Source organism: Petromyzon marinus, chromosome 26 (genome assembly GCF_048934315.1).
Source record: "Petromyzon marinus isolate PM22_M1 ecotype Great Lakes invasive population chromosome 26, UKy_Petmar_22M1.pri1.0, whole genome shotgun sequence".
In the NCBI taxonomy this organism is placed as follows: domain Eukaryota; kingdom Metazoa; phylum Chordata; class Hyperoartia; order Petromyzontiformes; family Petromyzontidae; genus Petromyzon; species Petromyzon marinus.
Window position 1 is genome coordinate 4,257,301 of NC_133692.1, and position 111,728 is coordinate 4,369,028.

General features: G+C 51.9%; 2 protein-coding genes across 5 annotated transcripts; both read right to left on the reverse strand.

Annotated features, from left to right (window-relative positions):
- Positions 1-10,633: 10,633 nt before the first annotated feature.
- On the reverse strand, positions 10,634-54,653 carry IFT27 (intraflagellar transport 27). Of its 3 annotated transcripts, none has more exons than XM_076069879.1 (7): positions 54,257-54,653; positions 47,306-47,385; positions 46,321-46,380; positions 44,885-44,944; positions 44,444-44,561; positions 40,101-40,210; positions 10,634-10,868 (listed from the first exon to the last, which is right to left on the reverse strand). In XM_076069879.1, exons 1-7 carry the CDS (start codon positions 54,288-54,290, stop codon positions 10,785-10,787), a joined length of 546 nt encoding a protein of 181 aa, XP_075925994.1. In that variant the 5' UTR covers positions 54,291-54,653; the 3' UTR covers positions 10,634-10,784. The 3 variants fall into 3 exon arrangements, with proteins under 3 accessions (XP_075925994.1, XP_032817048.2, XP_032817047.2); XM_032961157.2 differs by lacking the exon at positions 10,634-10,868 and adding an exon at positions 11,819-12,749 and having other exon boundaries at positions 54,257-54,645; XM_032961156.2 differs by lacking the exon at positions 10,634-10,868 and adding an exon at positions 38,569-39,454 and having other exon boundaries at positions 54,257-54,627.
- A 3,913-nt stretch (positions 54,654-58,566) lies between these two features.
- LOC116946193 (serine/threonine-protein kinase/endoribonuclease IRE1-like) lies at positions 58,567-98,907 on the reverse strand. Of its 2 annotated transcripts, XM_032961155.2 has the most exons (22): positions 98,455-98,897; positions 89,953-90,064; positions 89,394-89,427; positions 87,836-87,908; positions 85,632-85,704; positions 84,654-84,776; positions 80,819-80,920; positions 78,975-79,233; positions 78,017-78,095; positions 76,690-76,897; positions 76,130-76,218; positions 75,000-75,215; positions 73,755-74,079; positions 72,973-73,063; positions 71,926-72,115; positions 71,152-71,251; positions 69,259-69,458; positions 68,872-69,019; positions 64,533-64,660; positions 62,437-62,560; positions 60,496-60,563; positions 58,567-59,739 (listed from the first exon to the last, which is right to left on the reverse strand). In XM_032961155.2, exons 1-22 carry the CDS (start codon positions 98,572-98,574, stop codon positions 59,536-59,538), a joined length of 3,066 nt encoding a protein of 1,021 aa, XP_032817046.2. In that variant the 5' UTR covers positions 98,575-98,897; the 3' UTR covers positions 58,567-59,535. The 2 variants fall into 2 exon arrangements, with proteins under 2 accessions (XP_032817046.2, XP_075925993.1); XM_076069878.1 differs by lacking the exons at positions 58,567-59,739; positions 60,496-60,563; positions 62,437-62,560; positions 64,533-64,660 and adding an exon at positions 67,159-68,380 and having other exon boundaries at positions 98,455-98,907.
- Positions 98,908-111,728: the final 12,821 nt, after the last annotated feature.

A 111,728-nucleotide genomic window follows, 5' to 3' on the forward strand; every position in this document is an offset into this window, starting at 1 on the left:
AGATTTTTTATTTAAAGCTTTCTTGGTTCTTTCGGTAAAGTCACGTAGAAGGGAAACAATAAAAAAAAAATGTTTTATATTTTTATTATTTTATTGTTTCCCTTCTACGTGACTTTACCGAAAGAACCAAGAAGATGATGGAGATGATTGGTTTTGATAATGATACTGATACAATGGTGATGGATTGATTGTAAGATGATGATGATTTCGGCCAGACCTTCCACAACACTGTGTCAATTCGCCTACTCAACTACAAGAGGTTCGTGATCTATCAGAAGGGGTTATCATAAATTTATTTCTAGGTCAGGCCGTGAACTGATTTTAATCACTCCTGGTCTCGTTAAATTATGACGACAGGTTAATGCAATGTATGTACCTCACATTTGTCATCCGTTGAAAAGGCATAGACGTACAAATACAGCTGCGTTTGCACTTCGATTAAAAAAAAAATTGGCGAAACACAATTGCAACATCGCATCGTGAAATGAAACACTGGTCACTCAGATCGTGATCTCAAGCGAGACGCAAGGCGCTGTCCCTGGTGCTGATGTCTCATGGGACCCACGGCGCTGTCCCTGGTGCTGATGTCTCATGGGACCCACGGCGCTGTCCCTGGTGATGTCTCATGGGACCCACGGCGCTGTCCCTGGTGCTGATGTATCATGAGACGCACGGCGCTGTCCCTGGGGCTGATGTGCCATGACATGCAGGGCACAATCCCTGATGTTGATCCTTAAGCACATCATTGATCAATTATAAGTTTATTTGTTTGCTCATGGTGTATGTCAGCGATTTATAAAAAAATATACGCCAATATTTGACTTTTAAACTTATTGAAATCAACGACGCAGAAAATACATACGAAACAGTATAAAACTAAACACAAGGATCCGATTCTTAAGTCAAATATTGACTCCGAATTATACCGATTAAATCATTGGAGGAAGGGGAAAGATTAATCTCTGGATTCCTGTGGTGTCATTGGTGCTAAAATGCCTCGTGGTGTTGCATGGCGAGAAAGGCCCTCGACATCGCAGTGTATTGTCGACTACCCACATGCAAGGGGTGTGTTGATGCCGGGCATTGGTGGACATACACGTGGCCTGTCATCCAGACCTGTGGAGGCAGCGAGGGTTGACGCATCATTGCACAAATGTCGTGACACTCCCTCTCCTGTGGGTGTCGAGGAGGTGCCGTTTCTTGGCTCGCCAGGAGAAAGCACGACGGCAAGTTGACTAATCGCCATCTGTTTCCATCTGTACGTGTGCATGTATGTAAGTTGAACTTCTTTTGCACCGTACGTAGCCAACCGTGCTAATGCATAAACGTCCCAAACCCTGTGTACACCGCGTATGCTCGCATGCGTACGCACGAACCGGTTTGCAGTGGCTCATTTCTCCACAGCCCCGTAGCTTACCAACAGAAGTAGAAGCAGCAGTCACAGAGGAATACTCCTTCATTTCTTCCCCCCTCCTCCTAAAAAAAAAAACACCACACCTACCTAGTCCCAAGACTTGCTCTTCGCGAGGGTCACGCATTGGGAAGCTCCTCTCAGCCTCTCTCGGAGGAGTGATTTTTCCATGCGTGAGGACATCGGCATTGCCGGGTTAACACGCCTAGTAGCACGTGAGCGGGTGCCACTCGAGAAACAGTTCCGGCAATCACCTCGTCGGAACGAGCGCGCCAGTCAGGTGTTGTTCCCGGGTGAACCCCCCCCCCACTATCACGTGGGACTTACATAACCGGCTCGTGGCCTCCGAAGGAGGTGAGCGCCTGGTTGGTTACACGCGCGCGGCGCCCCACGCAGGCGAGGAGGAGAAGTTGTAACCTTGGGCAATTTAGGCGACGCTGACAGTGAGCGTGGGGGGCGTGTTTCGGGGTGGGCGGGGGGGGGGGGGGTGTTGCGGGGAGCGGTGGTGCAGCGGTTAGCGCACCGCGCTACGAACCTGGCGACCCGAGTTCAATTCCCGCTCACGACCAATAACAGTGGCGAATGATTTTTGAAGTGGTCCCGGGCCTTAGCCTAGGTCGACTCAGCCTCAAATGAGTACCTTGTGCAGCGTATGAACATCAACAACTGGGGAGACAAAGGCGACCGGGCGTGGTGTTGGCCACCGCACCCCCATGTTGTGCCGTGCCGGCCTTTATAGATGCTCGCTAACAGCTCTTGCCCAAAAGTCTGTATGAGCTACATGGAGAATAGTTGTCTGTGTGTGGGTGTGTGTGCTGCATCAGGACGTGAGCGATAGGATAGATAAGGAAGGGGTGGAGGGAGCGGTGGTGGCGCGGATGGAGGACGTTGGGGCGCGAATGGTGCGCGACGACTTTCATAGGCGCTGCTACTCGCTCGCAGCACTTGCCCCAACATTGTGTTCAAGGCTATACGGGAGGATCTTTGCCCGTGTCTTTCGTTTGCGCGCAGGATGCCACGAGGAGCGGCCACGTGGGGGGTGGGGATTGCGCCGCGCGAAGAACGCGGCCAGCGGATCTTATCGCAGTTCAGCCGCGAATTACAGCCCCACTCGAGCAGCCCGAAGCGGCGGAGGCTGCTCAGCCCGCTGGAATGGACGGATGAGTCACGGTTAAGTCGAATCCTCGCCCAGCAGCCCCGCCACTCCAACCTCCCTCCCCCCTCCCAAACCCTCCTGCCCGTCATCGCACCGCGCTCTCATCGCCGCTCTGCGTATTCTATTCCTTATCAACTCGCGCCAGTTGAATTTGGCTGCGAGCGAAGTTCGATGTTTTTAAATTACGCTCCGCGCCGGAGAGCTCCGGCTCCTCCGGCACAGTGTCACGACACACCCCCATCCCCGGGGATGAGGAATTGACCATTAACCGATAGCCAGTGCGATCGATCGGGGCAGCAAGCCCCTTAGAATAAGGCACTGACTGAATGGTTTTACTCTCTACTGCAGTGTGATGGCTCGTTGTTCTATCGACCACGCCGGCCTGATAATCCGTGTGCCCAGCACTTCCCGAGGCAGCTGCCGGTAGCGGAGTTAATACAGATGGCGGTGGCGGCGTCACTACCAGAGTGCCAGGCTCAGGTTAGTAGCTCCGCTTAAAACTCCCACTCAGTAGATTCGCGCCACCCACCCCGCCCTGGCTCTCAATCGAATACCGTGACACAGCTGTAGGCCTTCTTCAGACTGAGCTGGCGGCCACGACGCGTCGAGTACACTGGTGCGCAGAGGCGCAACGGCCGTTTAAATGTAAGACGTAACCGGCCTTTCGCGACCAATATTACGATTCATAGTTGATATCTTGGGGCGGGGCGGGCGGGGGTGGAGAGATCAGATCGCGCGCGAGTAAGCTATGTGTCGCGAACCCTCCTCCACCCGACGCAGCCGATTAAAAAAGTAAATGTCACGTGACGAAGAAATGCGACCCACGTATTGCACTGCTAGCAGCAGCACGCGAGACCGTTGGAGCGCTAACTCACACAATTTAACGCGTGGTACGACGTTTCGCCGATGATGCCGGTTGCGACCACCGGCGAAATGGTCCGGGCCCGATAGTTAAATGTTTGCGCCGATCGCTCTCCAGCATCAACGCCGATGGCGCTGCTGAAGCGGTAAATACATGGGCCACGTTTGTTCGACACGTGACCTTATTAATAGGCTGCGTCGGGTGGAGGAGGGTGCACGACACACATTTTACTTACATAGCGATCTGACCGCCCCCCCACCCCCCAAAAAAAATCACGAATCATCATTTCAGTCGCATGAACGAAGCGTCATGAACGTTGTGTTTCTACCCCCGCACCTCCGATTAGCACGGTTGGCTACGTGCGGTGCGAAAGAAGTTCAACGTAATAATAGGGTGTTCCCCTTTTTTCTGGCAACAAAACTGAAACCTTTTTACAAGGATTCATGTCTGCATTAACCACAATACCTGCAGTCAAAATGCAAACAAAAAACATACTATGATAATATATGTATTGTCCTTGAAACTGATTGGTTCACACCAAGGGACGGCGTACGCCTTTTGCGTCATCTGGTCGAGCACCAATTTGGTCGAGGCTCAAAAGAAAGCCGTCCCTTGGTGTGGACCAATCAGTTTCAAGGACAATGCATATATTATCATAGTATGTTTTTTTTTCCATTTTGACTGCAGGTATTGTGGTTAATGCAGACATGAATCCTTGTAAAAAAAAAGGTTTCAGTTTTGTTGCCAGAAAAAAGGGGAAAAACCATATTATTATATTTTGGTACTGGTAAAGGAGGTCTAATGAAGTTCAACGTACTTACACACAAACGGTGGCGTGCACCAATACCGTGGAGGCCTCATCCCGGCCCACAGCAGGCACCGCGACTCTGCTGTGAGCACTGTTACATCCACCTTGAAGGCCCATTGCTTTTCCTCTGGTTCCATTAGATTTCTCGTACACTGCGAGTGTAATTATCGTTATTAATATTCGTATTGGCTTCTCACGTGGTTTGCCTGCATTCTCTCTCCAGTGCGAGCGGAGCTGTCATTATTGCAATGATTATTATCAGCCTTTACTGTATTTCCACTGGATCGTATCGATGCTCGTGAGTGTGGTTGTTTTTTTTTATCGTACAGCGCTTTGAGATATTTGGATTTGAAAGGCGCCTTTGTATAAAATAAAGACGCGTGTTATTACCATCATTATTATTACTGGAATATGCCACCGCGTCTGGAAATGCGGGGTGGGGGGGGGGGTATGGAGGGAGAGGGGTCACGGGGCTCCGTGAGCCTCTCGCGGGAGCCCAGGCACAGAGCCGGCGTAGGGGGCTCGATTTGAGGATGTGGAGGGGAGGTTGAGGGCTACAGGGCGAGAGAGGGCAACGCTCACCTCGTCTGTGCGAAACCACCCGCGCGGTAGAGCCACTTCAACACGTTTAACAAAAGCGAACGTTGGACGGTCGCATTCGACACACACCGCAGAGCGCTTGCCATGAAATGAACCATCAATGCCCCCCGCTCGTCTCGTCAGGCAGCACGAACTGCCACGCGAGCTCAGGCCACCGCAGCGGCGGCGTCGGCGGATTTTTGCCCAAAGACGGTGGTCACCGGCGTTTGCGCGCGTTCCGATGCGCTTCTGCGGCCATCTCGAACCGCTCCTCGTTTCCATATTAGGAAGCGGCCGGAGCTGTGCACAATCTAGACCGAAATCTCATTTCACGAGAACTGCTTCTTGTTGTTGTGTTCAGTGCGTTGTTGCCTCCCCCCCCCCCCGCAACCTCCGATTAGCGCGGTTGGCTACGGACGGTGCGAAAGAATTTCAATATGTAAGGGGGCGAACCGTCAACCCCTCTGCCTCGCGAGGTTTACTCTAACGAGGCATTAACTGTCCGCTCTGCAATGCACGCCCCTTTAATGGCTTCTACCGACGGGAAATTCAATTACCGCGGAGAGCTTTGGCCGCGCAGACAATCGTGGCTGATAGCGGTTGTGCAAATCTTTTTTTCGCCGCAGTTCACAAAGAGAGGCATCCTCGCAGATAATTCCGGAGCATCGCGGTCGCGAGGGGAGATGGTATCTCCCTCGACCTGGTTCGATCTCGGAGCCTGACGATGCCTATCGTTGTGTATTTGAAGTACACGTGTTCTCTCTCTCTCTCCCCCCGTAGTTGTCACGTGGTTTGTTCACCGGGTTCCTCCAGTTCTTCCCCTCTCCGCATTTAAAAACAACACGCGTTTTGATTATTCGGCTGCTGCTATAAATTCTCACTTATGATATAAGGCACTTCGACGAGCTGTTATGTGTGACCAGGTCGCCTCTGAAAAGGAGGTAATAGCTCAGTGGGGTATCACCTGGTCAAACAATTAAATAGTTTAATTTAGTTTATACCGCACAATTAATTTTCAGATGCGATGTAAATGAGTGGCTGTGTAGGCTCAGGTCGGGTGAGGTTGTTTGACGCTCAGAGCGTGGCGGGGCGCCAGGTCCCGGTTCGTGCATCGCGGCTTGTGAAAATGAGAAGTGGGGAGACGTGATCGCCTATCTGTTGAGACACTGGAGCCGCATCTAAAGTAGCTTGCCACACGTGGCTATACGGCCATAAACATCGGCCCTCATAAACACAAAACCAAAAAAGAAGCATGTTGATATGTGCATCCATCTCGTGACGAAGGGCGGCAGCGCCGCGTGCTTTGTAACGAAACCGTTGGTGCCTTTCAGTGGGACTCGACAGAAGGCACAAATAAAAAAAGAAATATCCAACCACGCGTCCAATCTCGCAAAAATAACGCCTCGCCTGCAGATCACATGCAGACTGCCTCGGCAAGGCGTGGGGGGAGGGCGAGGAGGAGGGGGTGGAGGGAGATCACAGCGGAACCCGAGATGAAGGAAGGCGCGCGCTTACACTGTGGCCACGTGATCCAAAGAGCTCCTGGCAGCCTCCCCCCATTCCCATAGCGCCACAAGCATAATTCTAGGGGGTATGGGCAGGGGGGGGTTATAGAATAGAGAGGCTGCAGGCGTTCGTGGAGTTCTCCCATGTGAACTGGACTTTGGGAAGCGCCGTGGTGCAAGTTCAAGATCAGGGCCTTCACAAGGGGTGTGGATACGAGGGACACGATAGGTGGTAGGAAGGGCAAAGGGGAGCCGAGCGGGATGGGAGGAGCAAGAGGAGTGGGAACAGGAAGGAGTGTGACCAGGAGGAGTGGGAGGAGAAGGAACATCGTGAGAGGCAGGGAGTGGTAGGAAGAGCAGAAGGGCGCGGCGCAAAGGGTCACACGCGGATGCCCGTGCGAGCAGCGAGCACGAACACACACACGGCACACAGCACACGCACACCGCAACAACAGCCACTAAGTGACTGTGACCACAGCGCCACAGGACCACGGCGGTTGTGGCAGGCTAGGTGCACTCTGAAGGCTTCGCGTGAAGTGTCGAAGGATCGCTGGCAGGAGGTCACGGGAACAGACCCAGGAGTCATGGCTTGGCTTAACTGACTGAGATGACTGGGCAAATGTATTGTCTGTGCTTACCACTGTACCACCTCGTGGTACACACGCACACACACGTACACACACGAAGACAACCATCCCCATGTATAGCCTTAACAGACTATTGGGACAAGTGCTTTTAGCGAGCATCGATGGAGGCCGACACGGTAACACCAAGAAGTGGGATAGCAAATACTGCGCCCGACCGCCTTTGTATCCCCACTGCTGATATTTTACACACCGCACCAGGCTGAGTCGACCTAGAGGAGCCCCAGGACCGGTTCGAATATTTGCCACTGTCATTCGTCGTGAGCGGGAATTGAACTCGGGACGCCGGGTTCGTACCGCAGTGCGGTGCAATGTTAACCACTGCGTCACCACTAACCACTGTCATATGCAAAGACAAAGATCACCCATATAGCCTCAACATGTTGTAGGTGCAAGTGCTGTTAGCGAGCACCAATGAAGGCCGGCACAGCACACGAGGGGGTGGGTGGCCAGCACCACGCCCGGCCGCCTTTGTCTTCCTAGTGGCGATGTTTACAAATCGTACCCAGGTACTCATTTGAGGCTTAGTCGACCTAGGGGAGGCCCAAGATAATCGCTACCACTGGTGTTGGCCATAAGCGGCAATCGAACTCGGGTCGCCAGGCTCGCAGCGCAGCGCGCTCACCGCTACACGCCACCACTGTCCCCATTATGAGTCCGCGCTGCAGAGTCGCGCGCCGAGAATTCGGCCGCATCGATTCCGATCGCGTAAACGCGCGCCCGTGTGCGCGCGCGCGCCGGGGGAACTCGCGCGAGCTCGTCACGTACGCGCGCGACAAAGGTCCCCAGTTTAACACGTCGTGGGCTTTCGCGGCCGATATTATCCACGATGAAGGTTGAAATATATACATCAGAAAAAAAACATATCACGTTAATCGCCCGATGTTGCTGGTTGAAGTCACCGGTGAAACGTCGTGCCCAAATTGCAAATGTGCGCGGGTTTACTCTCCAACACACCGGTGGTGCTGAAGTAGTCACTAATTGGCATGCTTTGTTTGCGTGGCCAACCTTACTAATTGGTTGTGTCGGGTGGTGGCGGGTTCAAACGACACACTCATATTAAGGAGCTCTAACCTCAGAAAAAAACCTTTGCTATGGACAAATAGCATTTAGCAGACTGTTGGTGCAAGTGTTGTTAGTTCGCCAGTGACATCTCCGAAGGCCGGCACGGTGCAAGAGGGGATGGGCGGCCGACACCACGCCCGGCGGAATTTGTCTGCCCAGTGCTGATGATTTACACACCGCACCAGGATCTCATTTAAGGCTGAGTCGGATATTCGTCACGAAATTGTTGGTCGTGAGCCAGGAGTCATACTCTGGTCAACGGAGTGCATATGTTAATATGTACTCGCTCGGCAGCGCGAAAGCGGGGCGGTTAGCGCGCTGCGCTACGAACTGGGCCACCCGGGTTCAAAGCCGGCTCACGACCAATGAGGAATATTCAAACCGGCCCTGCGCCTACCCGAGATCGACTCAGCCTCAAACGAGTAGACATCCACATTGCGGCCCGAGGAGGTTGCTGATCACACCACCCCGTCACAGGTTGCGCTCGCTAACAGCACTTGCCCCAACAGTCTGTTAAATACAACGCGGGGGATCTTTGGCTTCAACAATATTTACAAGCGCGTGCATTGATAGCAATGACAATGGTTTAGGATTCGTCGCGTTCGGCCACTTTCCGCGGAGCTTCGTACGCGCAAAAATAAAATGATCCGCCGGACTCGCATCTCGCCACCGCAGGCGTTCCGTGGTGCCATCGTTAAATGATAGAATGCGCGAGTCCGTCTTCAATCTCTCCCAGCGCGGCGGGTTAGATAAGATAGCTCCGGGAAGACCAGACGGAAGGGCCTTTAACATCGGTTTGATGACCGGCCGCTAATGCAATTCGTTAAGACGTCTCCAAAGATTTACTGCCTTATCTGCCCCATTTACTTTAGTGTCTCTAAATGTTATTGCGGTGCTGGCGCGGGGCAATCACTCACATCTGGTACCGTTCAGCACAAATCCGTTTGTTGTGATAACAAAAAAGTATAACAATTATGAACCACGATATTACTTCATACCCCCCATGTTTCTTCTTCTTCTTCTTCCTCTTCTTCTTCTTCTTCTGTTTGTAATGTTGAATACATTTCATTTCTAGGTTCGCGGGTGGAGCGGTGGCGCAGCAGTTAACGCATTGCGCCACGTGACCCGCTGAACCAAGTTCGATTGCCGGTCCTGGGCATCCGAACCGGTTCCAAATAATTTGCCATCCCGCATTGCCCAGTATGGTGAAGTATGGTAAATAAAACCCATAATAGACACGGCGTAGGGGGTGTCCTTCATCCGGCAGTGGATTGATAGACGGCTACGAATGAAGGCACAGCCCACGAAGATGAAGCACCCTGCAGGAGCGCTGTGGTATAGCCCGTCAACGTTGCACCCTGCCGGAGCGTTGTGGTATAGCCCGTGAACGTTGCACCCTGCAGGAGCGCTGTGGTATAGCTCGTGAAGGTTGCACCCTGCAGCAGCGTTGTGGTATAGCCCGTGAACGTTGCACCCTGGAGGAGCGCTGTGGTACATCTCGTGAACGTTGCACCCTGCAGGAGCGTTGTGGTACAGCTCGTGAAGGTTGCACCCTGCAGCAGCGTTGTGGTATAGCTCGTGAACGTTGCACCCTGCAGCAGCGTTGTGGTACAGCTCGTGAAGGTTGCACCCTGCAGGAGCGTTGTGGTATAGCCCGTCAACGTTGCACCCTGCAGGAGCGTTGTGGTATAGCCCGTCAACGTTGCACCCTGCAGGAGCGTTGTGGTACAGCTCGTGAAGGTTGCACCCTGCAGCAGCGTTGTGGTACAGCTCGTGAAGGTTGCACCCTGCAGGAGCGTTGTGGTATAGCCCGTCAACGTTGCACCCTACAGGAGCGTTGTGGTATAGCCCGTCAACGTTGCACCCTGCAGGAGCGTTGTGGTACAGCTCGTGAAGGTTGCACCCTGCAGGAGCGTTGCGGTGCAGCTCGCGACGATGCACCGCCCTGCATGAGCAGCGGGCATGCAGAGGCCCTGCGGAATATTATCCGCAAGTCTTCACGGTCGTCTCCAGCGACCTCAGCCACCGCTGCCGTTCCCCAGTCGCTCTCTCGTCCATCTCACAAATGAACGCGGATTCCCGGGGGGTGGGCGAGGGGGGAGGGCGGCTGGAGGGTGGAGGGAGGAGAGAGGCAAGCGCAAGGCGCGCGCGGCGCACTCAGAATTGATTGCGTGGCTAATTAATGGAACACGATTTAATGGGAACGGTTCCAGAGTCGCCCCGATCGCAGCTGCGCGCGGGAGCGAGGCGAGAAGGAGCAGGGGGGGGGAGCAGAAGAAGTAGGAAGGAGTAGGGGGAGCAGGCAGGAGTAGTGAAAGCAGAGGGGCGAAGGGAGATTAGATGGGGACAGAGGGAGCATGGGGGAGCAGGGGGAGCAGAAAGAGCACGGTAGAGCAAGAGGAGTAGTGGGGGTAGGGGGGGGCAGGGGGTACCGGAGGGACAGGGACGTGCCGCACCGCACGGCCAGCGGCCCCGTATCTCGCTGCGCGCGGTGCAGGCTGAGCCACGCTGATAGCGACTCCATCACAGAGTGAGACGGAGGGGGGCGAGTGAATGAGAGAGACGGAGAGGTGGGGGGAGGGAGGGAGCGAGAGAGGAAGAGATACTTTTAAACAACTTTTATTGCCGCCAGCAGCAACAGCACTGGAGGCGATTCCGATACGAAATACACAAAGTCACCAGCAAACAAATAACAAACACAATAAATCTACGCGCTGTGGCGCTAAATGCGCCGCGCACAACACAAAATAAAAGTCACGTGGTGGTGGTGGTGGTCATCGCACGCGCCACGGCGACGAGCGAGCGCTTCAGAAGGTGAACATGAGGGTGCTCTCCACGCTGGTGCAGAGGGAGAGAGACGGGGGAGAAAGGGAGAGAGACGGAGAGAAACGGAGAGTGAACTCTTTCATTTAAAACGGGGGGGGGGGGGGCACATAAAGCAAAGCATTGAAAAAAAACCGAAATGATGAACGAAGCAAAGTGCCGACTACACGGAGCATCTCCTTGGTTCCTCTGATCGTAAAAAAAGAGACGGAGAGAGAGGGAAAGAGACGGGGAGAGAGACGGGGAGAGAGACGGTCTCGTTCTGCCCAGCCCGACAAAGCCGCTCCTCTCCCCGTGTGTGTGTCTCTCTATGTGGAGATGCGTGCACGCCGCCCCGCGTGCCTCTGTACCCCTGTCTCTCTCATCAGAATCCTACATATCGGGGCCTGTCTCTCTCTCTTTCTTTCTTTTACGTGGGGAGATTCCAAACCACTTGCCCGTGTTTCTCTCCACATAGAGTCCCCGTGTATGCGTCTCTCTCTTTCCCCGTGTGCGTGTCTCTCCGTCTACACCTCCCCCTCACTAATTAGATTCCTACACGCCACTGTGTACGCACTGATTGAAAACTCTCCCCTGCAGGAACGTTGCCATGTTGATGACTATCCTGATCAAGTTCCGTTTTCCAAAAACCGCTCAAGTCTGGTCTCGTTTGCCTGTTCATTCCTCCATTCTCATCCTGGAACACCATCAAAAAATGTCCCTTAAGTATATCCACCCACGGCACTTTTAAAAAAATCAGTTATGCCCCTTAATTTCTATTTATATTTAGATGTAAAGCTTTCGTGACTGCAGGGATTCATCTTCTTGGTTCTTTCAGTAAAGTCACGTAGAATGGAAATAAAAGAATAAAAAATAAAACAATAAAATAAAATTATCACGACGTTTCGACCACAACACAAGTAGCCTTCCTCAGGTGAAGAAACAGAACTGTCAAAAAGACAGCGCTCAAATGAACACTGCTAAGCTTACATTTTGATTTAAAATTTTATTTAAAGCTTTCATGACTGCAGTGATTCATATTCTTGGTTCTTTCGGTAAAGTCACGTGACTTTGCCGAAAGAACCAAGAATATACTGCTAAGCTTGGCAGCGTATTTTAAGCTGGGTGGGAGGAGCAGAGCGCCTTGACAAAGGAGTTTACATATCAACAGAAGAATTTATCATTGAAGTAGCTATGTTAATGTGAGAGATTAGCAGGATGTTAAAGTAAAAAAAAATCGCATGCAACGATTCATAATTGATCTTTTGGTCAGATCGCCGCGTGAGTACAGCGTCCATGCTGCGTCGTCCACCCTCATCCACCTGACACTGCCAAACGAATACGGATGTCGCGTGAACCAGCACTGCCAACGCGTTATTGCTCTCCAGTACAAAAACCGTGCCGGGGGAATAATCCGCACGCGTTTTTAACAAATCAGTTCCGACGTTTCGCCGGCATTATAGTGTGCCGTCGCATAGTTAGCATTGCGAGGTGCAGACGCTGCAGACGTTAACGCGGGACAATGGAACGTGCCCACAGATTGCAATTGCAAAAACTCAATCAATCAAATCACGCGAAGCATCTGTTGATTAAACAAAAGACAAAGGTGCAAGGAGACAGGCAAAGGCTCGAGACGGGAGCGGTGGTGGAGCTGCTCGTGGCCGTTGAGTGGCGGGCTCTTCACCACCGCCACCACCACCACGTGACTCTTGAAATAAATAAATAGATCAACAAATAAATAAACAACACCACCGCTGACGACGCAGGTAAACAAATTCCCCACAGAGTGGGTAGTGCCGCTCGCTCTGTGCGCGAGGCCCTCCGGAGTTGCGCGCCGCTTTGCTTCTTCTACGCGGTGACGTCCGACGTTCCGTTCCAGGAAAGCTTCTGCGGTAACATCCATCCAGAGCTCTATTGCTGCTAACCCAAAACAAATATATATACTCGTTAGCGTCGCAGTGGAGAATACAAGTAATACTATAAATACGTGATGTGTCTGCTTCACGTATAATTCGTGTTTTCACGTGCAAAAACAACACGGGCACAACTGTTTCTTACACAACCAATCAGCCCCACGACCTTTCTGGCAATGCATAATTTGGCGAAGCTTGACTCTGCTGATGAGACACCGTGCGTTGAAACCGGTCCAGAGTTTTGCTTATCTCTGGACCGAAACCGGAGTTTTGCTCTGAAATAACTGCTGAAATAACGCAGTCCCCGAAGGCCGTGTGGCTTGTGGGTTGTGTCAAAAGAATGGAAATCGCTCTTATTAGTTGACGTGCAGAAGGGACAGATGTGTCCAGGAGACACATATCGACCGTTTGTTTATTTTTCGCCGAATCAGCTGCAATTCAGTGCCGGCAAAAGCTCCCCGCGATTTGAGGCGCAGCGTGAAGCAATCCACCGCTGGTTGACGGTCACCCCCGAAGCCGCGTCGAGCTCGATTCAATCGTGTTTAGGAGGCCCCCCGGTGCGAAACGTCGGGACATCGCGCCCGAAAGGCAAATGCGGGCACAACAGCGAACACACGTGGGAGGACGTAAAGCATGAGGCGGGCGTCGTTAGAGAGGGGGTGGTGAGTGATGGAGAGTGGCCGCTCAAGGGATCTCTGATCGATGGCTTTAACATCTGCTCAGATATAAAAATAAAATACAAGCTGACAAAGCCAATCAATTAAGGGAGTCCTCTGGGTTGGGTTTTCTTTTTTTACCTATTCAGAGATTCCACCGCACCAATGTAATGCGTGCAATGGAGTACGCTCGCTCGTTCGCTCGCCTTTCATCACGGAGCGCATCTTAACAACCCTGCTCATCGCACCGCCCAGAAAACAAGCACCGTATCCCGGTTGAGCGGCGTTTCCCCGCAGTTGCACCGCACGCAGCCGTCTGCAAGTCTCTCTCCTATCTCTCTCTCTCTCTCCGACTGCACCTACGCAGCAGCATCAAGGCTCTCACACGTCTAGGCTCTCACCTGTCTCGGCTCTCACCTGTCCAGACTCTCACCTGTCCAGACTCTCACCTGTCCAGGCTCTCTGTCCAGGCACTCACCTGTGCAGGCTCTCACCTGTCCAGACTCTCACCTGTCCAGACTCTCACCTGTCCAGACTCTCTGTCCAGGCTCTCACCTGTGCAGGCTCTCACCTGTCCAGACTCTCACCTGTCCAGACTCTCACCTGTCCAGACTCTCACCTGTACAGGCTCTTACCTGTCCAGGCCCTCACCTGTCCAGGCTCTTACCTGTTCAGACTCTCACCTCTTCAGGTTCGCGTACGATGGTTTTTGAGCATTGGCTACGAGCCTCTGAGTTCTCGATCGAACAATGCGTCCGATTCGGGAACTATGAGCGCGTTATAACCTGCGTTTATTGCTGATGAACAATTCAGAGATTCCAGCCCTCGAGGAGGCTAGGAGGCGAACTCAGGTCGCCAGGAGGAAGAGCACAATTGGGACCACGAATGGATCTGACGTTTCAACGTTCTATCGCTCAAACAAAAGCAAGGTTACTAAACTTGAATCATCGTTTCATTATCCTGAGCGACCACGTGGGGTGTGCGTGGGGGGGGGGGGGGGGTGCTGGTCAAACCCCGCACGCGCACGGAACCCGTGCCAGCTTTTCTCCGGTTTCCCTACGCGATCAACGTTCTGTCTGGCCACGCGCGGAGCTCATTACAAGCTCCGACCTCACCCTCTCCCCGTCAGAAATTCACAGCCGCCGCCCCAAACGACGCGGGCTTGGCCCCGGCACGCGGCGTCGCATCGGTCCCCCGCGTGACGATTGTGTTTGGATGGTGGGCAGATTGCATGATGATCGTTACATTGATTGAGTTAAGTTGAATGATGATGAATTTAATGATTAAGAATTTAATGATGATGACATTTTTACGATTAATTTAATGATGATGATTTTAATGACGATGGATCTACTGATGATGAATTTAATTGTGATGATGGGTCGGATGAATACGATGATCACGAATTGTTTTTGGATTGCATGATGATGATGAGAAAGAATTGATTATCGATGATGGTAATGGTGGTGATGACAGGTTGGATGATGGACTAATTTAGTTATTGCTGGTTTGGATGCATGCCGATAATTATTTGGACTCTGCGGAACACAAATTCAGAGAGATGTTCACGGGCTTATAAACAGCCACTGTCTATCCACTGCTGGATGAATGCCTTTCCACTCCGTGGTTATTCCTCGCGGTGCTGATGTTAGCACCATCGAGAAATCGAATGTTATTGCTCTTTCAGCAAAAAAATAAAACGCTTAAAAAATAAAACTAAGACCCTTTTTACGGCCAACCACTGCTATTTTATATATTATTTCTACTGTTACTGTTGCCGCTGCTGTTGTATTTATTTACGACGGATGGCGGGCGGGGGGGGGGGTACCGTGACCCCGTCACCCGCTGTTGAACGCAACGCGCGAGAGACCTCGGCTAAACGTGCGGGTGATTTGTTGTGGAGGAGAGGGGCATGGACACGGGGAGAGACCCGGAATAGGCAGAGCCACTCCGGGGCGTCACCAATCATCCCCTTCAACCCCCCCCCTTCCCTCCACGCACCGCACCCCCCCCACCTAACCCCTATACTTCGTCCATACGCTGAAGGCCACTGCGCTCTGTACCGGTCCACTTCCCTTTCTCAGGGAGCGTCCACAGCACTGATGCTGCCTCCACCACCTCGTCCACTCCATTCTCATCCACTCACTTCTCACCGTTCACACTCCACTTACCCCATATGCCATCCTCCCCGTGCCCCCCACTAACCCCGTCCCATCCTCCCCGTACCCTCCACTAACCCCGTCCCATCCTCCCTGTGCCCCCCACTAACCCCGTCCAATCCTCCCCGTGCCCCCCACTAACCCCATCCCATCCTCCCTGTGCCCCCCACTAACCCAGTCCCATCCTCCCCGTGCCCCCCACTAACCCCGTCCCATCCTCCCCGTGCCCCCCACTAACCCCGTTCCATCCTCCCCGTGCCCCCCACTACCCCGTCCCATCCTCCCCGTGCCCCCCACTAACCCCGTCCCATCCTCCCTGTGCCCCTCCCCACTAACCCCGTCCCATCCTCCCCGTGCCCCCACTAACCCCGTCCCATGCTCCCCGTGCCCCCCACTAACCCCGTCCCATCCTCCCCGTGCCCCCCACTAACCCCGTCCCATCCTCCCATTGCCCCCCACTAACCCCGTCCCATCCTCCCCGTGCCCCCCACTAACCCCGTCCGATCCTCCCCGTGCCCCCCCACTAATCCCGTCCGATCCTCCCCGTGCCCCCCACTAACCCCGTCCCATCCTCCCCGTGCCCCCCACTAGCCAGGGAGCAGGAGACGCCGATTTCATTCGAGAGGCTGCCACGGAGAGCCCGCAAGCAGCGGCAGCTGTTCCCACAGAGCAGCGATCGCGTCTGGACGCGCATTCTTCATTTTCTAAGACTCACGTCCTGGCGGGACAACTCGACACAGCATCGATCTCCTCCCGGCCGATCCAACTCCCCCCCACCCCCAACCGCCCATTGCTGAGACCGACGTTGGGTTGGACGCAATTTCACCAAAAACAACAAAAACACAGACGAACCGAGACGTCCCAACATTCGCGTTCAATCTTGCCGGTGAGTTTCTGAATGATTGCGTCGTTTAATGACAAAGATCCCCCGTGGAGCCTGTACAGATTGTTGGGGGTAAGTGCTGTAGGCGAGCATCTATAAAGGCCGGAAACGGCGCGTGAGGGGGTGGGGGTGACCAGTACCCCCCACCCCCGGGCCGCCTTTGTCTCCCTGGTGGCGATGTTTAACACGCCGCACCAGGTATTCATTTATAAGGCCGAGGCAACCTAGGGGAGATCCATGGCTAATTCAGATTCTAATCGTCACCGATGTTGGCCGTGAGCGGGAAGCGAACTGGGGTCGCCGAGTTCGCAGCGATGCCGCGTGTAACAATCCCCTCCACGGACCACACGACGTGCCACGTTGGACCACATTCACGCGGAACGCGCCGCGATCTCATCATCAGATCTCGGAAGCTAAGCAGGCGCGAGTCCTGGCCAGCGAGTGAAATGGCCGGCCGGCATGCAAAGAAAATAGCTGGCGTTGCGGTCTGCTGCTGCGTGGCTACGTCTGTGGCGGTGCTGCGCGGAAAATATAATGCATTTGTGGACTGTTATTTCCATGCATTCCGCGCGTATTCTCCCCGCTATCGCCAGCCCCTCTGCCCCCCCCCCCACTCCACTGATCATCGTGGTGAAGCATGGTCCAAGAAACCCCCATGACCGCAGCTCCGATCAGCACGGTTGGCTACGTGCGGCGCGAAAGAAGTTCAACATACATACATGACCGACACGGAATGGGAAGGCCCTTCATCCAGCAGTGGATTGGCATCGGTGTCTGAACATTGTTTTTATTATTATTATTAATATGTTGCGGTGTTCTCCATCGCAGTGTGTGCACGCGCGTTGCCTATGTAATTATCATCACCCGCGATTGAATCGCATCTTGGGGCAGAGATATGAAACGCGCACTGCGGTGCACAGAGGACGTGAGTGGGGGTGGCGGATGAGCGGCCAATTTCAGCCGTCGTCTCGACTCGCGCAGAAGAGAAAGCAAAGGGCAACCGACTCTCAGCGGCGACAGCAGCCAGCAGAGAGACAGAGAGATGGGAGAACGACGCAGCGGGGTGGGTGGGGTGGCTGGCTGGTGGTGGTGGACGAGCAGGTCATAGGGCACGTGGCGGGGAGGTGAGGGGTTGTGGGGAAGGCGTGGTGGAGTATGCCGGAGTCCTTCGGCATCCATGCAAAAAAAATAACCACGCAGGCGTGGCAGGGAGGGGGGGGGCCTGAGTGATTGCAGCGCGGCTCTGCGTGGACACTTCAATTCACGAGCTCCCCGGTTTGAGTAATGTTGCTGCGGTATGAACGGGGCTTCCTCCAATCCTATCCCTCCCACTCCTACACCGAGGCTCCCAACCCGAACCCAAGCACAGCCGTGGAAGTCAATAATTTAATTAATAAAGCCGCACACTATCGTTTTAGTTCCTGCACGTGCGAATATTGTCGTCACTACGCTTCTGAAAGCCTCAACTGGGTCTCAAGACCTTTTTTATTCGTTTGAAGGAGGGTTCTTTAATTCGAAACTGTCGTGTGGAGTCATGGTTAGCAGCGCCACTGGATAAGCAATCCAGAGGTTCGTCGGTTCGATTCCATCTCCTGTCGCGGTAGTTTAAAAAGAAACCATCCAGACTAATCCTGCCTCCACCCTCCTCCCAGCGGTATAAATGGGCACGACACAGTTAATCAATCGGCAGGTGGCGTGGGGTGCGGGGTAAAGTGTGGCGACTGCCCACCTCTTCCGAGACGTCTGGTCAGCGTGCAAGAGCAGACCACGATACCCACGACAGAGAGATGATCTCTAGTGCTCCCTCCAGCGGAGGGTCCCTTCCACCAGCAGTGGCGTGAGCGAGCCATTGCAGGGGCTGAGCCTTCACCGTGCACATCCGCAACTCCCCACGGGCCTTGCGCACAGAAGAGTGAAGCGCCAGCTGCTGTTGCATGCCGGGAGGAGCGACGTTCCGGGGCCCAGCTCAATCTCAGCTCGGCTCCAAACAAATGTACGCAGAACTTCCTGTTGCGTCTCCACGTATGAATGACAGCACGTGTCAGTCCATCGACCTTGGTGGCCTTTCCAAGACCAAATATTATCCAGCAGCATTGTTTTGTTTAAGCAAGCAAACTCTGCACCGGTTTCGACATCCTGGGTCTCATCGGAAGTCAGGTCGTCTTAAGCAAGATGCTGCCGGATTACCAGACGCTTATTGTCAAGGTCAGAGTGAGATTCCTGCTCAAATGAGCATGGAGGCATCGGTGCCCATATCCCGTTGATTGCCCTGCAGAGCCACCGGTGGAAATTCCACATTCCTGTGATGGGGAATTGAGTCTCTATTACATCGGACAACCATCGTGGGGTTCCCCAGAAAGTGGTACGAATTTTATAGACTGCCCGAGGGATGACGGCGCTGGGTCAACCGCCAATCAGGATTTGAAATCGCTACTTCTCGATTGCGAGCCGCTCGCTCTACCGCCGAGCCACGCGGCAAAGGGTGTTGGCAAAGGCGCTCCGCGGAAACGAATGAGCGCGTGCACCTCAGTTCAGCGCTCAGCATAGCCCACAGTCGACCCCCCAGGTATACACCTGAGTGACTGTGAATGTCGCAAGCCACCACTACCAACACCACCACCACAGGACATCGTTGGCTACAGCTCTGTGCCGTACAGCCACGTGGTTCATTTTGGTGGCCACGTGCCGAGTTGCTCTCGTCACGATTGACCGACAGGAGAAGGGGGGGGGGGCATCGCCACGGGCAGGTCCGCAACGTCGCTCCCCGTTTCAGCCAGGGTCTGTCCGCGCCCGGCGCACCGCGTCCAGTATACCCTCGCTGCGGCTGTGGACACCTGGCCGAGCGTGCAGCGAACCTACCCCGGTCGTAACACAGCGACGCGGAACACAGATGCGGCGTTTGAGTGAGAAATGAAGTCTTTGGATAGGGCAGCGCACGAGGGTGAGTGAGTGACCCCGATGTGGCTCAGCACGTCACTGTTATTCCTCCCTTCAGGGGAGGGGGGAGGCTGTTATGAAACCAATTCGCCATTCCTCGATTCATTAGCCTAATTTGCGATTGTTAATACGGCGAGCATTAGCGTCCGCAGAACTGGCTGAGAAAACAAATGTCCACACACACACGTATGTATGTATGTAAATCACTTCTCCGTACGATTTACGTGATTAGCAAGTCAAGAGGCATTTGCAATTTCTCCTCCTCTCATATCCCTCCCCCCCCCCCCGTGCAATCAACTCCTTTCATGGCCCAAAATGATGACGTGAATCCATCACGACGCGCATCGTAAACAACAACAACAACACAACCTCGGAGCACATGTTCCACCCCGCGGAGATTAAAACTCTCGCGGCACAGAGTGGCACTCGGTGTGTTTAGGCGACAAAGCAGAGGAGATTTACCGCGTTTGTTCATAAAGCTGTCCTCGCTGATAGAATTGGTGTACCCGCTGCCATTGGCTTCATCAGAAAAGCACTCACTCGAGCGAATTGAGTTGGGGGGGGCGGGCGGGGGGGGGGGGTTCTGTTAGCGAGTGCGGTTGTGCGTTAGGGATGAAGAGGAGGATGGGGCACCTGTGGTGGTTTGCCATCGCAAGGCTGCGAAGTAGAGACGCAGCCAGTGTCGTGGAATTCCGGCACAACTGCAACAGTTGTATATGTGTGTGCGCGTATGTATATTGTCATAGGTTTTACCCTTTCAACTGGCACAAAAACTGACACCTTTATTCAAGGCATCATGTTTGCAATAACCACAACACAAGCAGTCAAAATGCAAACAAAAGAGACAACTCTGATAATAATATGCACTGTCCTTGAATTTGATTGGTCCACACCCTATACGGCTTTTCTTAGAGCTTAGTCTCCACTGGTGTTGGACCAGAAGACGCCAAAAGGCGTACAACTCAAAGACAACGCACTATCAGAGTATTGAGGGCTCGGGGTGAGCATTTACATTGTGCCAGTTAAAAGGGTAAAACCTATTACTATATCTTGTTACTGGCAAAGGAGGTCTCATAACGTGTGTATATTGTTAAGTTAACACCCACAACATTTTGCACCCCCAAGTCTAAGAAGACGTCTGGCCATCGTGAAAGAGTAGGCCAAAATACCCTCCGGGTGGGAGTGGTGGTTGGGGGGGGGTCTCTGGTGCTTCTTCTGGTGGAGGACCTTGCACCAGCAGACAGGTGATAGCGATGCCAGAAATCGCGAAACATTCAGCACCTCTATCGGTGCCGAATTCTGCTCTCCGGCCGTGCCCACGGACTAATAAAACAACCCTGGGCGTCTTCTTTGGTTCTTTCGGTAAAGTCACGTAGAATGAGAATAAAATAATAAATTAATAAAATAAAATAACACAATAAAATTCTCACGACGTTTCGGCCACAACACAAGCGGCCTTCATCAGGTGAAGGGACGAGACTGTCTGGAGGACAGCGCTGGAGCGAACACAGCCAAGCTCAGACCGCGACCTTTAAGCTGTGTGAGAAGAAACAGAGCGCCTTGACAAAGGAATTATCATAAAAATTAGCATTTAATTGGCGGACTTAGCATGATGAACGGTGTAGAGGGGGTGAACATGTGCAGACCGGCGAGGGGGGGAGTTTACATATTGATGGTGTGAAAAGGGAATTTAAGCTGCTGCGAAAGTTTGGGATACCACTACTTGAAAAAATATACTGTACCATTGAAAATTAGTTTAATGTTTGGTTCGGATAATTTAGCATTGAAATAGCTGTGTGATTAGCTTGTGACTGGTCACAGAAATGGCTATGTTAAAGTCAAAGCCTACACATCCACAGAGGCACCTAGTACCAATCAAACAGGAGAATTTAGCATTGAAATAACTGAGTGATTAGCTTGTGACTGGTCATAGAAATAGCTATGTTAAAGTCAAAGCCTACACATCCACAGAGGCACCTAGTACAAATCAAACAGGATAATTTAGCATTGAAATAACTGAGGGATTAGCTTGTGACTGGTCATAGACATAGTTATGTTAAAGTCAAAGCCTACACATCCACAGAGGCACCTAGTACAAATCAAACATGAGAATTTAGCATTGAAATAGCTGAGTGATTAGCTTGTGACTGGTCATAGAAATAGCTATGTTAAAGTCAAAGCCTACACATCTACAGAGGCACTTAGTACATGGACGCCAAAGGGGCTGCAACAACTCGACTATCATATAGTAAACCAATGTGAAAAAACCTAAGTCTAAATTACATCAATATAATAAATATACTCAATATATTCTTCAATAAGCTGAGCTATTAACAGTAACTGGGTATACACTACACTATATAATGAATACTATATAGTAAACCAATAAAACAGTAAAATATAAACTACCTCAATGTTATCAATAAACTCTATATATTCTCCAATCAGCTAAGCTACCAACAATAAGTCGTTATATATCACAATGCTATATGGCGAAAAATGGGTGGATTCTTACCCTCAACTTTATCACCACGGATAGCTACGAGCCCCGTTCAGACGGACGAGTTCATCCATGGTCGGAACGGAGGAGGGGGAGAAAGACAGCTGCGAGGCGCTGTTATACTCCATGTTGTAAACCATACCATTAACCGTGGTGTGAGAGGTATTAAGAGTCAATGCCAGCGAAAGAGCTGCGGTCTGAAGGTCATCGTAAAATATAATTAAGAACCGAAATGGTTTAAAACATCTTTCCAATGGTTACTAAGCCAGAATCCATCTTCTCGGTTGAAATTGTCTCTGTGTTTGTATTTGTGGATAGCCTCATGAACGAATCTCTCATGGTAGCCTGATGGCTTGCAAAGAACCTCTGTCTTGGAGAAGTCAATGTCATGTGAGCCCACTGAATTATAACAGTGATCTGCCACGGCAGAGGAGTTCGTTCTACCGTGTTTCAAGTCTGCTTTATGTTCGCGGATGCGGTCCGAGATATGTCGTTTGGTTTCTCCAATGTAGCTACTACCACAGAGGCACTTTAGTTTGTAAACGCCCGGGTACTGTATGTCTGGAACAGCATCTTTTACAGATGGAATCAGATCACGGATTTTATGTACTGTGTTGAATCGGACCTGGATCTTGTGTTTATTCAGGATTTTCGAGATCTTTTTAGTGACCCCTGCAATGTAGGGTAAGGTGATGGTTTTCAGTGGCTCCACAAGAGGATCCTTCTTCATGACTGGAGTGATGGCTTTGCGGATTGTGTAGTGGGAGTAACCATTAGCCCTGAGAGCTTGGTGTACGTGCTTGAGTTCACTGGTAATGTGTTCCTGGTCGGAAATGCATTGGGCTCTATGGTATAGAGTCTTGATGAGGGAGTTCTTCTGGGATGGATGGTGGTTGGAATCCGGTTTCAAGTAAGCATCTGTATAGGTAGCTTTCCTGTAGACAGAGTGGCTCATTGAACTATCATGTCTCCTTTTAATTAAGACATCCAAAAAGGGTAGTTTGCCATCTTTTTCGACCTCCATGGTAAATCTGATGGCTGGGTGTATGGAATTGATGTGGTCGCGGAATTGGTCTAGAGCAGGCTGGCCATGTGACCAGATGACAAAAGTGTCATCCACGTACCTCTTCCATAAGGTCGGGCGTAGAGTGGCAGTCTAGATGGCGTCAGTTTCAAATTTTTCCATGAATACGTTGGCTACAACCGGAGATAGGGCGGAGCCCATTGGGGTGCCCTCAGTTTGTTTGTAGAAAGTTCCATTCCAGGTGAAGTATGTGTTGGTTAAGCAATGTCTCACCAGGGGGGGTACATCAGTATGCAGTCCTTGATGAACCAGGTCTTCAATGATAGCGATGGTGTCAGGTACCGGGACTTTGGTGAACAAGGACACCACATCAAAACTGACAAGCAGGTCGTCTGGGGACAGGGAAATGCCTTTGATTGTCGATACCAAGTGAGTAGAATTTAGTACCGCAGAGGTGTTTTTTTCCAGTGAAAGGTCGCAGTATATCAGCAAGAAAACGTGCCAGTTTATAGGTGGGGGAGTTGATAGTAGAGACGATGGGACGAATGGGTGTATCTTCTTTGTGTATCTGGGCGTGACTGGCGGCCGTGGCGGCCGTTGAGTTCAACGAGCCGCGTTTGGAACGCCGCACGCGATTTTTTTGCGCAGCCAGACGGACAGACGGACGGCAGCACGCGGGGGAGACAAGCGGAGGGTGCCAAGGCGCTGGGGGAAGGGGAGGGGAAGGCGCACTGGCACGGCACCTGCTCTCGAGCGCAATTAGCAACGTGCTCGTAAACGAGAGGCGGCTAATTACCGATGAATACGTGTCACGTTGTGATGGCGATGCTGGGCACGCGGATGCACAAAGGTGTCCCCCCCCCCACACACCCTCCACCGCCGCCGCCCCCCACACCCCACACCCCCACTCTGGCTTCATACACGAGGCTAATTTTAACGGCGACTCTATCGCTCGCTCTCTGCTCACGTAAACGGCATATTCCAACAAGACGCTGCAGAAACGGAATCTGTATTTAGATTGCAGGGGGAATCCGATGAGCTATGAAGCTCTTTTCTTCACAGATGTCCGCTAGGGGCGTGTCAGAAGGTTACAATAACAAACAGTGCACGTTGCACTCGAGTGTCACGTGCTGTGAAGAAGGCCCATTGCCCGAAACGTCACCGTTTGTAGAGATATTTTTTTAGGCGACAGTGTCATTGACGAGTGTGTGGATTCTTGTCGTCGCTGCTAATCGTGCCTATGCACCGCTACCAACGCAGCAGCAGCATTACCGATTTTTTTTCGTTGAATGATGTCTCACCTAGAAATGGAATCTCAGCAGCTATCCATTATAGGCGAGAGCGCGTGGAGGGGAGGAACGTCAGATTAGAAGGGATATTTAATTACCATAACAATGATTATCATCTACTCAAAGAGACGCTGCCATATCCCACCCATCACATCGGAGTGAGAGACAAAAGACTGGATTAGGATGATGGATTGTGCAGAGGCAGTGGGAGAGAAGCGGAACGGGAGACAGTGAGAGACAGTGAGAGACAAAGAGAGCGACAGTGAGAGACAGAGAGACAGAGATAGAAAGAGACAGTGAGAGATACAGAGAGAGAGACAGTGAGAGAGAGAGGGACAGTGAGAGACAGTGAGAGACAGAGTGAGAAACAAAAACAGAGAGAGACAGTGAAATAGAGAGACAGAGTGAGAAACAGAAACAGTGAGAGACAGACAGACACAATTTCAGACAAGTCTAGGCGTCGACAGCGTTGATGGGGGCACCCAGATACCACTGTTCCCCTTTTCCGAACACACCCATGAGCTTGTCAAGCAAAAATGATCAGTGTGTTGCAGCACGAGCGTCGAGACACTGTAGATAAAGAGTCGTATTGGTTGGATTTTAGACTGCATCTCTCCTCCGTATATATTACTTAATATACTTTTTTTTCTCTCGCAAACATCTCTCGCGATAAGTAAGAGATGAGCCGTGGAAATGACATTAACAGATGCGCCGTTCCGGTTTCATTTACCCCCGCACTGTATTATTTTCAGAGACACTCTGAAAGCTTGTCTGCTTGTCAAGATTACCACTGGAATGTTCGTGAATTATGAAAGCGATAAGCGGAAATCCGATTAGGTGCAAATAACATGGAAGGGGGGGGGGGGTGCTTGGTACAAGTGAGAACCATCAAACTGCTATTAAAAAGAATCTACGTCTAGAGTTTAACTGGCTGGCTGCTGGCTGGCCTCCTCTCCACCACCACCACCACCACCTCCCCCTCCCCTCGATTGTTCGTGGCTGCTGCGGGGTCGTTTTCGCCGACGCCAGCCGGGGTCAATGACTCCACGGGACGATGTTTCGGTGTAACAAAGACAACGTTGGAGTTGTAAAAGGGCGCAAGGAGTTCGGGGAAAACATTGAATGGATAGCGGCACCGCGAAGAGGTGGCGCGCGAGCAAAGAACAGAGAAGAAGACTTGCCGCGGTTTATTTGAAATTGCTGTCACTTTGCGATTTGTGCTCCCATTAAATGACATTCTTTCGGCCAGAAAAACAAAAAACTTTAAACCCTTGAGAATGTAAAAAAAAAACCCTACACATATAATCTTGACATTAATCACGTAAAAGAGGCAGATTACTTTTCCTGCTCCGAGTGCAAGGAGGAATGCGGCAAATGTCTGAGAGTGACAGCTGTCTCTTACGTTCTGCCGCAGAGCAACGACGGGCGTTCTCTCTACTCGTTTGCGTAGTAACGTAACGTGTCGACCCATTTACAATGGGAAGAAAAACACGTGAACCAATGAAGGGGAAGGAGGAACACAACTCGCTGACCGGCCCCTACTGGATATCCGTGAAAAAATGAGCTTCATAGCTCATCGGATTCCTCCAGTCGAAATAAAGATTGTGACTGATGTAGACGCAACATGAATTCAGGATTCTTTGGTTCTTTCGGTAAAGTCACGTATATAGAAAAATAAAAATAAAAAAACCCACGACGTTTCGATCGCAACACAAGCGGTCTTCATCAGGCGGAGAGAAAAAGGGGGGGGGGGGCAAGCCTCCAAATGCAATTGCTTATATATTATTTCTACCGTACTTTACCGAAAGAACCAAAGAATATGAATTCCTGCAGTCACGAAAGTTTTAAGTAAAAAAAAAATGAATTCAGGACCCGTGGACACCCACGGGCTTATATATTATTTCTACCGTACTTTACTTTACTGGACACCCACGGGCTAGGGTCCGACGGACACGGGGCATCTCAAAGAGCAGATGGTGGTGCAGGGCAGCACTGTGACGGCAAAATCGTGGAGGCCGCTGCACATCTCCCGTGCGGCAGCCGCGGGTGCTGGCGGAGGGGAGAGCGCGATGGGGGATGGGTGTCGCAGCGGTGGTCAAGGTCGGCCTCTGCGGGGGAGGTTCGTGAAGGACGCCATCGGGAAGCTGGAGGCAGTCGCCCTCCAGCAAATAACGGAGGGCTGCACCGGAGCGACGCTCACAACAACGAGCGGAGCGCCGGGCCGCCAGAACGCAGAGAGCTGGCACAGTAGACCTCTCAAACAGTCCGCGTACCACTACCGGCGCACGTGTGTTTGTTAATTCACTACAATGGCTGTACATTACTCTTTGATTACAATTATGAGAAGCGGAATATTTATGCATACTGCAGGAGGAATCCGATGAGCTATAAAGCTCTTGTCACGGATGTCCAGTTAGGGGCAGGTCAGAACGTTACAACAACCAACAATACATAAACACCATATTAGTGAAAGGTATAGGAAAGGTAACACATCACTTAAAAAATAATACACAAATAAAGCGAAACTAAATGTATATTTGTTCATCTCACCAGGTAAAGCCCAGTGAGCTAACAGCTTCTGTTTTCAGATGCGACCTGGCCACAAATGAACGCAGCTCAACGAGGCAGTGGCTCATCGCGTGGACGTTCAGAGCGACAAAGTCATCGACGTAATAAAGACGTCACACTTTGCGTGTTGCGTTTCCCTAACCAGCTGCTGGCACGATCACCCGACCCCGGCGTGCGCGCCCGCTCGTGCGTGCCGAGTAACACGCCGCGAGCCCGAAGCGTCGCGTCGAGGCCCTCTGATTGCCCTGCCGCATGCCGCAGGCGGTCCGTCTCTGACGGCCACGCGGGGTCAAAGGCTTCGCGGTGGCAGGGTGAGTTCTCGGCCGTGGCTTTATTCATAATCGGCTCGGTGGGAACGGCAATCGGGTCAGGTAGGACCCCAATATTTGAATCGTCTCGCACGGTCGCACCGAGGCTATTGTATATCGCGGCCCCCCACGCGAGTTCCACGACTGTTTGAAACCCTTCAAACGTGCAACTCTCCATACCTATATTCACACCTCAGGTTTTCGTTCCTTTGTATCTCCTAAGTGTCCACGTTTCCAATCCACGCTCATTCTCCTCCTCCCACTCCCTCCTCCTCCCTCCCTCCCTCCTCCTCCCTCCTCCCTCTTCCTCCTCCTTCCCTCGCCACTCCACTCGTCCCTACCCTTGCGTGATCCCCTAAGCACCCCTCTATCGCCGTCACCCATTCCCCAATACCTGGTAGCACGCCCCTGTCAACTACACCATTCCATTCTGTGTCACCGTTTTGTAAGCCATGTCTGAAGGCGCTCTAAGAAATATAAATTCGATTGGATCTGAGCAAGCAATGTGTACCGATTGCAAAGCTAAAATCGAACGGCTGATTAATTGGTGCTGCTGCGGCTGCTGCGTTGGCTGTGGTGCACACAAAGTACAATTAACAAACACAAACAATACTCAACACTTCTGTCATTAACACTGCGGTGTTAAAATATATATAATAGGCGCAGTTATGGGCAAGTGTCTTTCTTCGTAGCAGATACATTACAGCACAGAAGAAGGGGCATTGCGCGAAACGTCGCGGATTATATATTTATTTTAAGGCAGCGTTGTTGGCGTGTTGAGTTTTCATGCAAAGCCAAACGTAACTCCTATCATCATCATTATCACCAACAGCAGCCATGATCGATCCACTGCTGGACGAAGGCCTCCCCATCACCTAACCATTCCGCGATGCGGCAGTCCACCTAGCGCCTGCTGCACAGGGGCTCATGTCACCGCTCCATCTCCACAGAGGACGTCCCCCTCGGGCGCGTCCCCTCCATTGGCCGCCACTCTCGTTATTTTCAACCACGGGTCGTGGGTACATACACACACATATATATAACAACTGCCGTAGCAAGACAAATATTCAATACCCGGTGACACATAACAAATCACCTCTTCCTCCTGTAATTCAATAACATTTCATAGCTCACGATCGCAATCTGATTCGAGAATTGATTCTTGCGTCGTCTGTGTGTTTTATCTTATTCCACGATCTCATCTCGATTGTGCCATCGCTGAAACGCCATGAGACGGAGTTGTTCTGTTCGCAGCGGTCCCCAACCTTTTTGGCACCAGGGACCGGTTTCGTGGAAGACAATTTTTTCACGGACCGGGGTGGGGGGGGGGTTCATCATTGGGTCTTTCCCCCTTTTCAAAGAAGCCCTTCAGCGACGTTTGTTTTTTTTACTCATTTTGGCTACTAGGGGTCAGCTTGTGGGCTTACCAAAACTGTGACTGAGACAAGTGCGCGGTGCGGGAAAGAGGCGCGGACGGAAGTGGTAAATTAAATAATTGGCGGGCCACGCGCGGACTCACAGCTCACCTCCTGCTGTGCGGCCCGGGCTCCTAACAGGCCACGGACCGGTACCAGTCCGCGGCCCGGGGGTTGGGGACCCCTGCTCTGTTGGAACCTCTCGCGGCCAGTAGTGCGACCCTCCCCCCAACTCTGAGCTGCCTCTAAACTACTACACGTTTTTTTTTATTTTACCAGGTAAGGCCCACTGAGTTATATGTAGCTGATTTTCAGAAGCGATCTGGTCACAAATGATAGCTCAACGAAGTGGCTTATCATCACGTGGGAATTTATAGCAGCAGTCAAATACTCTACACGCATGTTTCTAAATGTGGAGGGAAACACCGGAGGACCCGGAAAAAAATGAACGCGACCACGGGGCGAGAGACACGCAAACTCCAAATATACAGCAGGCGTCAAGGGTCGCGATCGAACCCACGACCTTCTGCACCACAAGGCGAGGTCATTAACATCTCGCTAGCGCGGCGGCCTGAATTTCCTTCAACTGATATGTGGTCCACACAGAACGGGGAAGGGGGGGAGCATATTCTCACCCGCCTAGTTCGTCACACGGCTGTCGGGCTCAGAGCTGGAATTTAGCCAAATTACAAGCACAACCACATGTTACGTGATGGGATTTTACAAGTATTTATTTTTTGCAATCATAGGTGACCGGGCTGAGACCACCAACTCGCTACACTATAGAATCTGGTTTAATCACAGGCAGCTGCCTAGATTTCAACCCCTTGAACTAACTTGTTTTGTTTATAACCTCAATATGGTCAATGAGCTTAAATGTGACGTCAGCATACAAATACAATTCATTTAAAAAACACTGATGATTTACACGCACAAATTCAACGTTTATCGTGTGCCCTTAATTACCAATTTTAATTGAGTAATCAATACATTGCTAAATGCTAAATATATCAACCATGGTCAAATATTAATTGGCATAAACATGGCTATTTGCTGATTGATAATCTATAGAACAAAGCCGAATGGGAATGGGCAGGGCCTAGTTTTTCACTGAAATATGTTGATTAGTTGGTAGGACCAGACGATTTTGTACGTATCGAGTCGCCACAGCCAACGCGTGCAGGTTTACTCGATGTGGTGTGCCGGGCACGCATGTTATTTTCCAGGTCGCCGACTCGGACAGACCCGGATGAAATGCGACCCTGAGTAATGGCGCCGTGCTGAACCTGTCCCAGAATCCCGGCGCTCACAACGTGATACCAGCGTTGCGTTGTCAGTGGCACAACAACAACAACAACAACAAAACGTGTTCCTTGACACCGCGCTGGCACAAGTAACAACAACAACAAAACCCAACGCGTTCGTCAACGACACCACCACCACCACCACCACCCACCCACCCACCACCACCACCACCCTGAAGGGAAGACCAGGTAATATATGTGTATAAAACAGATAATGGCCATTCTCCTCTGCTATGAAGAAGGCCCATTGCCCGAAACGTCGCCGATTAAAAATATATATACACGTCTCGTTGTTTTTGTTGTTGTTGTTATGACGGCGCGTTGTTGTTGACGAACGTGCACGGCGAGTGCGCGCGATGCTGCGGCGCACCGACACGGCGAGGAGGAGACCGGACGCAACGCCAAGACCCCTGCGGCCGCACAGACGCCTCCGTGTGGGGGCCCCCGCTGTCTCCCTCCATCATGTAAGGATGCAAAGACATAAGGTGTCCCCGCCATATCACTCAACACGGACTGTTGGGGCAAGTTCTGTCCGCGAGCGCTGGCACCTACGAAGGCCCGTACGGCACACGGCCTTCAGGGATGCTCGCACCTGCAATAAACAATACCCCGCCGTTCGTCACTAAGTGACAGTGACGTTTCCACGGTGCCAGGCCAGGTGCACTTTGAGGCCACGTGAAGTGTCGAAGGTTTGCTGCTAGGAGGAGGTCTCGGGACAGACCCAGGTGCCATAGGTTGGATGGCTAAGATGACCGGTAGATGCACCACCAGCTGTACCCTCCACTGTGCCAGCCTGCTGAATATTAGCCACCCGGCGGTTCCCTTGTTGTTGTGAGCGTCGCTCCTCTGCCCTCCGTTGTTGCTGGAGGACGACTGCCTCCAACTGCCCAGTAGCAGCAGCAGCGTCCTTCACGAGCCTCCTCCATCGAGGCTGATCTTGATGATGCTCACACATGCAGCATCCGCCCGATGTTGACTTTGTTTTGCGTAGCGCGCATGATATGCGAGGGATGGGATTAGCGAAGGCAAAGGGCAATTTGATCTTCAGGCTACACGGGCGGCTGAATATTTTATTCGGCATTACCTTTTAAAATGCCATTCAAATCAAAACAGTGCTTCCCTGAGGTTGGGGCACCATGGCACCGTCGCCGTAATAACACTCATCGTTAGCCGCAGCCAGGCGTCCCTGAAGTCATAAATACAGCCGAAGAGGGTGGGTGGTGGTGGTAGCACACTCCCGCGTGCAGCCGCACGCACGCAGCAGCAGCAGCTTCGGCGTTGCTTTGTAGTCCAAAGACGGCGCTAATTCGTTAGGCGACGCCGTGAGGAGCGCGTTATTGCAGAGGCAGGAGGGAAGGGCAGGAGAGGATCTACAGAGAACGAGTCCGAGAGATGGAGCGAAGAGGGGGGAGGGGGGATGGTTGAGAGGGGAGCTGGGATGACGGCGGCGGCGTCAGAAGTCAGGATAGAGACAAAGATCCCCCGTATAGCCGTTAACGGACTGTTGGGGCAAGTGCTGTTAGCGAGCACCTTTGAAGGCCGGCACGGCGCACGAGGGGGTGGGTGGCCATGACCACGCCGGACCACCTTTGTCTCCTGAGTGGCGATTTTTACACATCGCACCAGGTACTCATTTGAGGCTGAGTCGACCTAGGGGAGCCCCGGGACCGGTTCAGATAATCGCCACTGGTGGTGCCCGTGAGCGGGAATCGAACTCGGGTCGTCGGGTTCGTAGCACGGCGCGCTCACCGCTACACAACCGCTCCCCCCCCCACACACACGTACACACAGACACACAAACACACACAGACACACACACAGACACACACACAGACATACACACACAGACACACACAGACACACACACAGACACACAACAGACACACACACAGACAAACACACAGACCGGTATTGAGATGTGCCACCCCATTATTAGTGTACCCCGTTGTCTTGGCACGGTGTTTAAATAATCAGGGCCCTGTCAACCCAAGCGTCGTGCCAAGATCCCATTACCGCGCTGTGCGACCCACGGGGAGTAAGGGAACCTAGTTGCCAAGACGGGACATTAGTGCCCGGCTCCCAGAGTCCTGTGTGTATAACTCCACATTACTACATCAAACCTAAAACGCAATGCTTTAAAGCGTTACTCGTTTTTTTAAAAATACAGATTTATAAGCCACAACCCAACCAAGGGACCGTTTAGGTATTTGTTTGCTTTGTAAATATACACAAAACATACTTGTATATGTATAGAAAAAAACAATATTAATTTAAGGCCATTTGCGAATCTAATTGCTGGGTGAGTGCTACCCTACGCCCTTCTGGGTCGTGGGTTTTTTTTTTACCATACTTCACTACGCTGGTCAGTGCGGGTTGGTGACGGCGAGGGAGTATCGCTATGGCAGCGTAGACGCACTCTACACTGCATTCGCTGCACCGACTGCCCTCAGCTGCCAACAACATGGGTCGGTAGCAGCCCATAAACACCCGACTTGCGAACGCTGGTCACCCATCCGGGCACTGCCATGATTGGCTTCAGAGACACGATGAGCTACGGGCGCGCCCTGGGTTACTTCGGCCTGGGTCTGTGTTGCTGTGTGCAGAGCGCGGTGGAGGCAAAGTTACCATTGGTTTGGTGCGAGGATTTCATGCCCCCAGGCAAATAATAATAAGAAAAGCACAAGTACAGAAAAAGTGAAATCTGCCACATGCAGAGGATGCCCCGACCAAGCGTTGGATTAGTCAGCATGCCACTCCTGCCTGATCCCATTGCTGTCTCCTGTTTTCATTTATCAGGCCCTGCAGCCAACCACAACCTATGCGACACAAACCCATCATGTCTGTGGGTTGTTGTTTTTTTTTACCACAGAAATGTCATTTTCTGCAGAGCGCTCCTCTGAAGACAATACGCTGTGAATTATTAAATAGGCCGTCCTAATAAAACGCGAAAGATGAATTGAATTGTTCAAAGTGGCTGGCACGGTGTTTGGCTGGCGTGTGGCTGGCGTGGAAGAGTAGGCCCACATACCATCTAGAGCAGCTGTTCCCAGTCTTTATTGACACGTGGACTACTGCCAACTCTGAAACTGTTTCTCCCGGACCACCACGCATCAATCATATATTGATATATCAAAATGTATTATATTATTATGATGACTACCGTGTGCCCTTTTTGCGTAACCGGGTAACAGCCGCCAAATCAGCGGCGTAGAGGGAGGGGGGAGGGGCGCCCCGAGACCACTGGCGATTCGGGTCGGGGCCCACTCGTCGACAATGCGCGAATTCACGGCCTGTCGCTGGCCACATCCACCGAGTGGGCTGTGGCCACGTTGGCTCCAGGTGCGGTGGTTGGCTGCACCACGGACACTGGCCAGTACGGAACCTGCTGAGCAGCGTCCGTGACCGAGTTTGGGCAGGTCAAAGCAAGGAGGGGGGGGGGGGTCTGTGATGAATTTAATATATTTTTGTTATTCTTAGCTCTTTCGGTAAAGTCACGTTGTGTGACCATAACACAAACGGTCATCAGGTGTGACGACCGTTTGTGTTATGGTCGAAACGTCGTGAGAATTTTTATTGTTATATATATTTTATTATTTTATTGTTTCCCTTCAACGTGACTTTACCGAAAGCGCTAAGAATATGAATTACTGCAGTCACGAAAGCTTTAAGTCAAAATATATTTTTGTTGTTTAAACCACCTGAACTCTAAATAAAATAAATGATATCTGGTGGTGATACGCCGCTGACGGTGGTTCACACGCACAGATAATAAAATACGCAACGTGATCATCAATAACACCGTGGCATTAAACGGAAAATATACAATAAGCGACAATTCGGACAATGACCCTTCCTAATGGCGCATTTTAGTTGTTTTATACTTTAAATCACAGTATCTGCAACAGTTCCGCAGACAACTTCCCACGGCCTTGCAAACCACTGCTCTTGACAGGCTCTTTAGTGAAGTCGACCAGCAGCAGATCGACCAGCAGACGGTGGGGCAAAGCGTGGGTAAACCAACACCTCTTTCAAGAGGTCGTTCTCCAAAAGCGTTGTAAGCAATTGCAGGACTGCGCCTTTACCTTTTCCCCCTTCTTTAAATAAAACATATTTAACGATTTTTTTCTTCTTCCGTAACCTTAATCACCGTAAGCTGCTATCCAGGCATGCGGGACGAAATAAAGCCGTCTTTAGAAATGGAGCATCTCTCTGGGGAATGCACGTGACGAGAGGGGAGGTAGCGGGGGGAGGGTGGGGAACGGCGAGGGGAGGGGGGGTGCGGGGGGTGGCGGGGGGGAGGGGTGTGCGAGGGGAGGGGGGTGGCGGGGGGAAGGGGAGTGGCAGGGGGAGGGGGGTGGCGGGGGGAGGGGTGGCGGGCGAAGGGGGGTGGCGGGGGGAGGGGGGTAGCGGGGGAAGGGGGTAGCGGGGGAAGGGGGGTGGCAGGGGTTCTTGGAGCGCACGTGGAGAGCTCTCCGCAGCGTGCATCACGGCGTTAATGATCATTCCCGCTGCTCCGCCGACGTCTGTCAAAAAACCGCACGGGAATTCGAAGCAAAGGCAATGGGCAAACCGGCGGCAGCCATTTAACGTCGCGAGCGAGGGGAAGGAGCAGAGAGGAGAGTAGAGGACCTACCCGGCCCTCACACCTGGTGGACAGACATTAACCCCCCCCACCACCACCACCCACCGGTGAGTCACCAACAAATTCACTAGCAAAGTTACCAGCAAAGTCACCAACAAAGTCACCAGCAAAGTCACCAGCAAAGTCGCCACCAAAGTCACCACCAAAGTCACCAGCAAAGTCACCAGCAAAGTCGCCACCAAAGTCACCAGCAAAGTCACCAGCAAAGTCACCAACAAAGTCACCACCAAAGTCACCAACAAAGTCACCAGCAAAATCACCAACAAAATCTCCACCAACAAAGTCACCACCAAAGTCACCAGCAAGCCCTGCGCAGCATGTTTCCTCTATCTGCGCTATCTCCAGGAAATGTGATCTTAGCGAATACGTACTGCCTGTGACCAAATCACCAGGGCATGTGCCCGACGTTGTCACGTCTCGAAAGCTAAGCGGGTTATTTTGGAGCCTGGAGAGGGTCCTCCTTAATGGTCGGTCACCATGCGTACAACAGGTGCTGTATATTCTTGTTTCTTTCGGCAAAGTCACGTAGAAGGGAAATAATAAAATAATAAAAATAAAACTATTAAAATTTCACGTTTCGATTGCAACACAAGCAATCATCATCAGGTGTGAAAACCACAGCAATATTTTTTTAAGTGGCGTTTTTTTCTTAACGTTAGCACCACGGACAGCGACTGGCGGTTGTTCAGACGGACGAGTCCGTCTATGCTCGGAACGGAGGAGGGGGGGAGAGAAGGATAATGGAATGCGGTCTGAAAGTCACCGTAAGCGTGAACAAAATCAATCAAGACCCGAAATGGTTTATCACATCCTTCCAATGATTGCTAAGCCAGAATCCATCTTCTCGGTTGAAATTGTCTCTGTGTTTGTATATGTGGATAGCCTCATGAACGAATCTCTCATGGTAGCCGGATGGCTTGCAGAGAACCTCTGTCTTGGAGAAGTCAATGTCATGTGAGCCTACTGAATTATAACAGTGATCTGCCACGGTCGAGGTGTTAATCCTACCGTGTTTTAGGTCTGCTTTGTGTTCACGGATGCGGTCCGAGACATGTCGTTTGGTTTCAACAATGTAACTGCTACCACAGAGGCAACTTAGTTTGTAGACGCCAAGGTACTGTATGTCTGGAATCACATCTTTTACAGATGGAACCAGATCACGGATTTTATGTACTATTGAATCGGACCTGGATCTTGTGTTTATTCAGGATTTTGGATATCTTTTTGTGATCCCCGCAATGTAGGGTGAAGTGATGGTTTTGAATGGCTCCTCAAGAGGATCCTTCTTCATGGTTGGAGTGATTGCTTTGCGGATTGTGTAGTCGGAGTAACTATTAGCCTTAAGAGCTTGGTGTACGTGCTTGAGTTCACTGGCAATGTGTTCCTGGTCGGAGATGCATTGGGCTCTATGGTGTTGAGTCTTGATGAGGGAAACCAGGGGGGGTACCTCAGTGTTCAGTCCTTGATGAACAAAGTCTTCAATAATTGCGATGGTGTCATCAAGGACTGAACACTGAGGTACCCCCCCTGGTGAGACACTGCTTAACCAATACATACTTCACCTGGAATATAACTTTCTACAAACAAACTGAGGGCACCCCAATGGGCTCCCCCCTATCTCCGGTTGTAGCCAACGTTTTCATGGAGAAATTTGAGAATAACGCCATCCAGACTGCCACTCTACGCCCGACCTTGTAGAAGAGGTACGTGGATGACACTTTTGTCATCTGGCCACATGGCCGGCCTGCTCTAGACCAATTACTCGCCCACATCAATTCCATACACCAAGCCATCAGATTCACCATGGAAGTCGAAAAAGATGGCAAGCTACCTTATTTGGATGTCCTAATAAAAAAACAGACCTGATAGTTCAATGAGCCACTCTGTTTACAGGAAAGCCACCCATACGGGTGCTTACCTAAAACCGGATACCCACCACCATCCATCCCAGAAGAATTCCCTCCTCAAGACTCTATACCATAGAGCCCAATGCATCTCCGACCAGGAACACATTGCCAGTGAACTCAAGCACGTACACCAAGCTCTCAAGGCTAATGGTTACTCCGACTACACAATCCGCAAAGCCATCACTCCAACCATGAAGAAGGACCCTCTTGAGGAACCATCACCTTACCCTACATTGCGGGCATCACAAAAAAGATCTCGAAAATCCTGAATAAACACAAGATCCAGGTCCGATTCAACACAGTACATAAAATCCGTGATCTGGTTCCGTCTGTAAAATATGTGATTCCACACATACAGTACCCTGGCGTCTACAAACTAAGTTGCCTCTTTGGTAGCAGTTACATTGGAGAAACCAAACATGTTTCGGACAACAAGCAGACCTAAAACACGGTAAGACCAACACCTCAGCCGTGGCAGACCACTGTTATAATTCAGTGGGCTCACATGACATTGACTTCTCCAAGACAGAGGTTCTCTGCAAGCCATCTGGCTACCATGAGATTCGTTCATGAGGCTATCCACATATACAAACACAGAGACAATTTCAACCGAGAAGATGGATTCTGGCTTAGCAATCATTGGAAGGATGTGATACACCATTTCGGGTCTTGATTGATTTTGTTCACGCTTACAGTGACTTTCAGACCGCATTCCATTCTCCTTCTCTCCCCCCTCCTCCGTTCCGAGCATAGATGGACTCGTCCGTCTGAACAACCGCCAGTCGCTGTCCGTGGTGCTAACGTTAAGAAAAAAAAAACTACGCTTTATTAAAAAAATTCTTGCTGTGGTTTTCACACCTGATGATGATTGCTTGTGTTGCAATCGAAACGTCGTGATAATTGTATTATTTTATTTTTATTATTGTATTATTTCCCTTCTACGTGACTTTACCGAAAGAACCAAGAATATGAATCCCTGCAGTCACGAAAGCTTTAAAACTTAAGGTGCTGTATAGGCTGCTGAGAACAGCAGTGCAGCAGAAACATCCACTGCTGTCGGGTGCTCTGCTCCAAACGTCTTATGAGAGCCACCTTCACATACCAACAATGAATGGCGTGGTAAAGCATGCTCAAATAACCACAACCCGCAGAGGTGTAGGGAGGCCCTCACGCAGCAGTAGACTGATAGGGTTGTGCACATGTATGTACGTGGCACTTCAATTGCACCGCAAGTAGCCAACATTGTTAATGAAAGTGGCCATTGGCAGAAAGCAGTTTGTGATGATGTTTGTTATGAAACCACGGTGCAGAGAGCCAGCTTGTGCTCGTCACGTAGGAATATTTGAAGGAGCCAAGGGGGTGCATGTATATGTATGATATTGCGGGGACGCAGTATATGGCTTGCCCCCTTCTGTCCAAAAAGTTGTACGGTTGCCTGCGGCTGGGGAGCAGATGCCCTCACTCACAGCGTGTGCACGGACAGTGTCAGCTGTCACGTTGGTGGCTCAGTGGTACAGAGAGAGAGAGCGGCTCACGATTGGAAGGGTTATGAGCTCAAATCTTCGTCAGAGGGGTTGGCTCGGCTCACCATCCCTCGATGGGTTTGACATAACGAGCACCACTTTATTTGCGAAGTCATCAGAGGTTGTACTATGGTGAGGCTCGCCTCCACCATGTGGCATTTCCTACCAGCGGCTTCGGGGCCTGGAAACAGGAGGTGAGCACAGCCTGGCTCCATGCTCATTTAAGCAGAAAATCACTTTTCACTATGAAGGAGTAGATCTGGGCCTTGCGGCCTTGAAATCTCACTTTCAAAAAAATATATAATCCCTGATGCACAGGTGGGAGGAGCCCGATGAGGAAAGTTGACACTCGCAAGCCATTATCTCATTTAAATTAGGGGTCATCAGTCATGCCCTCTCTTAGCTTATCAGGGGTTTTCTTTTTTGCAAAATAAGGCAAACGCATTTACCATCACTTGGTCAAGTTACATCGATTCACCTTCTTCGTAAAATTGTCCCTCACACCATGCTGCTCACACCAGATTTCATTAAGATGTGAGGGCCCAAAAGCTATTAACGCATTTGCCCTTAGACTAATTGATTAATCCATTATTGGCACATCATTTCATTATATGTGAATGCCTAACAGACGGTTCCTCTTTAAACCAACGTAGTTATTAATTCATTTCAGAAGGAACACTCGATGCTGAGAAAGCAGTTTAACACAAATAAATCACAAGGTCATCTTTAATGACATTAACGATTTATTTACAAGCACGGTACCACGCTGCTGTTGCGTTCAGTTGATTGAGAGAAACATTCATTCACGTTGCCACATTCTCGGGGAACTTGACAAAACATTTAATCAATAATTATTTAGCGCCATGCAATTTTTTGTTGAAAGAAGCCAAACCCAAGCAACATTTAGCACGACGGTCCCTTCCGAGCAACCAGTCAACAGCCCACGCAGCATGCTGTACATGAACATACACCATAGCCCGATGGAGCCGTGGCATTAGTGGTTCGTGCATTGAGGTGTGAATTTCGTGATTTGCGTTCAATTCCAGGCCACGGCTGCCAACACCAGTGGCGAGCGATTAGCTAAACAGGTCCTGGACACTTCCTGCAGCAAACCGCACTGACCATCACGGCGAAGTGTGGTGAAGCAAGGGCACGTGGAGGCTTTTGTTCTTCATGATAAAGGGCTTCTAGCTCATGAGCACACACACCAGATATTTCACTTTGTCGGTACCACCTAGGGTGGCATCACTTAAGTGGTTCAAATTTATCTATGTGGCCCAATAACAGTGACTCGTGAGATACCCAATTCAAATGAGTGGACTTATCGGGTAATTCACTCTTACTCGTAGTGTAAATAAATCAGTAAATACGCCCATGGGACTATTTACGTTATGAAATCGTAGCAAAATATTTTGCATTTTTTTTCCACTGACAAGTAAAACATACTTTTTGAAAATCACGATTTACTTTTAAATAAGACACATTTTAGGACACGTCACACCAAGGATTTGATGAAGTCTGTTTTGTCCACGTAGAGCCTATGGAAGGCTTTTGCCAGGTAGAGGAACGGAGTGTCGATGTTCTCCATCTCCTTCTGAATTCCCGAGGGAGGGGCGCAGCGGTGGGGTTGGGCCGGGGGAGTGAGAGGCAATTGACACCCATGAATAATTTATATGAACACTATTTAAAATTTATAATGGCACCCACTGCCTACAGTTTTAACATTTAATCTAACACAAAAGCAGTTGTTTTTTTTACGTGACATATCATTGAATAAGAGAATATAATGTGCCAATGCAACTGTAAAAATTATAATTATTTATAAACAACGGAATTAAAACACCAAGCGTTACTGTGTAGATGTTCACGGTTGTGCCGTGGTGCTGGCCACCCACCCCCTGGTGTGCCGTGTTGGCCTTTACAGGTGCTCGCTAACAACACTTACCCCAACAGTCTGTCAAGACTAGATGGGGGATATTTGTCTTTGCTGTGCAGCTCACCGGTGCTTTTTCAGGATGTACCGCTTTTCGTTTTGCACAATGACCGACTGTTCGCTCCATGAGCCTCCGTCAGTAACTGATTTAAGTGCTGGGAGCTTCTTCGGCAACCGAATGAGCACAGTTCGCTCGAGGGAGAAATTGAGCTCTTCCTGGAGAAGCTCCCCGCACGTCACGCCAAACAACACACGGTACGACCCAATTACACATCGCAGAGTTCAAAGTCAAGCATTGATTACTTACAGCAGAGGTTTCGAAGTACTCGAGCCCATTGGCAATGGCAAACTCCTGTCCCTGAGCTGCAGAGACCACTCTCCGGGGCCCCAGGTCAACTTTGTTACCTACAAGTACTCCTGAAACCAAAAGACAAACATCCTCAGTACAGCCTTTCAGAGAATGTTGGGGCAAGTACTGAAGTAAGCACCTATGAGGGCTCAAAGCGGCAGATTAATGGGTGGGTGGCAAATACCACGCCCAGCTGTCTGTGTCTTGCCAATGCCCGGTACCCGTTCAAATATTCGCCACTGTTACTGATCATGAGCGGGAATCAAACTCGGGTCGCCGGGATAGAAAATCAAAGTGTGCTAACCACCGTACGACCGCTCTCCACACTTCTAAAAACCACACAAACACACATACACGTGCATGCTATAATTTATCCTCTCCCACACGGCACCGCCAATGCATCAGGCATTGTCAGAGGCGTAACAGCCTTGGACAAGCCTCAGGAGAAAAAAACTGCACTGTGAATTCAAATTTGTCATGCAAGTAAACTGACATGCCATCGCCCTTCTTCAATCAATTTGTTTGGAGTATTGCATTTGCAAAGGCTGACACTCGGGGCAACGCTTGTCATACAGTCACTGAGAAACCCTGCCAGGGAAAATGAAAAAAGAAATCCCGTGCCAGTGGGGTGAAATAAACAGAATGAAAGAAGAGGTGGCCAGGTGACATGGAGGTCAGAGCGCCAAGCCTGCGCTGATGAGATACTGGGTTCTAATCCAGTTTGCTGCCTGTGATTAAAGCAAGTTTTCAAATGAAGGGAATTGATGGTCTCAGCTGGGTTACCAATTGCAGCACACAAAAAAAACCACCCCACGCCATTTAAACTTGGTATTGCAGACAATCTAAATTCCAGCTCCGAGGATTAAACATAATTTATACTATACTCTTTGGTTTAATTCGGTAAAGTCACGTAGATAAAATAAAATTGTTTTATTTTGTTTTATTTTATCTACGTGACTTTACCGAATAAAACCAAAGAGTATAAATCCTTGCAGTCATGAAAGCTTAAAATCTAGAATCATTTATACTATGATGTGACGAAACATTACTCTCATATGGCAGAGTGGGTGAGATAGTGTTGACCTCTACTGCGTTGAAGAGGTCACTTGAAATGGTCTCAGGTAGCTCTGTAATATCCAATTCCATGGACCACTCTCGCACGAAGGGTCGCGCTGTTCTGCGAGAGGTCCGAATGGATACTTTGTTCCAGGACATGATGCCAAGAGCACGATCAGGATAGAACTAATTGACTAATTGAAAGAAAATTCTTGCTTGATTCCACTGTGAATGACGCCATTCTCCTTGTTGCGGGGCATGATTTGGTTCTATGACCCTTAAACATTTCTGTTGAGATGTGGTGGTGGTGGTACTGAGGAGGGGAACGGAGGCAGTGGTGAATTGGGGATAAAAATGTGGAAAAAATTACGAAAAAACAAGGAAGAAAAATCGAGCATAAATACCGATTAAAATAATACTTTCCAACATGCGTTTGTCCTAAGAAGGCCAGAAGCCGATGGATAGCTGTCAGTGAAAAATACAACTGCATATTTGCAAATACAGGCAGTCCCTGACTTACAAGCTGGTTCCATTCCTAAGACCTGCCCATAAGGCTAACAGTCTGTAAGTCGGGACAGAATAATGTACTGTATTTAAATGTTCATACAGTCAGTGTTATAAAATGTGTTATGGTTAAAAAAAAATCGAAGGATTGTTAAACTCAGAAATAAGAACAAATATGTGTACATTTCCATTTAATACTGTGATAAATACTCTATCGGAAATGCTTGTTAGAAGGGCGTAATGAGTCCCCACAATTGCACGCACACACACACAAACGGCGTATGCGCGCACACACAAAACAATGACAACGATCCTTCTAATACCCATAACAGACTGTTGCGGCAAGTGCTGTTAGCAAGCACCTACAGTGAGGGAAAAAAGTATTTGATCTCCTGCTGATTTTGTACGTTTGCCCACTGACAAAGAAATCATCAGTCTATAATTTTAATGGTAGGTTTATTTGAACAATAACAACAAAAAAATCCATAAAAAACGCATGTCAAAAATGTTATAAATTGATTTGCATTTTAATGATGGAAATAAGTATTTGACCCCCTCTCAATCAGAAAGATTTCTGGCTCCCAGGTGTCTTTTATACAGGTAATGAGCTGAGATTAGGAGCACACTCTTAAAGGGAGTGCTTCTAATCTCAGCTTGTTACCTGTATAAAAGACACCTGTCCACAGAAGCAATCAATCAATCAGATTCCTAACTCTCCACCATGGCCAAGACCAAAGAGCTCTCCAAGGATGTCAGGGACAAGATTGTAGACCTACACAAGGCTGGAATGGGCTACAAGACCATTGCCAAGCAGCATGGTGAGAAGGTGACAACAGTTGGTGCGAATATTCGCAAATGGAAGAAACACAAAAGAACTGTCAATTTCCCTCGGCCTGGGACTCCATGCAAGATCTCACCTCGTGAAGTTGCAATGATCATGAGAACGGTGAGGAATCAGCCCAGAACTACACGGGAGGATCTTGTCAATGATCTCAAGGCAGCTGGGACCATAGTCACCAAGAAAACAATTGGTAACACACTACGCCATTAAGGACTGAAATCCTGCAGCGTCCGCAAGATCCCCCTGCTCAAGAAAGCACATATACATGCCCGTCTGAAGTTTGCTAATGAACATCTGAATGATTCAGAGGACAATTGGGTGAAAGTGTTGTGGTCAGATGAAACCAAAATGGAGCTCTTTGGCATCAACTCAACTCGCCGTGTTTGGAGGAGGAGGAATGCTGCCTATGACCCCAAGAACACCATCCCCACCGTCAAACATGGAGGTGGAAACAGTATGCTTTGGGGGTGTTTTTCTGCTAAGGGGACAGGACAACTTCACCGTATCAAAGGGACGATGGACGGGGCCATGTATCGGCAAATCTTGGGTGAGAACCTCCTTCCCTCAGCCAGGGCATTGAAAATGGGTTGTGGATGGGTATTCCAGCATGACAATGACCCAAAACACACGGCCAAGGCAACAAAGGAGTGGCTCAAGAAGAAGCACATGAAGGTCCTGGAGTGGCCTAGCCAGTCTCCAGACCTTAATCCCATAGAAAATCTGTGGAGGGAGCTGAAGGTTCGAGTTGCCAAACGTCAGCCTCGAAACCTTAATGACTTGGAGAAGATCTGCAAAGAGGAGTGGGACAAAATCCCTCCTGAGATGTGTGCAAACCTGGTGGCCAACTACAATAAACGTCTGACCTCTGTGATTGCCAACAAGGGTTTTGCCACCAAGTACTAGGTCATGTTTTGCAGAGGGGTCAAATACTTATTTCCTTCATTAAAATGCAAATCAATTTATAACATTTTTGACATGCGTTTTTCTGGATTTTGTTGTTATTCTGTCTCTCACTGTTCAAATAAACCTACCATTAAAATTATAGACTGATCATTTCTTTGTCAGTGGGCAAACGTACAAAATCAGCAGGGGATCAAATACTTTTTCCCTCACTGTTTGAAGGCCAGCACGACACACGAGTGGGTCGGTGGCAAGTACGACCCCACGGCCGCCTTTGACATACAGTGGCAATATTTACATACCGCACCAACAACTCATTTGAGGCTCAGTCGACCTAGGGGAGGCCCAGGACCCATTCAGATAATCGTCACTGGTGTTGGTCGTGAGCGAGACTCGAACTCGGGTCATAGCACAGCGCACTAACCATTGCACTACTGCTCCCCAAACACATATGGGGGCACGTGCACGCACACACCCGCGGCACATACGCAGTCACTTTCACACATACCTACTTTCACACACCCTTACTCTCAGTCGGATGCTGGGACTCATTGCATCTCGCGGAGGATCGCTCTGCTGAACAAAATAATTCTTTGGTTCGATTGGCAAGTACGAGTTCGCGTTCCCACGTCAGATGGTTAAAACATATCCTATGGAATCTCGTTCGTAGGTGCGGATGTTCGTAAGTCGGGCGTTCCTAAGTCGGGGACTCCCTGTAGTCCTTTTTGGGTTGGCCGCTTTGTGCCCGAAAATTTTGGGCGTGAATCAATTAAGCCAGTTTGATCAGTCCCGAAACGGCAACGCAACATTAAACTTGACTCAAATTCACATTGAACCATATTTGCAAGTCATCATTACCTCACATTACAAACAAAGCGAACGCAATCGACGTTCTTCATCCTCCGTTGGAAACAGCCATAAATAACAAGACATACGCGAGCACGAGGAACGGACGCGCTGCGGCGCGTGCGTGACTGCGCCGGTCCTTCACCGTGCTCACCGGGGAAGGGGACGCCGGGGCTCTGTGCCCGCACGCGCTCCAGCCACTTGCCACAGCCGCCCAGCGACTGCTCGTTGGTGACATCAAACACCAGGCACAGCATGCTGGGGTGGTCCCACTGCCAAACACAACAGTGCTTGGTGTAACAATTGGCACCGCGGCGAAAGCAGAGGTCACGTAATACTGACGGGGGCAGTTGTGCTGTCAAATAATAGAGTTTACTCTACGTCGTTATTCCTGCTCTACAAAACAAGATGATGCAGCGTGCGGCACGTAAAAAAAGATATTGCGCAAACTGGCTTCAAAATTACAATCTCAATAGTTCGATCAGCAATTGTAATTAATGTTAACCATAGTAAAGGCTTAAGGCAGACTGCACAGCAATAGCGTTAGTCTAAAAGCCACGCTGAATAAAGACAGTGTGAGAAAAAAAAAACTTACATTTTTTTGCACAAGGTCATTAAAAATGTCCTTCCCACCTGAATCATACAGGTATATTTCCTGTAAGTGTACGGAAAAACAGATCAACATTCGCATTCATTGCCAATATTGTGTAAGTCTGAACATTTGTTATCCTGCACTCTTGTAAGTCCAGTCTATCATGAATACATGAACTCTTTGGAAATCATCATTGTTATCAGCCGTGATCGATCAACTGCAGGATGAAGGCCTCCCCAAGTTTCCGCCCATCCCTCACGGACTCACAATGCAACGATCCAATTAGCACCTGCACACGAGCTCATTTCATCGCTCCATCTCTGCCGTTGCTGTACCCTCGGATATGTTCCCTTATTTAGATGCCATGCTGTCCTCAGTCTTAACAGCCTTCATTCGTTCTAGCGATGTGTCAAGCCCGCTTACTTTCCTTAACAGTCAATACGACGGCTCAAATTTCAGCACTCCAACCTGCTTACACTTGCCTGTTTCATAAGTTTTAGCCTAGAGTCATCCTCAGTAATCACCTTTCATATACAGAATATATTCCAATGTGTTCTCCATCTGTTTACTTTCAATAAATATTGCAATTTGCTTAATAAATTATGTTGTATATGTATTTATACATCGATATGAACCTGTGTGTTATGTGTGTGCTCTTGAAGTAATGATATTCTAAAACAATGACAGTGTTGAAAACATTAATATTCCTGAATATATCAACTATTGATTAGGGCATTCAAATACAGTGTTTTTTTTAATAATTTCTCAGTATACAATGTAATATTTACATACACATGGAGGACTAATATGAATGAACACATGCAAGCTTTCAGCATCTTAAATTGTCAGTAAACATATTAACAAAACCAATTATATTATAAGCAGGTTAAAATAGCTGCATAATAAGGATAATTTACTTTTGGCAACAAAATAACAATGCTCAGTTTGATTAATTAATTGCCATTCCAGGGCCAAATATTCGATATAAAAGACAGGAGCCAACACAGCATGGGGACTTCACGGATTCAGCACACCCACCACGCCGCACACGAGGCGTTTAAAATACAGAATGCTGACCAAGCGCTGTCTGTGAATATATGGAGATTTACTTCTATTGGAGCAGGTGTTTGTTTATCACTGCAATCTGGTTTCAGTCAGTTAAATATCTTCTCAGCTGAGTGGTATGCGGAGAAGCGTTTCAGTGAACTAAACGGCTGCTTTGTTACTAAAGGCAAAGGCCGCCGGACTTGCAAAGCGCAAATTTTACCATATGCCTTTTAATTATTTGTATTTAATTACCGCACTGCACTAAAATGATTGTGAGACTTTCGCGAGGATAATTAAAGTTTGGTGAAATATGTAACCGTTGAATATACTGCCGGTGTAAAATCAGGCAAAAAGATTATGAATTGCATAAGAAAAAATATGAAAATACGTACGACGCTATCGGTGGTGTCAGGTACGCCGACAGATTTCACGAGCAGCTCGACTCCCACAGTCTGCAAAGGGAGATAGCCCAGCCGACCGCATTAACCATACAGCACCCACGTGCCCTAGGGGCGACTGCGGTTAGTGGCGAGATCGACAGCATTCAATTAAATTCTCATTAAAAAGGGCTGACCTTTCCCTATGCGGTGCATCCAGGATGATTCGTGTGACAATGAATAGAGTAAGTTCATTTTCCCCCATTATTTCCTCGCGCAGCAGAACACTATGCGAGCCCATGAGCCTGACTCAGGGTAGATAAGCGAATAACACGCACTGCCTGGACCGCATTATGAAGTGCATGCACCACACGGAGCAGGCCTCACATTTCTACTTGAATCGATCACAACGCAGGAATAAATGCTTGCAGCAAGAGGTGGAACTGGGTCCCTCTTTCACACCATCTCCTAGGCGTCCAAACTGTCTTATTTTTTCACCAATTGTTTTCACCGTGCTGTCAAAAGAGTATGGGCTAGGGTTATACCTGCCCGCCCCCCCCCCCCCCCCCCTATTCAGCACCATCGTCGTCCAATATAATTGTGGGGGTGAAGGAGCTGACCTCAGTCTCAAATGTAACGGTCACTGCTTGGCCCTCGGACTCGCCGGGCCGCTTACTCATCATCATGGTCGTGGCATTTCGCATCCCTCAAGGTGAACAGCTGCGCCCCACGTTACGCGACTGACATTTCACATCATGCGCAGTGATTCCACAAAAATACCGAGCGCGAACCACAGCGCGCGACTGAGAGTCGCACCCGATGCTGACTCATCGAGTCATCACGTGATTCGCCAAGTGAATGTGACACACGAGCCAAGACGTGACTTGTCAGTTTACGCAGTGGGCCATGGTATGACTGACGGAATTGAGCTTGAGTCGAATGCGAGTCCCAACGTGACCCGTGTAAGTGAAATGAACGTGTGCCCGCCGTGTGTTTCCACCATGTTGTAGTTCTTGGGGAACAGGGTGGCATCGCTGTGGAAAGCTTGAACCAGGGCGCTTTTCCCGACTGTCGAGTCACCTGTCAGGAGACACAGGAAATCCTGCTAGAGAACATCACCTTAATTCATCCTCTCGTTTGTACCATTCAATTTCTATTGTCTCTCCATTTTACTATATCACAGGTTGCATCTACATTACCTCATTTGTACTGTCTCGGATGTACTGTGGAATTTTTACTGTCTTCTTCTTGAAATTATTTCTATTGTTTTGTGTCAATTGTACAATCTGAACTGTACTATTTTGGTTCAGAATCAAAACATTTATCTTGGAGGAATCCGATGAGGTATGAAGCTCTTTTTTTCACAGATGTCCAGTCAGGGCGGATCAGAAAGTTACAGCAACAATACCAGGAGTCCAAAGTATAGGAACGGTAAGCAAGTCACTAAAAATGTAAAAAGTGCCTGTCTTCTTGGTAGTCTCTTTTTGTGCAGCCTCACTTATACAGACTTGTTTGTTTGTATTGCCCATTTGACAATCGGCCAGACAAAAGAAAAAGATACATTTATAAAAATAGATTCTCTCAGGCATGACTTGATGCACGTCCGGAAAACGTAAAAATTGACGGATTGATTAATCATTAAATGCCCAAGTCAATAGTGTACGCATTGCACACCCGCAAAATGCCATTCACCCATGGAAAATGCTAGGTTTCCAATAATAAAAAACCCATTTATATGAAGAAGAAAAAAACATTTCTCCTCCTGAGAGTTCAAAATGCATTTATAGGAAAAAGAAAATAAATGTCCTAGTCTTGCATGGCATTTATTTTAAAACAGGTTCATACATCTGAGTAAGTGGGCTCGGTTTCTATTCTTGAATATGGCAAAATGTTCAGGACCTAAATGCCAATGTCGAGGTCTGCTTGCCACGTGAGGGCTTCAGGAGGCAGTTCGTGTATTTTTGCTATTCCTCCATTGAAGGAGTGCAGAATACAGTGGTTTTCTATATGGTCCATAGTTTGGATTACATGGTCACAATCGCCCTTCTGTGGCTTGTCTTCAATTTTCCATTTTTGAAGGAGATGTGTGCATCGGCCTGTCCCCTGACGTAATTGATGTTAAACCAAGTGATTTTGAGGAATGTCAAAACCAGGAAATGTGAGGTTTGGGTCTCAAATGAGGTGTTCATTCTGGATGTCCACGTCGTTCCACTCTGTTTGCCAGTGTTCTACCAGACGGGGGATCGGGACTTGACTTGGCGGTAAAATACATTTTTGAGGTCTTGGTTGATGTGTAGTTTGTTTTTACAAACAAAAAATGTAAACTTCAATGCAGTTTGCATATCTCTCTGGATATTCGGTGGCAGAATGCCTGCCAAAATAAGGAGCCAGGCGTTGGTGTTCGTTAGTGTTCCATTTATGATGCACTTTGCGTTATTTAATTGTACATCTACAGGAATTCGCTGAATAAATATAACGGATGCGTTCCCGGGAAATGCTACTTAACTCAAACTTACTTAAAGCTAGCTCTAATATGCCAAATATATGTTTCTGGAAAAAAATGTGATTAAATATCATGATGTGTACAAAAATGCATATGATTATAAGTTAAATACATTTTAACTAATAATAAATAAAATAATGATACAAAACGGATCAGAGATGGTTAGAGTGCTTACTGATGGAGGCCTCTTGGGGTGAGCAGTGATGGAAAAGCTGGCTCTCTTCTAGATTGCAGAATAAAAAAGAAATTTGTCCAAAGACAGCTGGACAGCATTCTTGTTCGACTGGTACAGCTCCTTGCAGCAGTGAACGCCACTAAATGCCAGTTAGTATTCGTGCTAGGGGTATTATTTCATCGGCCTCTTCCTCAGCTCGTTGTTGCTCCAGCTGCATCGGATCCTCATTGAATAGCTCCACACGACCATGAGATGCAAGAAAGTCCACCAACGTCCGACTCCTCAACATTGTCCAGTCCAGCTTCAGGATTTCCCTCCACGTGGCAGCGGGACTTGCGCTGGTACGCACTATGCGCGTACAGTACGGTATTACATCGCAAAAGTCCGTTTTCACCGTGTGCATCAATTGTGCATTTAAAAAAAACACATGTCAAACATTACACTGGTAAGGAAATGTTCCCTAAATAATCAGCAATATACATGCTAAACAACGCTTACTGTGGCAACTGATAGCAGGGGATTCTTGTCGTAGTTTTATGTACGCATTCGTGGATGGGGCTGGAGCGCAGTACTCTGCCACTGAATACATCAGTGATAAGTGCGACAGTTCATAGCACATCAGCTGAGGCTCCACAAGTTGTTCCTGCAAATTTCTCAAGGGTGATTCTTTATTTTGTCTTTTCACGTATCTGTTTTATGTGGGGCTTGGAAGTCAGGATTCTATAATATAACCCCTAAAAATTGTGGAGTGGGTGCCATAGTGCACTGGACTACTGCATAAGGACATCAAGGGTGGCATCTGCTGCGTGATTGTTACAGTGCAAAGTGCTTGTGGTGGTTGTGGAGTTTCCAGTGACAGAACTATGACTCCAATAACATTAAATCAACTGTTATAGTATTGGCAATGTTCTCTATGTTCGTGCCCAGTGCAGCAAGGACTATGTCATCCTATGAACTTGCAAGATAATGTACATTGCAGGTCACTTATACATGTGTAGTGTTGTACTCACACGGACACTTAACTTTTCTCCCGTGTCATTTATTTACCTTGCATCCAGTGTGGATGCTCCTCACTTAAACTAACACACAAACCCTTGTTCCGAACTCCCCGACTTCCCCCTACTCACCTCCGCACACCTCGTGCGCGGTAACCACTCTGTCTCCCCCGCTCTCTCTCTCTCACTCGAGACTCTGCTATCCTGTCCTGCTTCCCTCACACCTCCGCCCTCGTCCCTGCCCACAGCAGGGGATTAGCCAACACTGCTGGGGAGGACGAGGTGAGGAGGGCGAGGTCCCAGGCGTCTTCTCCCAGACTCTTGTCTCCTTCATCCCTTGAGCACCAACCAACCAACTCTCCGTGCTGCTCCGGACACTCCCTTATATATCCCTCCTCATTTGGGGTCCTCCCTTACCCCCCATTAAGCTGGCGCCTCTACGGCGCCTCCAGCACGCGCTCTCTCTATTATCGCCTCTCCGGCGACTACCCTTTGCCCAAACGCGCACATCTGCTCGTGCCCAAATGCATCAATGCTTCACCCCCTAATTGCTGCTGCTTCTCCGGCGTCTAATCCATGTCTCCACGCTTGGACCTGCGCGACCTCAGTTGCACTCTCTCCATCCATGATTCACCCCATAATTGTTGCCACGCCACTCCAGTGTCACCTCACCCTTTTGCTAACCCCGTGCGTTACGCCACTACACATGTGTTAGCTGTGGTGTTAGTACCAAGCCTTGAGGGTGGCCACTGTTTACCAGCGAGGTGTACCCTGAAAGTACGGCTGCTGAGCATTGCAACGAGAAGGTGAAAAGTGGAACGGCTCAGATGATTTGGGCGATCTTCAGCAGCATGATATGATGCCAAACGGTGTCATCAGCAGCAGAGAGGTCAACCATATATGTACCGTTTTTTTTTTGTTGACGCTGGGAACCAGCTTCTATGAGGGTGGTGAAGGAAACGATCTATTAGCAGCATCTACGGACAGTTTTTAATCCAGCTTGTTCTGGAGGCAGTTGGGGGTCAATAATGGGGGAATGTCTGGCAAGTATGGCATGTTCCATCAGTTTGGAAGTGGAGGACAAGAGAGAGATTGGCCACAGGAGATTGGTCACTCCCTCTTATCGGGTTTCAGAATGCCGATGACTTTGGCTTGCTTCCATAACTTCGGGATTGTGCCTGTCCTGTGTACGATGGTAAATACATTTGCAAGCCATCGTTGTCATTAGTCCGAGGTTCTTTAGGAACTCGGGACAGAGGACATCATATCCCAGTGGGAAACTGAGAAATGGTGATGGCTTGGGTAGGTCTTCATACAGCAGTGGATAGATTATGGCTGCCGAGGTACATTTAAAATTTTAAATCCATTCTACTTATTTTCCAAATCTCCTTTACTCAGAACACTTATTCGAGTAAAAACGCCGATTTGAAACCCAGTGTGAAAACAAGAAAACTTAAAAAAAACGATAATGGGTTTGTGTCTGCCAGTCTTAATCGAGCCGTGTGTTCACATTGAAGCTTTGCAATTGTACCTTGTTTGACTGTAGGTGACCTATATTTGAATTTAACTTAAAATTGATTTTATTCAATCCTTGTTTCACGTTTAATAATTCTTGTTTTCTGTTTTGCTGTCAAGTTTGATATTGTACTTTTTACATTAGATGAGTTAATGTCCTGTCTCTTTAATAATTGCTGCTGCTGTAATATATAATTGTTGTTTTGAATAGTTGAGCCAGATCTTCCATGAAAACGAGCTTCTGAATCATAATGGGCGTTGACCTAGTTACAAAATTGATATTATTTTTAATCGTTTATAATTGGGGCATGTAAATGGGTAAAAACATTTTTTTTTTAATCCAGCCGAGAATTCCGCTGCATTGACTGCTGGCTTAATAATTGGAAGCCAATTATTATCCATTTGTAGCAGACATACTACCACGTTGTGTTTGTCTGTATGCTGAACTTCTTTCGCACCGTACAAAGCCAGCCTTGTGAAGCAGGTGTGGCTGGTCAACAGTGGTTGTCCTACGCTTTCAATTCGCTCCTGCTATGAAAGTGTGAGATTTCCACCACCTCCTTATCTATGCAGTTATGATCAGGTAAGCACTTTCTTTTACTTAAAGACACAGCGTAGGTGTTGTATCATGTAGGAAAAACACCTCGGCTGTGTCCCTCGATTTTAGAGTTAAGAGGATTTTCTCTGTCAGGTCACCAATGCCTGTGCAAAACAAAAAAACCCTCTCACGTTAAATTAAGTTCTGTACTTAAACGTGGCTTCTTAATTCCAGCTCTGAGAATGACAAATGTTGTCATATGATAATTATTACTCTTTACAGAGCAGGGATGGCAAGATGTAGTTCTTTGATGTCCGCTTCTCTGGGCCATTTTCTGTGACACGAAGAAGAATTAGACACCGTTACGTTCGCGTTCAGAATGGATGGATTCATCTTCTGATACGACTCCTTAAGCCCCTAGGTAACGGTGGAGCTCTGTGCAATTAGCTATTCACAGCACTGGCTGGCGGAAGGGCTTCCACTCAAACCTGGGGTTCGGCAACCAAAATAACAATAAGAACTCGTATTCTTGGTTATTTCGGCAAAGTCACGTAGAAGGGAAATAATAAAACAATAAAATGCTCACGACGTTTCGATTGCAACACAAGCAATCATCATCAGGTGTGAAAACCACAGCAAGAAAATTGTTTTATTAATTGCTTTATTTTATTATTTCTCTTCTACGTGGTGACTTTACCGAAAGAACCAAGAATATGAATCCCTGCAGTCACGAAAGCTTTAAAACGAAATAACAAATATGCAATATTACATGCTAATAAGCGACGGTCCTTCATGAGCCGCAGGTTGCCGACCCCATGCACTAGACCAGGGGTCACCAAACTACGGCCCGCGGGCCGCATGTCAGTCCATCAGGCCCGCCGACGGTACTTGAATTTGGTTGATAAAACGTATGGAACACGAGACGTTGTGATACAATTTAAATATGTTTGGAATACTAGGAGATCTTCACGCGTGCGGAGACCTCCTGACTGCTATGTTCCTTAAATTTACTATTTTAAATTATTGTATCTAGATTTTCTTGTTTAATGTTTGCTTATTTCGCGCCATCCTAAGTCCTTCCCCGGCTCGTGGTAGCTCCGCCTACGCTCTGACGTTACCATGGTTTCCATGGCAACGTCATGGTAACACGTTACCATGGTTTCCGTGGCAACGTCATGGCAACACGTTACCATGGTTTCCATGGCAACACACACAAACACGCATCTTTCCCGCCCCCCAAGATTTTCCAGCTGTCAATACAGGTTCCGACGCTCCAGAAATATTTATGTGGTTGTTGTTGTTATTTGACTTGCATCCCACTGGGATTTTTGCACACAGCGTTGGTGTACGGTGCTATTTCAGGAATATTTTGATGTTTTTTCCTGTATTTTCTGTTTGCACAGTCACATAATCACTTTAAGATGTTTTCTTGTTCATGTTTTTTGTTTGTTGCGGTTGCACCCGATTCAAGAGCCGAATGGCTCACAGGGCTATACCAAATAAATGAACTATGAACTATTATGCGGCCCGCGCTCGTCATTCTTTCAGTTATCCGGCCCACTGTGAAAAAAGTTTGGTGACCCCTGGTGTAGAGGAAGCTCCATAGAGGCCCCTCGGGAGGGCGTATTTTGGCCTACTCTTCCACGATGGCCAGACGTCTACGAATAAGCCGGAGAACCCCGGTGGGGGGGGTAAAAATTGTTTCAAATGACAGCACGATAGGGATACAATTGCTGGATATATAAAACAATGTATAGAGAGGATACTGTGTCAGTCAGCCCCGGGACATATTGTAGAGTTCAGTTTCAGTTGATTTATTTTGGTATAGCCCTGTGAGCCATTCAGCTCTTGAATCGGGTGCAACCACAACAAAAAAAAAACAAAAACACGAACAAGAAAACATCTTAAAGTGACTATGTGACTGTGCAAACAGAAAATCCATGAAAAAAACAGCAAAATGATGGCCTGATGGCCTTAATCTAAGTTTTCTTGTGGTTGTTGTGATGTGCAGCTGCAATAGATTGAGTTTAGAGTTGCGTCTCTGCGTGAAGTTCAGCGATGCTGATAGCTATTAAGAAGGCCCATTGCCCGAAACGTCGCCACATATGTATTAATATACATATGTTTTAAGAGCACAGCGTTTTTACGACTGTTGTGTTGCGATCGTGCGATTGATTGGTGCCGCAATCGCGGGCCCGACGCTCTCGAACCGCTTCTCGTCTCACCGGCGACCAGGCACTTGGCTCGGAGAACCACCATGTCCGCTCGCCTCCGCCGTCCTCTCTCCTCTTTCCCACGCTCGTAAATCGGCGGCTCGTCAAGAAACGCGATGGAAGATTTAACGCTTCAAAAAAAAATCCGACGCAAACAAATTAACAAATGAACAGCAGCAACGAACGGGAACCACAGGCTCCGCTCTGCTCTACTAGGCCGCACGCCGTCGCGATGGCAACCGCATCGCGATGCCACCTCTAACGATTCCTTTCGCAATTCGATTTATTAAACGTAGTCCTATTGTTTAGAGTTTTAACCGTCTCGTGCTTTGTGCTGCGTCCGCAGTTGTAAGCACCCTTTTGTTATAGTCAATTATTCTTACGGCAACACACCCGTATAATAGGCGGAAGGCTTTAATCTGAGTTTCTCTACGCGCTCGATTCCACGCGTGAATCGTGATCGTGACAATCGTAAGAGAATCGACGCTGTTTTATAAAAAGCATATACCGCATGAGGCGACGTTTCGGGCAATGCCCCTCTTTCAGTGTGATTGACAAATGCGTTGCTGTGTTTGTGCGCCACTGCCTATTGTCAGTGGCGTCACCACATTGATCCTTGTTGTCGTTTAAACTTGTGGAAACGCGTACCCTGTCAATCCAGACGGTTCACCCCGTATGCTTTTACAGGGGAATTGAGTATTCATATCCAAACGGCGTACAGCCGTTTCAATAGGGGCATTTGATTTTGTCTATTTGTTTGTGTTTCTCCCTTATGACGGGACTTTGTAGGATGAACGTTGAGATGTATGAGGGCACGGGGTGACCAATGAGGTCTGAATTGCTCTGTTATAAGATAGGGCACTGGACAAGGCATGGAAACATCGCAAATTTGTACAATTTCTGCCAACCCTTTGATTTTATCTCGAATGTCATCACGCTTTTAGTCAGTTCGTTGAAACTTTTCACGTCCAGACTCCCAGTCACTTGCAACTGAGACAGCCTGTCTCTCGATATCTCACCTCGTGAGACGTAATCATCTTAAATGTCCTCTGCACTGGGCTGCCCTGTCGTGATGATAGGCAACATGCGCTAATTATTAGTGGGCGCAACGGTGGCAATGATGTTAACTACCTCGCCTAGTATACAGGAGGTCGTAGGTTCGACGCCTGCTGTATATTTCAAGTTTTGCATGTTCTCCATGTGGTCGCGTGGATTTTTTACAGGCCCTCCGGGTTTTCCATCGTTTAGAAGCATGAATTTAGAGTTTTTTGTCTGCCATGCATTTCCACTTAATAAGCCACTGCATTGGGCTATCATTGTGGCCAGATCGCTTCTAAAAAAGAGCTATACAGTATAGCTAATTGGGCTTTACCTAGAAGAAAAGTATATTCCTGGACGATTGTACCTGTCATTTATTCTGTCTGTTATTGAGTTTTTCCCACAGTTGCTACAGTATCACGCATCCATTGGCCATTAATACCTTGAAGTATAGAGGATCGTAGAGCTTGGGCAATAATTGGCTGCGGTTCACTGCGTGGCCCCTGCCTTCCTAATGAGTGTTTTACATGTGTAAGGAAACTCTAGAACCTGGGAAAGAAACCCACGCATGCCAAGGGGGAAACACTCAATAGCTGTCAGAATAAATGACAGGTACAATGGCCAAGGACTAGACTATTTTTACTACTTTTTTTTACCAAGTAAGGCCCACTTAGCTATAGAACTCTTTTTCAGAAGCGACCTGGCCACAAATGGTAGCCCAATTAAGTGGATTATCACGCGTAAATGTATAGCAAACACTCTGTGCGACGCGCTACACGTTTAAATGATTACTTAAGCCAAAATTTCACAACAATCCATTAATCGTATTGGTATTTTTTATGTAAGTTCTACAATGTGAGATTTTTTTACCAACTTACATGCAGTACCTGGTACCCAGTAAACATGCAACGTTGCATGCAATGGTATGTGGTTGGCCCAACCAAAGTTTTATCTTAATCGTGCAAGCGGTGTCGCAGTGAAATGAAGAATCCGTTCAGAGCTCTTGCAGAGGATAGTGCAACCCGTATTAGAGAACGGTCAGTGGAAGAAGATATCACAGGTTACCTCGACGGATTTCAAGTCACCTCTGGTTCACACAGGAAGGTGCTGGACTTTCCCATGCATTTGTTTGAAAAAAAACCCTCGTGACATTTAAACTAATATTGTAAATTCTCAGTGCTAAAATTTGGTTTAAGAGAAAAATCTACATTAATGTGTTATGTTTGAGTTGCAGTGATTGGTGACTGGGCTGAGACCACCAACGCACTTCACATTAACATTGCCAGAGTTGAGGAAAACAGACAAACCGATGGTCCAACACTGATGCACGTGAAACTTAAATCCGAGTAAAACAAATACAACCTCCTCTACCCACGACAAAGCTGTCCTGAATAGCCAACATAGACTGTTGGGGCAAGCGCTGTTAGCGAGCAACCATCACACATGACAAATACAACAACAGCCGGCATTCGCCAAGAAGTGACACCACTACCGCCACCACAGTGGGTGTGCCAGGCAGGCTAGGTGCCCTTTGAGGCCAGGTGAAGTGTGGAAGGCTCGCTGGAAGGATGTCACGGGACGCGCCCAGGTGGCATGCGTTAACCGAGATGACTGACAGATGCCACGACCCGTGAGCTCCTCCCTGTACCACACTCACACAGAGAAACGAGAACAGCTTTCTGGCCACGGAAACCCACTAATTGGCCTTGATGGCACGCTAAAAATGTACAGTCGCTATTTTCAACGTGCCCCCGGTGGTCACACGCTGGCAATCGCAGACACGAAAGCGAGCCAGTCCATTTTCGCAAGTGGCTTCTCAATATACACGGGGCCCTAATTAGACGCGACACCGTGTCTCGGTGCCGCTCAGAGCCGCTCAGATATGAAGCCCTCGGGTGTGTGTGTAGAGGGGCTAATGGGCACGCGGGGGTATTTGGACGTTGCCACTGAGGACCCGTAAATTCAATTGGGAACCGCAAAAGATATATATTTTAACGGTGATATAATTTATGATTGCCGAGCCGGAAACATTAGCGGACGCCACGCAAGGGTTAGGAAGAGAATACGCCGTGCATTAAATGAACTAGCGCGAGTCGATCCAACATTTCCCATGAGCCTCTCTGTGTCCGCTCTCCCATGACACTCAGCTCGTCCCATACATCCCTTCTCACTTTGTCATATGTGCCAAATTACCCGCAAATGATTGTATTGCTAAATGAGAAAAATAAACCACACACCAACAGCATTGGCCCCCTACGAGCAGAAAAATTGCCCGTTTGCAGGCCCGGTGCCGTGTACACCTTGTGGGACATGGGGACAGCTGCCACTGGGGCGGGTCCCTTAGTTTGACTGCCGTCGGGCAATGGAATGGCTGAGCCGAGATGTCAGGTGGTGTCAGGTGCTGTGAGGTGCTCGTTGCATTTACGTGGCCTATAAATTCAAAGAATAATACATCCTTATTCTCTATTCCTATGATTCCTGCCATTAGCCTTCGGATATGTTCTGGGTTGCTGTGTCGAATGGACTAGATGGCACACGACTATAGTTTCTGGATGTGGTGTTCCGGGTGGGAAAATATTTTCCCGGGCCGCCGACCTAGATATATCTCCCTGAAATAAAATCATGACTCCCGAGTATCTCACAGACGCGTGCACCACATCTCCCTGGAGGATGACACGAAGACTAAGGCATGTAGCCTACACAGGCTGTTTGGGCAAGTGCCGTTCGTGAGCAACCGTGAAGGCAGGCACGGCGCACACACGAGGGGGTGGTTGTCGTCAGCAACCGTGTCCCAGTAGTGATGCTGACACAACTGCGGAGGCCCAAGTCCAAGATCATCACCGGTGATGTTATCCGCAGCCGGGAATCAAGCACGAGGTACCGCAGTGCGCTGATAACTACACTACCGCTCCCCACGAGGATGATGGAGACAAAATCCCACCGCGTAGCCTGAACAGAATTTGTGGACAAGTGCTGTTAGCGAGCACCTATGAAAGCCGGCACAGTACATGAGGAAGTGGGTTACCAGCACCACGCCCGACCACCTTCGTCTGCCCAGTGGTGATGTTTACACACCGCGCCAGAAACTCATATTGAGGCTGAGCTTACCTAGGGGAGGCCCAGGACCAATTCAGATATTCATTACCAATGTTGGCCGTGAGTGGGAATCAAACTCGGTTCGCAGGATTCATATCGCAGTGCGCTCACCGCTACACCACCGCTCCCCACACAGGGGTGGACAGACACATACACACACAGGGACTCCTTCACAACACACACAGCGGTTGCTCTTTCCTTGAATTTAATTGCACTTGGCTTCTGCAGAGTGTGGCTCTAAATGCTCAGCCACGAGTAAAAACGCATTCAACGAACTGCCATTTGACTGTAAAACGAAACGTCATCCATCACTTTTGTAAACAATTATTTCTCAGAGTTGTTATTTTTTCGTGGAGGGATGTGGCACATTTTTTGTTCCTCACTGCCAAAGTCTCCCACAATAAAAAAAAATGATACATCTTCTCTCGACGTCTTCTTCGCTGGCAAATTCCACGCGTCGGCTTAAAGCTCGGCTAAAACTTTGTGAACCCATGGGTGAACATGAACGTACAGACGAACATGAACGTACGGACGAACATGAACGTACGGGCGAACATGAACTAGGGCAAGCATGAACGTATGGGTGAAAATGAACGGACGGGTGAACATGAACGTACAGACGAACATGAACGTGCAGGCGAACATGAACGTACGGGCGAGCATGAACGTACGGGCGAATATGAACAGACGGGCGAACACAAACTTACGAAGCAAACGGCTACACATGCATTGAAGTGATTTTGCACAGGTGGCTTCAGCAGCTTTCGCCCTCATGACATCTTGATCTCACTATTATTATAAAACTATCTTGATGATAAAAAAACACACATCACTATACAATCTAATCTGTGGTCCTACTTTTTTGTATACTTTTTTTTGCTCCCCCGGCAGCTCAACTGCGGCACCGCCAGCTTTGACGTCACGGTTCCGTGTCGCCCCTGCACCGGGCGCCGTCGCAACTTCTGCGGGCGTCGTCGGCTCCTCCGATCGTTGGCCACGCACGCTCCTCTTTCTCTCTCTCTCCTGCTCCCACTCTCGCTCGCTTCGCGGTCACGCCGGGCGTATATCGGGTCCACATTCCCTCCCCCCCGCGGCGGCGTAGCCGTCGAAGTTCTCCAACTCCTCCTCCTCGGACGTCCCCTCCCGAGCGGGTTGCGTCACGGCGAGGACGCGTCTCTTCCATCCTCCGTGCGGCGCTGGTAGTAGGCGTGGAAGAGCCTCTCTTCTGAGCAGCACCTCATGGCCTTGTAGGTGTGCAGTAGCAGCAGCGGGAAGCGCGACGTGAAGTAGCGGCAGAAGTCGTCCGGCACGGAGCCCAGCGTCTCCTGCACGTCCACCGGCAGCTCCCGGTAGTGGTGCTTCTGCCGATGGCGAGGCGTGCGGCAACGAGGAGCAAGAAGGATTAGGAGAAGGAGGAGGGCGAGGAGAAAGAGGGAAGGAGCAAGCACACGGGAGTGTGGGTCACACGATGTGTCCCCCACCTTAAACCTCCTTTCGTTCCTCCCCTTAAATCCTCATCTCTTCTCAAATGCCCATTCCCTTCCTCTTCTTTCCCCTCGTCCTCTCCACTTCATCCCGTCCATCCCCTACAGCCCTGGCGTCACCCCTCCCACCGCCCCCCAAGTGTCCTCTGTCGCAGTCACTCATTCCTCGGCACCGCCCTTTCCACCAAAATCACTCGTATTTTTATTCCCGCTTTCAAACTACGTGAAGCACCCTGAGCTGAGGCACTCCGTAAATATGAAACAAGATAAGGAGAAGGTTGCGTGCGACACTGGGGGCAGCGAACCGTGACATCTCTTAATGGGGGCTGTGTCGCTTGAATGACGAGTGCTTCCGGCGGTGTCTACTTAGTGGGAGGCCACGGCTTCTCTGCCCCCCGTAGTCAGGGACTTGCTTCCCCCAGGCCGTCCGCAAATACTGTGCAGGCAGCGGTGATGACGCGTCACAAGTCGAGTTTGCTACTGACATTATGATGATTATAACCATGATTGTTATTCTAAGTTAACGATCGTTTTGAAGAGCGAGATTGCATCGGCAAAGCAATGACGCCCCTCTTGTTTGTCGGTGCGTGCTGTCGCATCGATTCGCTGTGATCCGCGGGGATGAAATCCAACCTTGTTTCTCATGGCCCGGAGGAGATCGCGCACCGACGTGCCCTTGTACGTCCTGAACTTTCTCAAATCTGCAGGACACATTTAAATAAAATATGTCACGAGGGCAGCCGTCTGCATCGGCAAGCAAAGCATCTGATCCCGCGTGGAATAGCTTGGCGCGTGCACGTGCGTGCGCGTGTGTGCGCGTGTCTCAGCCTCAAATGAGTACCTGTGTGCGATGTGTAAACATCGCAACTAGGGAGACAAGGTGCACACATTCTAGCGGTTAGCACCGTGGTAATGCCACCACTGCTTGGCAGCGAGTGGAGGTTGATGTGTCGTTCACATATTTTATTCACAAGCTCGATGTAATCTCCGGCGTCAAAACGTCGCACGAGATTGTCAAAATATTGCTTTTCTTCTCAACTCAAGCCGTTTTGCCTAAGAACCCAACATCAACCGTGCACTGCTGTCAGGGTGACAACTCGATTTATTTGGCTGTGTCGGGTGGTGGAGTGGTGCATAGCTGCAAGTGACATCGTGCCCACTTACACACGGTGGAACCCAACAAAAATAAAACCCACTGTGAGCCGCGAATGGAGGTTCCTGTTGTTGCGAGTGAGCGCGAAGGAGCGGTGGCATAGTGGTTCGGGTACCCCAGCAAACACGGAACGTTGGGCCAACGTCGGTCTAACGGTTCCAACCACATTCCAACGTTGGCCTGACGTTGGCATGTTTATCAGGACTGCGGTCTAAACCCAGCAACCTAAGTTCGATTCCCGCCCGTGGCTACTAGCGACACTTGGTGTCTGATCACGTCCTGGGCCACCACCACCCCCCCCCCACCGCCCCTCTCTAAGTAGACGACCCGTCGCTCTTGTCTCTCCGCTCGATCTGATCTCGACTTCGCCTATCGGTGTCACGAGATTGAAGGAATCCGTCCGACACGATCCACTTCCCGCCCGTCGCTGCTCCGGCTCTCCCCGCGCAGGCACGGCGCACACCGCCTCACCGCGCCACTCGCGCTCACTCCAGTACCTCCCTCTCCAAGTTTTGCAAACAGTTTGCCTGCATATCAAATGAAGCAGCGGGGTGGGGGGGGGGCTGAGACTGCAACAGGGGGGATGGGGGGATGGGGTGCGGGGGGGGCCCAGCCCCCCTCTCCCCCCCTCCCTCCCGCCGGACCGGTGTGGGAGCCGGAGAGAGAAGGGCGCATGAGCGAGAACGTGTTTCTGCGTGCGTGTGTGTTTTTCCACACATCCGTGTAACAGCTTCCACTCCCCCCTCCCTCCCAGCTGAGGCAGCTTTGTGATTTCTCTGGAGGAGAGAGGAGGAGGAGGGAGGAGGAGGGAGGAGGCAGGAGGAGAGGGCTGGGAGAACGCGGTGTGTTGATTAGTGGCATGGGCCAAAGTGCAAGGATTCAGTAGTGGGGGGGGGGTTGTCCAATTTCTCCCCCTCCCCCACTCTTCGTAGTCTGGTGCCTGGGCCCCCCTCCCACCCCATTTGGCTCCGGTGCAGTTCCATTGCCTGCACACTCGATAGCTACCCCGCTGACAAGAGACCTATAGGCTCACATAGGAACCAGTGGCCTGGTGTGGTTTGGCATGGGCCCTTGTGTATGTGTGCATTGTGTGGTTACCGGGTGCGGTGGTGCAGCGGTTAGCACGCTGCGCTACGAACCCAACGACCCACGTTCGATTCCCGCTCATGGCCAACACCGGTGACGATTATCATAACCGTTCCTGGGCATCCCCTAGGTCGACCAGACCTCAAACGAGTGAATCGTGCGGTGTGTAAGTGTCGCCGCTCGGGAGAAAAAGGCCGCCCGGCGTGGTGCTGGCCACACACTCCCTCGTGTGCCGTTCCAGCCTTCATAAGTGCTCGCCAACAGCACTTTCCCCAACAGTCTGTTAAGGCTACACGGGGGATCTTTGTCTTTGTGTGTGTGTGTGTGCGTGAGACCGGTCTGCAGCGGCACAGTGATGCGAAGCCTCCAGTCGTCGCGCACCACTCGCGCCCCCCCGTCCTCCAACCGCACCACCACCGCTCCCTCCACCGCCTCCTTCTCTATCCTATCGCTCACGTCCTGGGACACACACACACGCACAAAGACAAAGATTCCCTGTTTAGTCTGTACAGACTGTTGGGGCAAGTGCTGCTAGCGAGCACCTATGAAGGCGGACACATCGCACCAGATTTGAGGCCGAGTCGACCTAGGGGAGAGGCCCAGGACCGGGACCGGTTCAGATAATCGTCACCGGTGAGTGGGAATCAAACTCCAGTTGCCGGGTTCGTAGCGCAGCGCGCTAACCGCTGCACTACCGCTCCCCACACATGCATACACGCGCTCACTGACACACATGCTCACGAGGCCATGCGCGGCATGGGGGATTGGGGCCCCGCACAAGCGGAGTGAGCTGCGAGGAGGGGGTCGAGGTGAGGGTGGGGGATTGAGAGGGAGCACATGAACTAAATTATTCAGCGGGGATAGCATCGCCGAGTTGCAGGTCTCTCTGTCTGGAGGAACCTGTGCTGCAATGTTTGGCCAATCTCCATTAATAACTGTTAGGTTTAGGGGAGAAACGCATCACATAGAGAGAAGAAAAACAAACAAACAAACCGCCCATTACACATTCAAGGGGGTCAAAGCTATGCACAGATAGATTCAATAATCCGTTGTCGCCTTGTGGGCAATTCGCGGCCTTGTTGTGGACAGAACGGGGCGACGATGCCTACACCGGTGGGGTTAACGAAAGGCAGTGGGGGTGGTGGGGGGGGGGCGGTGAGGGAGCGAGAAGATTTGGCGGCGCCGGCACGGAAGACAGCGCGCCGATTTAACGTGTGGCTCGCGCAAGAGCGGCTCACCTTCAACGCCGGCCAGAGCTAGGGGGATGGGGCACCCGTAACCCGATACAAACCACAAGCTCCCTACCGGCGCCCGCCCGCCCGTCCGCTAGCGCCGCGTCGCCCCGGTGCCGGGCGAGGACACGGCGCCAAGGGCACGGCAAATGTCAAAACGACGGGGCCAGCGTGCGTTTCACTTGCCAATTGGATTAAAACAGAAACACATGGCGGAGGGGGGCATTTTCTGTGGAGGTGGCGTTCGTGAAATGCTACTGGGTGATGAATGATTTTAATAACGGGGGGATCCAACGAGCGAGATTGGGATGGAGGTGGTGGGGGTGGGGGCGGTCGAGGGGGGCGGTTGAGGGGGGCGGCGATGCTATCGGCCACTCGAATCACCCCAGGGACGTGCCGTTAACGAGCCTCGGGGACTGAGCGTAAAAGTCATGTGACCGCGGGAGCGATTAACGAACATGTGCGTGCACGCGCGAAAGAGCGTGGCAGCCCAACGACCGTTGGGAATTAAAACTCAACGCAGTCGTCAATAGCACGGCCATACAATTAAATGCGCAACTGGTGACATACCATGTCACTCTGTGGAGAAAAAGAAAAAAGAGAGATATCTTTCTCTCTCTCTCTGCTAGAAGGGCCATCGCTGAAAAAGGGCCATCGCCAGAAACGTCGCCATATTTTACATATAAATATACCTTTTTTTAGTTCAAGGCAGCCCTATTGACGGACGCGTTGAGGTTTGGTTCTCAATCGCTGTTCGGCTGCCGCGCCCCCTCGCGTCTCTGTGGCCGGCGGGCCTCTGCACCGCCTGCCAACGCGGCGTCAACGCTTCGTGGGGAGCAGCGCGATCGGTCAACCCCCCCGCCGGGCCCGTCAGGTTCAGGCACGTGACTTCACCGCGAATCACTCGCGGTGCAACCGAGACGGGGCCGGCGGCAGCCCCTTAACCTGCGCCAACGTCCCAGCGGGAGGCCGCTGGGATCTTTCGCCGGTTGCCTTTGACCTTGAACGTTGTCGCTCGGGAGGGGTGGGGGGGGGGGGACAACTCTCAAAGAGCGTGCTCGATAGAACTGGCGGCAAGGTTGCCGAGTGGGACACGCCGTGGGCATGAGCCAATGGGAAAGGTGGGGGGGGCAGGGGGAAGACGGGGTGGGGGGCGGGTCGTCTAGTTGGGTTGGGTCTTGGGGGGAAGGAGACAGCACCTGGAAGAACTGCAGCTGCTTCTCGAGGCTCCAGAAGAACGGGTGGGCGAGGACGGTGGCCGCTGACGGTCGCTTGCGCGGCTCCCGGGAGATCATTGCCTCGATGAGGTCCCGCGCCACCACGGTGTCTGTGGCTCCGCACGCACGCAGGCACACGCATGCACACACGCGCGAGCGCATACACACATGCATATACACACATACATACATACACACACGTACACACACCAGTGTTAATTTAGTAAGCATTGTTTAGTCACAGTCTTAGCCTAGTCGACGACACTCGCACACACATCAACCCACCCACCCACTCACTAGCTCAGGCACCCAAACAACATCATCTTTAACAGACTTTGGGAATGAGGAGAGGCCCCACGATCGGTTCAAATATTCTCCACTCTTATTGGTCGCGAGTGGGGTCACCGGGTTAGTGGCGCGTGCGCTCAACACTGCACCAGTCGAGTCGTCAGTGTGTGGATTTCACATCGTCATTCTCTTAGTCCCATCACACAGTCTCCGTTATTAAACGTTAGTGTGAGGGGCACGCTGTAGTTTCCTCCCCGATATTACCTGCTCAGTCAATCAGCGAACTCAGTAAATCCTCCGACAAACACGCATACAGCCAATTACCACGTTGTTTGGGTTTTCCTCAGCGCGCTGCGGTCCCTAATAACGTCACTAAATCATCTCAGCCTGCCTCGTCACTCCAACTCCTTCATTAGCCGGGCGGTGCTCGCTACGCAAGTGAACATGGCCCATGATCCAGCACTGTGGAGGCAGCAGCGAGGGTTGGTGGATGACTCCCCCCTCCCGTGGGCATCGAGAAGGAGCCCGCGTCCTGACCCGCCAGGGGAAGGCGGTATGGCGAAAATGTGGACTAATATCGATTGTCCCTTCTGTGTGGGACTAATATCGATTGTCCCTTCTGTGTGAGAGGGACTAATATCGATTGTCCCTTCTGTGTGGGACTAATATCGATTGTCCCTTCTATGTGGGACTAATATCGATTGTCCCTTCTGTGTGGGACTAATATCGATTGTCCCTTTGGTGTGGGAGGGACTAATATCGATTTTCCCTTCTGTGTGGGAGGGACTAATATCGATTTTCCCTTCTGTGTGGGAGGGACTAATATCGATTGTCTCTTCTGTGTGGGAGGGACTAATATCGATTGTCCCTTCTGTGTGAGAGGGACTAATATTGATTGTCCCTTCTGTGTGAGAGGGACTAATATCGATTGTCCCTTCTGTGTAGGGGGGACTAATATCGATTGTCCCTTCTGTGTGAGTGGGACTAATATTGATTGTCCCCTCTGTGTGGGAGGGACTAATATCGATTGTCCCTTCTATGTGGGAGGGACTAATATCGACTGTCCCGTCTGTGTGAGAGGGACTAATATCGATTGTCCCGTCTGTGTGCGAGGGACTAATATTGATTGTCCCTTCTGTGTGAGAGGGACTAATATCGATTGTCCCTTCTGTGTAGGGGGGACTAATATCGATTGTCCCTTCTGTGTGAGTGGGACTAATATTGATTGTCCCCTCTGTGTGGGAGGGACTAATATCGATTGTCCCGTCTGTGTGAGAGGGACTAATATCGATTGTCCCGTCTGTGTGCGAGGGACTAATATCGATTGTCCCTTCTGTGTGGGAGGGGCTAATATCGATTGTCCCTTCTGTGTGGGAGGGGCTAATATCGATTGTCCCGTCTGTGTGAGAGGGACTAATATCGATTGTCCCTTCTGTGTGGGAGGGGCTAATATTGATTGTCCCTTCTGTGTGGGAGAGACTAATATCGATTGGCCCTTCTGTGTGGGAGGGGCTAATATCGATTGTCCCTTCTGTGTGGGAGGGGCTAATATCGATTGTCCCTTCTGTGTGGGAGAGACTAATATCGATTGGCCCTTCTGTGTGGGAGGGGCTAATATCGATTGTCCCTTCTGTGTGGGAGGGGCTAATATCGATTGTCCCGTCTGTGTGAGAGGGACTAATATCGATTGTCCCTTCTGTGTGGGAGGGGCTAATATTGATTGTCCCTTCTGTGTGGGAGAGACTAATATCGATTGTCCCTTCTGTGTGGGAGGGGCTAATATCGATTGTCCCTTCTGTGTGGGAGGGGCTAATATCGATTGTTCCTTCTGTGTGGGAGGGGCTAATATCGATTGTCCCTTCTGTGTGGGAGGGAGTGTCGCCCCTCTCACGCGCCCATCGGTTGCCTCCGGGTGCTCCGTTTTTTACCCACCAAATGCATGATCGCTCATTGGCTGAAAACACCTTCGTATATAGAGGACCGCAGAGCTTGGGCAGTTGCTTGCGGCGGCACACCGCACTGGCTGCTGCTGCCTTCCCGCTTTGTCTGGGATTCCTCGCCCCCTCTCCGAGCCGTCCTCCCTCCACCCCCTTCGAGAGCGAGCGGTGCGTTACGAGTTTATCATTACTGTATTGTCGGGAACACTTTGTCGTCGAATGCTTTTGCCATGGAATCCTGTTACAAAAGTAACACCGCACCACGCGCACGCCGGGGGGGGGGGGGGGAGGGATGTTGGCACATCGCTCATCTGTACGTACGTTTGTTGAACTTCTTTCGCACCGTACGTAGTCAGTCAACCGTGCTAATCGGAGGTGCTCGGCGGCGACGCGCGATTAATCGATGCGACGAGGGCGGGGAGGGAGGGTGGGGGCGGGGGCGGGTGGGCGGAGGGCGGCGGCCCTCGTGGCAAACGATGACGACGAAAGATGGAAGTGCCACCTCCACGCGTCGCGGGGCCGCGGCATCTGGGGACGGCGCCTTTTGAACGACGCTCTGGATTCTGAGCGGCCTGCGTCGAGTGGCGGCGGTTCTCGCGGGAACTGTTTCCCTCCCCTCCCCCGCCCCCCGCCCACCACCACCACCCCCCCCCCCACTCCCGCTCCGGCTTCCCCCACCTCCTCCTGCGGCATTTTGCGCCCTGTCGCCGCACGCGGAGAGGGGAAGGCAATTTATTCGTCCCCAATTTCTGATCGCAGATTTAACGCACTCCTCCGACACTCATTTATAGCCAACAATAAGCTGAAAATTGGATGCCCTACTTTTGCGGAAAATCCTCGCAAAAAATGACAATTTTTTCGAGATGCAATTTGCCGAATGGACGATTGTCCCGAACGGGCCACTAGAATACAGAGCAGACAGAGGGGCCCCTGCGACCCCACCACCCCGCAACCGTGCGCTACCGCCGCTGAAGCCGGTGCCCCGAGTGAGCACCGCCGACGTGCAAATTCACGCGCGGCGGTGGCGATCGTATCGCTCAGTCGCTCGCTACCAATTGCTATTGAGCCAAGTTACGGGGCGCGTCCCAGAGAGGACGTCCGCCGGGGGAGATGGAGCGATGAAATCGGCTCATACGTGTCTGAGGGTGAACACGCAAATGCCCAGAGGCACCACCGCTCACGATGGATACCAACAGAACCCCACCAACCAACATTCACTCGCTCCGTGTTTGAGGTAGACGCCCACAGGGTGGACACGCACGCATACACAGGGTCCACCCCTTGCCCACGGGTGGACACCAACAGGCCACGCCGCTCACCCGCTCGACGTTGCTGAAGGACACGCGGAGAGGCACTCGCCGCCCGCTCGCTCGCCCCGCGTTATGCGTGGACACACTCGCAGAGGTCCACGTGGGTCACCGTTCGACTCGACCGGCACTGCGCACGGCAGCGGCAATCAGCGCCGCCTACTGCCAGGTTCATGCCCCGTTTGCGGGCCTGGCGCTGAGCCACTTTGCGTCGGGCAGGGGCAGTCGTCACTGGGCGTGCTCCTTCCAAATGTTTGAGATGAGATCAAACCTGTTCATCCGTGGTGGCACGCCACCGCTGGACGCGGAGGAGAGCCGAGGAATGGGAATAGCAAAAGGAACGGGAGAGGGAAGGGAGAAGAGAGGGGATGCCGGGTCAGAAGTTCCCAAGACGGACAAAGAGAGCATGGCTCAAAGGTGAGCAGCGTGAAGAAAGGAGCGCTGGGCAGGAAGGGGACGAGGGGGAAAAGGAACAATCGGGCCAAGATATCGGGTGGTGGAGAGGGCGATAAGAAGGGAAGGAAGAGAGGGGGAAGAGTGAAGGCAGGAGGCAGCGTCTGCTTTCACAGAGGGCGGCGGCGGGGGGAGGAGTTCAGATCGGGGTGCGCATTCAACGGGCCGAGTGCTTCTCCGTTCAAGGAGCTGTCAGAGCCCAGAGCGCAGCGGGAGCTCGTGCCCACCTCGCGGCAGCGCCCCGTTGAGCCCCCCCGGTCCGGCTCGGGAGACGTAAAAGCGCCCTGAGATGCCCTGCCATGCAGAGCAGGGCGTCGGCTCCATCGTCCCGCTCACCGTGCGTGTCGCTGCCCAGCTGCGCGGTGCTGTGCGCGCCCTGCAGGATGTTGGACTGGCGGCGCAGGGCGTCGCCGAAGGGGTGGCCCCCGCCCGTCACCACGTAGTGGACCACGCATCCCGCCGAGAAGATGTCCACCGCACTCGTCTGCGGGTGGGGAGAGGGGGAGAGGTGGCGTTGGCACGGCCCGCCCGAACGCGGTGTGGGAGTGAGGTCCAGGGTGAGGAGTGGTGTGGGGGGGGGGGGGTCAGGAGCAGAGTGTAGGTTTATGCTTCAGATTGTGGGGTGTAGAGTGGAGAGTGTGTCAGGTGGTACCATCACCACTGCCGCCACCTCTATGGCTAATCACCGCAATCGGTACCACCGGCGCCACCCACACCACCCACCGGGTTCTCGGTGCTATCCTCGCGCAGCATCTCGGGCGCGATCCACCCCTCCGTGCCGGCGGTGCCCGAGCGCCGGCTGAAGCTCTGCCGCCCGGCGCTGAGCTTCTTGCAGAGGCCGAAGTCGGAGATGAGCGCCCGCACGCGGCCCAGCGCGCTCGGCATCGAGATGAGGATGTTGTGCGGCTTCAGGTCGCGGTGGACTGCCCTCCGGCGGGATCGCGGGCACGGCGGGTTGGGGGGTTAGCGGGCGAACGCGACGAACGGATCGGACCGGACGGAGACAGCGGGCCTCCCGGGTAGAGTTTTAATCCGTTTTGTTTCGCGTGCAAAAAGATTGAACCGCGTGTTTTTGTTTTTTGTGTTTGACCAAACTGGGCCCGGAGAGTGACCAGCGTAGAGGGAAGTTAGAAAGAAGGGTGCACGCAGAAGGAGACCTGATGGTGCGGCAGGCAGTGATGGGAAGGAAACTGGCACTGTTTGGACACACGTGTGTAAAGATGGACAAGAACAGGAACATGAAAAGTGTTTTGTTTGGAATTGTTCGACCATACTTCATCACCACGCTGCTTCACCGGGGTCATATTTGTTAATTTATTAATCAGTCTTATATACCCATAACAGCCTCACCGAGTCTCACGACTTCTTTGCAGGAGGTCCTGCCAAGTTTTCACAGTAAGGGGGCGATGTTGCTGATGCTGCTTTTTTTGCTGCAGGAAACTGAATGCAATTAATAAATTGATTTATTTTGATTTAAAGCTTTCGTGACTGCAGGGATTCATATTCTTGGTTCTTTCGGTAAAGTCACGTAGAAGGGAAACAATAAAATAATAAAAATATATTTTTTATTATTTTATTGTTTCCCTTATAAGAATAAAAGTTGATTTATGTTCATACGCTGTTTGCAATTGCTTCTGCAATGCAGTCAGTTTTGCTCTGACTTCTATTTCATTGCCTACATCGTCGCCCATTATGCGTACGTTTTTCCGTTCAAGGACAAAGTGTTGTTAACGAGCGTGTTTTTTTGTTGTTATTATTGCACTGTAACATTTTTTTTTTGATCCTGGGTAGTAAGTGTTATTTCCTAATTGCTTATGCCTCAAAAGTACAGAAAATGGATATTATTCCCCACAAACTTTGCTTTTGTCATCAGGACAATGATATTTAGAAGTTCACCTATTTTCCAGAACATTCCAGATAGATTCAGTTCTGAGAAAACTTGGAGTAGCCTGTAGAACATGCTAGAACTTTCCAGTAATATAAATAGTAGTATAAATACAGGGGAATTAAGCCCACCAGTGCAGTAATAGGTTTTTACCCTTTTAGCTGGCACAAAAAACTGACACCTCTGTGCCAGCTAAAAGGGTAAAAACCTATTACTATATCTTGTTACTGGCATAGGAGGTCTCATAATGTAAAGGCCCACCAGTGCAGTTTAGTTCCAGCTGCCTAAGTGGATACATGTCTGCATTTTTCTGAGATGGCATCAAAAAGGCTGCAAGCATCTGGCAGACGCATTTTTCTGTCTCCGGCCAATTTATCAAGACAAGAGTGAAAAAGTACCCTGTGGAAGCATCTGCTAAGATGTGCTTATTTGTGCTTCTGCAGCGCTGCCAACGCAGCAGCAGGACCAAATAACTTTGATTTCCAAATTTTGGGGTTGGGGTTTTTTTTTAGCTCCGATTTTGATTTGCTTAGTCGCTGCACTTTTCTTCGTATCGTTGTGCTCTTTTTCATTTCGGTTCTTAGCGCAGCGCGCTAACCGCCACCCGCAACACACGCGCGCACGCCCACACGGTTCGTGAACGCGGTTCTCTTTGCCTTTTCAAAAGCCACACGATGGAAGGGGAGGAAGGGGTGGGCGAGCGCCGGGAGCAGGGGGGTGCGGCCGCTCACCGATGTTCAGCGAGTGCAGGTGAGCGAGTCCGCACATCGTCTGGTACAGCAGCGTCAGCGGCTCCAGCCCCCGCCGATCAAAACGCTCCCCCTCCACGTACTATGGGGGGCAGAAACAAAGGAGCGGCGCGATGGAACGGTGAGCAGCACGGGATCCGGAACGAGCGAGGGACTCCGGGATAACATTTACGAGGGCAGTGATGCGCTGTCACTCGTCACTAGGAGCGGCGATGGCCGACGGCGGAGGCTGGCGACGGAGTGGCAGCCGAAGGAGGGAAGGCATCCCCGAGGGGGAGGTGGGGGAGGTCGATGGAAATGTCGCGGAAGCGGGCAGTTGCACGCACGCACACTGACACACTCACACAATCAAGCACAGTAAAAAGACAAAGATCCCCCGTATAGCCTTAACAGAGCGTTGGGGCAAGTGCTGTTAGCGAGCACCTATGAGGGGGTGGGTGGCCAGCACCGAGGTGAGGCCCAATACCTGTTCAGATAATCGTCACTGGCTGTTGGCCGTGAGCGGGAATCGAACCAGGGTCGCCGGGTTCATAGCGCAGCGCGCTAATCGTGACACTACTGCTGCCCACACACACGCACACACATGCGTACACACTCTTTGTAATCACGTGCAACCTAGCGGCGTGCTGGCGCACAGCTCGATGGCGACGTAGCGGAACTGGCGGGTCGGACACGCGCACTCGCACGCACAACTACGCACGAACACACACGCACACACACACGCACGCACTCTCCCACACACACACACGCGCGCACCTGGTGAAGCGTGCTGGCGCACAGCTCGATGGCGATGTAGTGGAACTGGCGGTCGCGCTCGGTGCAGAAGTAGCGCACGACGTGAGCGTGCGCGTCCGACTCGCGCAGGAGCTGCACCTCGCGCTCCGCGAACGCCACGCAGTCCGAGAGCACGCGCTTCACCGCCACGGCGCGCCCGTCAAAGTGACCCCTGCGCTCGCAAAGACAAAGGATCCCCCCCCCCCCATGCCCCCGTATAGCCTCAATAGACTGTTGGGGCAAGCGCTGTTCGCGAGGATGCGCCTATGAAGGCCGGCAAGACACATGGAAGGGGTGGGTGGCCAGGCACCACGCCCTGGCCGCCTTTGTCTCCCTAGTGACGATGTTTGCAGACCCCACTAGGTACTCATTTGAGGCTGAGAAGACCTAGGGGAGGCCCATGATTGGTTCAAATAATCGTCACTGGTGTTGGCCGTGAGCGGGAATCGAACCCGGTTCGCCGGGTTCGTAGCACGGTGCGCTAACCACTACATTACCGCTCCCCCAGGTATATAAAGACAAAGATCCCCTGTATAGCCTGAACAGACTGTAGGGGCAAGTGCTGTTAGTGAGCAGCTATGAAGGCCGGTGCGGCACACAGAGGGGGAGGGTGGCCAGCACCACGCCTGACCGCTTTTGTCTCCCCAGTGGCGATGTTTACACACTGTACCAGGTACCCATTTGAGGTTGAGTAGACCTAGGGGAGGGCCCATGACCGGTTTAAATAATCATCACTGGTATTGACCGTGAGCGAGAATCGAACCCGGGTCACTGGGTTTGTAGCACGGCGTGCTAACCCCTACCCTACTGCTCCCCTAGGTATACAGACACACAAACACAGAGATACCCAGTGCCCCTCCCCGTACATCCGTGAAAAAGGGCTTCAACGCTCATTTCTCCAGGATGAAGAAAAAGAAATAGGAAAAAAATCCCGTCGTGATTCCGACTCAGTCGGGGACGAAGGTCGACAGCGCGGAGGACCGCTCCCCCCCACCCCCCCCCCCCCAAAGTCACACCGTGGCCACGCACCGGTACACGAAGGTGCCCTCGGCCCCGCGGCCCAGCACGTCCCGGGAGTCGAAGGAGATCTTCCCCACCGCGACGATGCCCCCGTCGCAGTCTGGACACGGGGCGGGAGAGGGGGAGGACGTGGGGGAAAACGCGCAGTGGAACGCGTGAACACGTCGGAACGTCTGGGACACAGATTGCCTTCCTTTGGCGCGTGTAGGGGGGCGGGGGGGTGGTACTGACCTTAACGCGCACATAGCCTAGCACAAGCGTCGTGGTGATGTCACCGCCACTCAGTGGCGAATGGCGGTTGTTGTTTTCGTTGGTACGGTCGTCAGCGCACTCTGTTGTGAACCTGGCGAACTGACGTTTAATCGTCAGCCACGGCTAACATCAGTGGCGATCGATGTCCGCACACTGCTCCTGGTCAAACAACTGCCCCCGTGTCACTGACCACGGCCCGGAGGAGGCCTTTGAGCAGCAGCGGTTTGGCAAAGCACGAACACACTAACACTACAGTACTGACTGCCGCGCTAACACGAACGCATCAACACTACCGCGCTGCCCGCTCTAATGTGAAACAGCGCTGACACCACTGCGCAACCACTCACACCCTCAACACTTCGGCGCGAACTCTAAAGCGCGAACACACGAACGCTCAGACTACCCGCCCATCCGGTTGGCACGGCCGGACGCGTACGGCGCGAACGAAGCTCGACGTGCCTACGAGCGCCGCCCCTCTCACGCTCGAGCGCCGCCAACGCCGGGGGCGGCCGCGACGAGGGCCGAGCGCCGTTGCTCACCGTGGCTCTCGGAGCTCCGCGTGCTCCCCGCGCTCCCCGCGTCGCCCGCGTCGCTCAGCGACCGCCGCGAGTGGTTGGAGGCGGCCGGCGACGACGCGGCGGAGGAGGAGGACGAGGAGGAGGAGGCGGCGGGGGACGAGGCGCTGGACCTGGACCCGCCGCTCGCGGACGCGTCCCGGCGGAGGAGCGACGACGGGGCGGAGGAGGGCGGCGGCGTGGGCCCCGGCGACGAGGTGGGGGAGGCCGCGGCCTGCGGCTGCAGGAGACGCAGCACCTCCTCGAGCTGGCGCTGCAGCCGCTGCTGCTCGTTGTCCTTGGGGGACTTCTGTGTGCGGAAAGAAACGGAGGGGCGGGAGGGGGGGGCGTGAGGAGACGCAAGGAGACGTGAGGAGATGTGAGGAGACGCGAGGAGACGCGAGGAGACGCGAGGAGACGTGAGGAGACGTGAGGAGATGTGAGGAGACGTGAGGAGACGTGAGGAGACGCGAGGAGATGTGAGGAGACGTGAGGAGACGTGAGGAGACGCGAGGAGACGCGAGGAGACGTGAGGAGATGTGAGGAGACGCGAGGAGACGCGAGGAGACGTGAGGAGACGTGAGGAGACGTGAGGAGATGTGAGGAGATGTGAGGAGACGCGAGGAGATGTGAGGAGATGTGAGGAGACGTGAGGAGACGTGAGGAGACGTGAGGAGACGTGAGGAGACGTGAGGAGATGTGAGGAGATGTGAGGAGACGCGAGGAGACGCGAGGAGATGTAAGGAGATGTGAGGAGACGTGAGGAGATGTGAGGAGACGTGAGGAGATGTGAGGAGACGTGAGGAGGTGTGAGGAGACGCGAGGAGACGTGAGGAGACGCGAGGAGACGCGAGGAGATGTGAGGAGACGCGAGGAGATGTGAGGAGACGCGAGGAGATGTGAGGAGACGTGAGGAGATGTGAGGAGATGTGAGGAGACGTGAGGAGACGTGAGGAGGTGTGAGGAGACGTGAGGAGGTGTGAGGAGACGTGAGAAGATGTGAGGAGACGTGAGGAGTGGGGTTAGAGGCAGGGCGTCTTCACGAGGACCACCAAAATTCCTCTTAGAGCAACAAAATAAAAATCGATGTCCCCCGCCTGACCCCCCCGACCCCGCCTGACCCCCCCCCCCGCACTGTACTCCCCCCCTCCACCACCGTACCCCCACCCCCTCCCCACGACACCCCGCGCCCCCCACCCCCCTCGACCCGGCGACCGTCGTCACGGCGACCTTGGAGTGAGCGGCGAGTGCGGCGAGGGCGATGACCCCGGCAAGGAGCAGCGTGCCGACGGCGAGCACCGCCGTGTCCCTGGCGGCCGCCTCGCCGGAGCCGTGCGTCACCGCGGCCGTCAGCGTCGCGGACGCTCCCTGGGCCTCGCGCTCGGCCCGCCGCAGGATCGTGGTGGTGAGCCGCTCCGTGGCCGCCGGGTCCATCACCGTGACGCGCTGACCCGGGGCGGGTGACGGGGGACGGGAGGTTAGGGTCGCGCGGGGTGGGGGGGGGAACCAGGGTGGGGGGGTGGAGGGTGTTGGGTTCGTAGCGCAGTGCGACGATTTCCACGACAAAGACAAAGACCCCCCCCCCCCCCCGTGTAGCCTTCACAGGCTGCTGGGGCAAGTGCTGTTAGCGAGCAGCACCGATGAAGGCCGGCACGCCACACGAGAGGGTGGGTGGCCAGCACCACGCCCGGACGCCTTTGTCTCCCCAGTGGCGATGTTTACACATCGCATCAGGTACTCACTTGAGGCTGAGTCGACCTAGGGGAGGCCCAGGACCTATTAAGATAATCGTCACTTTTGTTGACTGTGAGGTTCGTAGCGCGGTGCGCCAACTTCCGCGCCACCGCTCCCCGCACACACTACAGCTGCCAGGGTGACATCACCACAGTGTTTGTGCCAGGCTAGGTTCACTATGAGGCCGCATTAAGTGTCGAAGGCTCATTGGCAAGAGGTCATGTACCAGACCCATCGGTTGACTGACTGAGATGACTGGCAGATGCAGCACCTGTGCCCCCTGCTGTGCCGTTTTAGCTTGCCTGGCACTCCGATCGTTGTTGTGAGCGTTGCTCCTCTGTCCTCTATAGTTGTTGGAGGACGACTAACTCCAACTACCCAATGGTGTCCTTCAAGAGACTCCTCCACATACCAAGCCGTTGCAAGCAGCTTCCGTTTGGCCAGATAGAGGGGGGATAAACGGGCACGGCACGGGCTCTCGATGAGATGGCTGATGTGGTACAGGAGGATGTGGAGCCGAGTGGACTTGTGGAGATGCACATACCCACACACTCCCACCCACACACCTAAAGACACTCACCCACCGAACCACACCCACACACACACACAGGGGATCTCACAAGTACCTCCTGCAGAAGCCGGTGGTCAGCAGAGGCCGCGGGCATGTGGATGTTCAGGAGGGTCGTGTGAGCTTGGGGCGGGAGCTCGTGGTGACCTGGGGGCGGTGGGTTGGTGGGGGGCACGGCAAGGGGGCGGGGAGGGTGAGAGGGCGGCACCAGGGTCCACGTGGTGCGTGTCACGTGCAGCCCTCTCGCTCGCGTGGTGGCGCGCTGGACCATGGACAACTCCGATTCGCACGGCTGGCTGCGTATGTGTGTGTGTACGTATGAGTGTTGAACTTCTTTCACAACAAAGTACGTGGCCAACCGTGATTATCGGAGGTGCGGGGGGGGGGGGGGCAGCACTGTCTCCCCGGTGTTGTTGTTGTTACGACACCACTTTTATTGGCCGTGAGCGGGAATCGAACGCAGGTCGCCGGGTTCGTCGCACAATACGCGAACGGCACGCACGCACGCACACCTGGACAAATGTGATACAAAGACAAAGCTCTCCCTATAGCCTTAACAGAGTGTTGAGACAAGTGGTTTGGCGAGCACCTGACGGAGGCACACTTCTCGGCCCTTACCCAGTAGCAGCCACCGCTGCTGAAGGAAGCTGCCGTGCGCGGCGACCCGGGCGGGCTGGGCACCCTCGCCGGCAGAGTCCGCGTCCGCCCGGCGCTCGGCATACTGCACCTGCGTGCGGGGGTTCATCTCGCACGCGTGGCCAGCCTCGTTTATCGTCACGTCCTTGGTGGTCGGCCCTTCGATGAGCGGCATGGCCTGCCCCCTCGGCTGTGAGCAAGCGGGCACACGGAGTCCACAAGGGGGGCAGGGCGAGCCGTCGTCGCACGTTAAACACGCACAAGGAGCACCCCCCCCCCCCGCCCCGTGTAGTCTTCATGGGACTGCCGGAGCAAGTGTTTTAGTAGCGAGCAGCACCTACGAAGGGCGGCATGGCTGCGGGGCACATGAGGGGTTGGGTGGCCAGGAATTGCGCCCAGTCGCTTTTGTCTCCCCAGTGGCAACGAGACGTAGGCCCGGATCAGATATGTCGCAATGATGGTGGCCACTGCCCCCCCCCCTACCGTCACTCCCCGCCGCTCCGCTCCCCCCACCGTCACCCCCCGCCGCTCCGCTCCCCCCACCGTCACCCCCCAACGCTCCCACGACTGCTCGTGCCCCTCCATCGCCGTCACGGAGGAGCACCGCGGGTTAAGTGGACAATGGAGCACTGCCCAATTGACCATTGGACAGTGCTCCACGGTCAATTGGGCAATTGCTCCTTGCCCCCCCCCCCCCCTTCTCACTCCCCCCACATCGATAGGGGGCACAGGGGTCACCGTTTAAAGTTGCAGCATCGGTTGTGGCTAGGCAGCGTTTTTCACCTCTCTCTCGTTTGCCTGTTTGTACGAGAGCGGCCCCAAGCGGCCACTGCTGGTTTTGTTTGGGGTTGAAGGTGAAGAGTTGAGATTTAGGGTTGGGAATATTCGGGTTAAGGATTGGGGTTAGCATTCGGGTAGGGTTTAGCGTTTAGTTTTAGCAGTTAGTGTTCAGGGCTACGGGGGCGTTATTTTCAGTGGGAGTGTTTAGGGCTTAGGCTGGGTTGCTCCGGTTTTTGTTCGTGTTAAGGCTGGAGCTTAGGCTTAGTGTGTTCAGGTTAGTGCGAGTGTTGTTGTTAGGCCTGCAGGTGGTGTTCAAATTAGTGATCGTCAGTGTTGGTGGTTGTGGTGAGTGTAGTGGTGAGGATTAATTGTGAGTAGTCGTGTGAAGTATCGCTGTTAGTGTTCATATTCATGCAAGTGCGGCGGTCAGTGGTGGTGGTTGTGGCTAGCGTTGTGGTGAGCATTCTGTTTAGCGTTGTGGTGAGCGTTGTAGTGAGAGTTGTGGTGAGCATTGTGGTGAGCGACTCACCATTACGGAGACGCCGTCGTGAACCAGGGAGTGCGACGCGTACAGGCTCGTGGAGTAGCGGCCCACGTACAGCGTGCGGCTGTCGCAACAGCACGGTGAAACAATGGGATGGTGAAACAACAGCACGGTGACACAACGGCACGGTGACACAACGGCATGGTGACACAACGGCACGGTGACACAACGGCACGGTGACACAACGGCACGGTTACACAACGGCACGGTGACACAACGGCATGGTGACACAACAGCACGGTGACACAACAGCACGGTGACACAACGGCACGGTGACACAACAGCACGGTTACACAACAGCACGGTGACACAACGGCACGGTTACACAACAGCACGGTGACACAACGGCACGGTTACACAACAGCACGGTGACACAACGGCACGGTTACACAAGACACCAAGATCCCCACCCGCCCCCCTCCCATAGCCTGAACAGACCGATCAGGTGAGTGCTGAAGTAGCGAGCAGCTGGCACGGCGCATGAAAGGGGTGGTGGGTCGCCAGCACCACGCCCGGCTGCCTTCGTCTCCCCAATTCTTACATTTACACAACGGACCAGGTACTTATTTAAGGCTGAGTCGACCTAAGAAAGGCCCGGGTTCAATTCAGTCATTTGTCACCAAGGTTGGCCGCCAGTGGGAATTGACCGCGGGTCGCCGGGTTCCTCACGCAGCCTGCTGAGGACTCCGCCACACACTCGCCCCACGCTCACCCCGCAATCACCGCACGCTCACCCCACACTCGCCACACACTCGCCCCACGCTCACCCCACACTCGCCCCACGCTCACCCCGCAATCACCGCACGCTCACCCCACACTCGTCCCACGCTCACCCGGCAATCACCGCACGCTCACCCTACACTCGCCACACACTCGCCCCACGCTCACCCCGCAATCACCGCACGCTCACCCCACACTCGTCCCACACTCGCCCCACGCTCACCGCAGCTTGGTCTTGAGCGTGGGGTCGTGCGGGGGCAGGGTGTAGCGCCCGCCGGCGCCCGCCGCGGACACCGAGAGGTAGCGCAGCGTGTCCGCCGCCAGAGTGGAGAGGGGGGCCTTGCGCAGGACCCCGTCGGCCCCCCACGTGTACACCCCCACCACGGGGGAGCCCAGGTCACGCGCCCACATCACGGACGTGGGACCCTCGCCCCCCACGGTCACCAGCAGTCCCTCGCCGCTCGCGGAGAAATGCGACAGCTCTGGAGCACCGGGATGGGGGGAGTGGGGGGGGGGTAGGGATGGGGGGAGTGGGGGGGGAGGTAGGGATGGGGGGAGTGGGGGGGGGGATGGGGGGAGTGGGGGGGGGAGGTAGGGATTGGGGGAGTGGGGGGGGAGGTAGGGATGGGGGGAGTGGGGGGGGGATGGGGGGAGTGGGGGGGGGAGGTAGGGATGGGGGGAGTGGGGGGGGATGGGGGGAGTTGGGGGGGAGGTAGGGATGGGGGGAGTGGGGGGGGAGGTAGGGATGGGGGGTGGGGGGGGGGAGGTAGGGATGGGGGGTGGGGGGGGGAGGTAGGGATGGGGGGGGAGGTAGGGATGGGGGGTGGGGGGGGAGGTAGGGATGGGGGGTGGGGGGGGGAGGTAGGGATGGGGGGAGTGGGGGGGGAGGTAGGGATGGGGGGAGTGGGGGGGGAGGTAGGGATGGGGGGAGTGGGGGGGGAGGTAGGGATGGGGGGAGTGGGGGGGGGGAGGTAGGGATGGGGGGAGTGGGGGGGAAGGTAGGGATGGGGGGAGTGGGGGGGGGAGGTAGGGATGGGGGGTGGGGGGGGGAGGTAGGGATGGGGGAGTGGGGGGGGGGGAGGTAGGGATGGGGGGAGTGGGGGGGGGGAGGTAGGGATGGGGGGAGTGGGGGGGGAGGTAGGGATGGGGGGAGTGGGGGGGTAGGGATGGGGGGAGTGGGGGGGAAGGTAGAGATGGGGGGAGTGGGGGGGAAGGTAGAGATGGGGGGAGTGGGGGGGAAGGTAGAGATGGGGGGAGTGGGGGGGAAGGTAGAGATGGGGGGAGTGGGGGGGAAGGTAGGGGGTCACGGCTCATCCTTAATAAAATAATATATCTTGACACTTCCTGTCGACTACACACACGGCCTTCTGAAAGTGCATACTTTTCACAGCATTGCTTCAAAGCAAGCGAAAACTCTGCACCAGTTTTGACGCTCAGTGTCTCATCAGCAGTGGGTCCAGTCTTGCTTGGAGGAGTAACTTTAGTGACATTTAAAAAAAATCTCACATTACCCCCTTCCCTTACCTTGCCCCCCACCACTCTCCCCCCCACCCCACCCACCCCACCGGAGGACCACCCACCCCACCCCTACTCAGTGGCCATCAACCCAACCCGTTATGTTTAAATTCCCAGCAGGCGATTGGTTGATAGTGTAATGACTACTTGACACACTTCTCTTGAGATGGCACTTTATTGAAGACGTGTTCACTTGATATGAAGCAGAGACCCCCCACCGCAACAGCCCCGGGTCTCCCGCGCATCTCTCCCTTATATACCAACCGAGGCCACGCCCCCCTTCTCGAACCTTCTAGCTGACTCTGGAAGCTCCCTCCACCGGCAGACTCCACCATCCTCTTCCGTCACCCGACCACGCTCCCTTCTCGATCATTCCCGTAGCCACTGGTCCCTTCGCACTCACAGCTGACTCCCCTTTTCATTACCTCCCGTGACCGCTAGGGCATTCGCGCTGTCGGCTGACTCCCCTGTCAGTACCTCCCGTGGCCACTAGTCCACTCACACCGCATGCACGCTCTACTGCCATGACAATAGAAATGAGAGTAACGTTACTGTAGTCCGAGTCGGGTCCCAGTCGCGCTGCCGAGTAGTCGTAGTAGGTGACGTTCCAGCGCAGCTCGCCCGCCTTCGTGTCGAACATGGTGATGGTGTACACTGGGGGGACGTGAAGATACACAGGTGTGTACACTGGGGGGACGTGAAGATACACAGGTGTGTACACTGGGGGGACGTGAAGATACACAGGTGTGTACACTGGGAGACGTGAAGATACACAGGTGTGTACACTAGGAGATGTGAAGATACACAGGTGTGTACACTGGGAGACGTGAAGATACACAGGTGTGCACACTGGGGAGACGTGAAGATACACAGGTGTGTACACTGGGAGATGTGAAGATACACAGGTGTGTACACTGGGAGATGTGAAGATACACAGGTGTGTACACTGGGGAGACGTGAAGATACACAGGTGTGTACACTAGGAGATGTGAAGATACACAGGTGTGTACACTGGGAGACGTGAAGATACACAGGTGTGCACACTGGGGAGACGTGAAGATACACAGGTGTGTACACTGGGAGATGTGAAGATACACAGGTGTGTACACTGGGAGATGTGAAGATACACAGGTGTGTACACTGGGGAGACGTGAAGATACACAGGTGTGTATACTGGGAGATGTGAAGATACACAGGTGTGTACACTAGGGGACGTGAAGATACACAGGTGTGTACACTAGGGGTTGTGAAGATACACAGGTGTGTACACTGGGAGATGTGAAGATGCACAGGTGTGTACACTGGGAGACGTGAAGATACACAGGTGTGTACACTGGGAGATGTGAAGATACACAGGTGTGTACACTGGGAGACGTGAAGATACACAGGTGTGTACACTGGGGGATGTGAAGATACACAGGTGTGTATGCTAGGGGATGTGAAGATACACAGGTGTGTACACTGGGAGACGTGAAGATACACAGGTGTGTATACTAGGATATGTGAAGATACACAGGTGTGTACACTAGGGGATGTGAAGATACACAGGTGTGTACACTGGGAGACGTGAAGATACACAGGTGTGTACACTGGGGGATGTGAAGATACACAGGTGTGTACACTGGGAGATGTGAAGATACACAGGTGTGTACACTAGGGGATGTGAAGATACACAGGTGTGTATACTAGGGGATGTGAAGATACACAGGTGTGTATACTGGGGGATGTGAAGATACACAGGTGTGTACACTGGGAGACGTGAAGATACACAGGTGTGTACACTGGGGGATGTGAAGATACACAGGTGTGTATACTGGGGATATGAAGATACACAGGTGTGTATACTGGGAATGTGAAGATACACAGGTGTGTACACTGGGAGATGTGAAGATACACAGGTGTGTACACTAGGGGGACGTGAAGATACACAGGTGTGTATACTGGGGGATGTGAAGATACACAGGTGTGTACACTGGGGGATGTGAAGATACACAGGTGTGTATACTAGGGGATGTGAAGATACACAGGTGTGTACACTAGGGGGGACGTGAAGGTACACAGGTGTGTACACTGGGAGACGTGAAGATACACAGGTGTGTACACTAGGGGATGTGAAGATACACAGGTGTGTACACTGGGAGACGTGAAGATACACAGGTGTGTACACTGGGAGACGTGAAGATACACAGGTGTGTACACTGGGAGACGTGAAGATACACAGGTGTGTATACTAGGGGATGTGAAGATACACAGGTGTGTATACTAGGGGATGTGAAGATACACAGGTGTGTACACTGGGAGACGTGAAGATACACAGGTGTGTATACTAGGGGATGTGAAGATACACAGGTGTGTATACTAGGGGATGTGAAGATACACAGGTGTGTACACTGGAGGGATGTGAAGATACACAGATGTGTACACTGGAGGGATGTGAAGATACACAGGTGTGTACACTGGGAGACGTGAAGATACACAGGTGTGTATACTAGGAGATGTGAAGATACACAGGTGTGTACACTAGGGGATGTGAAGATACACAGGTGTGTACACTAGGAGGATGTGAAGATACACAGGTGTGTACACTAGGGGGACGTGAAGATACACAGGTGTGTATACTGGGGGATGTGAAGATACACAGGTGTGTACACTGGAGGGATGTGAAGATACACAGGTGTGTACACTGGAGGGATGTGAAGATACACAGGTGTGTACACTAGGGGGACGTGAAGATACACAGGTGTGTATACTGAGGGATGTGAAGATACACAGGTGTGTACACTGGGAGACGTGAAGATACACAGGTGTGTACACTGGGAGACGTGAAGATACACAGGTGTGTATACTAGGGGATGTGAAGATACACAGGTGTGTACACTGGGAGATGTGAAGATACACAGGTGTGTACACTGGGAGACGTGAAGATACACAGGTGTGTATACTAGGGGATGTGAAGATACACAGGTGTGTACACTAGGGGATGTGAAGATACACAGGTGTGTACACTGGGAGACGTGAAGATACACAGGTGTGTATACTAGGAGACGTGAAGATACACAGGTGTGTACACTAGGGGATGTGAAGATACACAGGTGTGTATACTAGGGGATGTGAAGATACACAGGTGTGTACACTGGAGGGATGTGAAGATACACAGGTGTGTACACTGGGAGACGTGAAGATACACAGGTGTGTACACTAGGGGATGTGAAGATACACAGGTGTGTACACTGGGGGGATGTGAAGATACACAGGTGTGTACACTAGGGGGATGTGAAGATACACAGGTGTGTACACTGGGGGGATGTGAAGATACACAGGTGTGTACACTAGGGGGATGTGAAGATACACAGGTGTGTATACTAGGGGATGTGAAGATACACAGGTGTGTACACTGGGGGGATGTGCTGACCGCATCACCTGCTAAATAGGAGCTCACTGACACTCGTCAGGAGGGGGTGTTGGAGGCAAGTGGGAGATGTGAAGGCTGTGGGACGAGGGGAGGGGCTCGTGGAGGGGCTCGTGGGGGGGGCGGTAGTGGGGGCGGGGCTGGCGGGGGCGGGAGGGGCTGGTGTGGGACGGGGTAGGCGGGGGACGGGGTAGGCGGGGGAGGGTCTGGTAGGGGAGGGGCTGGTTGGGGGAGGGGCTGGTGGGGGGAAGGGCTGGTAGGGGGGAGGGGCTGGTGGGGGGAGGGGCTGGTGGGGTGCGGGGCTGATTGCCCCCAGGTGGGAGACGCTGGGGATTGGCTGCCACATCGTGTTGGGATCACTGCGCCTTAATCGAAGAGTGCCCCGGGGTTTAATTGGCTCTCGGTGTGAGCGGCTCCAGAGCGTGGAGACTCAAAGGAGGGGGTGGCAACCCCCGTCACGATTTCTTGAAAGCCGCCCCCACCCACCCCTCCCTCCCCAAGCACCTCACAACATTTTCAATAGCCCCCCCACCGACCTCATACCCAGGCACCCCAAACAATGCGTATCCATGCACCACTGATGATCCGTTTCCCATGCCCCCCCCCCACTCACTCCAACAAACCCCTTCCAGAAGCACGCTAACAGCCCCCCCCCCGACCCTCCCACCCTTCCCCCCACCACGAAATATTCTCCAAGGCCCCCCCCCCCCCAACTACCTCATAAGACAGGCAACCCGCCCACGATCCCTTACGGCTTACTCCTCAAGGCCCGGTCACCGAATCGCATCGCACTTTCAGATGCGCTTCTGCGGGCCGTCTGGAACGCTCTTGCTTCCGGTATTGGGAAGCCACTGGGAGTCTGTGCAACTTTTGTTTGCCTACCACCACCACCCCGCCACCTCCGATTAGCACGGTTGGCTACGTACGGTGCGAAAGAAGTTCGGCATACAGTGCGTACATCCCCCGCCCGCCGCTTACCTGTGCGGCCGATGTAGATGAGGCGTGGGAAGGGGTGGACCCCGTTCGAGAAGGCGGTGCTCAGAGTCTGCATCTTCTGTCCGGTGGTGGGGTCCACAGCGATCCACAGGTCCTGCTTCTTACCTGTGGGGTCAGGGTCAAGGTTGTATGTATGTATGTACGTTAAACTTATTTCGTACCGTACGTAGCCCACCGTGCTAATCGGAGGTGTCGAGGGAAGGTCAAGAAACTAAACACAAAAAGCAGCTCTCAACAAATTATTTTTTTAATTTACATGATTTAAAAGCGCATAGCTCTGGTAGCTTTTCAATATCGGAAGGAAGAGCGCTCCAGACGGCCACAGAGGCGCATCTGAAAGCGCGCGATGCGGTGACCACCGTCTTTGTTCGATGGTTAGCCAAAAACCCCGCTGCGAAGATGACCGGAGTTTTTATGCTCCTTGACGAGATCAGCAAGGCATTGTGGTTAATTTGCAGCAAGGTCGGTAAGGACTACATTATCCTGCTTCTTACCTGCGGGGTTAGGGTGAGGGTTGAGTTTAGGGTTGGGGGTTATAGTCCGGGTCGGGGTCTGGTTGGTCAGGGTTTAATTTGTGGGGTTAGGATTGGAATCAGGGCCAGGGCTAAAAGCTTGCAAGGACCACAGGTCCTGCATTATACCTGCGAATCCACGAGTCGTGGTTAGGGTTACATTCAGGGCCACAGTTTGTAGTTTGTTACTGGTTGTTGGGGGGGATAGAATGAGCGTTAGGGGGCTTGTGTTGGTTAGCATCGGGGTTGTTTTTAATGATTGGGCTGAGACGACTTTTAGACGCAGGGCTTGGTGCAGTGTTAAGAGTTGAGGTTTAAGGAGGGTATTGGGGTCAAAGGTGCGATTGGTGTCTGGGGTTTGGAGTAAGCCTGGGGACACCAAGGGGATACCAGGGGGACACCGGGGGGACACCCGGGGTAGGTAGGGGGATGGCGGGGCTCCGCATACCTGTGTATAAGACCCCGTCGGACGTGCGACAGGGAGAGGCGTGAACCAGCTCCGGAATGGTGAAGGGCAGTTTCTGTGAGACACAAGACGTGAGACACGGGACATCGGACACGGGGCGACGTGAGACACGGAGGACGTGTGACCACACACACACACACACGTGCCGGTCTCACACTGGGATGTCGTCAGATTGCATCGTGAGCTGTGATTGGGAACGTCACTGACACCTCCTTCGTGAGGCTCGTCACGAGGTCAACCTCACTGTGAGCGTCCCAGCCCCTCACCCCCCTCTCGTAGCGCCAGGGGGCTGGGGAACAATCCACGGGCAGCACCGCCCCCTGCAGCCCAGACTCTGCACTGCGCCGCGTCTCGCAGCGGCGCTAAAGCGTTTGGGGTGGGGGGGGTACCCGGGGATGCTGGAGGGAGTTTGTGTGCGAAGATCATTTATTTCGCAGGTGTCTCAACGTTCACTTCCTTCCTTCTGCCAAATGCCACAGCCGCTGCACGGGCAACACCTCGTGACCTCAAACGTCTGTCCTGACAGTGCCATCCCACTCAGAGTAAGAATAATTGGTAAGATTTTAAGTGTAATTTGTTTTTTTTTATTATTAATTGTATAAATTATTTTAAATAAATAGTGCTTTCTTATACATATGCAATTGTTTGTTGTTGTTGTGGTAAGTCGAGATATATCTACATCAGTCCTCTACGGTTGGCCTGAGTGAAGAGTGGTGGAGCTGCGTCCATTTCCCAACCCTGGCCCAGCCGGACTCAACAACTCCATACACCATCAACAGCAAGCCTACTGGCAATGTTAGTCTATGGGCAATGTTAGTCTATGGGCAATGTTAGTCTATGGGCAATGTTAGTGTATGGGTAATGTTAGTCTACGGGCAATATTAGTTTGGGGGTAATGTTAGTCTATGGGCAATGTTCGTCTATGGGCAATGTTCGTCTATGGGCAATGTTCGTCTATGGGCAATGTTAGTCTATGGGCAATGCTAGTCTATGGGCAATGTTAGTCTATGGGCAATGTTAGTAGATGGGCAATGTTAGTCTATGGGTAATGTTAGTCTATGGGCAACGTTAGTATATGGGCAATGCTAGTCTATGGGCAATGTTAATCTATGGGTAATGTTAGTCTATGGGCAATGTTAGTCTATAGGCAATGTTAGTAGATGGGCAATGTTAGTCTATGGGCAACGTTAGTATATGGGCAACGTTAGTATATGGGCAATGTTAGTCTATGGGCAATGTTAATCTATGGGCAATGTAAGTCTATGGGCAATGTTAGTCTATGGGCAATGTTAATCTATGGGCAATGTTAGTCTATGGGCAATGTTAATCTATGGGTAATGTTAGTCTATGGGCAATGCTAGTCTATGGGCAATGTTAGTCTATGGGCAATGTTAGTAGATGGGCAATGTTAGTCTATGGGTAATGTTAGTCTATGGGCAACGTTAGTATATGGGCAATGCTAGTCTATGGGCAATGTTAACCTATGGGTAATGTTAGTCTATGGGCAATGTTAGTCTATAGGCAATGTTAGTAGATGGGCAATGTTAGTCTATGGGCAACGTTAGTATATGGGCAACGTTAGTATATGGGCAATGTTAGTCTATGGGCAATGTTAATCTATGGGCAATGTTAGTCTATGGGCAATGTTAGTCTATGGGCAATGTTAATCTATGGGCAATGTTAGTCTATGGGCAATGTTAATCTATGGGTAATGTTAGTCTATGGGCAACGTTAGTATATGGGCAATGTTAGTCTATGGGCAATGTTAATCTATGGGCAATGTTAGTCTATGGGCAATGTTAATCTATGGGCAATGTTAGTCTATGGGTAAAGTGACGGGGCTGTGTCCTTGCCCAATCCTGGCCCAGCCTGGCTCAACAACTCAACACACAAATAATGAGCGCGGTGCAGTGGTTAGCGCACTGCACTACGAACCCTGTAACTCAACAACAGGTCGACTCCGCCTCAAATGAGTACCTGGTGTCGTGTGTAAATATCAGGCTTAGGGAGACAAATACGGCCGGGCGTGATGCTGACCACCTCGTGTACCATGGTAGCCTTCATAGGTGCTCGCTAACAGCACGTGCCCAAACAGTCTGCTAAAGGCTATATGGGGGATCTTTGTTTTTGACTCCTCCCGCTCCCCCCCCTGTTTACTATGGCCTTGAATCGGGAATGAAACTTACCACCAATCCCTCGCTGTCTGGCCCTCCCAGGGAGTACAGGGTGCCATCCATGGGGTCGGGGAGGAAGGCCGGTCTGTGGACAGAAATATAAATATCTCAGGCCATGATGGCATACAGCGTGGACGTCCAGAACGAAACACCTCATTCGAGACCCAAACATTATCGCACCTCCTGGCTTCGACATCCACCCCCCCCCCCCTCCTCCTCCTCCCCCTCCTCGAAGGCACTGGCTGAACCATCAGCCGCATCAGAACATCAACAGCACGCCGACGCCGCACCACATCTCCTTCATGAATGGAAAATGTAAGACGCGTGTCACAGAATGTCGCTTTAGACGCATTTTGGCGTCCTCTGGTCTAACACCGTTTGCGACTAGGCTCGAAAGAAAGCTGTCTCTGGTGTGGACCAATCAGTCTTGTTTGTCATTCTGACCACAAGTATTGTGGTTAATGCAGACATGATTCCTTGTAAAAGGTTTCAGTTTGGTGTTTTAACATGTTAACACTGCATGGTCTTCCCTGGCTCTCGGAGAGGGAGAGCGAGGACGACTGAAGAGGCGCGATGAGGAACCACAGACAAGCGGGAAGGCAGCAGCCACGCGATGAGATGGTTGCGAACAACGGCGCGAGCTCTACATATTAAGGTGTTATTGGCCAAACTCTACTAACATTTTTATCTTACCAGGTAAGACCCACTGAGCTGTATGGCTCTTTTGCAGAAGCCCCCTGGACACAAATGATAGCTCAACGAAGTGGCTTATCACGTTGGAAATGTATAGCAGCCAAATACTATAAACACATGTTGCTAAATGTGGAGGGAAAAGCCAGAGGATCCGGAGAAAGATCCACGTGACCACGGAGAGAACATGCAAACTCCAAATATGCAGGCGTCAGGGTTGTGATCGAACCCACGACCTCCTGCATACCAGGTGAGGGAGATAACATCTCGTCACTGGGGCACCCGAACTCAGAAAACAGGGGGAGAACATACAAACTCCACACACTCACAAAGACAAAGATCCCCCGTGTAGCCTCTAAAGACTGTTGGGCAAGTGCTGTTAGCAAGCACCCATTAAGGCCGACACGGCACACGACAGAGTGGGTGGTCAGCACTACACCACCAAAACCCCAAGGGTCCAATGCCAGGCGAGGCACTTAACATTTCGCCACCGTGGCGCCACTAATGAGTGTTTACACGCGGGAGGAAACCGGAGCACCCGGATAAACCCGACGCGTGCGAGCGAGGGCGAAACGCTCTATCCCGCCTTCCAGACGGAGCGGTACGGAGTCCACATGCCAGCCGCACGCCCACCCACGGCGGAGAAGGGAATGTCGCGACATTTGTTACGGCGATCCCACCAAGCCTCGCTGCTGCCACCACGGCGCTGCACGGACAGGCAGCAAGCAACGCGTGCACTCAATGACGAGCGCAGGCAGAGCGCCACGTGTTCGTGTGATTGCGCAACGATAAGCGCGCGGCACGCGTTGAGTTTCGTCTCGCCCAGTCGCCTTTGAGCCGCAAAGCCGCTCGCGCTCGACGCACGGGGGTGATGACTTACTTGGTCAAGTCCTCTGGCACTTGAATAACAGGATCTGCGTGTGTGTGTGTGTGCGAGGGGAGGGGGAGTAGTGGGTTGGGTGAGAGGGGGAGAGTCAGAGGGGTACGGTTAGACACACACGCGGTCACTATCTCATCCATCCCCACCGGCTCGAGCGATTGGTGCTCAGTCGTGCCAGCAGCTGCCAGCTGCTGCTGCCACCACGACTCGACTCCACCACCAGGCAGCAGCCTGGAGCCACCATTCACGCCTCTCCCTCTCCAACTACCCGGTGGCCCCCCAAACTAGAACACCACACAGCACGTCAAATTGCACCCGCCCCCCCCCTCCACAGCATTATATACCCCCCCCCCCAGTTGCCCTGCCCCACCCACTCTATCCACCCGATTGCCCCCCTCCCACTCCACGCGGTTTCACCACCTGCACTCTAAACAGCTGACGCCACTGCCCCCTCCCCATGCCCGATCCCAACCCTCCCACCCATACCCGGCCCGCACTGTGGAACCCATGGGGTGTCCCACCCTTCCCCTTCTGCTTCACCACTCCCCCCAGCACGCACCCTCTCGCAGGGCCCACATGACGTCGCCCGTGGCCCGGCTCACGGCGTGCAGGCGCCCGTCCAGCGTGGCCACGAAAACGAGGCCCTCGGCCACGGACACCTGCGACTCGCCCTGGACACAGCGGGCCAACACGCAGGCCGAGATGGCGTCAACAACAACAACGCAAGAACAACGACAACAACAACAACACAACAACAACGACACGCAGCAACAGGGCCACACTCAACCTCCTCACTCCATCATCATCAATCATCATTACACCGATGCGCCCAATTTAACGCGTAGGCTTTCGCGACCAGTATTATCCACATTAAATATGTATGATGCAAGTACTATAATCAATATAATAATCATTATAATCAATCTGCGCCTTAACCGACCCCACAAACTAACTTTCTTCACAGTTCTGTAATCGCCAGCGAAACATCGGACTCGAATTGTGTGTGTGTGTGGGTTTACTCTCCAACACACCGTTGTGCTGAACTAGTAACGAATTGGCAAACCTCGCTAATTGACTGTGTCGGGTGGTGGCGGGTTTAACGACACATTTATATTTACGCGATCGGACAGCGCAAAAAACGCCTTTACTATGGATCCATGAACCCAGCTCGGTCGGGAATACGAATGAGAGGTAAAGGCGCAGCTCTGCAATGGCTCGCTCACGTCACTGCTGGCGGAAGAGCCCTGCACGAGAGGGGCGCTCTCAAGAAGTGCCTCTCAACCTTTGTTTGGCTACCGTGACCCCCCACCCCTTGCAAGACCCAACATAGTTCCGAGAAATAAACGTGTGAATAATGACCCTCAATTCTTTAACCAACCGTCCATGCTACGAGTTACCCTAACTAGCTCGTAACTGCAAGCGAATTAAATAAAAACCAACGGGCACCGCATGCACGAGATCATTTATTCGTGCTCGCTTGGTTACTCATGGAAACCACGTGGTTTACGATCAATGAGTTTAAAAAAATGCCTTTTGATCTCGTTCTAGGTTCACGTATGGATTTAAATTGTCTCGTAGTTATTTTATATTGGCAGATTAGTAGACGATTATGCACCAATGACTCTCATGTACGATATAACTTCGCACGATTATAAATCACCTCGCGTTACCCCCCCCCCGAGACTTTGCCACGTAACCCCCAGGGGTCAGCGTACCCCCGGTTGAGAGCCACTGCTCGAGAGAGAGCCCCCTCTCGAGCACATCGTGAGCTAGTAGCGGCATGTCCACATTCATATGGCGGGGGCCAGTTCATCTATATTACAAATAACACAGCGGTCTTATAATAGGTGAATTTCGGACCAACGTCCTTCTTAATTGGGCATAATTAAGTGCAAAACATTTGTCAAGCTTGATGCGCAACGCTCACCACACACACACCTCACACACACAGTTGCCTAACCCTTGTGAATGTCGTCACGGAATCTTTAACGTCCACTGTCAATGGCGCCTATTGTACATTTCGATTTTCCCTCTCCAGCCCACACAATGTTGTTGTTGATGGCACAGAACGTGTTGAGTTGTTTATTGTTGTTAACTGTACTTGTGCACCACTTCCAACGCAGCAGCAGCAGCACCACCACCACCAAATAATTGGACCGTGCACCACGGAACGAGCGCGCGGGGTTCCACGAGCGGATTCAGGGGCTGTGTTACGCGGGGGGTGTCAGCAGAGGCCTGCGCGGTAAGAAATCAGCTGTTGTACTGCACTTCTATGTAACCGCCTCTATGATCCCCACCTTCACTGACTGGCCACCGATCGAATCTTCTTCGTGTGGCTGATGTCGAGTGTGGAAGAGCAGCTGTCACTTTACATTGAGGCGGTTGATGAGCAAGATGACTGCTGTCTTGATGCCTCCTTCGTATTGAGCATCGTGCGAGTCTTTGGCTCTCTGTGTGAAACTATGGCTCTTTGCGTGAGTCTATGGATCTTTCTGTGAGTCTATGGGTCTTTGTGTGAGGCTATGGGTCTCTGCGAGAGTCCGTGGGTCTCTGTGCGAGTCCATGGGTCTCTGTGCGAGTCCGTGGGTCTCTGTGTAAGTCCATGGGTCCCCTACGTGAGTCCATATGCGTCTCTATGCAAGTATATGGGTCTCAGTGTAAATCGATAGATCTCCGTCTTCTTCATATGAATGATGTCGACGGACAGCAACAACTAGTCATGTACATTGAGGTGTATCCGCATCTGCTGCTGCCGCCATGGTATGTGTGCGGTTGCGGTTTCATAGGTTGTGGCCCAGAAGCTTCAACGGAATACCCAAGCCAGGTAGACGTGGACCCACTAACCGCCACGATCCGCACGTACTGCGCGTGGTGATGCCCTTTATTCCAGAAGGTGGATCGACCAACAGGGGCTGTCCGGGTTAGGTGCAAACTAACTCCGCGGTGCGAGCACAAATTAACCTTTCGTCGTCAGCACTTTTGTTCCCCGCGACTTCACTCTCCGGCGGGCTGGGTGTTTGCTCGGGAACGGGTTTATCGAGTCTGCGTGTGTAACAACTCTCCGCGCCGCCCAATTGCCCCGAGGGTGCAGAAGAGAGCGGAGAGGAGGGTGTGTGGGTGGATGTGTGGGTGGATGTGTGGGTGGATGTGTGGGTGGATGTGTGGGTGGATGTGTGGGTGGATGTGTGGGTGGATGTGTGGGTGGATGTGTGGGTGGATGTGTGGGTGGATGTGTGGGTGGATGTGTGGGTGGATGTGTGGGTGGATGTGTGGGTGGATGTGTGGGTGGATGTGTGGGTGGATGTGTGGGTGGGTGTGGTTGGGTGTGTGGGTGCGTGTGTGGTTGGGTGCGTGTGTGGTTGGGTGTGTGGGTGGTTGGGTGTGTGGGTGGGTGTGTGGTTGGGTGTGTGGGTGTGTGGTTGGGTGTGTGGGTGGGTGGGTGGGTGTGTGGTTGGGTGTGTGGGTGGGTGTGTGGTTGGGTGTGTGGGTGGGTGGGTGTGTGGTTGGGTGTGTGGGTGGGTGGGTGTGTGGTTGGGTGTGTGGGTGGGTGGGTGGGTGTGGGTGGGTGGGTGGATGTGGGTGTGTGGGTGGGTGTGTGAGTGGGTGTGTGTCAGATGCATTCTATGACCTCCTGTCACAGGTGCTGGCTAAAGTGGCCCCTCGGGATAGAGTCATCATGTTGGGTGACTTCAATGCCCGAGTTGGTCATGATACTGGCACCTGGTCTGGAGTGATTGGAGGGCATGGGCCAGATTAGCTCAATAACAACGGTAGGAGGCTGCTAGATTTTTGTGCAGCCCATGGGCTTGTAATTACCAACACGCTGTTCCGGCATCGGCGCATCCACACAACATTATGGATGCATGCCGGGTCCAAGCAAGAACATCTGCTGGACTACATAGTGACGGACCAGCGAATGCGAGCCCATGTCCTTGACACCAGGACCTACCGTGGAGCTGATCTGCCCTCTGACCATCGACTAGTCATCTGTAAGATGCGCCTACCATTCTTCCACTCCGGTGGTGGGTGTACACCCAGGACCCCATTCCAACATAAAGTGGCCTGGTCTCAGTTATCTGATGAAAGTTGCAAGCGAGAATTTCATCATCGCTTGCGGCTGGGATTGGCATCGTCCCCGACTCATCCTGATGTCGAGGGTAAATGGGCGAGGTTTAGGACTGTGACTCATGCAGCTGCAATGGCTGCTTTGGGAACGTGGTCCAGACCTCCCCAGAGACCCTAGCTGACAGAGGAGGTGTTCAAGATGGTTGAGAAAAAGCGACAGGCCCACTGTCATCGGCTACAAAATCCCACGTCAGAGAATGAGGAGGCTTACCGCAGCCTTCGCTCGGAGGTTCGGAGAGCCGTGAGGCGCTGCAAGGATGGGTGGTGGTCGCGGGTTGCTGAGGAGATGGAGTCTGCCTCAGTGGCCCGTGATCTCTATTTAACTCCATCAAAAAAGTAACCTGCAGCGCCACACCTATTACCATCATTAGGGGAAAAAACGGTGATTCAATCTCCGACCCCCAGGAACAGGTTCGCAGATTTGCTGAGCATTTCTGTGAGGTCCTGGTGGAGGGAAAATCCCTCAGCCAGGAAAACATCGTGGCACAAAGTGAGGATGACCCTGCTGAGGCTGCGGTGCCTCAAATATTAGAAGAAGTCACCCCCTGTGAGTGGCTGGCTGAGGTGCCATCTGCTGAGGAAGTATTGAAGGCGATCCGGAGTCTGAGACCAGGAAAGGCAGCGGGCAGAGATGATCTCCCAAGCGAAATGCTGAGGGAGGGTGGCGTTTGTGCACAGACTGCCCTATATGACATCATAACAACAGTCTGGACCACTGGACGGGTTCCGCAGGATTGGAAGGATGCCCTGGTGGTCCCCCTTTTTAAGAAGGGGGACCGCACAGACTGTAACAACTACAGGGGCATCTCACTCCTCAGTGTGCCGGGAAAGGTCCTGGCAAGGATTATTCAGCATCGCCTTGCCAGGCACGCTGAGGAGAGGCTTGCGGAGCCCCGATGCGGTTTCAGGAAAGGGCGGTCCTGCACAGATGCCATATTTTCTGTTCGTCTGCTACAGCAGAGGTGTAGGGAATTCCAACAAGACCTATATCTCTGCTTTATTGACCTGGTCAAGGCCTATGATACCATCAGTAGGCCTGGGCTCTGGGTCGTTCTTCGTGCTTTTGGAGTACCTGACCCTCTGCTCACGATCATTAAGGACCTTCATGATGGTGAGCGGGCCCGGGTAAAACTACGCGGCCTGGAGTCAGAGCCATTCCCTGTACACCTTGGGGTGCGACAGGGATGTCCTCTGGCTCCCACATTATTTAACATCTATTTTGACCACGTAGTTCGTGAAGCCTTCAATTGCTGTACCGGGGGAATCTCCATATGGTACAGATATAATGGGAGGCTAATCGATGCCCGGGTGCGGTAAAGGGATGGCTCTCTATTGCTCAACCACGTTATGTATGCTGATGATTTGGTAATAGCTGCTCAGTCAGAGGAGGAGTTGGAGATGCTGCTGCTGAGACTGGAGCGTGCCACTAAGAGGTGGGGCCTTACCATCAGCCCCACCAAAACTAAGCACCTACCTGGGTATTTTGTACCATCAGACACTCCACCCCCACAGTTCCCAATCGGTGATGGGGCAGTTGTAGAGAGAGTGGAGAGTTTCCCATACCTGGGCAGTGTGCTTATGACTGGCTCCAGTTTAACAGCAGAGGTCTCACTCCGAATCAGTCGAGCGGCAATATCTTTTCATCGGTTGCGTAACGCTGTGTGGAAGCTACCTGGTCTGTCGCTCCGCACTAAGCTTCAGGTCTTCTCGGCCACGGTCATTCCCTCCCTTCTCTACGCTTGCGAAACGTGGACCCCCCTAATGGAACATCTTCGCCGGTTAGAAACATTTAGGCTGGCCTGCCTACGATCCATCCTGGGTTTAACCGGACTGGATTGTGTGAGGAGCTCACAAATCCTTGAAAGATCTGGGCAGGGTCCCATCGGTGAGCTCCTCCGGCAGGCAAGGCTGCGATGGCTGGGTCATGTAGCCCGCATGCCCAGCCACCGCATGCCGAAACAGCTTTTGTTTGGCCGGATTGAGGGGGCTAAGCGGGCGCGGCACGGGCTAGAGAAGAGATGGAGTGATGTGGTACAGGAGGACGTGGAGCTGAGTGGACTTGCCGATGACTGGTACCAGCGGTGTCAAGATCGGCCTCTGTGGAGGAGGCTCGTGAAGGATGCTACTGGGCATTTGGAGGCAGTCGCCCTCCAACAACAACGGAGGGCAGAGGAGCGACGCTCAGAACAACGAGCGGAGCGCCGGGTGGCTAAAGCACAGCAGGTTGGCACAGTAGGGGGCACAGGTGGTGCATCAGCCAGTTATCTCAGTCAGTCGACCCGTGGCACCTGGGTCTGCCCCGTGACCTCCTGCCAGCGGGCGTTCAACACTTCACGTGGCCTCAGGGTGCACATAGCCTGGCACAAGCGTCGTAGTGACGTCACCGCCACTTAGTGGCGAATGGCGGTTGTTGTGTGGTTGGGGGTGTGTGGGTGGGTGTGTATCTGTGGCCCGGGGCGAGGGCCTCGTGGGCACAGAGCCAGCCGTGCTGAGGACCCACACAAGAGCTTGGCCGAGCCCTCCCTGAATCCCTGTCTCCCAATGTGAGATAAAGGCGCAGCCCTGCAATTTCTCGTTCACGCCACTGCAGCCGGGGGGAAGGGGCTTCGATTAGGTGGGGGCTGGCGGAGGGGGCTGGCGGGGGGGGGGGGGCTGGCGGGGGGGGACGGGGGGAGGGGGGCGGGGGGAGGGGGGCGGGTGGAGGGGGCTGGCGGGAGGGGGGCTCTCTAGATCCTCTCCAGAATCGAGGAATAGGTGGCAGTACCCACACTTTACCCCACCGCACGCGACTCGCCGATCGTCATTTGACAACTGTGCGCTGTGCCAATAATGTGTTACTGCTCGGTGGGCAGAGACGGGATTTCAGAAAACCCTTCAGCACTTATTTCAACTTCCGCGCCGGTTAGGCAGAATCTAACCGGCGGCGTTCTCTTGTTCGCAAGTCGCTGTGCACTGACCATCGTGATGCTCGCTTGTGGCAAGCATGGAAGACTCGCGATAAACAATACGGTTCAACGATGTGTGTACAGGGACTCCTCTACTTACGAACGAGTTTGGTTCCACGAGTTAGGTAAGACGATTTATTCGTAAGTCAAAACATTACTCCTGTCGATTCCAAGCATGTAGGATATGTACACTAAACACGGAGAATAGCTTTAAACGCTGTATAATATCCTGCAGATGGAGATGCCACCGGTTCTTCACGTTCTGCAGATGTAGATGCCACCACCGCCATCTATTGCGCGGCGGTTGAACTTACGACTATAGGTCCGAACAGGCAACTGGACACACGGACAGGTTTGTTCGTATCTCTGAAAGTTCTTAAGTCGAATGTTCGCAAGTAGAGGAGTCCCTTCATGTTGAACTTCTTTCGCACCGTACGCAGCCAACCGTGCTAATCGGAGGTGCCGAGGAAAGAAGAAGAAGAAGAACAACAACAACAAACAAAGCACCTCGAAAGAAATTAACGACGAGGTAGGCTCGAGCGCTGTAACGAGACGCGATACCTCTTCATGCGAGATCCCGGCGAATCGATGATTTAAAACTGGAAATGCAACCCACGTGCACACCCATACAAAGGATAACGAGTCTCTCTGTGTGCGCGCGCGCGGAGTATAGAGGGCACGGGAGATTCCGAGAGGGCTTTTACTCTCGGGACCTTCTTATCGACTGGAAAACAGCGGACAGGCCACATCATTGGCGAACACTTTAACATGACCCCCTCCCCCATTGAAAATGAGTCTTGAGACTTGCAGAGGCCAGCTGGATAAACACGCGCAAATGTGTAGATAGCAGTCGTCATTTGAGGTATCATCATCTTCATGATCCTCGTCATTATCAGCAATTGCATCATCATTATCATCATCATCCACGATGACGATTACTTTCGTAGATCAGCAGCACCGCCATCATCACTTCCACTATCGTCACTATTGTCACTATCATCATCATCATGCCCATCATCATCATCAGCTGCACAGGCATTGCTACTGTGGCCACCACCACCACCATCATCATTCCGATCATCGTCACCATCACCATCACCCTCATCAGCCACATCATCATAAATGAATTTTAAAATCTCGACACGAGACACCAGGCACCGTGGGCACGGCCTGTGGGCACACAACGTCCGTGCGTAACGTCAGCCACGCAACCGCGAGCGGTCTGAGATCGGCGTCAGGTCCCACGCCTGTCACAATCAACTCTGTCAACACCGACTCTCAGCCCACTCACTGACTCTCAGCTCACTGCCCCTCGCCCACTCACCGACTCTCAGCTCACTGCCCCTCGCCCACTCACCGACTCTCAGCTCACTCACCTACTCTCAGCTCACTCTCAGCTCACTCACCGACTCTCAGCTCACTCACCGACTCCTCAACTCACTCACCGACTCTCAGCTCACTCACCGACTCTCAGCCCACTCACTGACTCTCAGCTCACTGCCTCTCGCCCACTCACCGACTCTCAGCTCACTGCCCCTCGCTCACTCACCGACTCTCAGCTCACTCACTGACTCTCAGCTCACTCTCAGCTCATTCACCGACTCTCAGCTCACTGACTGACTCTCAGCTCACTCACCGACTCTCAGCTCACTCTCAGCTTACTCTCAGCTCACTCACCGACTCTGAACTCACTCACCGACTCTCAACTCACTCACTGACTCTCAGCTCACTCACCGACTCTCAGCTCACTCTCAGCTCACTCACCGACTCTCAACTCACTGACTCTCAGCTCACTCACTGACTCTCAGCTCACTCACTGACTCTCAGCTCACTCTCAGCTCACTCACCGACTCTCAGCTCACTCACCGACTCTCAGCTCACTCACTGACTCTCAGCTCACTCACCGACTCTCAGCTCACTCACCGACTCCTCAACTCACTACCCCTCCCTGACCCACTCCCAGCTCACGGCAGAGCCCACGTGGCACTCACCTCTTCCGGACTCTCTGCATTGTTGCCCTGCAAAATGAGCAGCATCAGCAGGGGCACGAGCCTGGGCAGCAGCAGCCTGTGCAGCAGCCTGGGCAGGAAGGGCAGTAAGGCCCTGCCCATGTTGAAAGAAAACCACCTGGGTTTCTCTTTAGCGAGGTCACATCACGTCTCATGTGCAGTCCGTCCTCTCATCACCACCTCCGCCACCGCCACCATCAACGCATCACTGCGCCCGATCACAACTTCAGTTTTGCTTGGGGGCGAGTAAAACCTCCCTTTTTTACGTTGATTAAACTCGTTGTGTTTACCGAGCCGGGAGGACTCGGCAAGTTCCGGCTCAGGCGTGTTGATGCTAACTTTCGCCCAGAATATCGATTTATCTCTTTTGCGGCTCTCAGCATCTGCCATTGGTCGCGGGGCGCGAGAGGTACGGGGCCACGGGAGAGGCGGAGCGCACAGGTGGAGCGACACGGGAGGTGAGGGTTGGTGGGGGGGGGGGGGTTTGGGGGAGCTCCACCTCGCTGATTGGCTGGCTTACGCGTACACCTGTGCATAGGAGACGCCTCTACCTCCCAGCGCACACCTGTACGAGGGCGGGGGGGGGCGCACCGGGCAGAGACCACGGCTACCGCCACCTCCCAACGCATGTGGCGGACGCTGCCTCTGATGCATTTGCGGGACAGAGCAACCAGGATGCAGAGGCGGATGCAGCGATTGAATCCTCATCGACGCTTTGCTGCCACTCGCCGCCGCCCCTCCCCCCTCCCGGTCTCCTTCTCTCAAGATGAAGGAGTCAGCATCAACGATCACGAGTCAACACGCCAACGGGCGCGCGTTTCCGAGTTGCCACCATCCTGCCGTGTTTAAGGATCAACTCGGCATCAGAACACGAACCCATCTCATCGCTCCGTCTCCTCGGTTGCCCGTATTCTCGGGAATATTTCGCACCGTCGTCCCCGCTTGGTTGTTGACGTTGGCGTGAGCGGTCGCAGAGGTCGTGACTCCGATCGCGAACCTGACGCCTGCTGTACATTTGGAGTTCGCGTGTCTCTCCCTCCCCGTGGTCGCGTGGATTTTTCTCCGGGTCCTCCGCGTTTTCCCTCCGCATTTAGAAGCACGCGTTTGGATTATTTGGCTGCTGTAAATCTCCACGCGATGAGCCAACTTCGTTGCGATATCATTTGTGGCCAGGTGGCTTCTGAATAAGACCTACATAGCTCAGTGGGCCTTACCTGGTAACATAAAAAATATAGTTTAGTTTTAGGTTTACGCTTTGAATCCAGCGGCCGCCTCGATTAATACCGTGGGTCTATCAACCGTACGAATATTACGCGCCGTCTGCGCCATTCACAGTGGACGTTAAAGATTCCGTGACGACATTCGCAAGGGTTAGGCAACTGTGTGTGTGTGTGGTGAGCGTCGCGCATCAAGCTTGCCAAATGTTGAAGAAAAAAAATTTGCAACGCGAATGACTCAACTGGAATCTACACAGTAAGCCCATCACCCCCAAGTGTTGGCAGGACCCTCACGAGACTCGGTGACGCTTAACCTGGGCAACGAACAAATTGGACCGAAGCGCTCATGGTGCATTCACAGTGCACGCTTGTGATTGCAACGCGGAAACTCAAAGGCGCTGCCTCGGGTACGGGCTTAGCGAACGCCGTCTCCTCCTCCTCCTCGCCCACCTCCCTACTCCGTGTGGCCCCCACCCCTCCGCCCCGCCCGGCCACCTATGAACCCGGCGTCCTAAGTTCACCTCCTGGCCGCGGCTAACGTCGGTGATATCCGAACCTCCCCAATCACTCCCACCGCCTGCCCCCCGCTCGTCACCAAACCGGCCTAGACCAGCACGGTGAAGTATGGCCAAACAACCCCCATGGCCTACACAGAGTCGGTTGACTTTCGTCCAGCAGTGGATTGGAAAAGCGCCGTAGAGTACATTGTAACTCCGGTACACAATCTTCTTTGATATTCGTAGAGCGCCTCCGCTCAAGGCGCTTAACACGATTTCGAATTATTTAGATGGCAGGGGCGTGCTGCAAGGGTTGCGGAGTGAGCGACAGCGATTCGAGGGGTACTCAGGGATCACGGAAGGGCTACAGGAGAGGGACGGGAAGGAGTGGGAAGGGGCCAGGAGAGGGAATGGGCGATGGAGAAGAGGCGAGACTGCAGCCAGATTTGAGGAAGGCCTGCGGTGGGCTGCCCTTCTGCAGAGCGTGAAGATGCTCCGACCTTGTGACTGCACCGAGAGAGGTTTCACGTTGAGAACGTTAAAGTCGCAGCAATATCCCGATCTCGTCGCTGCTGGTGGATGGGCCTCTGCCACGAGGAACTTTCTCTCTCGAGTGCAGGGGTCTGAATCATTTCAAAGAAGAATAGTCGTTTTTTTGTCTTTGACCAAAGCATCGTATGAGAGTCGCATCACACACGGAGCGACTTGTACACAAACGCACACATGTATACAGCAGACGACGAACACATTCTGGCTTAAATAAACAAAATACGTGATGGAATAAACTGCGTATATTTAGTTTTTGCCCTCCTTATTCTTTAAGCAATACAATATGACTGTTGTACATTTTGTTATCACCAAGACATTCCATATTGGGCTATTCCTTGCCATATTTAATCAATTATCTGTACATGAAATTACGGTTAAGATTTAAGTTGAAACAAAAATAACGGCTGCCTGCAAGGGGGCAGCCAAAGATTCGCAAGGGGGCAGGAAAAGAGTCGCAAGGGGGCAGCCAAAGAGCCGCAAGGGGGCAGCCAAAGATTCGCAAGGGGGCAGGCAAAGAGCCGCAAGGGGGCAGCCAAAGAGCCACTAGGGGGCAGCCAAAGAGTCACAAGGGGGCAGCCAAAGAGCCACTAGGGGGCAGCCAAAGTCACAAGGGGGCAGCCAAAGAGCCACTAGGGGGCAGCCAAAGAGCCACAAGGGGGCAGGCAAAAAGCCGCAAGGGGGCAGCCAAAGAGCCACAAGGGAGCAGGCAAAGAGCCACAAGGGGGCAGGCAAAGAGCCACAAGGGGGCAGGCAAAGAGCCACAAGGGGGCAGCCAAAGAGCCACAAGGGGGCAGGCAAAGAGCCACAAGGGGGCAGCCAAAGAGTCACAAGGGGGCAGCCAAAGAGCCGCAAGGGGGCAGCCAAAGAGCCGCAAGGGGCAGCCAAAGAGCCACAAGGGGGCAGCCAAAGAGCCACTAGGGGGCAGCCAAAGAGCCACAAGGGGGCAGCCAAAGAGCCACTAGGGGGCAGCCAAAGAGCCCCATGGGGGCAGCCAAAGAGCCACTAGGGGGCAGCCAAATAGCCACAAGGGGGCAGCCAAAGAGCCACTAGGGGGCAGCCAAAGAGCCACATGCAGCTCCGGAGCCGCAGGTTGCTGACCCCTGCGCTCGAGGGTATTCCGTCTCCTCTCGGCCTGCGCTTTCACTACAGGGCTGGGAAGCTTGGGAGTATCCCCCCGATTCATCCCACCGAACGCGACCTGCCGACCCGAGACCGGCCGTGACATTACTCATTTGTTCTGCTGTGTGAATATCAGCGGGGGGCTGGTAGTGGGGGGGGGGGGGGCGAGTGAGATTTGATTAACTTACGCCACTCTATCAACTGCCGTGCCGGGGAGGGACAACCGGCATCCTCTGGACTGCAAGCCCCAATGCGTTAACCATGAAACCCCGGGCAGCACGATTGTATTGAATTATATATATACTATGTAACACAATTTTTGTTCCTGGGTACTAAGTGCTAGTTTTTTAATTGCTTATGCCTAAAAAGTATAAAAAATGGCTATTATTCCCCACAAACTTTGCTTTTGTGACCAGGACTTTATGTGAACGAAAGACACAAATGCACACCACGTTTTCTCATTGAAAATAGATACATTTCAAAATATAATTGTCCTGGTCACAAAAGCAAAGTTTGTCGGGAATAATAACCATTTTCTGTACTTTTGAGGCATAAGCAATTAGGAAATAACACTTACTACCCCAGAACAATTTTTGTTTGTTACACGGTGGATCATTGGGTAAGTTGTCCTCTCCAAAACGATTTCCCAGTGGTGTTTATCTTCCGGGCCAGAGTTCTGGCGTCCTCTGCTGGAGGGGATTATCTCTACACTTTAAGCATCGTAGCCTTGTCCGTGCCTCATTAATCCCACTGCGATGTAAAATTAAGAATCCATTACATCACGTGGGTTATGAATCACTGCCTGGGACCCATAAAACATTATCTTAACATACTTTTGACAAAAAATATTGAAATTCCTTCGATTTTTGTTTTTATTCGTATTCAAGTTATATTATTACAGACCCCATGACGTTATCTCAAAGAAGCTTTTTGCAGATGGATTTACCCACGTGTATGGTCGGACATTGTAGCGGAACAGAGCGCCACACGCAGACCCGTGACTCAAAATGATCGTTGGGGAAAATATAAAAAAAACAAATACGCCTCGACATATCCGCCTGTCCACGTGAGAAAAATAATAAAAGTATATTTCTTATACGACCCATCGCCCTTCCGGGAGAGAGTAAGTTGAACCTCTTTCGCACCGCACGTAGCCAACCGTGCTAATCGGAGGCGCACAGAGGGCATCGTAGTTTCAGCAACATTGCTTGTAGACACGCAACACTCCGGAATCGGTGTTGATCTTCCCGGCGTTTCGTCGGGCTAGCTTGATGAACCAATGCTCGCGAACTGACACAGACAGACGGACGGACGCACGGACCGAGTGATGTTATTGCTCCGTGGGGTTCCTCTGGAGGGCACGTGGCACACGGGGTTCAAGTGACGCGCAAGTGGCCCCTGGCTGAGTGGTCGGTGGTGAGGAGAGGGAGGGGTGCGGGTGGAGCGGGGCGGGGGGCGAGGGGAAGTCGTCATTGCTGTGTTTTCCACGAGGTTACAGACAACACGAGTTTGCGTTTGTTTGTGTGTACGCTCAAAGTGCACCCGGCCTGGCACGGGCGCCGTGGTGACGTCACCGTCGCTTTGTGGCGAATGTCGTGGTGTTGGTATTGGTACGCCGTGCAATGTGTGGGGAGTGGTGGCGTAGCGGTTAGCGCGCTGCGCTACGAACCCGGTGACTCTAGTTCGATTCCAAATCAAGGCCAACATCAGTGACGATTATCTGAACCGGTCCTGGGCCACCATCTAGGTCGACTCAGCCTCAAATGAGTACCTGGTGCAGTGGTATGTAAACATCGCCACTGGGGAAACAAAGGCGGCCGGGCGTGGCGCTGGTCACCCACCCCCTCGTGTGCCGTGCCGACCTCCAAAGGTGCTCGCTAACAGCACTTGCCCCAACAGTCTGTTCAGGCTATACGGGGGATCAATGTCTTTTTGTCTTTGTTCTGTATTTGTAAAACAACAACAACCAATCACATTCAATAACAGTGTGGCCTTACAACGAAACATATAATGGGCGACGTTTCGGGTATTGGCCCTAGACATAGCACATCAATCATGTATGTTGCCTATGCCACGTGTTTTTATTTTAAGGTCACACACACTGTTGTTATTGACCAATGTGTTGATGTGTTGCTGGTGTTGTTAATGATTGTGCTTGTGCAACACTTCCAACGCAGCAGCGTCACCAACTGATGCGTGTCTGTGGTACAGCTGATGCGTTCGCTTTCATCGTCGCTCATGATCACTCCACTGCTAGGTGAAGCCTCTCCCCGCACCCAATCCCAGTCGAGTCTTCACGCCCCTTCCTGCGACGAAATCTCGCTTCTCTTGCGTGGGTGCCCAGCGTTCGTTCCGTTTTTCTCGCACCGGTTGAAAAACTTTCCCGCTGATGCGCACCAATTCCTCTTGGGGCTTTTCGTGATTCGCTCCATTGGCATTCTCAAAAAAAGCTCCCTCCGAACCTACTCTCCGCTCACCCTCTGTATTTCATCACGGTTGATTCCGGGTGCGCGCACTTCAATAATGTGCCGTTGGTGTTGATGTCCCATTCAGTCGCATCCCTCCAAACAAACTGGGGGGGGGGGGGGGAGTCTTTATTTCGTTTGATCTCGTGCAGAGAAAACGTGCTCTGCTTCCCGTCTCCGCGCTCCGCAAATGTAGCAACGCAGATAGCTGGGTGAGACGCGAAACGTTGCACTTCAACACAGCCAAAGAGTTCATTGCACGCAAAAATCAAGAAAGTTAATAATAATAATAAAAAAAGCAAATCTAACAACAGATTTTAGAACAAACTCCCTCGCGGCACACGGTGCACACATCCTCAATGACCCAGCCATAACAGACTGTTGGGACAAGTGTTGCGAGCGAGCACCTGTTAATATCGACACGGCACGGGAGACGGTGGCGTGGCCATCACCACGCACGGCCGCCTTTGTCTCCCCGGGTACTGATGTTTACACATGGCACCAGGTACTCGTTTAAGGCTAAGTCGACCTAAGGTAAGGCCAATGGCACGTTCAGGTGTTAGTCGTGGCAAGCCGGGTTCGCCGGGTTCGTAGCGCAACTCGCTAACCACTGTACTACCGCTTCCCATATACTGTTTATGCCTACAGGGTGGACAAAAAGTGAATATTTTATCCATTATTAGTATTCATGTCAACGTTTCTTATTCCCTTTCAGATGACATTTTAAAATGGAAAGAAAATTTATGAAAAACGAACCAGATCAATTCGTTTTGCGTATGCTAAAGAAGTCAGCTGAAATCTTAAAAGAGTCCTCGATTAATTTCCAAAGATAATGCATGGAACATGCATGGACGTCAATGGGAGTCAGTTTGAACATTTGTTAGAAATAAATGAAATAACCCGATGTGTTCTGACTTTTAGGCCACCCTGTATGCACACTCGCAGTGCCAAACTGATGGCAAAATGAATTGCTGGGTGGACAGAGGCGGGGAGATTTAACGAACGTTCTCAATGCTTCGACTGCCGAGCCGGCAGATCGGATCAAAGCCGTGACCTCTGGATTGCAAGCCCAGTGTGTTAAACATTACACCACTGCAGCATTCCCTCTCGTCAATGAAAATTGTATTTAGCCATTATAATCGTGTCCCGATTAATTGCTTATTAAAGAATAACTCACCCATCGAGCAACGCACCCCTTGAACTTGTCGAGTATAGAGGGGAGTTTGCCAACAACAGATCGTGATCTGTAGGCTGATGGTAAACTGCCTCTGCTTCGTACGAGCACGGGAGACGTAATGCGTTGATCAAGGCTTGGGCTGCCACGTGGCCATGAGATGGTAGCAAAGCAATGGATTATTGAATCCGTCTGTTCGGAGCCGTTAGTGTTACTCTGCCCCTCCACTCTCGTGGGATTTCTCCGGGAACTCCCGATTTTCTCCCGCATGAAGCCAAACACTAAATGGAAGTCATGACCAACCATCCGAAATATTACAGGACCATCATGGCAACGAGGCTTGAGACTTGGTAACGCTTTCTTGGAGAAATGATCCGTATTATTTATATATGTTATTATTTTTCCAACTTGACTTAACTTGGGTATCGCCTCCCTACTCAGCAGGAGGCCCTGAAGTTGTCTCCCATGGCCGGGAATCGAACACATATACCCGGTGCTTCCAAGCACTGCGCCACACACACACACAAAGACAAAGATCCCCGTATATCCTTCATTGGACTGCTGGAGCAAGTGCTGTTTACGTACGGCACCGATATGAAGGCCGGTACGACACACGAGCGGATGTGCGTGTGCCCAACACTACGCCCGTCCGCCTTTGTCTCCCCAGTGCTGCTGTTTACACATTGCACCACGTGCTTCATTTAAGGCTGAGTCGACTGCGCTACGCAATACTCCCGCACACGACCTCAAAGGTCATAATCAGCAGCAGCATCATAATCATCCACGATCAATCAACTGCTGGATGAAGGCCTCTTCAAACCGTCGGCCACGCGTCTCTCACCACCCTGCGACATCACAAATCGCCTTGGCACCTGCACCACGAACCGAGATTCGCCGCTCCGTCTTCGCGGGCTGGAGGTTCCTTCTGGAACAATTCTCCACCCCCCCCCCCCCCACAATGGTCGTAGCGGTTACTCAAGGGCTCGGTTGACACGATTAATGTTTACTACGTTGTGGCTCCCGCGTCACTCATCCCCCCGGCTAATGTATTACCCGGAGGTTAATCACCCGAAGCAACTCTTGCTTACGACCGTGGTTGCATTTTTATTTCGCAAATACAATTTAACTCTGGGCGCAATAGCGTGGCGGCACGTGGCGGTGGTGGTGGTGAGTGGGGGGGGGTCCTTTGGGTTCACTGGTGGTGGTGGGGGTGGTGGGGGGGGCGAATACCTCCCCCCTCCCTTACTCCGGCTGTCTTCCCACACTCGGCTATGGTTAATCGAAGGTCAGTTCTCCGGGGTCACTGGATCAGCATTGGAGACGGTAATCCGAAGTGTACTGGTCGGAGATGTTACGCCCATTGTAAGATCGGCGTCACGTGTCCGGACGAAGCGACCATTCGGATCTCTCGCAGAGCGCTACGGACTGCCCTAAGACTCCTGCGTGTCCGCAGAAGTGGATATCACAGAGCGATCTCTGAGAACCCGTGACCTCAGGTCCACATACTTCTCAGTCGCTCTGCCATATGAGAGTGAGGTTCGTCGTGTGCCAGTCAAACCGATGTTCCGTGAGACTGTAAGCCCTGATAATGATTGTCATCAAATGCATCATCATCCTCATCTTCCTGTCATGGACCATCATTCCTATCTTGGGCCATCTCCGTGTACACTTTCATCAGACTTACAAAGGTATTGCCATCGTTGGTGACTATGCTGTTACCGATGAGACCTCGCACAGACGAAACAGGTCCACAGTTTCGATTTAAAGCTTTCGTGACTGCAATGATTAATCTTCTTTGGTTCTTTCGGTAAAGTCACGTAGAATGAGAATAAAATAATAGAATAAAACAATAAAATTATCACGACGTTTCGGCCACAACACAAGCGGCCTTCTTCAGGTGAAGGAACAAAAAACTGTCGGGACGAGAGAGCTCCAATGAACGCTGCTAAGATTCGTAGCGTCTTTTAAGCTGGTTGAGAGAAGAGAGGCACCTTGACAAAGGGGTTAACATATCAAACAGGAGAATTTATCATTGAAATAGCTGAGGGATTTAGCTTGTGACTGGTCACAGAAATAGCTATGTTAGCTATGTAAAAGGCTTTGACTTTAACATAGCTATTTCTGTGACCAGTCACAAGCTAAATCCCTCAGCTCTTTCAATGATAAATTATCCTGTTTGATATGTTAACCCCCTTGTCAAGGTGCCTCTCTTCTTTCAACCAGCTTTAAAGACGCTACGAATCTTAGCAGCGTTCATTGGAGCTCTCTCGTCCCGACAGTTTTTTGTTCCTTCACCTGGAGAAGGCCACTTGTGTTGTGGCCGAAACGTCGTGAGAATTTTATTGTTTTATTTTATTATTTTATTCTCATTCTACGTGACTTTACCGAAAGAACCAAAGAAGAGGTCCACAGTTATCTATGTCCGTCTCACTGTTGCTGGTGTAGTCGGTCGCATGTTTTGCTCAAATTGATGTTGATGGTGACCTATGGCAAGACGACCACAGTGCGGTTCCTCGAGAAGCGCCGATGTTTTTTTGCGTAACGCACAAATGGCCGAGTGTTCTTCTCTTGACACGTTTCTCGTGTGCCTCGCTGGTCTGATAGACACTGGCAAAGACTAACGAGCGGCGTGTCGTCAAGTGATGTATGCACAGTGAACTCGTGCGCAGCGCGTGAGGAATGCTCTACTTGGTTACATTGTAGTTATGTGCGCGCTCATCGCTACAGTGATTTGGTGGCCGGCGGTGTCGTCGTGCCTAGAGATCTGTGGGAGTTTGATTGACACAAAACGTTCTTCATATCCGTGGCGCGCACACCACGGGAAGGGGACTGGAGTGAAAGATGTAACGTATGGGAAGCGTGCAGAAAGACAATTGGAGATAAGAGGAATAGGGTCGCACATTAACGGAGAAATGAGAGGTGCGGGTCAAGAGAGGTGAGGATTGGGAGGAAGAGAAAGCCGGGATGGACGGCTCGAGATGAGTGGCAGGAAGAGAGGATGAGGAGCGCCAGGACAGCGAGGGGAGGATGAGGCAGAGAAGGAATGACCGAGCGAAGATGAGAGGGTGGTGATGATGATGATGATGAGGAGAGGGAAGAGACGGAAGGAGCGAGCACAAGTGAGCTGCACAGAGGAGCAGCGGCGGCTGTTTTCACAGTGGGCGGTGGGGAGATGGGGAGGCGTTCAGAGTGGAGGTGGCCATACACAAGTCACGTGATTTAGGGGAGGCTTGAGCTGATTTAGAGATGGATGTGAAACGACTTCTTATAAGCTTCGAGATGTCATGACGCGCATGAAAATTGCAAATAAGGGTGCTGATAGATTATGGAGTTTTATATTCTTGGTTCTTTCGGTAAAGTCACGTAGATAGAAAATAAAAATGAAAAAAAAGAATCAAAGGAGTTTTGCTTTTATTATTTTAAATTTATTATTTTTAATTTTAATGTTATTTTATAATTTTTTATTTTTATTTTTTATCTACGTGACTTTACCGAAAGAACCAAGAATATGAATTTCTGCAGTCACGAAAATTTTAAGTACAAATTATGCATTTTGTTCACGTAATTACATACGTTACGTAGACATTACACACATACATACATGCATACGTAAATCAAAACACACATCGCTTCACAAAGACAAAGATCCCCAACCCCGCGGAGACTACACATGCTGTTGGGGAAAGTGTTACTAATAAAGTATTAAAGCTTTCGTGACTGCATAAAATTACTCATTGTTTTTTTCGGTAAAGTCGCGTATGTAGAAATACAATAAAATTATATTATAACAAAAAAAACAATTAGTGAAAGTGTTACTAGCAAGCAGCTGTGAAGACGATCCCGGCGAACCCGCGTTCGATTCTCGCTCACGGTCAACACCAGCGACGATTATCTGAATCGGTCCTGGGACCTGCGCCAGCTCGACGCAGCCTCAATGGAGCACTTCGGTGCGAAGTGTGAACATCGCCACTGGGGATGTTCACACATCGGTGCGAAGTGTGAACAGCGCCACTGGGGATGCAAAGGCGGCCGGGCGCGGTGCTCGCCACTCACCCCCTCGTGCCGTGCCGGCCTTCATGGGTGCTACTCGCTGACAGCACTTGGCCCGACAGTCTGCGTAGGCTACATGGGGGGGGGTCTTTAGCATTGAATCTTAGCCAAGACGTCGAGACAGCTTGCTCGCGTTATCAATGGGCGACGTCGCACGTGATTGGGTAGGCGCGTGGCATTAGTTACGTATCGGCAGCGGTAGCAGCAGCAGCAGCGTCGACATTAGCAGAACCTTTCACCATCAGCCGATTATCATAATCATCATCAGCAGCATCGTTACTAGCAGAATCATCACCATCGGCAGATTATCAGCAGCAGCAGCATCAGCATCATAAGTAGCAGCATCGTCATCAGCTACAGTAGCAGCATCTTCATTTGCAGCGCCAAACCAATTATCATCAGAATCGATATAGTCAGCAGCAGCAGCCACATGGCATCCACGCGTGCTCAGTGTGACGCATGCGCTCGGCTTGAGACCGAGACGCATCCGATTAGCGCGGTTTGGCTATGTACGGTGCGAAAGAAGTCCAACATACGTACGTAGGCACGAGCTCTTACGCAGCCGACGCATGAGACGGGCGTGGTCGAGTCTGTGCGTAACAACGACAATGTCTCTGCAGCGCGGCATGACGCGGAGGTCATTACCCGAAACGTCTTGCCTATTATACATGTATCCCACCCCCTACCCACCGCTCCTCGTCAGGACAAGGGTGTTAATTGCACTCGTGCACCGAAGCCAACGCAGCACCAGCAACAGCTATTGATTTGTACATGTGCCATGGGCAAAGTTGAACTTGCATTATTAATGGGACCGGCCAACCTTGAGTTTTGGAGTGGGAGTGAACAGTGTCACAAGTTAAAGGTGCAGTCCCTACAGCTTCCTGCTCATACACACTGCTGGCGGCGCCCGGGTATATGGGCTTTGCCAAGTCACAGCGCCACAGACAATGCAGTTGTTATGACAGTATTCGTACAGGAAGCCTGTCAACCCATTATCAGTGCCCTACCTTCTTACTACAGACAAACTCAGACCCTATTGGTCACCCCGTGTCCCTGATAAATCTCAACGTTCATCCCACAAAGTCCCATCACAAGGGAGAAACACAAACATACAAACATTTTTTTTACCCATATTGAAATTGCTGTACGCCGTGTGGGCCAGAAAACTCAATTCGCATGTTCAAGAATACCGGGTAAACCGTGTGGGTTTTGACAGCTGTGGTACAGTAATACCCCGATTTACGTCGTTCCGCAAATACGTCGTCGTGACTTCATCATTACTGTACCACGACCTGATTTACGTCGCCTCGAACCCACACTCACGTCGCTGACCAGCAGCGTCCGTCCTGTCTCAGCCTTCGCCTCTACCCGCGCTGCAATTGGCTTTTGATTTACGTCGTTTCGATATTCGTCGCACATTTCCAGGAACGCATCCCCGACGTAAACCGGGGTATGACTGCACGAGTAATCTCTCTCTCGAGAACGAGAGAGAGAGCGCGTCTTTTGCATACTCTCCAAGCCGGTGAGAAGTTTTAAAATTGGTGGGAATACGCACACCTCTTTTCTTTTAACCTAACAGTCTTTTGTGGCATGGATATATGTAACGTGGAGCAGCCAGTCCAGATTCAATGACATTCTCCAGCGCTAATGGATACAAATGCAGTGGTACAAGAGGCATGAGTTGTGTGTACGCCGTGTACAGCATTAATAATGTACAACCCTTTGCCAATGTATTTTGCCTGATGAAGGGAAATTAACGTTTTATAAGGTGGTTGGTTGATATCACTGCGAGTGAGTCTGCTCGTGCAGCAGTGGGTAATTCACAGTTCCTATGATCACCCCCCTTCTCCCTCCATGTGCCGTACCGACCTTCGTAGGTAGTGCTCGCTAACAGCACTTGCCCTAACAGTCTGTTAAAGGCTATACGGGCGGGGGGGGAGACTTTGTCTTTGTAAATACCTGCAGAGCCTCCATTGCCAGACACGCAGTGCGATCATCATAAACATAGGGGTGGAAAGATGCCCGGGCAGTAGCGGAGAGCACGCGTGCCTGGCGGGGGGACGCATAACTCTAAGAGTCACCAGAAAATCAAGATACGTTCCTGTATCGCACACAACGCTAAAAATACCGTGCAGGTTTTAAGATTGTGACAAGTCGATCGGCGACGGGATGCTGTGTGACCTTT

Bases quoted from the DNA above. Each gene is read 5' to 3' on its own strand.
- IFT27 (XM_032961156.2), bottom strand. From the start codon at position 54,290: ATGGTGGTTCTCCGAGCCAAGTGCCTGGTCGCCG. The intron at 46,381-47,305 runs GTGGAAACACAC...CTCCCTTTGCAG, and splicing joins TCCCCAAGAACTACAACATG to ACTGTGGGAGTCGAGCTGCT. The intron at 44,562-44,884 runs GTAAGTTTTTTT...TGTGTTTGGCAG, and splicing joins ATGACCTTGTGCAAAAAAAT to TGGGACCACCCCAGCATGCT.
- LOC116946193 (XM_032961155.2), bottom strand. From the start codon at position 98,574: ATGGGCAGGGCCTTACTGCCCTTCCTGCCCAGGCTGCTGCACAGGCTG. The intron at 76,898-78,016 runs GTGAGTCGCTCA...GCTTGCTCACAG, and splicing joins ACGACGGCGTCTCCGTAATG to CCGAGGGGGCAGGCCATGCC. The intron at 75,216-76,129 runs GTACTTGTGAGA...GCCCCGGGTCAG, and splicing joins ACCACCGGCTTCTGCAGGAG to CGCGTCACGGTGATGGACCC.